The sequence below is a fragment of the Schistocerca americana genome, chromosome X (genome assembly GCF_021461395.2).
Source record: "Schistocerca americana isolate TAMUIC-IGC-003095 chromosome X, iqSchAmer2.1, whole genome shotgun sequence".
NCBI lineage: Eukaryota > Metazoa > Arthropoda > Insecta > Orthoptera > Acrididae > Schistocerca > Schistocerca americana.
This window is the reverse complement of record NC_060130.1, coordinates 321,962,573-322,106,751: the sequence shown is the minus strand read 5'-3', so window position 1 is coordinate 322,106,751 and position 144,179 is coordinate 321,962,573. Positions and strand designations below refer to the sequence as shown.

Sequence of the window (144,179 nt, the reverse complement as noted above, 5' to 3'; positions counted from 1 at the left end):
ACTCCTGGGGCTGGGAAATGTGTCCACAATGGTCTAGTGGAACGAACTATCAGAAGTACAATGCGTGGGTTCAGACATTTACTTTTAAGAGGCACAAACAGATTTACTTTACCTCTGGTAACATCAAGAGAAAGATGTTATAATCCGGAATCCTCATTAAACATCACGTTCCTTCATTCCCAACTGGACAGAGCCGGTTTACGTTGGGAAATGACATAGGTGGAGGTCATGGTAAACAGAAATACTGTCGCCAGTAAATTTACTTACACCAGAAAATTTTATTTTACTTGATGAACCGATAGCCATTTAAAGGAAAAGGGCTCTTATTTTACTTGTACTTGATTGAACTAGAGACGATGAAAAATTTGGTGCTGGGCTGTGATTCGAATTCATATCTCCTCTCTCGAGGACCTGAATCTCTCGGAACAGTATAGTTCAATAATTTCTTTCCTTTTCCCAAGACAGCAATCTTCTCTAGGTCTCCTGCAAAGGTAAGTATGTGGGTCTGAAACCTGATCCAGTAGAAAAATATTCATAATTTCATTTCAAGCCTTATCACGTGCACACCGGCCTGCTAGTGAAAATTAACGTGCATTTTTAATGTCTGTTCATGTGTTGCCAACAATTTCTGGTCAAACACGCATGCATATTACTGTTGGTGAGTAAGCGATTGATACTTAAGCTATATTCGTGGACGATAAAGAAGAACGATAGGAGTGCGATTCGATTGTCGCTCAGGCACAAAAATTTGTATCCTTATTTTAGATTCAAACACCTAGCAACTGGTAAGAAAAATCGATACGTCACATTTGATTTTACTTAGTTAACAATCCGATTACGTGTTGGGTTTGTATCTCCGTCACAGTACTTCACATCATGTGCTTCATCTTTAAATGGATATACACTTTGTTACTTATGAATTGAGGTATATCAGACATCTTTCGTGGTTAGTTAACAGGAATGAAAGGGTCTTGATAAGAGTCCCGGTTTATTACAAAAACTGTCGTCTTTTAGTTCCGAGTTTAGACTTGGTTACTGATATTGGCGAAAATTTCGGTAATTCATGACTCTTCATGACTCGTCAGCAATATGATATGATTAGATTAATACTTGTTCCATAGATCATGAATACGACATTTCGTAATGATGTGGAGCGTGTCATTTTAATGAAAGATTTCTTTACATACCAATATACAATTTCTTTACAACAATTTTTTACCCTCTCTCTCATTCTTTTTTATTTTTATCTTTCTGTCTCTCTATCTTTCTTTCTCTCGCTCTCTCTCTCTCTCTCTCTCTCTCTCTCTCTCTCTCTCTCTCTCTCTCTCTCTATCTCTCTCTCTCTCACACACACACGCATTCTCTTTTAATTTTTATTTGTTTGTTGTGCTCGAATATCGGCGAGGCACGAACACGTCCGTGAACGAGTTTCTTAGTTTTGAGTACAGTTACGAAAGAAATATAAAAACAACTATGAGAGTTACTGATTTATGATGCTTAGTTAGCAGTCAGTTTTGAGTATTATGAGTAACTATGCTCCAGTCCCTAATACTAGTTACAGAAATGCGAATCAGACGCACTATGAATTTCAGGCCGTAGCAGCCGCGTCTTTGAGACGCCAGCTATGGTCACTTCCCAGCCCGCTGTAGGATCACATCGGTTCGTCTTCTTCCTGCTGGTACTGTAACTGAGATTTGGGAGCAAGGCAAAGTAAGTTTGGCAACACTGTGATCGACGAGTTACTTCCTGGTGTGAACGGAATTAAACCTCAAAGTTCACTTGATTTTTCCTGTCATTTCCATGAATAATCTGAGTTATTATCGCTTTAGGTGTAACAGGAGATTGTAAATTTACGGTATTCAGCCCAGGAAAGTAGTTGCACGTGGACATCGCAACTAACCTCGTCCTTTAAATAGCGGGTTACGAGTTGTAGCTCCTAGTATGCTCTCAAGAGAAACGCCGAACACGTAGCTCTTCGCTAGCTTTGTGGTGAGGTAGTGACCTGTGGAAAAACGTATGTTATGGTTCGCGGTTCCAGTCTCGCTGATTATATAATTTTTAGCCCTTCTGTAAAAGAGCTACAGGCACTAAGATCAAACATCGATAAGCAAATCGCAAGAAAATAGTTTCAGCTCATAGTGCATTGGCGAAAAACTTACAATGCTGCACAGCAGGTAACGCCTCTTTCCGCTGCTGACAAGCAAATTTTGGATTTATAGGAGCACATAACTTTATTTATGAAATGCCACATTTGTATACCTGTTGAGTATGACACAGCATACCAATTAAACACAGACCCAATAGAAATCTAAGTAAGTAGTATTTTAATTATTCGTGCCGACAGAGGCACGCTTGTGTACAGATACTCAGTTTTATTAAACCAGATTTTCGTCGTAAGGTTATCGTGGGTAGTTTTATTTCATTTCTTATAATACAGTGCACAGTTTTCGTAAGGTTTCTTTTGGTCCTGTTAAAACAATACTTAACATGAGAGAAAAATTAATCATCAATGATATATACGAATTCTCTGGTGTTACCTATAGCAGTCTGACAATGCACATCCAGTTTATTGATTACACGTACGTAGAAAACTTGTTCTAAGTTAAAGCTGTCAGACAAGGTTTGAAGAAGAATAAAATGCCACTACCACATGACACCTAATGTAGAAAATACTTTTCTATTTTGGCACGATGCGCTCTCCCCATACATAATACAAATGCTTCGAGATGCATCTGCTGCCTGGCTGTCTATTAAACCTGAAAAATACAAAAAGTCGCAGAAGTTAGCCCTTTTTCCACATGTGACTATTTTGGGTTTAGAAATGAAGGGAATTATGTTCAAAGTTCCATTAAATTGGTAACTTCAGCAGCCAGCAGAATAGTGTTCTAAAAAACGTAGCAGTGAATGTACGCATACTCACAACACCTTATCTACAGTGCACAACACTTCCCATCAAGCTACCAGCTAACACATAGTTACAGCCCCTCAGAAGTTAACAACAATTCCTCTAGAACTTCCGTATTCCACAGTGCTGTGAGATAACGCATATGGCCGGATCTACACTTCTGAGAGACGGACAGTTACAGCTTTTCTTTGCACTGCACGACGTTTTCAACAAACAGATAGGGCAATATATTAGCTCAAGTGGAAAGGAACACTTCCTATTTAAATATTTGCATCCTACAGTGTTGGCAGTTCTGTGTAGGTGGCAGTTATGTTAATTTATTTCGGTGATTACAAAATAGAGTTGAACGTATGCACTGGGTAGCCGAGGCAGCTAGTTCATGGCGATTCGGTCAACCAAGTAAATGAACGTACTGAACATGCTGGAAACCACTACCAGGAGCCTGTGCGTCATAAGTCTAATCCAGTGTGGCGCAATGGCGCTATGATAAGAAAATAAGTCGACGCAAAGAGGGTTTGGTGGTCTGTTGAATTGATGAGAAGTTCATATTCTTGTGGTCGGGGTTCGATTTCATCTTCTATCCGTGACTTTTGGTAGGGAGAGACAGATTCTATTCTCTTCTGGCTACACCAAGTGAAGAAGGTATAGTAGCATAGTGGTCTGAAATTCACGTTAAGCATGATATTCCTTCTCTACCAAGTAGACGTTACGTTGAACCACAATAAAGTCAGGAGTGGCGACATGTAGAAACTCTATCATCAGTATCCTTTCTTATACTAGTTATTTATTTCTAGTGACGAAACATACGCTATGTAGGGTCACAGGACACTTATTCCATCTTTTATTTGAGCTTCTGTATGCCGATAAAATAGGTTCTGAACTGGGAATGCAACTCAGACCGCCCTTAACCCGGAATTTGATCCCTTCATGACAATACAGCTCGACTACAATATGTTGTTTGTTCAAAACTGCGGATTCCTCAACATCTCCACATATTGCGCGTGAATGGGTTCGCATCTTGGCCTGGCACTAAGGTTTTCATTATGATTTATCAAGCTCTAGCATGAGAACACCATCTGCTGGTCGATAATAATTTTGATTTTTAGTGCATTTTCATTCGTTGTCAACACTAAAGATATTTGACGTTTTTGACTCCCGATGAGTCATATAACTATTTGCGAGATCACTGTAAGTTCAAGGATGTTTTTACGAGCTGCTGGTGGAGAAAAATTTGGTAGCTGACGTCTGTGTGTAGAGCCGATATGTGTGGGGTTCGATTCCCAGTCTCTTCGTCATATTATTTTTAGTTCAAACATGCTCACATGTCGCTGCTGGTGTAACAAACCCACATTTAACGTAAGTTTTCTCTAGAATATAACAGCGATAGGGGCCGGGTTGGAGTCCTGGGAAGGAAAAAATTAATGTTTCGTCTCATCACTTCAGTTAAAACATCTAGCTACTGCCGAGAAAATCCGATATGTCACAGTTGATTGTGCTTCGATAACAATCCGATTAGATTCTTGGTTCGAATCCCCGTCCAACACAAAGCTTTGCCGGCCGGTGTGGCCGAGCGGTTCTAGGCGCTTCAGTCTGGAACGGCCCGACCGCTATGGTCGCAGGTTCGAACCCTGCCTCGGGCATAGATGTGTGTGATGTCCTTAGGTTAGTTAGGTTTAACTAGTTCTAAGTTCTAGGGGACTGATGACCTCAGCTGTTAAGTCCCATAGTGCTCAGAGCCATTTGAACCATTTGAACAAAGCTTTACCTCACGGCATTTCAAGCAAGTTACTTGTGAAGAAGCAATATTTAACATCTCTCGTAGTTCGTTAACAGGGACAATAGATGCTGAGTAGGTATTCACGTCCGTTAAAAATGTTTACTTTATGTAATTTAAAGTTTATATTTGCTAACTGATACTGACTAAAATCGAGATATATCACTCTCTGTATGCCTGGTCAGGAATGACTTTTAGTTTTCGTCAGTCACGAAATCTTAGTTTGGATGACCTGGGTTTCAATCCATATGAAGAACGAGACGGTTCGTCGTGTCATTTGAAGTTCATACATATTTTCAACTAGCTGCTCGTGAACAACTTAATGTCATCAGTCCACTAGACTTAGAACTACTTAAACCTAACTAACCTAAGGATATCATACACATCCATGCCCCAGGCAGGATTCGAACCTGCTACCGTAGCAGCAACACGGTTCTGGACTGAAGCGCATGTGTGGATGTCTGCTGTTGCCAATCACATCTATTATAGTTAATGCAAAAAAGAATCACAGAGGACTGCAGCGACAAAGTAACATCAAGTTCTGTTACAAAGTTCGGAAAACATCGACATATATTTCTGTGGTGTTGTTGCAAGTTGTCAGAACAGAAATCATGAGCAGAAAATGTTTTTCAAGCTATCTCAAATGCTGTCAGAACGGGAAACCCACTGGTAATGACACGCCACGCCTATATTGAACATCAGCAAGCAATTCGACGGGGAACATTAAGCAAATGAGATACGTGCTAGCAAAGAACAGGCGCCTGCCTCGCAGACTGATGCCAGAAGCTCTTGAGTATTCACAAACAGCGTTAATTCAAAGATTTGCGAAAGCATTTGTTTCGTAAATACATGGCTTATATTTTCTAATTTCACATATTTCTCTATAGATATTGTTGACAGCTGATCAGGTCTGTGTTGTATCACTACATTTTATCATCTGCTTTCTTGACAAGTCTGTTTGTTACTGAATTGTGCAGATCGGCACACGCAAAATGCCGTTATTTGATTATAGTTCACTCGCATACAACGAAGTCCTAAATAAACATACGCTGTTAAAAACATGACAGATTTCCAAGTGTCAAACTGGCACATCGTAATTAGTGCATCATTAATGGCTTGCCGAGCAGTTCTTAGATTTCACTGCCGTTTACTTTAGTACACAGTATACGACAGTTAAGTTATACTTACACATCTGTACGTATACACTGCTAATTATGCACAGTTTAAGGTAATTTTTGACCATGTGGATGGTGTGTTGACATTTCCGACCTCAGCCGCAATGTGTTATGATTTGTTTTAATGAACTTGTTTTTATTCCGTGCCCAGTCTGGCTGTTTATAAAGGGTATATTTCCAGCTGCTGATAAATAAAATAGTGGTATGACAATATGACGTCTGGGCAGATAATATCTTTCAAAACTGTTCCTTTACAAAGGAATACTGCCTCAGAAGTACTGCCCCAGTTCAAATCTGTCATTACTTCAAAGACGAGTGATACAGTTAATAGTATCAGCGGCGTTGAGAAACAGCTCAAATAGCTAAAACTGAACAAGGCTTCAGGGCCCGACTGAATTACTGTCAGACTCCATATGGTGTTTCAGGATCTCACCGACAAACTTTGAAGAAAGATGGATCACCCAAAGAGTGCGGTGTCACCGCCAGACACCACATTTGCTAGGTGGTAGCCTTTAAATCGGCCGCAGTCCATTAGTATACGTCGGACCTGCGTGTCGCCACTGTCAGTGATAGCAGACCGAGCGCCACCACACAGCAGGTCTAGAGAGACGTACTAGCACTCGCCCCAGTTGTACAGCCGACTTAGCCAGAGATGGATCACTGACAAATACGCTCTCATTTGCCGAGACGATAGTTAGCATAGCCTTCAGCTACGGCATTTGCTACGACCTAGCAAGGCGCCATTACCAATTTGTATCGCGATTATTGTTGATGTATCAACAAGAGCGATGTACACCACTTATGGATTAAAGTTAAGTATTACATCAGCTACGTACTTTATTTGCTACTATTAATTCCCTTAACTGTTCCAGACCTCACGCCAGTCAGCGTGTAATTAAACACGTGCATTTCGGCTTCCTCTCATTGTGACTTGGCTGTCTTGCCAAGTCACAACAAAGAGTATCATTTTTATGAAGGGACGTGTAGCTTTGAATGCTTCCTTAATGTTGTTGTGTTGTTGTGGTCTTCAGTCCTGAGACTGGTTTGATGCAGCTCTCCATGCTACTCTATCCTGTGCAAGCTTCTTCATCTCCCAGTACCTACTGCAACCTACATCCTTCTGAATCTGCTTAGTGTATTGATCTCTTGGTCTCCCACTATGATTTTTACCCTCCACGCTGCCCTCCAATGCTAAATTTGTGATCCCTTGATGCCTCAAAACATGTCCTACCAACCGATCCCTTCTTCTAGTCAAGTTGTGCCACAAACTTCTCTTCTCCCCAATCCTATTCAATACCTCCTCATTAGTTATGTGATCTACCCACCTTATCTTCAGCATTCTTCTGTAGCACCACATTTCGAAAGCTTCTATTCTCTTCTTGTCTAAACTGGTTATCGTCCATGTTTCACTTCCATACATGGCTACACTCCATACAAATACTTTCAGAAACGACTTCCTGACACTTAAATCTATACACGATGTTAACAAATTTCTCTTCTTCAGAAACGATTTCCTTGCCATTGCCAGTCTACATTTTATATCCTCTCTACTTCGACCATCATCAGTTATTTTACTCCCTAAATAGCAAAACTCCTTTACTACTTTAAGTGTCTCATTTCCTAATCTAATCCCCTCAGCATCACCCGATTTAATTTGACTACATTCCATTATCCTCGTTTTGCTTTTGTTGATGTTCATCTTATATCCTCCTTTCAAGACACTGTCCATTCCGTTCAACTGCTCTTCCAAGTCCTTTGCTGTCTCTGACAGAATTACAATGTCATCGGCGAACCTCAAAGTTTTTACTTCTTCTCCATGAATTTTAATACCTACTCCGAATTTTTCTTTTGTTTCCTTTACTGCTTGCTCAATATACACATTGAATAACATCGGGGAGAGGCAACAACCCTGTCTCACTCCTTTCCCAACCACTGCTTCCCTTTCATGCCCCTCGACTCTTATAACTGCCATCTGGTTTCTGTACAAATTGTAAATAGCCTTTCGCTCCCTGTATTTTACCCCTGCCACCTTCAGAATTTGAAAGAGAGTATTCCAGTTAACGTTGTCAAAAGCTTTCTCTAAGTCTACAAATGCTAGAAACGTAGATTTGCCTTTCCTTAATATTTCTTCTAAGATAAGTCGTAAGGTTAGTATTGCCTCACGTGTTCCAACATTTCTACGGAATCCAAACTGATCTTCCCCGAGGTCCGCTTCTACCAGTTTTTCCATTCGTCTGTAAAGAATTCGCGTTAGTATTTTACAGCTGTGACTTATTAAACTGATAGTTCGGTAATTTTCACATCTGTCAACACCTGCTTTCTTTGGGATTGGAATTATTATATTCTTCTTGAAGTCTGTGGGTATTTCGCCTGTCTCATACATCTTGCTCACCAGATGGTAGAGTTTTGTCATGACTGGCTCTCCCAAGGCCATCAGTAGTTCTAAAGGAATGTTGTCTACTCCCGGGGCCTTGTTTCGACTCAGGTCTTTCAGTGCTCTGTCAAACTCTTCACGCAGTATCTTATCTCCCATTTCATCTTCATCTACATCCTCTTCCATTTCCATAATATTGTCCTCAAGTACATCGCCCTTGTATAAACCCTCTATATACTCCTTCCACCTTTCTGCCTTCCCTTCTTTGCTTAGAACTGGGTTGCCATCTGAGCTCTTGATATTCATACAAGTGGTTCTCTTCTCTCTAAAGGTCTCTTTAATTTTCCTGTAGGCAGTATCTATCTTACCCCTAGTGAGACAAGCCTCTACATCCTTACATTTGTCCTCTAGCCATCCCTGCTTAGCCATTTTGCACTTCCTGTCGATCTCATTTTTGAGACGTTTGTATTCCTTTTTGCCTGCTTCATTTACTGTATTTTTATATTTTCTCCTTTCCTCAATTAAATTCAAAATTTCTTCTGTTACCCAAGGATTTCTATTAGCCCTCGTCTTTTTACCTACTTGATCCTCTGCTGCCTTCACTACTTCATCCCTCATAGCTACTCATTCTTCTTCTACTGTATTTCTTTCCCCCATTCCTGTCAATTGTTCCCTTATGCTCTCCCTGAAACTCTCTACAACCTCTAGTTCTTTCAGTTTATCCAGGTCCCATCTCCTTAAATTCCCACCTTTTTGCAGTTTCTTCAGTTTCAATCTGCAGTTCATAACCAATAGATTGCGGTCAGAATCCACATCTGCCCCTGGAAATGTCTTACAATTTAAAACCTGGTTCCTATATCTCTGTCTTATCATTATATAATCTATCTGATACCTTTTAGTATCTCCAGGATTCTTCCAGGTATACAACCTTCTTTCATGATTCTTGAACCTTAATGTTATAAGAATAAATAACTACAACTGCACAATAATTACCGTTTATTATTATTAGGCATTTTCTTCACTAATTTACAGGGATGGTTCAAACAATCCACCCAGTGCCTTAGTGCATGCTGCACATGTTCGTATGAATAGCCGTCCAACTCTGGAAATACATTAGGATCGGATTTGGTGGAAATGAAAAGAAATGAGCGTATGGCATCATTGGACGGAAGGCCCCATGTGGGGAAGTTCGGACGCCAAGTGCAAGTCTTATTTCAGTCGACGGCACATTGGGCGACTTGCACCCCGGTGATGAGGATGAAATGATGATGAGGACAACACAACACCCAGTCCCCGAGCGGAGAAAATCTCCAACCCGACCGGGAATCGAACACGGCCCCACTTGCATAGGAGGCGAGCACGTTACCACCCAGCTAAGCAGGCGGATAGATTTGGCGGAATGCATCAGTGATTGCGGCTAGTGGCAATTGGAGTAATGTAAACTATACTCTAGAAATGTTCGCAGAGGAAATAATCAAGGGGCGTCAAGTCAGCGGAACGCACTGGCCACGCATTGGGTCCTCATCGTCCTATCAAATGTTCCCCAAAATCGACTGTTAGCTGTGCCCAAGCGTCAACGTTAAGTCGTGTTGGAGCTCCATCATGCTGGAACCAGAGACCACAGTGCTCAGCAGACGGTGTATTATCCGGCAGTTCCAGAAGAGTGGTCTGCATGAACTGTACGTAAGTTGCTCCTGTTGAAGTAGCTTTCACTATTACAGGTCCTAGATGATTAGCCATAGGTCCTGCCCACTTGTTTACGGAGAACGTTATGTTGGTGCTCTAGAACAGCAACTGCATACGGTTTTCTCACAGTCTCAGGTGTGGTTGTTCACGCTATTAAGATACCTGTCACGTGTAAAGGAGGGCTCATCTGTAAACAGGACATGTATGTGGAATGCAACATCATTCACTCTTCGGTGTATAAACCACTGCACAAACTGCAAACGATGTGGGTAATTAGCTGGTCCTAAAATCTACACCCTTCGAAGATGGTACACGTGTAAGTTGTACTCCTGCAGTATTTTGGAAACGCATACGTGATCTGTTCCCATTGCAGGAATACAACACCCATGCTGCTTGAAGGTTCATTGCTAAATCTACGGATCACTTCACCCTCAAAATCTGGCGTTCTCATGTCACGCCTATCACCATCAACATGTTGAGCATGCGAACTATGTTTCTCGTAATCGTCCAAGCATCGCAGCAAACGTACTGTGATGTAGGTGTCTTCTGTTAGGGAACCGAGCTGCATTTCCATTTCCCCTCACCTCACCGTAACAAATAATCATATCAGTGAGCTCATCATATCCATACTCCAGGTTTCATTGAGTGCTAACAACAACAAACATGAATTCAGCACTAGTGAGAGGCACGCTAAAGAAGACACAGTACTGCAACAAATCAAGCTGAGTGACAGGACTTGTACGACTCCACGGAATGGCAACATCATTATAAGCTGCGGAGCAGATCGCTAGGTAGCCGTGCGCATCATGACCATGCGTATGTACCTCATTAACGGAGGACCACAACGTATGTGATCCTTAATGTGATGAATGATCCCTCGAAGTTTGTCGGTGAGGTCCTCAACCACGCTTTATATGTGGAATTCGCAGCTGAGTCAGTTCCTCTCTTAATCATAATCCCTCCAATAAGAACTGTCACCACTGTCTGGAAGAAAGGACGGATAACTATCATCTACAAGAAACCTACCAGAAATGATCCACAAAACTACGGTCTTCTATCATAGACATTAATTTGTTGTGGAACCTCATAACGTATTCTGAGCTCAAAAGTAATGAGATAAGTCGAACAGAAGGACCTCTTCCATGCCAGCCTTGCAAAGACATTGGCCATGACAATTCCAACTCACGCGTTTCTCACTTGGCATCCTGAGGTCAAAAGATCAAAACATCGGGGCATCAGTATTTCGTGACTTCAAAAAACATTTTACTCCGAACCACATTGGAGACAAGTTGTCAGTATACGAAGATGATTAATAAACAGTCGTGTGACCCATCGCAGGATACTGCTGACTTGTGTAGATTCCTTACAGATTGTGACTAACAGAGAATTTCTACGTACATACAAAGAAAGGCAGCGCGAATGGTCACGGGTTATGATATTCACGAGAGTGTGTCACGGAAGTTTCACGAACCGACATCAAGCAAAAAAATCCATGAATATGCTTCCGCCCCCTATGTATCGCTCCTGTAGGGACCCCGAAGGCAAAATTAGACTAATTAATAGCTTGCACAATAGTATTTAAGCAACTTCCCACGTACTCGGCAGGAATGGGACGAGATGATATATGGTACAATGGGCAGCACCATCTACCAGAAGTTCAGAGTGGTGTGCATAGTATGGATGTAGATGTACGGGTACATAGATATGAAATGTCTGCAGCTGCGATGTGTGGTGCCCAGAAAATATCTATACATAGGCGAGGAGTGTGCCGTGATTTGCTTCGCTACGTCTGGGGTCCACATTTACATCTTGCTTATCATCTGTCATACAAGATATACGGGACCATGTGATGCAGTTTCCAACTCATGCTTCAGGGCTTCAGTCTCTACATAACTATTCAGCACACTCTGCAAAAAGTAAAATAAATAAGTAACAGCCACACTGTGACACCAACTGTTACATCGGGAACGTGAAATTTCTGTAGTTAGCTTTATAGCAGAAAGTCCGGCGTAGTTTTTCTCCTATGTTAGCTATTGACTGGCCTAAGTGTTTACAACCTGACGTCAGAATTATAAAACATATGTAGGCGGTTTTATATGAGAAAGTACGTCATAGGTTTCGTCTCTTGACATGTCTGGGCAAACCTAAACGTTATGCTGCTCTATGATTACTTAAAAACTTCCTCTGCAAGCCATTCACAAGTTGCATGTATTCATTTGGCTGAGAGTCCTAACTGTGCGACAGCATAAACATTTTTCAAAGCAGATTTATCCAGTTTGGTGGAGACTTCGTATTACTTTGATAACGATGTGCGTGTTTCCGCAGACTGTTCTCAGAATATGATGTAGCGATTTCTATTTTAGCTTCGCTGGAAATGAATCGCCAAAAGCGTCAACGCCAGCCTGCGTCACGACCTTGGAACAGAGAGACGTCCCGTCCTGGCACGAACTTTAAATGTCAGCAACAGGGATAACCGAAGTTTTCTGTGAGCCAGTATTACGAGTACAGAAATGTAACTTGCAAAAATCAGTCGAACTTTACAAATGGCCGAAAGGAAACATGGAACGACTGGCAGAGAGAACGTATGAGGAACCCCTCCAAGCTTGTGACATCTTCGTCATATCTGTGTATGTCAGACTTTGGTGAATTATGAATTGTTCACACGCATATCGTGAACATTTCCCGGTCGACATCAGGACTTTGGCACCAACGCCAATATGAAAAGTTTTACTCATAGTGGAAGAAATAGCTAGGGTGGACTACGAAAACTTCAGGAATCCCTTCTAGTGCTTTCTGTCTCGATCGTTGGATTGATCATACAGAGGTACTGCGCAGCCATGAAGGTCATCCGAACATTCACCCCACACTGCCTGTATAGTTTGTGAGGATGACTGCAAAAAATGATTCAAATGGCTCTGAGCACTATGGGACTTAACTTCTCAGGTCATCAGTCCCCTAGAACTTAGAACTACTTAAACCTAACTAACCTAAGGACATCACACACATCCATGCCCGAGGCAGGATTCGAACATGCGACCGTAGCGGTCGCGCGGTTCCAGACTGTAGCGCCTAGAACCGCTCGGCCACTCCGGCCGGCGAGTATGACTGCAGTCCGAAGTGTATTGGCAGACAGTGCAGACAGGGAAGAATTCCTCGTTCATGTTCATGTACATTCTGAAGCAGAACATTGACAGATTCAGGTGAACAGACATAGGTTTCCGTAAGGCGCTCTACTTGATGCCACATCTTCGGATAATTGTAGGTTACTGGTATATTCTATGACTCGTCAAAGGCATTTGACCGTGTACATCGCAGTATACTTTTATGTAAATAGGAATATTCGGCGTAACAGTAAAGGCTGCAAAATGGTTCAACTCGTATCTCTCTAATAGGATATAAAGGATGATAATAGAAAGGAGTCCCGCATTAAGTTATCAGGCGTCATCCAACTGGGAAATAATTAAATTTTGTGTATCACAAAGTTCATGTTATGGTCCTTAATTTTTCTTGTGCATATTAATAACTTTTCATCAGTAACATTGCCACATGCCAATTTGTTTTGTTTGCAGGTGATACAAACATTGCAATAAACTGCAAACAAGTATCGTTTTAGGAAGGTCTGTTCGTAGAGCAGAGATTTTTTCTGGCCTATAACAAGGCGTGAAAAGACAACGACTTCAACCCTATCGAGCCTTTTGCCAAAGAGAGAGTAATAAAATAAACTTCAGTTAACAGTTCTGATCGCGGATTCGGACTTTCCTTGAAATTACGAACCAAATGATTGAGGTCACAGGCTGCTAAGAGTAATATTTCAAAACTCAATGAAAGCAGTCAGAGTCCACCATGGCCTTGCCTCAGCATTGAACTCGTCTATTGGGGGAGCAGAAATTTTCCGAAACTCGGTTTGATTATTGCAAATAATTTGTAAGATGGGGAATTTCTACAATGGCTTGCAGGCCGTTTGTTTGAAATTCATGCCTCTGCTACTTCGCGACAGAGGGACACTAGACGGTCTTGCTCTTCTCAGGATTGCCGTCACCCCGGTACCCCCAATTTCTGAGCACTGTGGCTTGGCTTCGCTGGCCAGAACAAATCGTTAACTGCCAGGCAGGTTAGGCTGACCACGGAGTCTTCTTTCAGCTGGAGGACGTATACTGTGTGGTTTGGCGTCCGAATTCACAAAAGTGACGGGAGACGCGGTTACCATCAGTTCTTGACAAAGCATTTCGTGATCCGCAATAGCGCAATACTGCCGCCAGTTACGAAGTTTGATACATGATTCCGGGGCTTGATAGGTGCCGTTAACAGTGCAGATCACGTTGGTACACGGTGCGTATTACCGATCGTGATTTTTTAGTGAAGCTTCAGCTAGCTTGATGAAGCTTTCCATGCTTACTCGATAAGTAGACTTGTGCCGCCCCTTCCTAGGGCTTCAGTCAACGTCAATCTCTTGGCTAGAAGTTCTTTCCGTCGTAGTTTTCATTTCGCATTCTCTCTCTCAAGAAAGGGGCTGGAGGAATTATTCATTTTCCTGTTAAAAAAACTTGATTTCAATGAATTTGTCTTGACCTGCAATAAAACATTTTCTATGTCACGTTTGTGCTAATTCCGTGTGTGGAGTAATCACTATTCAAAATGTAACAGGCTACCTCGCATTTATCGTATTTATGGAATAATATATTCAAGTTTTTATCGGATCTGTTTGACTCCTAGTCTGTAGTATTCCCTTGTAGACTTACATAAATTTCAACTTAACTGCCTGAATCCACAGCTAGAAGAGATGAAGTCTGGTGCCATTACGGTCGAGACAACAGTGAATTAACAGGCGAGACCTTTATTCCAGCTAATAGGGGATCAGGAATAGACACTCTAACAAATAGTACCGTCATTTCTTTTACCATACAGCAACAAAGCAGCAAAGTTTACAGCTTAATGAAATTTTCATGGACATTACTAAATGGCACTTAGTCAATTCTTTCTCTCTAAACCTCGAAAAAACACATTGTATGCAATTCAGTACATGTCTAAAATATGAATAAAATATGACGGCAAGCATATAGAAGACGCTGACAGTGTTAAATTCTTGTAATCAGATATAGATAATAAATTCAATTCGGAGGAGGACAGCGCAAAACTACTGAAACACCCAACAAATCGTTATTTGTAAGGGCCTTGTTGTCAGATATAAGTGACAGAAAAATAAAAATCTAGCATACTTCTCTTACTTTCAGTCAGTAATATCGTACAATACAATTCTTTCGAATAACTCATCAAGCCACGCTAAGATTTTCCGAGTTCAAAAGCATGTAAAACCAATTACACTGACAGAATAAAATCGCAACACAAAAGAAATAATTAATGTAGGGTAATGCAATTTCGGAATACATCTGACTAGGTAACATATCTAAGTGATTAAAACTACAAGATCATAGGTTAATGTAAGCGCGAGATAAGCCATTGCAAATGTGAAATATTGGTACATTAATAAACGGTGCAACTGGCAGAATATTACATGCAAACATGCAATAGTGCATACATTGTGTTGTACAGGTGCCGGATGTCAGTTAGTGCGACAGAGTTCCACGTCTGTTACACTTGGTCGGTTAATACAGTGACGGTTAATGACGGTTTTGGATGACGCTGGAGTTGTCGTTCGATGATGTCCCATATGTACTCAATTGATGTCAGATTTGGTGATCGAGCAGGCCAAAGCAACGTGTTGGCACTCTGTAGGACATGTGTGGTTACAAGAGCGGTAACTGAGAGAACGTTATCTTGTTGGAAAGCCCCCTGGAGTGCTGTTCAGAAATGGCAGCGAAACAGGTAGAATCATCAGTCTGACGTGCTAATTTACAATCAGGGTGTGTGTGATAACCATGAGAGGGCTACTGCTGTCATAAGAAATTGCTCCCCAGACCGTACCTCCAGGCGAAGGTTCAGTGTGTTTAGGCCGCAGACAGGTTGATTTCAAATACTCGCCGGCCGCTGTGGCCGAGCGGTTCTAGGAGCTTCAGTCTGGAACCGCGCTGCTGCTACGGTCGCAGGTTCGAATCCTGCCTAGGGCATGGACGTGTGTGATGTCCTTAGGTTAGTTAGGTTTAAGTAGTTCCAAGTCTAGGGGACTGATGACCTCAGATGTTAAGTCCCATAGTGCTTAGAGTCATTTGAACCATTTTTTCAGATACTTAGTGAGCCTCCTCATAACACACGGTCATCACTAGCACCGAGGCAGACCAGATTTCATCAGAAAACACAACGGACCTCCGCCCTGCCCTCCAATGAGCTCTCGCTAGACCATCACTGAAGCCGCAAATGGCGGTGGTTTGGGGTCAGTGGAATGCACGTCACAGGGCGTCTAGCTCGGAGCTGTCCTTGAAGTACTCAACTTGTGACAGTTCGTCGTGTCACTGTGGTGTCAACTGCTGCACAGATTTCAGCTGCAGATGCAGTACGATGCGTCAGAGCCATACGCCGAACACGATGGCATTCCCTCTTGGTAATGGTACATGGTCTCCGGAGCCCAGCCATCCTGCAACCGTACATTCTCGTGACCACCACTGTCAGCAATCATGTACAGTGGCTACATTCTTACCAAGTCTTTTTGCAGTATCGCCGAAAGAACATCCAGCTTCTTGTAGCCTTCACACTACTCATTCAAACTTAGTGAGGTATTGATGATGGCGTCTTTGTCGCCAACTCATCACGTCCAGTATCGAAGGTAAATACCACTGAAGATCGTAACAGATGTATTTAAAGCAAACCTGATTTGCATCCTTCTAGTGGCGCTGCTAGCGCCACTCTTATGCGATTGGCGCGAAATCTGAATAGACATCATCTTTCAGATGTAGAAACTTGCCTACCAACTTTCGTTTATGCCGCACAGCAGCTTCTTGGTGTTGCTATTTTTTTCGGCCAGTGTAAATGTCCTCCAGAGGTATAACAATGGAACTTGAGGGTACTAATTGCTCCTTTCCAATATAGTTATTCCTCAATGAAATCTGTCATAAATACACTACTGGCCATTAAAATTGCTACACCAAGAAGAAATGCAGATGATAAACTGGTATTCATTGGACAAGTATATTATACTAGAACTGACATGTGATAACATTTTCACGCAGTTTGGGTGTATAGATCCTGGGAAATCAGTACCCAGAACAACCACCTCTGGCCGTAATAAAGGCCTTGATACGCCTGGGCATTGAGTCAAACAGAGCTTGGATGGCGTGTACAGGTACAGCTGCCCATGCAGCTTCAACACAATAACACAGTTCATCAAGTTTAGTGACTGGTGTATTGTGACGCGCCAATTTCTATGCCACCATTGACCAGAAGTTTTCTGTTGGTGAGAGATCTGGAGAATGTGCTGGCCAGGGCAGCAGTCGAACATTTTCTGCATCCAGAAAGGCTCGTACAGCACCTGCAACACGCGGTCGTGCATTATCCTGCTGAAATGTAGGGTTTCGCAGGGATCGAATGAAGGGTAGAGCCACGGGTCGTAACACATCTGAAATGTAACGTCCACTGTTAAAAGTGCCGTCAATGCGAACAAGAGGTTCAAAATGGCTCTGAGCACTATGGGACTTAACATCTATGGTCATCAGTCCCCTAGAACTTAGAACTACTTAAACCTAACGAACCTAAGGACATCACACAACACCCAGCCATCACGAGGCAGAGAAAATCCCCGACCCCGCCGGGAATCGAACCCGGGAACCGAACAAGAGGTGACCGAGACGTGTAACCAATGGCACCCCATACCATCACGCCGGGTGATACGCTTGTATGGCGATGACGAATACGCGCTTCCAATGTGCGTTCAGCGCGATGTCGTCAAACACGGATGCGACCATCATGATGCTGTAAACACAACCTGGATTCATCCGAAAAAATTACGTTTTGCCATTCGTGCACCCAGGTTCGTTGCTGAGTACACCATCGCAGGCGCTCCTGTCTGTGATGCAGCGTCAAGGGTAACCGCAGCCATGGTCGCCGAGCTGATAGTCCATGCTGCTGCAAACGTTGTCGAACTGTTCGTGTCTTGTTGTCTTGCAAACGTCCCCATCTGTTGACTCAGGGATCGAGGCATGGTTGCACGATCCGTTACAGCCATGCGGATAAAATGCCTGTCATCTCGACTACTAGTGATATGAGGCCGTTGGGATCCAGCACGGGGTTCCGTATTACCCTCCTGAAGCCACCGATTCCAAATTCTGCTAACAGTCTTTGGATCTCGACCAACGCGAGCAGCTATGTCGCGATACGATAAACCGCAATCGCGATAAGCTACAATCTGACCTTTATCAAAGTCGGAAACGTGATGGTACGCATTTCTCCTCCTTACACGAGGCATCACAACAACGTTTCATCAGGCAACGCTGGTCAACTGCTGGTTGTGTATGAGAAATCGGTTGGAAACTTTCCTCATGTCAGCACGTTGTAGGTGTCGCCACCGGCGCCAACCTTGTGTGAATACTCTGAAAAGCTAATCATTTGCATATCGCAGCATCTCCTTCCTGTCGGTTAAATTTCGCGTCTGTAGCACGTCATCTTCGTGGTGTAGCAATTTTAATGGCCAGTAGTGTCTTGTGACAGCCAGAGCGAGAGCACCACCAGCAGCGAGTACTGTTTGTATAAAGCGTTTATTTTGCATTTTGTTTACGACCTTCCACTAAGGAAGGGATTCTATTTGTGTTTATCTGCTCTGCATAGTAACTAACAGTTCTTGATAAAACTTTACGTAGTTTTCGTGTTAGATTTCTTAGTGTTTTCTTGATCGTTTAGAACAGAAAGCGCCCTAAAACCGTCTTTTGTTTGTTTCGCGGCCGTTAGCCACTAGTCACTTGAATCAGCAGTTGTCTTGTGACAGCCAGAGCGAGAGCACCAGCAGCAGCGAGTACTGTTTGTATAAAGCGTTTTTGTACTTATTTGCTGCGCTTAGCTTTTAAATAGTTTTTCTGGGAAAACCTAGCGTAGTTTTCGCGTCTCGTATTTCAGTGAGTGTTTCTTGATTATCAGAGTAGCTCATCAGAAGATTATCTTGGGAATTTGTCACCGTATAGAGTAGGGTAAACATAGTCATGTGTAGGGACTGTGGTTGTTGTGAGCGGACGCAAGGAGAATTGGCCACTCTTCGGGGGCAGGTGGAGGCTTTGTCTGTTAGGCTCATCGAGCTCGAGGCGCAGGCGTCGGCTCGTAGTGGCGTTGGGGCAACTGTGGTGAGACCTATGCCTACTTCGGTGGCCTTGGAATCACATGGAACCCCTGATGTCGCTGCGTCTTCCGGCAGTGAGCATCTTACCGGTCAGCCATCACTCCAGGGTGAATGGCGGACAGTGGTGGGCTCGCGCGTGCCTGGCCGAAAGGCGAAGGTGGGATCTGGCCGCGTGGCAGCTGCCTTACCCCTTTCCAACAGGTACGGGGTGCTTCCTAGTGGTGATGACATCGTTTCCGAGCCACCACAGGATGCCTCGCCTGTTGGGCCAGTGGCCGATTCTCCGGCAAGGTCCCGACAGTCACAGAGGGCGGGCCTATTAGTTATAGGGAGCTCCAAAGTTAGGCGGGTTATGGAGCCCCTCAGGAAAATAGCGGGTAGGTCGGGGAAGAATGCCAGTGTGTACTCGGTGTGCTTGTCGGGGGGTCTCGTCCGTAATGCGAAGGAGGCCCTTCCGGCAGCTATTGAACGCACTAGGTGTGACCGGCTGCAGATAGTAGCACATGTCGGAACGAATGACGCCTGCCGCTTGGGTTCTGAGGCCATCCTTGGTTCCTTCCGGCGGCTGGCTGATTTGGTGAAGACAACCAGCATCGCACGCGGAGTGCAAGCTGAGCTTAATATCTGCAGCATAGTGCCCAGAGTCGATCGCGGTCCTCTGGTTTGGAGCCGTGTGGAGGGTCTAAACCAGAGGCTCAGACGACTCTGCGACTATAATGGTTGCAAATTCATCGACCTCCGTTATTGGGTGGAGAACTGTAGGGCCCCCCTAGACAGGTCAGGCGTGCACTACACACCGGAAGCAGCTACTAGGGTATCAGAGTACGTGTGGCGTGCACACGGGGGTTTTTTAGGTTAGAGGGACCCCCCCTTGGGCGAAACGATAAAATACCTGACGGCTTACCAGAGAGGACATTATCATCGTTGATAAAGAACGTCCGTCCTCAGAGACCAAAAACAGGAAAAGTTAACGTAATATTGGTAAACTGCAGGAGTATCCAGGGCAAGGTTCCTGAATTAGTATCTCTTATCGAAGGAAATAGTGCGCATATAGTATTAGGAACGGAAAGTTGGTTAAAACCGGAAGTGAACAGTAACGAAATCCTAGACACAGAATGGAATATATACCGCAAGGATAGGATAAACGCCAATGGTGGAGGAGTATTTATAGCAGTAAAGAATTCAATAATATCCAGTGAAGTTATTAGCGAATGCGAATGTGAAATAATCTGGGTTAAGTTAAGTATCAAAGGTGGGTCAGATATGATAGTCGGATGGTTCTATAGACCACCTGCATCAGCAACCGTAGTAGTTGAGCGCCTCAGAGAGAACCTGCAGAACGTCGTGAAGAAGTTTCGTGATCATACTATTGTAATAGGGGGAGACTTCAATCTACCAGGTATAGAATGGGATAGTCACACAATCAGAACTGGAGCCAGGGACAGAGACTCTTGTGACATTATCCTGACTGCCTTGTCCGAGAATTACTTCGAGCAGATAGTTAGAGAACCAACTCGTGAAGCTAACGGTTTAGACCTCATAGCAACAAATAGACCGGAACTTTTCGACTCCGTGAATGTAGAAGAGGGTATCAGTGATCATAAGTCAGTGGTTGCATCAATGACTACAAGTGTAATAAGAAATGCCAAGAAAGGAAGGAAAATATATTTGCTTAACAAGAGTGATAGGGCACAAATCGCAGAATATCTGAGTGACCACCATCAAACGTTCATTTCTGAGGAAGAGGATGTGGAACAAAAATGGAAAAAATTCAGAAACATCGTTCAGTACGCCTTAGATAAGTTCGTACCGACTAAGGTCCAAAGCGAGGGGAAAGATCCACCGTGGTATAACAATCATGTACGAAAGGTACTACGGAAACAAAGAAAGCTTCATCATAGGTTTAAGAGTAGTCGAATCATAGCTGATAAGGAAAAGCTGAACGAAGCGAAAAAGAGCGTAAAGAGAGCAATGAGAGAAGCATTCAACGAATTCGAACATAAAACATTGGCAAACAATCTAAACAAGAACCCTAAAAAGTTTTGGTCATATGTAAAATCGGTAAGCGGATCTAAATCCCCTATTCAGTCACTCGTTGACCACGATGGCACCGAAACAGAGGACGACCGAAGAAAGGCAGAAATACTGAATTCAGTGTTCCGAAACTGTTTCACTGCGGAAAATCGTAACACGGTCCCTGACTTCAGCCGTCGCACGGACGCCAAAATGGAAAATATTGAAATAAACGATATCGGAATTGAAAAACAACTGCTATCACTTAGTAGCGGAAAAGCATCCGGACCAGACGAGATACCCTTAAGATTCTACAGTGATTATGCTAAAGAACTTGCCCCCTTTCTATCAGCAATTTATCGTAGATCGCTGGAAGAACGTAAAGTACCTAGCGACTGGAAGAAAGCGCAGGTCGTTCCCATTTTCAAGAAGGGTCATAAATCAGATGCGAATAATTATAGGCCTATTTCGCTTACGTCAATCTGTTGTAGAATAATGGAACATGTTTTGTGTTCTCGTATTATGACGTTCTTAGATAATACAAATCTCCTTCATCATAACCAACATGGATTCCGCAAACAGAGATCATGTGAAACTCAGCTCGCCCTATTTGCCCAAGAAATTCACAGTGCCGTAGACACTGGCGAGCAGATTGATGCCGTATTCCTGGACTTCAGGAAGGCATTTGATACGGTTCCGCACTTACGTTTAGTGAAAAAAAATACGAGCTTACGGAATATCGGACCAGGTTTGTGATTGGATTCAGGATTTCCTAGAAGAAAGAACACAACATGTCATTCTTAACGGTTCAAAATCTGCAGATGTAGAGGTAATTTCGGGAGTACCGCAGGGAAGCGTGATAGGACCTTTATTGTTTACAATATACATAAATGACTTAGTTGACAACATCGATAGCTCCGTGAGGCTATTTGCAGATGACACGGTTGTCTACAAGAAAGTAGCAACATCAGAAGACTCGTACGTACTCCAGGAGGACCTGCAGAGGATTAATGCATGGTGCGACAGCTGGCAGCTTTCCCTAAACGTAGATAAATGTAATATAATGCGCATACATAGGGGCAGAAATCCATTCCAGTACGATTATGCCATAGGTGGTAAATCATTGGAAGCGGTAACGACCGTAAAATACTTAGGAGTTACTATCCGGAGCGATCTGAAGTGGAATGATCACATAAAACAAATAGTGGGAAAAGCAGGCCCCAGGTTGAGATTCATAGGAAGAATTCTAAGAAAATGTGACTCATCGACGAAAGAAGTAGCTTACAAAACGCTTGTTCGTCCGATTCTTGAGTATTGCTCATCAGTATGGGACCCTTACCAGGTTGGATTAATAGAAGAGATAGACATGATCCAGCGAAAAGCAGCGCGATTCGTCATGGGGACATTTAGTCAGTGCGAGAGCGTTGCGGAGATGCTGAACAAGCTCCAGTGGCGGACACTTCAAGAAAGGCGTTACGCAATACGGAGAGGTTTATTATCGAAATTACGAGAGAGCACATTCCGGGAAGAGATGGGCAACATATTACTACCGCCCACATATATCTCGCGTAATGATCACAACGAAAAGATCCGAGAAATTAGAGCAAATACGGAGACTTACAAGCAGTCGTTCTTCCCACGCACAATTCGTGAATGGAACAGGGAAGGGGGGATCAGATAGTGGTACAATAAGTACCCTCCGTCACACACCGTAAGGTGGCTCGCGGAGTATAGATGTAGATGTAGATGTAGTGTAATATGCTGCGAGCTAACCGTTGTCTTGTAACTTTACTTAAACGCAGAATAGAAACCAACTTTTAAACAGATTTATGGCCATTTTCCAGGCAAAACCATCTGATGACGCTATCTGACTCGATAAATATAACAACAAACGTTTCAGCTTTCCCAAGCGCAACGTAAATGTCACTGATGTTTTAGTGGAGTTAAATGGTTGAAATGGCTCTGAGCACCATGCGACTTAACTTCTGGGGCCATCAGTCGCCTAGAACTTAGAAACAGTTAAACCTAACTAACCTAAGGACATCACACACATCCATGCCCGAGGCAGGATTCGAACCTGCGACCGTAGCGGTCGCTCGGCTCCAGACTGTAGCGCCTAGAACCGCACGGCCACTCCGGCCGGCAGTCACCCCTCTGTTCCAGAATATATCTCTTGCTCGTTCTGATATATTACAACCTCTGAGTCTTGGGGGTTGTAACAGTTGTTTATTTTCTTTGTCTATGAGCCGAAACTCATTACGTGAAGTATTCGATAGCTCTGCAGAATTCCGTGGTATATCTGTCAACTTCACTCGCTCGGCTCCAGACTGTAGCGCCTAGAACCGCACGGCCACTCCGGCCGGCTTAGTGAAGTTGACAAATATACCACGGAATTCTGCAGAGCTATCGAATACTTCACGTAATGAGTTTCGGCTCATAGACAAAGAAAATAAACAACTGTTACAACCCCCAAGACTCAGAGGTTGTAATATATCAGAACGAGCAAGAGATATATTCTGGAACAGAGGGGTGACTGCCGGCCGGAGTGGCCGTGCGGTTCTAGGCGCTACAGTCCGGAACCGCGCGACCGCTACGGTCGCAGGTTCGAATCCTGCCTCGGGCGTGGATGTGTATGATGTCCTTAGGTTAGTTAGGTTTAAGTAGTTATAAGTTCTAGGGTTCTGATGACCTCAGCAGTTAAGTCCCATAGTGCTGAGAGCCATTTGAACCATTTTTAGAGGGGTGACTCACGTTGAAGTATGCTGAGAAACACCGACAAGTGTGACATTTTCTTTATCGCTTTGGAGGTACACAGCGGGCCTTCCACTGATCCCAGTGATGGCGCCGCTTAGCTTGCATGTGTGGGTCAGTGCAAATGCCACCGCCGGAATCTGTTGCATCAGCGTCCGGCCGCCCAGCCTTACAGACGTAGTGCTCCTACTCACGTCACGGCTAAGTGGCCGCTAAGTGTGTTGGCTGTGCTGGTAGCACGGGACGTGGCCCGCTGCTCCCTCAAGCGCAACTTGTGGATGATATGTAGAGTACCGAAGGGAAACAGCCGGCCCCCGTCACTGTAGTAAGCCTTAGCGGCTTCTACCGTCCTCCCAGGACAGCTCGGTCGGTGACCGCAGACAGCTCTGGAAGGCCGAAAGTTCACGGCCCTGCCTCGTCCTTGCGGACAGCAGCTTGCAGTCCGCCGGACGATATCACCCAGAGAGCGGAGGCTAGCAGCCCTATCGCTCCTTGCGCCGGTGCAGCGCCAAGGTGCGGCCCGCCCACCGCGGCTAGGCGCGTCCGTGCAGCGGTGGTTGATCGCAACTTAAACAATCGTCTTTCTCTCTGTTTCTAGATGTAGACAGAATGACGACATACGGGATGTACGATAAATCGCACAAATCTAAGGGCTGTCAGTTCGACTAAATACCTAGGAATTACAATTACGAGCAACTTAAATTGGAGAGACTACATAGATAATATTGAGGGGAAGGGGAAACAAGACTGCGCTTTGTTGGCAGAACACTTAGAAGATGCGACAAACCTACTGAAGAGACAGCCTACATTACACTTGTCCGTCCTCTGCTGGAATACTGCTGCGCGGTATGGGATCCTTACCAGGTAGGATTGAGGGAGGTCGTCGAAAAAGTGCAAAGAAGGGCAGATCGTTTCTTGTTATCGAGCAGTAGGGGTGAGAGTCTTACTGACATGATACGTGAGTTGGGGTGGCAGTCACTGAAACAAAGGCGGTTTTCTTTGCGGCGAGATCTATTTACGAAATTTCAATCACCAACTTCCTCTTCAGAATGCGAAAATATTTTGTTGACGCCCATCTACGTAGGGAGAAATGATCATCATAATAAAATAAGAGAAATCAGAGGTCGAACGGAAAGATTTAGGTGTTCCTTTTTCCCATGCCCCGTTCGAGAGGTGAATGGTAGAGAAGTAGTATGAAAATGGTTCGATGAACCCTCTGCCAGACACTTAAGTGTGAATTGCAGAGTAACCATGTAGATGTATATGTAGATGACTGTCACCACACGTTAGTGCCCCGTGCTGCCTTGATTACTTCACACTTGTATACAGTGCCCGCTGTGTTATGCCTTTTCGCTTGCGAGTGGTGTTGTCAACACTGCCATCCGATGTGACAATCGGTTCCTTAGCTACCGCCTTCCAGCCATCGCTGTACGAAATTAGCAACAATTCCCCAAATCCACGCCTGTACTTATTCGTGGTGCAGCATACCTCCTCCCTTCCAAGAAGATACATTCCTGATTTTTAACATCGTGCTCCCACTTTACTACCTTAACTCTAATAATTTACATATTGAGGACAATCTCCCGGATTCACCATACAGGACTTCCGCTCACACTTTACTGCTACCATGAACTCCTTATCGTTCCCTTATACCCTCATTAACACCTTAAAAGTAATTATTTCCCCAGCTAATGCTGGTCAGCCATTCTACCGGTAATTGGTGTGTTGGCATATTCACCTCCTCTGCACTCTTGTATCTTACCCAGAAATACAGCACGAAAAAGCCTGCTAGATAGATGCCACAGCTGGTGGCCGATACGCTAACCACTAATACTTTGTGCTCCTGTTCTTCCTGGAAATGGTGTACAGACTGCCACATTTGTTCCGTCGAAATTCCCCTTTGCCGGGAGTGTATTAAGCAACAGCTCTGGACTGAGTCTTCCATATAAATATATTAAATTTTGAATGGGTAATACCCTCATAAATCCTCCTCGCAAATATAACATATTCCACGACAATGTCATAGCAGTTGAGCCTGTATGCATAGCCGGTAGACGAAAATCTGTCCGGACCACCTCACAAGTCGTGCCGTTAATGATCATTTCTCTTTCCCAGAGCTCGAAGTTTTTCAACCCTACCGGTCTGCCTCCTTTGAAGTGGTTCAACCGTATAGTTTCCGTTGTGAATATGGAGTGTAACCAATGTCTACCCATCCTCTGGAACTGTTATAGGGCTGCTAGAAGCTCCTTCCCTCAACTCGTCCCTTTTTCTTTCCCTAGGATCAAACTTACTTCACATGTCCGCATATCAGTCCGTACTTGGCCACCCGGAGAGATCAAAACCTTGCCTTGTACAAACCTTTCCAGCTCTGCCTGCGACGTTACCACGTGAGCCTGCGTACCCTTCGAGACTACCAATACTTCCCATGTTCTCACATCCACTTCCCTAATATCCCCCTTTTCACAGGATACAGGTGAATGGCTCCATTTGCTTCCACCTACACCCTAGCTATATGGAAGAACAGTACCAAACTCCCCTGTGACACCTTAGCTATATGCTGTAACTGTGCGGGAAACTGACTTCTTTCAGAAAACTCTCTGAAACCACCACATATGGTCCACATCTCATCGTTCTACACAACAAACTCTAATGCATAATGAACTGTGGCTGTGACTTAAAATGCCTGACACTTCTTATCCGTTGCCTGTGCCCGCTGTCACTTTTCAAAGCTCTTCCCTAGCGTACTTAATATCGCTACCCCGAGGCTTAATGAATCTGCATTTGCGTGTGATCTTGGTTTATGACTTACCTCATACTCAAACTCACAAAGCTTAAGTGCCCACCTAGTTAATCTACTAGATGGATCTTTCAAACCAAGCAACCATTTAAGTGAGACATGGTCTGTCACGACCCTAGACTTCGTACCATACAGATAACATGGAAAACACGTAATACCATTTGTGGCTGTCAACATCTCTTTCTCCATTGTTGAATAGTTATGCCCCGTCTTGTTAAACTACCATGAAGCATAAGCTACCGGATGTTTCTGACGAGCTACCACATGTCCCAAAACACAACTGACTGCCTCATTTGAAGCATCACACGAAAGGATCAGCTCTTTCTAGAAATCAGGAAAAACCAAAACTGGTTCTTTCAATTTTTCAAATGCCTCCTGAAATTCCTGCAACCAGTGGAATTTCGTTCCCTTCTTCAGTAGCCTGTTCAAGGATCCGACTATTTTCGCAAAGTCCCTTACGAACCGCCTATATTACTTACAGCGGCCAATGAATGACTCTACCTGCTTAGTTGTTTGTCGTATTGGATAATTTTGAAATTCATCTGTAAGACGATGATCAGTCTGTATGCCACACTCATTAATCATGTGCTCCAGATAGTTTACCTGGTTTTGCGCAAAATGACAGTTCACACTTAACGTCAAATGTACCGATCGTAGTGTAGTAAAGAATCCTCCAAACGTCTCACACGCTCGGGTAAATCCTCTGAATAGATAGTTATGTCATCGAGATAGACTAATCCAGTTTTTGTCTGTAATCCTCTCAGTACCCCATCTAACAACCACGGGAAAGTTGTCGGTGCATTCTTTAGTCAAAATGGTATGCGTTTGTAATGAAAATGTCGTGCTTGGGTGGTAAACGGTGCTTTCGGCCTATCTTCAGGGGCCACCTCCAATTTATGGTATCTGCTCCTGAAGTCCATACTTGTAAAGAACCGACACTGATCCAGATTATCCAAATTTTCCACGATATTTGGTATTGGATAAGCATCTGAAACAGTTCGCACATTTAGATATCTGCAGTCACAGTAAAATTAATATTTCCATGTCCCATCCTCCGATTTCTTCATCACGACGACAATATTCGTGCTCCAGGGGCTATCACTCAGTTCTGTGTTCCCATCCCGTAGTAGTTGTTCAATAAATTCTTCTACACTTGGTTGCAACTGCTTTACCATACAGTATCGCTTCCTATAAACTGGTGCGCTATTCCCTGTCGGTATGTGAAGTTGCTTCAGCCGACCTGCTGGTAACCCTCCGTTCGCACAAAATAAATCACCAATAAGTTCTCCGTTGTCATTTGATCACTGCCCTTCAAATGACCACATTCCCTCGTAACAGCTCCATATCAAAGGTTTGCTTGTGGCTTTCCTCGAGGCTCGACCTATCGAAGTCATCTTCCAAGATTTCCAGAGTGGCTGTTATTGCACCGTTTGACAGATTCACCTCCCCTCCGACAAAGTTATCCACACTAACCAGAATGCTCTGTTCCCCATTAATGTCACTCACATGCGCCAAACTTCTGCGGATAAAACAATGCGAACTATCCAACCCTTCATTGTTTAAGAGCTGTTCAATCATATAAAATGTTTCCTTAGCAAATCGGTATCAACAGAAACCCACAGTATCTCTCACATACCTGCTGGTATTTTATCCTGCTGACTGATCTTTACGGAAAACGTACACAGTTTAGTTGGACTCAGCCCCATGATAGGTGAACCTTGCGCCATTGCCTCAGTTGCTGCTGTTTCTCACAATAGAAACGAAATCCTACTGACTTATACTGTGTGTTGCAAAAGATAATCTTAGCGTGATGCTTGTCGAGAAAGTTTAGCCTGAGAATCATTGAATAACCTTCGCCTATACATGGAAACACCTGCATGCGTTCGCTGAACTTATTTTTCCCAACCGAAAAGTCCAGTAATGCTGTACCCAATGATTCTACTCTATTACCGCCAGATACACGTAACCTATATCGTAGTGTCACCAGTCTCCTCTTTTCCACGAGCTCCAGACTGATAACGGACACATTCGCACCTGAGTTCACGAAAAATCTATGTTTCCTCCCATCCATTAAGCCCACTAAACTGCATTCCGTCCTTGCACTAATTTGTGCCGTGTTACAGTCTATCGTGACTGTCTTCTGACGGTTGAAGCAATCCCGTTCGGCATTTAACGGCTGCTTCCCTTGCCAGTGCTTTCCACCCTTTCTACCTCTACACTCAAAAGCCCGGTGGTCCACTATGCCACATGCATAGCACTCTGGTTGCGTACACTGCTTCCTTACATGCCCCTCCCGACCACGTCTATAACTCTTGACTTCAGAAGCAAGAAGCGGTGGTCCACACTCAGCTTTGAGGGCATATCCGCCTCTGCGTTCCTAAGAGCTCGCTCAAAGTCCTCCAGGTTCTCCATCCGTGCCCTTTGTGACATTTCAGCCGGATACCACGCAAAAAAACATCCACCGCTCTATTACTGCCTCTTGTAACAGTACCATATTAGCTACTGCATTCTGGGTCTGTACAAATGTAATTGCATTTAGCTTACAGATTCTATCCAAGAATGCTTCCACAGATACGTTGCGCTGCATGGGCAAAGTACTTAAGTTCTCCCGAAAAATTCGCGCGCTGTTCTGCTTTCGGTACCGCTGGCACGTTTCAGCGACCCACTTCTGGAACGTGTGTGCTTTACTCAATGTCTCGTGGTAGACAACATATACTTCGGCGTCCCCCGCCAAAAATATATTAGCAACATATAAGGTTACTTTATCTGACCACCCTTGTGCGTCTGTAGCGTCCCTGACATCCTTAACGAAAATTGTCACGTCTTGTGTTGCCTTGCCCGAGAATGAATTAATCAGTGAGACCATCGCCTGATCATACGGAACAGAAGGCACTCTCAATCCAGACTTACTTTCCTCAGACTGATTGAGACTGATCGTGACACTGTGTGAACCTTTAATTCAGATTAAGTTCGAAATATCTCTGTTTCATTTCTTCAAACTGCTCTGATAACGTTTGTAATTGCATCTGAGGTAGAAGCACGTGTTGCCACCATTTTGCGTACTCTGCTTCCATCTTAATTCAACCGATTTTTTTAAAAGGCAAAACACAAATTTCATTTAACACTACACAAAAAATTGTAATCACAAATTAATTCCTCCAGCGAATTAACACATGACCAGTAAGCCTACATACAGAACAAACTGGAGCTGCAAACTCTGGTCATGGCAACTCATGCCCAGGAAAATGCAGACTGGCACTAAATTATCACGTCCACCATAACCTCTAAACAAAGAAAAGTCCACGAATTCCTGTGGCTTCACAAGAGTAACTCTAACATCGAATATCTCAGCTCACACAACTAACTCTGACAATGAGACCAAACATCAAGAATAATATAAATAAAACTGACTCACCACACCACGTTGTGCTGAGCTGGTATCTGCAGCAGGTGCCACTGCCTCACTCACCACTCACCAAAACCAAGTCTCTCCCAAAACGTAGTGTTAGACGTGTATGAATACTTGCTGACACCACGTAGTGTGGTGGAAAGCGAAACGACTACTTCCTGACATTAAATTGTTACAACCCTCTCAGCCCAGGGGTTTTAATACGTTGGAACGACCAAGAGAGGCCGGCCGGGGTGGCCGAGCGGTTCTAGGCGCTACAGTCTGGCTACGGTCGCAGGTTCGAATCCTGCCTCGGGGATGGATGTGTATGATGTCCTTAGGTTAGTTAGGTTTAAGTAGTTCTAAGTTCTAGGGGACTGATGACCTCAGAAGTTAAGTCCCATAGTGCTCAGAGCCATTTGAACCATTTTCGGCCGAGAGGTATGGTTTGGGAGAGAGGGGTGACTCACGTTGAAGAGTGCAGAGAAACACCGGCAAGTGTGTCTCTGACTTTATTATATCGGAGGTACACAGTGGACCTTCCGCTGATCCCGTTGATGGAGCAGCATGGCGTGCGTGCAGGGGTCAGTGCCAGTGCCAATGTCGAAATCTGTTATGCCGGCGTCCGGCCGCTCAACCTTGCAGACATTGCGCTCCTACTCACCCCACGGCTAATCGGCCCCGCACGTGTTGGCTGCGCCGGTAGCCCGGGACATGGCTTGCTGCGCCCACAAGCGCAATTCGCGGACGCCATGAGAGTGTCGTAGGGCAACAGCCGACCGCCGTCGTTGTGAGCTTTAGGAGCTACGGTTGGCCGCCCTGGGCATATCGGTCAGTGACCGCAGACAGCTCTGTACTCGGGAGGCCAAGAGTTCGCGCTCCAGCCCTGCCCTTGCAGACGTGAGCTTGCAGCCCTCCAGACGATGTCACACAGAGAGCGGAGGCTAGCAGCCCTCTCGGTCCTCGCGCCGGTGCTGCGCCGAGGTGCGCCGCCCCCCCCCCCCCCCCCCTCCCCGCCCTCCCATTATATCAAAGGCGCGTCCATGCAACTGTGGTTGATCGTAGTTTCAGCGGGCCAGTTGGCCGCCGATATCCATCACCAAAATGTCGTAGTGGCTGGCCTCCAACTTAAACAATCGCCAATCTCTCCGGTTCTAGACGCACACACAATGGGGATACGACTGTCCCCCATTTGAGTCTCCGGGCTCACATATTTATACACCTTTTCCTATGCCTGTGACGTAGTTCCTCTTGAGGAGGGGAAAAGTGGAGTGCTCTTTAATAATTAAGTCAACTTTTCTCAACCTGCTTTCGGCTCCTACACACAGGTCAGTAGGTACTGTTGTAACTGCAACATATGTGTTCTTCACCGCATGTCAGTGCCCTGTGCTGTCTTCATTACTTCACACTGGTATACAGTGCCCCCCGGGCCATGCCTTCTCGCCTGCGAGTGGTGTCGTAAACTTGACTTGCAGATTAGTTTGCTAAATATCGACACTGCCCGTGCCTGCCGTCCGATCTGACAATCGGTCCCTTAACTACTACCTTTCAGCCATAGCTGCACGAAGTTTACAGGAATTCTTCAAATCCACGCATGTACTTATTCGTGGCGCAACACTACTAAACCTTAATAATTATCGACGAAATTGCATAGAGGACTGATTTGCTGCAGAGCTGTAGTCAGCTCCAAACAGGAACAGTAATACTTACCGAGGAGCTGAATATGTTACATATGACAAGAACAATGAGTGGCAGTACAAAGTGTGCATTCTCCACTGCAAAAGAGTCATTAAAATGAGCCAAGAGTCAGACAATCCAAGTACTGGTCTCGAATAAGCTAAACCAAGTGGTTTCATACTTTCAGAAAGGTCAAGTTTAATGAACTTATTAGAGGATTGCTAATACTTTTTATAAAGGCGATCTAAATTCAAGTACTGTACTCTGATTAGAGGATATGTAGTCGTATATGGGTGACTCCAAACTGTCCCAATTATAGCACAAAGGTCATCAAAATCCTATTTTTAACACATAAGCAGCAAGATGATAAAGGTCATGGGAGACCTCCTAATATCGTGTCTGGTCTCTTTTTGCGAGGCTTAGTGCAACAGCTCGACGTGGCATGGACTCAGTAAGTCGTTGGCAATCCCCTGCGGAAATAGTAATCCATGCTGCGCTATACCCATCTATATTTGCGAAAGGGTTGCCGGTGAATGATTTTGTGCAAAAACTGACCTCTCGAATATATCAAACAAACGTTCGACGGGATTCATGCCGGGCGATCTGGCTGGACAAATCATTTGCTCAAATCGTCCATAATCTTCTTCAAACCAATTACGAACAATTAGGGCCCAGTGACAATTGCATCGTTGTTCAGAAACATGAAGTCCCTGAAAGGCTGAGTCTCCAAATGCCGAACGTAACCATTCCCAGTGAATGATCGATTCTGTTAGACCAGAGGACCCAGTCTTTTCGATGTAAACACAGCCCACAGCATTTTGGAGCTGCCACAAGTTTGCACAGTGCCTTTTTGAGAACTTAGGTCCATGGTTTCGTGTAGTCTGCTCCACACTCAAACCCTACCATCAGTTGTTACCAACTTAAATCGGGACTCATCTGACCAGGCCACGGTTTACAAGTCGTCTAGGGCGCAACCGATATGGTCACGAGCCTAGGAGATGCGCTACAGGCGATTTCGTGTTGCTAGCAAAGCCACTCGTGTCAGTCGTCTGCTGCCCAAGACTATTAACACCAAATTTCGTGGCAATGCCCTAATGGATACGTTCGCCGTACGTACCACATTGATTTCTGCAGTTATTTCACGCAACCGTCGCTGCTCTCAGTCGTTGAGAGAAGGTCATCGGCCACTGCATTGTTCGTGGTGAGAGGTAATGCCTGAAACTTGGTGTTTTTGGCACACTCTTGACACTGGGGATCCCACAGTATTGAATTCCCTAATGATTTCCGAAAATGGATGTCCCATGCGTCAACTACCATTCCGCTTTCAAAGTCTGTTAATTCCTATCTTGCTGCCGTAATCACGCTGAAATCCTTTTCACATGAATCACCTGATTACAAGTGACTGCTCCGCTAATGCACTGCCCTTTTATGCGTTATATATGAGATATTAAAGCAGTATATATATTCGTCCTTTCTGTCTATCAACTATTAATTAACCGATCACTTTGATTTAGATTGTATTTATTTACTTATTTACACTGAGGTGAAAAAAATGGTTCAAATGGCACTGAGCACTATGGGACTTAACTTCTCAGGTCATCATTCCCCTACAACTTAGAACTACTTAAACCTAACGAACCTAAGGACATCACACACATCCATGCTCGAGGCAGGATTCGAACCTGCGACTGTAGCGGTCGCGCGGTTCTATACTGTAGCGCCTAGAACCGCTTGGCCACTCCGGCCGGCCCACTGAGGTGACAAAGAGCCATGTGATAGCGATATGCGTATTTATATGTGCATATCGCTGTGTATATTGCAATCATGTATGCAATCACTGTTTCGGTTCTAGCCATCCCCAGAAGGTGTTACCCCTCCACCAAGACCCTTTCTCAATCTCAAACAATCGAAGTCAGTTAATCATTATGTGATAATCAACAGCGTACCAGTGGATGGATGGGATGGAAAAGACACCGTCAGTGTACTGTAATAATAAGCATCACAATTGATAGTGTGAACAATTTTAGCAATTTTACAGTAATTTCAACACTGACCAATGATGCGACAGAATGCTGCCCAATTTCAGCATCATCACTAAATCGCCCCTCCTCTATTTTCCAAGTACCATCGTCAGTGAAGATAGATGACTGTGCAGAACGTCCATTCATTGTTAATTCTCGAACATGTATATCATCAAAGTATACCAGATAGCGATCTACATATCTCTAGCAGCTCAAGCATAGTGCGTAATTTACGATCTTTCTCTATGCGGATGGAGTCACAGGGCATTCTCGGATTCTTAGGATAAAGTTAGAGACTGAAAGATCCCCTCGCACTGTCTTTCAAAAATGGTTCAAATGGCTCTGAGCACTATGGGACTCAACTGCTGAGGTCATTAGTCCCCTAGAACTTAGAACTAGTTAAACCTAACTAACCTAAGGACATCACAAACATCCATGCCCGAGGCAGGATTCGAACCTGCGACCGTAGCGGTCTTGCGGTTCCAGACTGCAGCGCCTTTAACCGCACGGCCACTTCGGCCGGCGCACTGTCTTTGACCAACCCGCCCTGCAGCACCGTTACCGATTTAATCCGCAGCTGACCAGAAGTAGACCGCTATATTCTACGTTTAGTGAATGAACAGTGCTTGCCGCACCCATCCAAGTGCACAAGATTTCTCCAGACGCGAGAATGTCGAGTAGGTTAGCATCCCTCATTGGTGTATAGTAGTAGATTTGAAAGTGGTGTGGTGTAATAGCAGACGGTTAAGAAGAACAAGAATCCGGTGGTTTTATGCATGATGGAGCTCCAGATGGATGGAGTTCGAAGCATGTTACGTAAATCAACTGCGCTATCAATTGTAAAGTATTGTTCTAGTGTCTGGGACCAGTACCAGGAAAGTACTTGTAAGAGCGAACATAAACACATTCCCTCATAAGGCTACACGGTTCTGCACCTAAAATAAGGCTATAATGTTAGATCACTGCAGTTTCTGACCTATTAGTCATGTGGAATGCAACGCTGTTAATATTCCAGTGTAAGAAATATATTTCCATGGAATGACACGCATCCTTCTTACAGATTTCTCTACGATAAACTATGGTAAAAAACTGTAAAATGAAAAAACATTGCTTCCTTTAAACATCGATTCTGTGTGACACATGCACAATATAGCTTTCCAGATATGTATAGCGTCCACTGTTCATATCCGATCACAATTCAGAAATTACACTATGCCCGCATCAGTCCTTTATAAAATGATGATTAGTAACGGAGAATACCTCTTACAAGGAAACAGATAAACGCATAGCAGCGGCGTTTGCCACGTCATGCCGCCACTAACTCTGTAAACAGGACATCTGTCAAGCAGATGTATGCATGGGGATTGCAGTGCCTTACAAACAGCTCTCGCTAAATTTGAATCACCTTAGTTATGAAACTGAAGTCTCGATTTTATACCCAAGACGAGACAGTGGAATGGAGTATGTCACATAAATCCTTGTGTATGTAGAGGAACATGTGGAAATTGGATGCTCACGTTTCATCACACATAAGATGGAAGTCCACTGAGGAGCGAGAGGTTTGCTGTTAAGGATCGTAAGTAGACAGTGCTCTAAGTCACGCACAGATCACATGCGCAAAGCTGCAGGGATGGCGGTGCAGAGACTGAGGGGCAGTTGCAAGATGCACAGGACCGTTGGAATTTTACTGTAGCAGACAGGTCCGAAAAAGGTGCCTCTTTTCGAGATATGAGAGTGCTACAAATATAAGTCACTAGTGGCAGTAATTGTTAAAAGACTTCTCCATAGGATCCAATCCGCAGGTACGTGGCTGAGTGGAAAGACTTGACTCCAAATCGCAGACAGCGTTTCTACGGGAAAGCGTAGCACTAGCAATCTGAAAAGCCTGTGTACATTTCTTACGACCTCAATCAGCACAGAATATGCTGTTTGTGATCATTCTCGATGAACCATCGCCTATAACCCAATGGATATATCGCAGAACCTCTGATGTGGCATCGAGATAGACTGCGTTACAAATACTGGAGGAATATCTAGCGGGGTCATGAGGGAGCTCCAAATACCAGCATCATACCGCGTTCCTTAGCCAAATCACTTTCTAAATTCGGTGGTTTTATTACGAGGTTACACCGTCGGCGACGTGTAACTGCACTTTGTCTGTTAATAAACACTCCGGCGATCACCGTCTATATTCAGTGTCGTAGTATTTGTGTGGAAAAACCACTTCATTCGGAGGTAATGCCTTGCCAAGATTTATAAGGCTTGTACAGTTTTTAACATGGATATCGTTAGCGATACTTGTGAGAACCTTAGAAGCAAGACGGCCTGTGACAGTAACATAATCTTTGCGATCGTATTTTTAACATCTGGGGAGTTGTAAGACAATTACATCTCTCTTTCTAAGACACTGTGGTACCATTCCCAAGAAAAACTTCAGAGGCATGTCCATCCATCGCTGATTTTCGCTCAGTACTTTTTCGTATCGCCAGCCATCAGTTATTGGCGAAGTATTATACTTAATAGGAGGGGATCCATACCTTGAGCATCAGGCTTATAAAGTGTGTGTGTGGTGTGTGTGTGTGTGTGTGTGTGTGTGTGTGTGTTCCGACATATGCAAAGAAAATCATTATGTCCTGTCGTAAGGGAAGGTATGGATCTGACGTGGAATACTAAGACAGCCGCAATGGGAATGAAAGATTTTTTTTTTACTTGTAAATGTATGTCAAGTCATAAGAATGGTACAGATATTTCTATTTCCAGAGCCACAGTCGTCAGCAGCGGGTTTTTCCGATACTTCGCTCATTGCCGAATGAGACCGCAATCGTAATACTTAACTGTAAGTCTATCGATTGAATATGTATTTGGCCGATTTCCTAGGACGATTCTGTCTGGGGGTGCGTGGCGCGCAGCGACGGTGGCCTGTGGTGGCTAACAGCAGGAGCTGTCCGAATGGAAAGGCCTGTTGGGGTACAGGAATGTGCCTGACCTAACCGTGTCGTCGTCTAGGTGGCTGAATAGCATACTGATATTCAGTATTTGTTGGGCAGCCATCGTGATAGTGTCTGTTCTCCATGGAAATTTTAGAAAATTCAATATGGACGTGTGTTCGCGCTGGACCATTATTTCCTCCCATGTAAATTGTCGGGTTGACTGCTTCTGCACATTTTCCATCTTTATTTGTTTGAGACAACATCGATTGTGGTGTGTGTTATGTGCATCTAGCAGGAGAAAGACGGGTGGAAGTCACTTTTTCTGGTTCTCTAGACATGAGAAACTCCTTAGTTGACTTTGTAAATTATAATGATGATTTGGAATCTCTACATCACCGACATCGATATTCGCCAGTGAAAATATCAGTTTTCTCTTTTTTTTACGTTTTCACGTAAAGGTCTTCACAGACGAGATAGGTTTCTAGTTACTCAGTAGTTTACCTCGCTAAAGTTTCGGATTTCTAGAGAAATAACTTCCAGTCTAACTCTTCGGAATTATAGCGTGTAAGCGATCGGTTGCATACTGTTAAGTGCTTGATATCGAGAAGTATCGCGAAAACGGTATGATATTCTGGCAACTCATGTGAAAATACATAAGTCCTTGTAATCCCAGAGTCTGGAGATATGTGTAGAAAGCAAGCAAGCAGGTGGGGGCAAAACAAGGTAATGCCTTTGTGCCGAGGGGAACCGAACCAGCCTTTGTACAACAGTTTGGAGAGTGACATCGTTTCGCTGTGGGCGCTCTGCTCATGGGTCGGGCCAATGTGTGTGTGGAGGTGGAAGAATTGTGACCGTCGGATACAGTGGATGACCGCCCGACCTTGCGGGTAATATCTAGTGCTGTGAGGACTATATACGATGCATGTGCTTATGCTGTCTGTCTTTAAGGTATATGTACGAGTGTCTGGTGGTCGATAGCTATAAGCAGGATGCAGAAGTGGCGATTTTGTATGGCGCAAGATACGAATTTTGTGTTTACTACATCGATATGGTACTGGGAGATCAGTTTCATGCTGAAATATTCAAGCTTCCATCGTCAGTGGCAGAGCAGTGTAATTGACGAAGTGTCTTTCCCTGTTTGGCGATCTGTAGACCACTTCTGCAGGGTTTAACTGTCAGGGCAGTATGGCCATATGTACAAAATAGTTTTGCTGCTGAAAGTCCCATCTGCAGAAAAAAGTGGCGGACAACGCTCCCACACTGGCAGCAGCAACAGTTAGTTGGTTAAATTCAGTATGAGCCAATCAGAATGCTACATTCATTCACAAGACATCCTTTGTGCTGGGACATAGGAGCCTCTACAGATTGGTTCGAACAAGTTGGGGGCAAGGTATGTATGGAAAGTTCTGAGAGCGAGGTGATGCATTCTTTGTTCAAGTGTTCAGCGACAACATGAAGCAGACTATCCATCTGTGGCTTGATGCTGTCCCTCATCCGCCATGTGGCATTAGGACATCTCCCGACCAGTGGCTGTAGGACACCAAAAATTCAAGCTACGCTATGCAAACCTCTTGCGTCTATGCATCAGCGACATTGGGCAGGTAAACATGCGTGCCGCCTGATGCGTCTCGCATGTGGGACGGGCTGTCTCGTTAGGATCGCTAGGAAGATTGCAACCTATGTTATTCTGGGAAGCATTTCAATAGATTTCTGTAGTGCATCCAGATGGAGACTTGGCTGTTATTTAATAGTCATGTGATGTTAGTATACGACTGACCACCTTTTTGCTGTGCTTCCAATGGTGAGGCGCTAGGCAAACATCTCTCATTTGGCCATTAGGCTTGCGCAAGTACAAAAGCTATGTGTCAGCAACAGTGAATATGGGCACACCCAGAGACGTCCCACATGAGGGACAGGCTGAACCGGTGTGTGCGTGCCACCCCAGCGTGTGCCTTGGACCTCTGTAGAGAACAGTTCACTGATACATTGCAGTCGAATTTCTTAACATTAGTTTGAAAGCGTTTTTACAGGCAATGCGTGTTTGTGCAGTGCATTATTTTCGCCTGTTTAAGCATTGTGAGCGTGTCTGCAGAGCGTTATACAGGCATTATTTTGCCAGTTTCATGTGTAGTGAACGTGTCTCTTGCATAATTTTGTGAACAGGTCTGTAGGCTGTGCAATGCATTATTTCGACAGTTTACAATTAGTGAGCATGTTTTCAGAGCCTCTTACATTCATTTTTTTTTTGGCAATTCACGAGTTGTCTGCACATCTGTACCTCAGCGTACAGTATTATTTCAGTACTTTACGAGTAGTTTGCAGGTCTGCAGGCTATATATTGTGATCCTAGGCGCATCAGGGCGAGTGTTTTGTATCAGCATAATATACTACGTGAAATCTATCCCTCAATAAATTGTTTCTACTTTACACTGAATATAAATAAAGTACACTCCTTCCTCTCTCCAGCAACTGGACACAGACTAAGTCCCAAGTCTCCCTCTGGATACGCTATAAAAATTTCTTGAAATGCTTCACAGAATAACACAGGATGAATCTTCCTAGCAATCATTCCTGCCATTTTTCCTCACATCACCATGGGATGACAGCGCCCTCTGGTGGCAGTACTGTGTACTAGGTCAGTTGGACTACAGAACTCATGGTGAACACACTGGATGGAGTTACTGCCTATGATAACTCAAATTGCTTAAATAAACACTGCATGCAAAATAAAGACATATGTCCATCCTATCCAGCAGCCCAGTACAGGCTGAGTCCTTTTCGCGCCAACTCCAAGGAAGAGGTGGTGGTCGGATGATTTAGGTTAGTGGAGGTATCCCAAATGACCTTTTTCCCACCAAAATTTGAACTTCCCACCATTTTTTTGGGAACAAGGGTGGGGAGGGATTTGAACTTCCTACCATGATGTCACTGTGACAATGCCACATCTATCGCCGCCACCTTGGATAAATTTGGCAACAATGCAACATGGGATGACACTGTCTTTGCCCTACTTCTAATAATATCAAAATGTTCGCCCTTGAGCTGACGATCTGCGTAACTCTTTATGGAAAGAAAGCAAATTTGTTGTATTGGACAGTCAGATCCAGGTGTTTGTATGTAACAGCATTTTTCTCGAATCTACAGAGAAAAAAGTTTGTGATCTGTATACAGTATTTACAGTTTTAAAACATACATACATACATTCATACTGCGAAGGCAAATACCTTGTCAATGTGACCACTATCTTTTGTCATTGACTAGTCGTTTCAGTTCCACGTAATTATCATAGACTATCCCCTGCTTGCTGTCTTGCAAATAATTCATCCTAGACGGTCAGAAGATAAGTATTGGCGTTCTGGGAGACAGTTCATTGTTGCCAGACTACTCCTCACTTCCCCACTATGATGTCATCGATGACATGCATTGTTGCCACGTTCCTCCTAATCTCCCAAAAGTGCTATGTAAAGAATGGCAGAAAATTCAATAATTCACAGGAAATGCGAACATTTGCAGGAAATTAAAAAAAAGTCTCAATTTTCAAAGAGAACAGTTGTGCTAGTGGGTCCTCCCCTCCCCCTCGCATTCCTATGATGTCACTGTGAAACCAAGGCTATTGTCCTAAGTATAAATCGGTGCAACATTAAAAAATCCAATATGGAACATTGTGATATTGGTCTGAAATTCAAAAATTAAGGATAGCATTCCAAGATGGTGAGCTTTGTGTACTAGCACAGGCTCCATTAGGTCAGAATCCATGGCTGATCAAGGATACTGACAGTCTGCATTGTTGCCAAATTTCCTGAGTTTTTCCTGGTGTCACTAACATGTCTCCCAAGGTTACCCCCCCCCCCCCCCTTCCTGTGTACGAGATATAGGACAAAGGGCATTGTCTTACTGAGGCAAAGGATGTTTTTCTGCAATGTAGGTCCCAGCTTGTCTGCTGTTTGCAGCCAGAATGAAAGGTGTCTGTTTTCACTGCAGGTCCATACCTGTCTGTTAGACATTCAAATAGATTTCAGTTCAATTTGAATCCAATTCATTTCAAAATCCGAAGAAAATTTTCCCTGAGTTTAACAACGTCCGTAGCCCATCTGCCCTGAGTTTAAACAGTTGCTCCTCTGACTAAGTTTAGTAAATTACCCTCTGACATCGAAGTTTAAATATTTTCCCCATTCCCGTGATGTCAAAATTTCAACACTTGTCAATATAAGTTTGGGTCTGACGTTTGCTGCATTTAAATCCTCTTGCACTATGCACGGCTACCGTCAAACTGCCAGTGGACCCTAGTTTCCAGTCATTGTACAGAGCATCGTTGCAGGGAGGCTGATTCTACCTGTGGGTCTGGATTGTACAGAACCATCACTTAGGAAAGTGGACAGTTCTTTACACATATTGTGCTCTCAGGCAATGTACACCTATCACAACTGACTACATTATAGCGCACTTAACCATAGAAGTGTACAACAGGGTCCCTTTGGCCTTGGAGTTTTTTGTTTGTTACTGTGCGTGCACCATAGCACATACGCAGCCCTCTGCCACAAACGTAAATTCGGTAAGTATTGAGTGAGACCTTGTAGAGGATGGATGTTTGAAGTTTTGAGACATTGTTGTTTAGTTAATTTGACGGAAATATTTTCTGAAGGGTCACTGTGACCCTGGAGTACATATCGTGTAACTGTTCTGTTGCCGAGTGTGAAATACGTTTAGGTGAATGTCGCACGCTGGAATGACATTTTGTTGACGGAAGATAGTATACGGGAAACACTGTCAGAAGAACTCAATAGTGAAAGTAATGTAAGTGAGTTTCTCAACGAAAGTGATTCTGCAGACTATACTCCTGCAGCACTTATGGACAAAGGCGAAAGTGCCTAATTTTAGACAGGGATGAAGAAAATACAGTCGTCCAAGGAAAGAACGGTCATTGTTGGAACATAGGTGTCCCTAGTGGAAGAGGCCAGCCAGTTGGCTATAACACTGTAGTCCATATTCCAAAAGCGTGCAAGTAATGAATGAATCGATTTATGAATAATTGATAACACCTCAACATATTTGTGTAATATGCCCGTTTTATTAAATGAACAGCGCGTTCATCTAATTAAACTGCAAATAAAGTCTTAAGAAAAAGCTGACTTTTAGGTTTTGCCGTTGAAAATCGTCCATGGCAGTATTTACTTACTCTCGAATTTTGGATGTATTAATACCAATACTGATTGTAAAGTACATTATAGAGGTGAAATAAAATGCATTCAGTATGTGAGAGTTCAATTTCATTACAAAATATTCTGTATTCAGACAATTTGTAAACCAAATAATTCAGGGACACTGTGACCCTAATGTAAAGTTCATTTAACTATTTCAGAGATATACACCGCTAGGATTAAGAATTGTAAGGAATCTTTTTGTGTTGTGTGCCGGATCTCCTCTGCTACTATCGCAAGCGAGCTCGTTCACCGCGCTCCCGTCTCTGCCCACATACACCCAGCACAACACGGTCACAGGGTATTTCTCTGGCGTTTAAGGGCATAACAGGACCATACGGAAGCACACCTTCGCCCGTTTGCTTCATTTTCGAAAGGAATATGGATGTTATTTTCGCAAAACTTTAACGTGAAAATTTACAGCAAATACAGTTGCGATAATGATGTCACAAAGTCTTACAGTCCCTAGATAGGTATTTTAAAGTAGAATCGACCAGACAGTGCAACTCATATCTATTGGATACGCACATTTATTAGCGCTGTATAAGTACCAGGTACTTTCCTCTAAACATAGACTAATGAAGATGATGATGTTTGGTTTGTTGGACGATCGACTGTGCGGTTATCAGCGCCCGTACATTTCCCAATCTTTATTCAGTCCAATCTCGCCACTTTCATGAATGAGGATGAGACGATGAGGACAACAAAAACACCCAGTCCCCGAGCAGAAAAATCCCCAACCCGGCCGGGAATCGAACCCGGGACCCCGGGATCCAGAGGCACCAACATTAGTCACTAGACAACGAGCTGTGGACAACAGAGACTAAACACTTAACGTTCGGAAGTGTACACTTGTTTTCCCCTTGCTAAAGTATCGTTACTTGAGATCATAGACCATCGGTCAGACCATTTATCATTTGTACAGAAATGCGAAAACATGTGAGACTTACTGTCAGTTCTATAAAATGGCAATGACTGCTTAATAGCATGTTTGCATGCATTACAGCGCCGATTCTGTACTTCACAGTACGAGGATCTTGATCACGACACCACTACGTCTTAAATTTGACACAAAATGTAGAATCAATCCTGTAATGTAAGTCGAACAACAATTCGTCTATAAGTGTGAAAGGTTGCCATGATCATAATCGTAGCGGTTTGATATGTTTTACGCAATTTTACATATTAAGTGGCACTTCATCTCTTAATTAAATTATGCTTACGCATGTAGCTGGTGATATGTAAAGGGCAATGAAAAAGTTTCGGTTCGAAGGCCGCACAGTCCAGAATCGGTATGTCAATCAGGCAAAATCGCCGTGTGCATTGAGTCAGCCATTCCATCTACGCACCGGGTTGAAGATACCGATTTGGTGAAACACGTGTCCTGCTGCATGAGGAAGTGCATGACTGCCTGCTGCACATCCAGGTTCAACAGGAATTGTCGATCCTTAAAGGCCTTTTTTTAAGGAATCAAAGGCATGAAAATCGCATGGGGAGAGTTCAGAACTATAGGACTGATACTCAAGTATCTCCCACTTGAGTTGTGTGATTTCTGCATTACGACATTTGTCATATCGGGACATGCGTCATCATGAAGCAGCAGGACCCCTTGACGGACCAGTTCTGGTTTTCAGCAGACATGCTGCCCCATAAACATTCTTTATTCTCCAATGGATACCTACCGGTGTTGGTCCTTCGTCAGCCAAGAAAAGAATAACAACACGTTGGTTCTATTTGAACGCATCTGGTAATAACGTAGCCATACTTCACGATACCGTCTTCATTGCACGCATGTCGGAAAGATACGAATGCCACACTGCGAGTAATCCCTTGCGCCCATGTCAGTGGCTGTACATACGCATGAGAGCCGCGCTACGTTGAGTGTATGATGCAGCAACGCCCTCAAACGGAAACCTTTCGATCGGCCCTATACGTTTCAGTTCTCTGGAAGCCTTGAGAATGATTTCTGTGGTTACACGGATTGGACAGGAACCTGCTTGGTTGAAAGGTACTGAAACGTGTCATTTTTAAAGCGCTATACAAAAATGTTTTGATCGTAGCAAGCAGTCTTCATTTCGCTCGATATCTCTTGTCATTCACCAGAAACAGTATTCAAGAACTGTTCGTCTAGCGTCTTCTTTGCCATTCTACTTTACAGTACATGGCATTTTTCGCGTACCATTCCAGAAAACTGTTTTACATCCGCTTCTCCATTACTTAATGAAAGCAAAGAACGATTTCACCGTATCTACAAAAGGTTTTCATAATCACAAACGTAACGGTTTGATCTTTTTGCGTAATTACACATGTTTAGCCGTATTGTACTTCTCAAGTACACAATGTTTAAGCAGATATTTAACTGGTGATACAGCGTCTCACAGCTGGGCATTCCCTGCATTTCGTCTCTACGTAACTGCAATACCCTACACGAAACAGCACACAGTTAACTTAGAAAGTGGTAGAAGTGTCATGACTACTATCACAGTGAACTACATGTACCTCCAAACCAATGCAGCAAGATTCAGCCCTTGTACCACTGTGCCGTGTGGTACTTCCTGCGAGATTTTCTTTTGCCATCGACCGTCGTGAGCTACAGTGTTAATTATAAGACCCGCTGCTTCAAACCTTGTTGCACACTGGGTAGTGGGCAATGCCCTCTAGCGTTAGCCAGTGGAGTGCCGGCGGCGGCCTGGAGAGCGTGCAGTGAGTCGGACGGAGCCTGCTCGGTGGTATGTGCAGTGAGCCATCGACATGTTATTGTCATTGGGAGTTGCTGCAAGTTGTTTTTATTGTTGACTTTTTGTTTGGTTTGGTCGATATCCTTTGAAGAAATGCGTAGCTACAGATCGTTGACTACCTCGATTAGCTTCTGGCCGTCGATGTTTGCAAGTTGAATGGTACGTTTTTCTGCTGGTGTTAGCTGTTGTTAAGGAAATACGAGCAGAAACTAAGAATTTATCACTCTTGGTGATACGTTGTTGTACTTGTTTACTTCTCCTTGAGAGAAATTCGACTGACTTTTGTTAAGCTATGAATAGCATAGCTCGAAGGAAGAAAGAAAGATTGGGTTTAACGTCCCGTCGACATCGAGGTTATTAGAGACGTAGCACAAGCTCGGACTGTGTCAAGGATAGGGAAGGAAATCGGCCGTGTCCTTTCAAAGGAGCCATCCCAGCATTTTCCTGTAGCGGTTTAGGGAAATCACGGTACACCAACATCTGGATGGCGGGACGCGGGTATGAACCGTCGTCCTCTCAAATGCGAATCCAGTGTGCTGATCGCTGCTCTACCTCGCTCGATAGCGTTGCTTCAGTTGTTCTTCAAATATATATGAGGTTGTAAGTGTTGCGCTGACGAGCCTGGCACGTATTAGGTATGGTGTGCTGATGATATGTCCCTGTCATTTTACCATGTACAAGTCCATCAGAGTTAGTAATATTCATGTGGAGTGCATTGGATTACCGTATACGCATATCCCTTGAAGTGGATTTCTTTTAGTTTCGTGTATTTCGTTAAATTGCCGATTAGTGCATATACTGGTGCCCAAAATTAAGGCAACAAACGGAAGTTTAGCGAAGTTGCATTTATTTTCCCACAAAAGAGTATAAACAGGTGATAGTAAAGTAGAAACAACGTAAAGAATGCAGAATTTAAACAAACTGCAACATACATAATGGTAGACAAAAATGTTCGTCATTTTTTCCACCTTAACGGCTTTGTACACATATTCCGACAACTCGTCAACGCGCTCAGTATGGGGTGTGACTACCTCTGTCAGCAACACAGGCCTGACAACGATGGGGCACGAGTGGATGATGTCATCAATCTCACGTTGAGGCAGTAACGCCTGTTGTTCCTGGAGAGATGCTCGCATGTCTCGGAGGATGGTTGGTGGATACTGATGTGATGCAACCCGTCTTCCTAGAGCATCCGAGACACGCCCGAATTGGGGGAGCGACCAGGCCACGCCGTGTGTGCAATATCTTCTGTTTTCCAAGAAAACATCAACCACCTGTGCTCTATGAGGTAGAGAGTTATCGTCCATCAGTACAAAGTCTGAGCTCGCATCTCGTGGTCGTGCGGTAGCGTTCTCGCTTCCCACGCCCGGGTTCCCGGGTTCGATTCCCGGCGGAGTCAGGGATTTTCTCTGCCTCGTGATGGCTGGGTGTTGTGTGCTGTCCTTAGGTTAGTTAGGTTTAAGTAGTTCTAAGCTCTAGGGGACTTATGACAGTTGAGTCCCATAGTGCTCAGAGCCATTTGAACCATTTTTTTACAAAGTCTGAAATGAGTTCAGTCCAATATGAAACTGAATTGTTTCAAACTGAGTTGAAAGTGAACTGAATTAGAATTGAATAGAATTCGAATTGTAACTGAACTGCACTGGAATTGAAACTGAAATGAATTGGAATTGAACTGAATTGAATGTGGGTCAGCAGGGAAGTTCAGTCTGGTTACTACCTGTTGGGTGAGAAATAAGTTTATGTAGCCGACTGGCTCAGACTGGCATCCTTTGCGAAACAAGCATCTTTTGTCCTGGCTGTGAGTAGCAGACAGCAGACGGGCGCGGACCTGCTAGGGAGGGGGGGGGGGGAGGGAGGGTGAATCATCCTTAGCCTCAGGGGGATACAATGTGGTAACCTTAGGAGGCCATGCGCTTTTTCTCAAAACCACAGCTCAGATTAGCTAGAGAGAACCATCTTTTGTCTAATAGGCAGGCTTGGACCTGTATGGAGGGGGGGGGGGGGGGGGGGGAAGGCTCTGTTTCAGGCGAGTGATGTCAGAGGAAAACCCTAAAACAGCAGTGAGGGTGGCATCATGAGAGAGTCCTACGTGCTGGTCGCTGTGGCCAAGCGGCTCTAAGAGCTTCAGCCCAGAACCGCGCTGCTGCTATAGTCGCAAGTTCGAATCCTGCCTTGGGCATGGATGTGTGTGATGTCCTTAGGTTAGTTAGGTTTAAGTCGTTCTAAATCTAGGGGACTGATGACCTCAGATGTTAGTCCCATAGTGTTTGGAGCCATTTGATTTGAAGAGTCCTACATAGCAATGGGATCTTAAAGCCGATGATGGCTAATCTTGCTAGTTTCTGCATAAGTTTGGCAACTTTATTACATACATATGTGTGTGAAAGCTACGCTTCTCGCCTAAGTCTATGCCCAAATACTTACATATCTCACTGCGGCGCCCTGGAGATCTTCCAGTGTTCAGAGTAGTATTCCGCGACCGGGAGAGGCTGTCTTTGAGCAGCAGTTAAGTAGTATTACTTGTTATGATCTCTAATTTATTATCTGAGCGTCACTTTTGCATCTGAGCAAGCACATCACATGCTTTTCTTTCTGCCCTCGTTCTTGAGTCCCTATTTAAGCCAAATTTAGTACATCTACATCTACTATCTGCTAACTAGCATTAAATGTGTGCCAGAGGGTACTTCCTACTTTATTACGTATTTTGGTTTCTTCACGTTCCATTCGCAAAGGAACATAGGAAAAATTACAGCTTAAATGACTTTGCATGCTGTATTTAGTTCAGCTTTGTTACTGTAGTTCCAGTGAGGATATACCTAGGGAGCTGTAATGTATTTCTAGATTCTTCACTTAATACTGCATCTTGAAATTTTGTAAGTAATTTATCCCAGAACAGGTTCAAATGGCTCTCAGCACTATGGGACTTAACATCTATGGTCATCAGTCCCCTAGAACTTAGAACTACTTAAACCTAACTGACCTAAGGACATCACACAACACCCAGCCATCATGAGGCAGAGAATCCCAGAATAGGTTCACCAAACGTTCTAAGACCATAGTTTTGATGCATTGCTAACAACTCTGAATAAAAACGTTCAGATGTCAGGAATACTAGCCATTCCTGATGATAATCTTATTGTTGTTGCTGCGGACTCAAGTACTGGGGTGGAAACAAAAGAATGTGATGTGCTTGCTCAGATACAAAAGTGACGCTCAGATAATAAATTAGAAATCATAAGGCCGATTACACTATATATAAAATATGAGAAATTGATAAATTGGCAGGAAATTTAAAAACTGCGGGAGGTCCTTGTGAACAACGCTCACTCATCCATCTCAGTACTCAAATGGATGTCGAGCCCCATGTCACAGCGCGCAATTCACAGTACTCTAGGAAACTGTGACACAAACATTATGGAATCTGTAGTTGTCTCAGACGTCAAACATTCTGGGCCACCACAGATCGTCAAATGCGCCCGCAATGTCAGCCATAATCTCCACTACATACTTTGCGCTACAGTTATCCGCATTACTGAGAGCACAGTTAATTGCGTCCCCTATGAGTCTGCCTTTTCAGAAGTCGAACTGGCTATGGCTGAGGCCGTGTAACCCCATATTAGACTGTAGCCTTCTGTACAGCAAGCGCTCCTGTACTTTACTCAAGGCGCCAAGAAGGCAGATTGGTCTGTAAGTCTTTGGAATCATTGAATCCTCACCCATGCTCTATTTAGTTTCACAGCATGTGCAGACTTCCACACTACTCGAATGCTAGCTTACTTTAGTGATTCCTTGAATAGGTGTACGACTTATGGAACAGGGGTTCCCGTCGAAAAATGATCAGTGTACCGTCCTACTCCACGTATTGGAGTTGTGTTTGATGGCGGTAAACTGCGAGGTAATGAGCGCAACGCTTCACATACCAAACATTCCGCCGGCACAGTCCGTGTATCCACTTTACACTGATGGCTAATGAGTTGCATAACTGATTAGGATACTAAACAAACTCTGGAGAAGCTTTCACATCAAACTGATAACCGTTTGGGTTGACTAGCTTCTCGACATCTTACGAAGTGTTTCGAGCCTGGCGAAATTCTCTAGTGGGAAATTGAAACGGAACGGTCTGAGACAATGGGCTCCGATGATTTAGTTTACTCTAGTATTAGATTTGCTAGGCACTGTATATTTCCTGATAACAGGTCATATACCTGGCGACAGAAATTACTTCAAGGTTTCTCGTTCTACAATGTAGATATGCAAGCATGGGTTAATAAGCGCAGTGTCAGACGCCATCTTGGGAGAAATCGTACCACGCTACGTCCAGCTGTTGTTGCAGCTGATCAAGGCGTGTCGTCAATAACACAGAAAGAATTAGACGCTGTATCGTAAGAACCCACACCATACATAAAATTAGACAGTCCCAGGAGACATGACGCTAATACCGTGTCACAACTAGTATAGCCCTATTAGTGGCTTCAATTCGGCAAGAAATCCCATAAGTTTCTTCAGATATGCCAATCGAGGTGCAACCATTTATTTCTGATTATATCAACTGCAGGTACCAAACAACAGTGACGTTTCATTCACTGTTCCAAATTATAAGAAACATTTTTTCAAGGGATTGAGATCGGGTGATTTGGAGGGCCAGTCGCGGTATAGTACGGTGGTTACGTATTTGTCAAAGCAGGAACATATGAGTGCAATCCTTTGATCACGGCTGTTGTTATCTTGGAAGGTGCTAGAGTCCACAAAATACTGATCATCAGGATGTAGAAGAAAGGGCAGTTGTAATCTCTCAAAATCGGGTGTACTGTCGTTGGTCTGCGTTTTTCGAACACGATATTTCAATGTCGTTGTTCCGCGTCTTCATCAGTTGTTTCCTGAAGATGATGGACTCATACGTTCCTGCTTGGACAAATACTGAGGCATCCTATTGTACCGAGATACCCCGCTAAATCACCCGATCTTAATCTCTTGAAAAATGTTTGGAATAATTTGGAACAGCGAATGACACGTCGCCACAGTCTAAGGAAACACCCCATGAAGACACCGAGCTACGTGTGGCCGAGCGGTTCTAGGCGCTACAGTCTGGAACCGCGCTACCACTACAGTCGCAGGTTCGAATCCTGCCTTGGGCTGGATGTGTGTGATGTCCTTAGGTCAGTTAGGTTTAAGTAGTTCTAAGTTCTAGGGGACTGATGACCTCAGCAGTTAAGTCCCATAGTGCTCAGAGCCATTTGAACACCGAGCTACAACGTCGAAATATCGTTTTGGGAAGACGATGAACACCTGTAGTACACCTGATTCCACGAGATGATAGCGAATCGCTGGAAAGTCTAAGAAATTGTGGCAACACGTGGTCACTGAGAAAGTTGAAACAAACATCTAAGTTCAGGATAACCTCAATCAGTGAACCCAACTCACGGTAGGCCTCCAGCCTGAACTACTAAAACTATACAGGACTGCCAGCGCACTCGAAAATCGCGACTCGTCGGACCACACTATACGCCTCTAGTCAACTACCGTCCATTTTCTGTACTGTTTAGCCTCCTGATGATGTGCCGATTAATGAGCCACTATGATTAATAACCTTTTGCGAGACGTCGGACTCCAGACGTCTACTGTATGAAGCTTTCTTCGCAGAGTTCGCTACGGAAGTGACTGAGATGGACCTGCAGTAGCTGATAGCGGCAGTTGCTGAGTGTATGAAACCGACAGTAATTAGGAAGGCGTCACTCTCGTCTCTGGTCTCTGTCTTTTTACAGTCCACGTTGATATACCAACAAATCGGCCAACTTCATTCACAGGATGGTCAACGGCACGCCCAAACACGATAGCGCCTACCTCCTATTATGTCACGTCTCCAGGTCGATCTATCTTACAGCGGCAATCCAAGAAACCGACCGCCATAATATGCACACTACTTCACCGCCATGACCAGCGTCGGAGGTGTAAGGTCGTGTCACCGCCTGCTTCCAGTTCTACACCATCTACAAACCTCCAAAGCGACCAGAGCACTCAATTCAAAATGCGAGGGCGTGCTGAAAAGTAATGCCTCCGAAATTTTTATGTGAAACATCTTAACGCTTTTTAAATGAAGCAGACGTTATTAACATTCTTCACCTTTACTCTTCATGTCTACATATTTGCAGCGCTCTGCCGTTAGAGGGCTCCAATATGTAGCGTATAACGAGCTGGTGTGTAACGTAGCTATGTCGGTGTATGAGAAACAGCATGCTTTAATCGAGTTTCGAAATCGAAAAGTTCGACCACATATGGAACACTCTTTCCTTTAGAATGACAATGCCAGACCAGATACGAGCGCTGCGACATCGGCAACAATCCGATTGGTTGGTTTGGGGAAGGAGACCAGACAGCGTGGTCATCGGTCTCATCGGAATAGGGAAGGAAGTCCGCCGTGCCCTTTCAGAGGAACCATCCCGGCATTTGCCTGGAGTGATTTAGGGAAATCACGGAAAACCTAAATCAGGATGGCCGGACGCGGGATTGAACCGTCGTCCTTCCGAATGCGAGTCCAGTGTCTAACCACTGCGCCACCTCGCTCGGTGGCAACAATCCGACGTCTTGGGTTCACTGTCATCGATCACCCTCAACACAGTCCCTAATAGGTTACATCCGATTTTCATCTGTTTAAAAAACTGAAAGAACGCCTTCGAGGTCTTCACTCTGATAGTGAAGAAGCAGTTCAAGCAGAGATGAAGTTGTGGCTCCGTCAAAAAAGTCGACTACAGTGACAGTATCATCAAAAATGGTTCAAATGGCTCTGAGCACTATGGGACTAAACATCTGTGGTCATCAGTCCCCTAGAACTTAGAACTACTTAAACCTAACTAACCTAAGCACATCACACACATCCGCACCCGAGGCAGGATTCGAACCTGCGATCGTAGCGGTCGTGCGATTCCGGACTGTAGCGCCCAGAACCACTCGGCCACACCGGCCGACTCACGGTATCATCAAACTGGTCTTTTGTTGGGAGAAATGTGTTCGTCGCCAGGGTGACTGTTGAGAAATAAACACGTAGACATGAAGAATAGAGATATAGAATGTTAATAGCGTTAGTTTTATTTAAAAAAAAAAACATAAGAAATTCGCTGGCATCGCTTTTCAGCACGCCCTCGTATTTTGCTCGGTGAGCTATGAGCATCGAAAATTTGACATGAGGAGGGTAGGATCCCAAGTGGCCCCTTAACCACTGCACATTCTTACTCTGTCTGAAAAATTGTCGTGAAGCGACAGGTAAGCACAACGCAGAAGAACTGCGAGCGGCGTGGGAAATCCCTAGGCTCAAGGCTGTTGTAAGTGCAGGTAACGAAGCGCGCGTTGTTTTTTCTGCGAACGCCGTGACGTCAGAGCGGAAGCTCTAGGCTATGCAATCGTGAGTGTGTGTGTGTGGCGGTATATAGCGGCAGCCGCTGGCTCGCGCCGCACCACACCGTCCCAGCCATGGCCGTCGCACCTGTTCTGCTCGCCGTTGCCGTTGCGCTGCTCGCCGCTACCGACAGCGTTGCTGTGCCCCCACACAGGCCTCCAGTCAACGCCTACACAACCAGGTATATACACGCCGAGGCTCCTCGAAGTCGCTACCTTTACATGGCATCCTAATGCCTATACTCAGTAAACTGACTACGCAAGTCCGTGTATAGTTCCTCTTAGAAACGCTCCAGAATTGTATTGCCTGTTCGATTTCGTCTCTAGACCTTCGGCAGACATTTGCTTAATGATTTTCCTGGCGTTTCGTCGGCACGGCTGGATGGCATTGCAATGCCAGACAATGGAGTGTGGCGTAACGTCAGAAAAATCGTTATAAAAACTTTGGGCGATGATTCCGAAATGAAAGCAAACAGGCAATATGTAAGCAAGTGATCATCAAAGCTTCAACAGATTTTTACTCCAAAATGGATTCTGTAGATACAATTTCGGTTACCAGATTTCAGTTTCCACAATCTATGTTCGTCTCCACGTAAGCGCCCTACTGAATTTAAATCGTGATTCTGATGTCCGGTTGCTATTTGCCTGTTAAAGTGTCGCTTTAAGTACTGACCTAAAGAAGTCAGTTTCTTTTATTTAACTGCCGAATGTTTTTATACTTGTTCAGTAAAATAACTGATGATGCCCGAAGTAGAGATGATATAAAATGCAGACTGTCAATTGCAAGAAAAACGTTTCTGAAAAAGAGAAAATTGTTGAAATCATAAGAGTACAAATATCGATCCTATAACTGAAAGATCTAACCAACACCATTGCTACAATGCAGCAGCATCGCTGACAGGGATGCTCCATCGTCCTAGAAAAAACGACTCGTTCCTGGAAATCCTTCGGTGCGAAGTAGGGAGGAAGCAGTAGAGCCTGAAAGCTGTAGGCCAGGTCCCGTGAGCTCGTGCTACGCGCATCGCATGTAAAAAAGTGAATTAGTTTTGTGGTATTGCGGAATATTGTCAGTAGGGCTGGAGCATGATTGCAGAGCAGATCTCGAGTGTATCAAAGTGATAACTTTGAAATCAGATTTAAATTTGGTATCGAGGGAATTGTTACGTACTGAAAAGACGATCGTGCAGTAATGAATCGACAATGGTAAACTCATACAGTTTCGTGATAAATGAGTGACTGCATTTGCAGAGTGAGTGGAATCAGATCCAATGTGGACGTGTTATATGAATTCAAAGTGGAGTGAAAGTAACTGTGTGGTACAAAAGTTTTTACATATTACAAGCTCTTCATTATTAATAGAGTATTTTGGAATCAGAGAACTGTGTGGGAGAATACATAGGGCATGCATCACAGGCTCACGTTCGGCGCATTTACCTTGGGAGTAGGTTCGCCCTCTATATCCGGCAATTTATTAGTGTCCGATGTTTAATTTTAATGCTAGGAAGTCTTTGATGAAGTCAAGGCTTAATTTCGGTCGGAACGTGACAGAACGTCTTGCGGCACCTCCCAGGGCACTTGTCAGCACCGGAGATTTAAAATAGCACAGCCACGTAACGTCGTTTCTCCCGCTGCAAACACGGCCGAACCTAATGCGAGGCTAGTACACAAAAACAGTGTTGTTTTACTTCAACTTTTACTCATAGTCTCATGTTAATTAAATGGTAAAGACGTTTCTCTTTGGCTAGCATAATAGAAACGGCTTAGCCCGCATCTCGTGGTCGTGCGGTAGCGTTCTCGCTTCCCACGCCCGGGTTCCCGGGTTCGATTCCCGGCGGGGTTAGGGATTTTCTCTGCCTCGTGATGGCTGGGTGTTGTGTGCTGTCCTTAGGTTAGTTAGGTTTAAGTAGTTCTAAGTTCTAGGGGACTGATGACCATAGATGTTAAGTCCCATAGTGCTCAGAGCCATTTAGAAACGGCTTGTTTAATTTAAAAGGTGCAAAATACACACACATTTCCAGTTAGCCATTTACTTATGTACACCCCATTTCCACCACCTTGCTCCTCATCCGCTTTAAAGTTAATGCGAGCCTATTTACTTTAACTCTTGTGCAGTTGTTTCCACAGCGTGTCTGCTTAACTAAATACGGTACTTCTTGGGTCCGCAACAAGAAAATGTAGCTTTATAGAGGTTACATTATATAAAAGTGTAAAACATATATCACAGATATGAACGTAAATCATTCCAGCTGTAATTCAACTCAATTAGCAGAAGACAAACGACATTTAAAGCGTTTACGAAACACCCAACTCCTTGTCCCATGTCACATCATGTTTCGTTTTTCTAATTCTTCAGGAAGTCGGAATTGTATGTAATCTCAATAACCCAGTAATATCTTCATTGTCATTCGTTGCTAAATCCTTTACTAATTAATTCTGGACACACGTTCACGGATCAGCTAAGATGGAATTGTTTGTATGTTGCGGCAGACAACAGTCGCAAACATGTCATAGTTACCAAGACTACGACTTGTGCTGTTATGTATAAAACAAAACTAAGGAGCAAAGGGGCACCGAAACGGAGATATACGGTAGTTATAGGTTTTATCACAGGTTTTCAAAAATCGTAGCTTGTGATTTCTTATGGCTAAGTGAGGGGCTGGGATGGAAGGTGGGGGAGGAGGTGGAGGTAAGGGTTGTATGGTTAAAGAGGTGCGTTCTAGCACCTAAAATTTAAGAAGGTGGCTGAAGGTATTTTGTCATGGTGCTGCATTGTATGAAAGTCAAACGTGAACGATAAACAATTCAGACAAGAGGAGAATACAAGCTTTTCAATTGTGTTGCCACAGAAAAAGCTGAAGATTAGATGGGTAGATGGAATAACTAATTAATGAGGAGCTACTGCATCGAATTGTCAGGAAACGTAATTTATGGCACAACCAGACAAAAGTTGGGTCGGTTGACAGGACACATCCAGACGATCAAGGAATTGTTAATACGGTAAAAGATGGAAGTGTGTGGGGTACAAGTTGTACAGGAAGACCATGGCTTCAGAACTATGTGATAAAAAGTACCCGGACACCTGGCTGAAAATGACTTACAAGTTTGTGCCGCCCTCCATCAGTAATGCTGGAATTCAATATGGTGTTGGCCCACCCATAGCCTTGATGACGGCTTCTACTCTCGCAGGCATACGTCCAGTCAGGTGCTGGAAGGTTTCTTGAGGAATGGCAGCCCATTCTTCATGGAGTGCTGCACTGAGCAGAGGTATCGATGTCGGTCGGTGAGGCCTGGCCGGAAGTCGGCCTTCTAAAATATCCCAAAGGTGTTTTATAGGATTGAGTTCAGTACTCTGTGCAGGCCAGTCCGTTACAGAGATGTTATTCTCGTGCAACTCCTCCGCCACAGGCGGTACATTATGAACAGGTGCTCGATCGTGTTGAAAGATGCAGTCGCCATCCTCGAATTGCTATTCAACAATGAGAAGCAAGAAGATGCTTAAAACATCACTGTAAGCCTGTGCTGTGATAGTGCCACGCAAAACAACAAAGGGTGCAAGCCCCCTCCATGAAAAACACGATCACACTATAACACAACCGCCTCCGAATGTTACTGTTGGGACTACATACGCTGGCAGATGACGTTCACCGGGCATTCGCCATACCCACGCCGTGCCATCGGATCGTCACATTGTGTACTGTGATTCGTCACTCCACACAACGTTCTTTCTCTGCTCAATCGTCCAACGTTTACGCTCCTTACACCAAGCGAGGCGTTGTTTGGGATTTACCGGCACGATGTGTGGCTTATGAGCAGCTGCTCGAGAATGAAATCCAAGTTTTCTCATCTAACGCCTAACAGTCATAGTACTTGCAGTGGATCCTGATACAGTTTGGAATTCATGTGTGATGATCTAGATAGATATCTGCCTATTACATATTACGACCCTCATCAACTGTCAGCAGTCTATGTCAGTCAACAGACGAGGGCGGCCTGTACGGTTTTGTGCTGTTCGCGTTGCTTCACGTTTCCACGTCACTGTCACATCGGTAACAGTGGACCTAAGGATGTTTAGGAGTGTGGAACTCTCGTGTACAGACGTATGACACAAGTGACACCCAATCACCTGACCACGTTCGAACTCCGTGAGGCTCTCTCACGATGTCTAATGACTACTGAGGTGGCTGATATGGAATACCTGGCAGTAGTTGGCAGCACAATGCACCTAATATTAAATACGTATGTTTTGGGGGTGTCAGGATACTTTTGTTCACATAGTGTAGGTTGAAATGGACGTACAGGAGGTGGAAAAAATTACGAAAACATTCTTAAACGTGAACGCAGATGCCAGCCAAGCTCTCAAACTGCGCTGTTATATTTGACCACGAACGACACCTGTGCAATGCCCTCAATACGTTTCAAGTGTCAGTCGTGTCTGGAATAGTGTTCTGTGTAGTTGTGAGTGCATTGTATTGGAGCTAAGTGACTTCCAACTTGGCCAAATTGTTGATGCTCGTATGGTGGGCGCTTCTGTAGCTAAGCTAGCCGAAGTATTTGACGTTTCAAAAGGTATCATATCGAAGATTTATAAGGCGTACAGGGAAAGAGGAAAAACATCATCCGCTATGTCACAACGCGGACGAAATTATTTTTTGAATAGTCGTGACAGACGGTCATTGAAGAGGATTATCATGAAAAGCAAGACGATGACAGCATCGAAGGTCGCTGTAGAACTGAGTGTTGCACTCGCGAATCTTGTCAGAAGCAAAACAACACGAAGTGAGCTCAATACGCAGGGAATTGCAGGGTGACTTGGAATTCCAAAACCAGTCATTACTGATGCAAATGCCCGTAACAGGAAAATGTGGTGCCGAAGCCATAAAATCTGGCTACAGAGCAATGGAAGAATGTTATTTGGACGGGGGACTGTTGTTTTACACTATTCCGAACTTCTCGCCGAGTTTACGTACCAAGAATTAATCATGGTGGGATTAAGTGATGATTTGGGTAGACATATCATAATATTCCATCTGCCCCGTGGTTACTCTGCAAAGTCACACTACTACCAAAGTTTAGCTGTGCGACAATTTTTGCTGGTCAGGTCCGTCCCATGGTATGATGTTTGTTACCCAATGGTGATGTTACAGGGCCCCTGTTCACACAGCTCGTGTCGTCCAGGACTGGTTTTGTGAGCACGATGATCAATTTTCGTGTCTATCCTGGCCGTCAGAGTCACCAGATCTCAATATTATTGAGCCTTAGTGGTCTACTTTGGATAGAAGTGTGAATGATCGCTATCCATCACTATCGTCGTTGCCTGAACTTGACACTGTTTTTCAAAAAGAATGGTATAACATTCCCTTGAAAACCATATAGGACCTGTATTTATGTATTCCGAGACGACTGGAAGCTGCTTTGAATGCCAACGGGTTTCTAACGCCGTATTAAATATCGCAGTGTGTTCTTTTTGGTTTTATCAAATTTTTCTCCAACCCCCTGTAGGTTATGGTACTTCAGCAAAGATGGAGAGGCTTGTCTAGGATAGATTAGACTAGAGTGCTACATGAAACCAGTCTTAGAACTAAAGACCACAACAAAAATTGTCAAGAAACACACTATTCTCTTAATGAGATGGAGATACACGAAACCTGATAATCAACTGGTAGAAAATGTTGCGACATACCTACCATTTACATGAATTCTCAATACGCTCTTCCTGTGGTTGAAGCTGACTTTCTGTGTTTGATTTTAATTTTATAATCGTGGAAATAGGTTTCTGCTTTGAACAAACATAAATTCTTCCGTAACACCTCTACATGTTTCGGTGAAGTTTCATCATCAGTGGGTTCATTTTATTTTCTGTCAAATAACATATAAATATATTAGGTGATAATATATGCAGTTCTGGGATAATGGGAATGGTATTCATAACATTTTTAACAAAACGTATACATTAATTTTGCATATTTATGTTTGTGCAGCTCTCTGTTGTTTTCAGTGGGGGAGAGCGTTGTAGCTTGAGGAAAATGTACTTAGCAACACATGTTTCTTGGTCGATGTTTCAATCTAATGACCGATTTCAGAATCAGCTGAATGAACGGGCACTAGGTACTGTGGCAGTTTCCAGCAAAATCTACTGTTTTTGTCATTGCGAGACTTTAAGGTCGTGTTTCGTGCATCATCTATAAATATTCTGAATTCTGCATGTCACTGGATAGAGGAAACTTCAAAGTCTTATATTCACACAGACACTATACCGTGCACTCAACACGAGCACCAAGCGTTGCTCGAGAAACATCAAAGCGGTAGACCATTTCATTCCACACACAAATGAACGGGTCCCTGTTTAGAGAATCGACAGCTTCAGCAATTGATTTCTTAGCTCTTGAAGAAAGGCTGTCATAGGTGGGACAAATACCGTCTTACTTCCACAGTAAAAATCCCAAGGCTGGAGGTCGGGTGACGTGGGAGGCCAAAAACAATGATTAAGATCTTGTTGTCACTTCTTAAAAAAAATGGTTCAAATGGCTCTGAGCACTATGGGACTCAACTTCTGAGGTCATTAGTCCCCTAGAATTTAGAACTAGTTAAACCTAACTAACCTAAGGACATCACACACATCCATGTCCGAGGCAGGATTCGAACCTGCGACCGTAGCGGTCTCGCGATTCCAGACTGCAGCGCCTAGAACCGCACGGCCACTTCGGCCGGCTGTCACTTCTTCAAATTCAACGGTTTGGCATGGCGTTGTTAAGATAACGCTGTACACCAAGGTGAAAATGAAATCTTTGGAATCTTCGCGAAGTTGAGGAAACACTCAGTTTTGCAGCATGTCGAGGCATGACTTTCCTGTCAAAGTTTCCTCCGCAAAAAGAAAGGTCCGTAAAATTTGTGAACAGAAACGGCACAAAAAGCATCCAGTTCGGTGAGTTTCTCTGATGTTCGACGACGACGCCAGGATTTTGTAACCCCAAGTTCTTACATTATAGTGGTACACTTTACTCCATGTCCGGCCCTGGTAGTTGAGTGGTCAGCGTGACGGAATGTCATACCCAACGGCCCGGGTTCGATTTCCGGCTGGGTCGGAGATTTTCTCCGCTCAAGGACTGGGTGTTGTGTTGTCCTTATCGTCATCATTTCATCCCCATCGACACGCAAGTCGCCGACGTGGCGTCAACTCGAAAGACTTGCACCAGGCGAACGGTCTATCGGATGGGAGGCCCTAGCCACACAGCATTTACATTTTTACTTTACCCCATAATTGAAAATTTCGTTTCTTCCAAAAAGATGAGTTGTTCGGAAAAAAGTGTCTTCTGTCATATTGAGGAGACTTGAAATGCAAAATTCGTACCTTCTGTTACGGTCGGTGGGACGCAATTGATGAGGTAACTGCAACTTGTAAGGCTTCATTCGCAGGTGTCGTTCCACAACACGCCACATCGTTGTTTGAGAAAGTTCATACTCCTAGGCTGCCCATCTTGTGGATATGTGAGGGTTCCGTGTGATCTCGGCATTTTCATCAGACGTGCGTGGCCTGCAAGCACTCTTCCCTTTGCATCTGCAATCAGCATCTAAGAATTTTTTATGCCAGTTACAAATCTGCTCATGCAGAGGCGGCTTCTTGCTGAATCGACGGCGGAATGTACGTTGCACGTGAACAATGGACTAACTTCGCGAAAATTCCAACACACAAAATGATTTCTCTTGTGGTGTAGTAGTCATGTTGCTACAAACAAACAATAGCGCAGCTATGTCAAAACTTTGATCCTTCCTCTATCCAGTGACATGCACAATGTGTTTCTATCTTTTGTAGTTTTCTGCAATGAACAACTGAAATCCGTTTTTCTTAATCGCCCGATAAATTAAAGATATTTGGAAACTAGTTTTAACTCTTCAGTTACAGAATTTTATGGTGAGTAAAATTATGTATCTTTTTAAAATTGTTTGTATAACGTGTGGACGGTCAAATTCTGCTTCATCGATCGTGCACCTTCTTGTGTCTTGAAACGGATGGTCTTCTTCCATGAATCATGCAGTATTTGTAAATGAACTAAGACCATTTAATTTCTTATCGCCTTTATCAGTCTTGAAAATGAAAATGTATATTAATCTGCAGTAGCCTCTATTTCAAAATGTATTTAACTTGTATCTAGGTATACAGAACTATCGGAATAGAAAAGCTGTTCATTGTGCAGGTCTTATAGTAGCGGCGTGCATAATGAAATTCGTCCTGTGCAAGCAGTCTCTGCAATCACATCACAATCTCTTCTAAATTTCCATCACTCGCAGTACGGATATCGCGCTAACGATACAATGAAATTTGTCATCACATCCTATAGTATCTCAACGGAAATGGATTCAGATGTCACTAAGATCGCTGATTCAAGCTCGTCTAGCGTGATGGGATGTTACCTGTAGAGAGTGGCTTTTAGTCTGCCCCACAAAAAGTAATAACAAGGAGTTATATGGGACGAATTGGAGACCAATCTATCCATTCACCAGAAAATTTGCAATAATCCAATGGAGTGCTCGGTGCGATGGGCTCTAGTCCCATCTTGTATGAAAGACGCAATACATGTTCGATCCTCCAACGCTAGCTGTGTGCGATAAATTGTTCTAAAGTTGCAACTTACCCTTCACTAGTGATCCATTTTTGCATAAAAAAGGGCCAGTAATGCCTCTGCTGCATAACGCAGCCCAGGCGGCAACTTTGGGAGAATACAAGAATTTCGCTTCACACATATGGGGATTTTAGGAACCTCAGAATCAGCAGTTTTCTTTATTCACCACTCCATGCAGGTGCAAGTGTGCTTCATCTGTGAACCAGATGCAGCCAACATCAAGTCATTGTGATAACCTGGTTCGCAAAGTCAGCCAACTGTGTCACAGCTCGTACAAATATGGCCTGGTGGCTTCGGATTTTGAATGAAAACATTTGTAGGCTCTGACTCAGTATTTTCTGCTTGCTGGAACGCTTCAAACCACTCTCTGCTGCAGTTCTACGGATTTTGATGAATAATTCCAGAAACCATGGCGACTGTTTCAGAAATAGCTACTGTTAGCCGCGCCGTCTGTCCGTTGGAATTTGGCGTAGAGCTTGCGAATGGTTTTCGCGTCAAGTCCTTTTCGAACATCTAGTTGTGTTTGAAAACTGGGTGTTTCTGCCGTAGGACTATGATCTATATCAACCAGATTAACACGTTGTTCAGTGGAATACTTGATATCAACCTCCTTGCAACGGAGGAACTGATGGCTCTTAGCTGCGGCGCAGTATTTAAAAAAAAAAAAAATGTGTGAAATCGTATGGCACTTAATTGTTAAGGTCATCAGTCCCTAAGCTTACACACTACTTAACCTAAATTATCCTAAGGACAAACACACACACACCCATGCCCGAGGGAGGACTCGAACCTCCGCCGGGACCAGCCACACAGTCCATGACTGCAGCGCCTGAGACCGCTCGGCTAATCCCGCGCGGCGGCGCAGTATTTACAGGAATTATGTATTTCGATTACAGCTTCATCTGTTAGCAGCTTTTCGAACTATTTCGAAATTTCTGTATAACTATCCAAGATGCTTATCCAGGCGGGTGTAAAATGAATGTGCGCAACGGAAAATACTGAATGCGAAAATGAAGATTTGGCCCTGTCTGACTACACCCTGCAGCAGATCTGAGGACCTCTGACTGATGATATTATCTCCTCCTTCTTGCTCTTTAACATATAAATGACAACATAAACATAAATGAATAATTAAGGGAACAGGTAACTACAAATGATAAATGCTGTTTCTGCTTATATATTTATTGTGGATTAATACTCCTTTATATATAACAATTGTTTATATATCAATGTTCAATGGACATAAAGAGATACAAATGGATTTGCTAACTAATATGATTGATCGACTGCCCAAATCTGACCCTTTTTATGGCTACGCGATCTAATATAAATAACACGAAATGACTGACATCACCTACATACCAAACACTAGAAGACACTACTTTCAAAGATGATCTACAGTGGTGTGCAACCTCAGTGGAAATAACATTTACGTGATCACAGCTGTTTAGCTTTATAGCCCTAATAAGCCGAAGCAATTAGCAATATCACCGCATGTACTGCGTCCGGTGCATCGGAGTGATGGTTCTCGTACACGTATGCGACGATGGAAGAACTCTAGCCACAAAAAAAAAAACTCTTTCAAATACAAGAACGGCAGAAGGCGGTCCTCTGACTAGTATGATCTAATACTATCTTCTCCTCTCTTTGTTCTACAGACAAGAAACGCGAGCTCCCAGTCACAAAGACGGAATTCAGATAACGTCTCTACGTGAGTATAAACAGAGGATGTGCTCTCAATCACTGAACGCTGCGTATTCGATGACGACTCCCTACCCGGAGGCGAAGTCGAAAATCGTATAAGTTCGCAACACTACAGTGCCTAACCCTTCTAACTATAAAATCTCCTGAGAGAAAAGACGGCAAGTCCGTCTGTACCAACAAAAGCTGATACTCAAATGGTTCAAATGACTCTGAGCACTATGGGACTTAACTTCTGTGGTCATCAGTCCCCTAGAACTTAGAACTACTTAAACGTAACTAACCTAATGACATCACACACATCCATGCCCGAGGCAGGATTCGAACCTGCGACCGTAGCAAAAAGTTGGTACTAAGCGAACGTCAAACACAGGAGCTCAAACCGAAAGACCTCTTTCTCTCCACCGCTGGCTTTCCAGAAAAGCTCGGCTCCCCTCCCTCGTAACTGCAGAAGGCGAATCATATTCTCAAAACCACGGAATATTCTCCCTCTCTACAGATTCTTCCGAACGCCGACCAACCATATTTTAGTCTTTTGCCGTCCAGCGCGGAAAGTTTGCGAGGAAATACCTATCCCCGTTAATTAGTAATTCATACAGTGGCATGCTTCTCAGAGTAAAAATCCTCGGAAATAACCCAGCCTGCGTGATTTCCGAAGTAACGCTTCCTTGTTCCTCTCTGCTGCATGCAAGATTTTCAGAATTTCCGGTTATCCTTCCGGCTTAGCTACAATACCGGCCAGCCGCCACTCTGTTGTGCTTCAGCGCTCAGGTGACCCGATCGTCCGGTTTGGATTACTTCTTCTGTTAAGCAGGACCAACACACCTCTGCGGGCTTTTCCACCCATGGCCTGAGTTACGTCTGCCGTTTCATTCCTACTGGCGTTCCAACCTCTACTAGTATAGGCAATCATTCATTACGCCGTTTTGATAATAAAGACACTCCATCACCTTTCATGCAATAAATATTATCAACTATTTACAAGGTGTACGTGACAGTGACATTGTTCTTTAAATATTCATATATACGATGGACAACCTATCCAATGATACCTAATTCCGCGTGTAAATCAAGGCAAAGTACGTAGATGACTGCTTGTAAGGTGCGAAATTATAGCCACCTTACAACTTCTCACACCTCTTACAATAAACATACAGTTTGTTGCAGTCGTCTATCGATCTTAATTTTGGAGATATTTAACTCTGAAAGCAGGGACTGCTTCGCTGTGTATTCTGTAGGCACAACTGGCTGTCTTTTTTGGGGGCGTTTCTATGATTGGCAGCTATTTTCATTTGTGCTTATTATTCTGAAAGAAGACTGCTTCATTCTGATATGAGGTCATCAAACAAAAGGTTAGTCACATACTCAGAAAAACACGTTTGGAGAACTGTAGATGACGTACAGTCTTGGACAATAAAACTGACCGCCGGCCGGCCGCCACAGAAGCTAAGTCCGAGTCATTCACTTACGGTTGCCAATAGAACTGACCGCCCCTGACAACTCTAAGTCCGGCCATCCGCACAATCTGGCAACACTGTAAGATGCGGAAGTGTTAGGAGGAAGTGTTCTTTACTTCCGAGACGTTGTCAGACTATGTGAGCCCGTGGTCTAGTGGCAGTCGGCTTTCAGCCGTGTTACCGTGCGGACGGGCTCGGCGCGCCGGGCAGTGCTCCGCAGGTGTTGTTGTTTACCCGCTAGCGCGCGGTCGCGTCGTTGTCTTGCCGTATAGTACCTGTACCGACCCGACATGGCGTTCTCATATCGAAAAGCTACAATCAAACTAACGTTCAACGCATCGTACACGAGACCGAAGGCCCATGAAATTGAACGGTTTCTACGAGACATCATGCACATCGAACCACAAGAACTGATAGGAATTCATCTGTCTATTGTAACCAGCACAGTGTACCTCAAACTGATTGACGAAGCGGCCTGCGACAGATTACTCCAACGATCTGCACACGGCTTTCGCTTCTGTCACGCAGACGGTAACGTGAGCGTGGTAGGAGTTGACCATGCTGGTCTGGGGGTGCGTACCGTGCGCATCTTTGAACTACCGTTCGAAGTCCCTGCCAACCTAGTCGTTGATGCACTGCGGCCATACGGCACAGTTCTGAGCCACACAGAGGAGAAATGGAACACATTCGAAACGTACCCTGTCCTTAACGGGGTACGACAAGTGCGCATAGAACTTAAGAAGCACGTTCCATCGTATGTTTTCGTTGGTGGCTGCCGCGCAATTGTTATATATGATGGACAACCGAGGACCTGCTCGGGCTGCGGTCAGGAGGGCCATGTTAGAACTGAGTGTCTGCAGCGCCGCCTCGTTCAGGTGCCCCGCAATGAACTTCCCCAACGATCCACTATGACCTCTCTCCCGCTAACATATGTGGAGGCGGCACGACATGATGTGATGGATGATCAAAACCTGCTACCTCCTCAAGCCGCTGCCAGCTCCGTTGGAGAGTCAGCGCCGTCGACGACGCCGCAGCCCAACGGTGCAGAGGTTCCTACAGCCTCCGCCCACAGCAGCGTCGTGGGCACCCAGCCACCGTCACTGTCGGGATCAGACACAGGGGTTCCTAGCGACCGAGACTGTGTCGAGCCCCGCCCTCCAGTGGATGTCGAATCTCGGACCCGAAAGCAAAAATCACCCAAGCGACACAAGAAGAGGCGATTGTCAGCTGACGAACAGGACAGGAATGTGAAGCCGGCGGAAGACATCGACTTCGTTGACTCGCCCACAATTGCAACGGACTCCAGTGGCATCATTCACCAGAAGGTGCCTGAAGACAAGGAACACTCTCCTAAATCTGGTGGCCCAGAAAACGAGGCGCACTGCGTCGACTCCCAAAATGTGGGCTCCTGTGAAAGCGTCCAGCCTCCAATGACATCACAATCGTCTCTTGGTGATTGGGCAGACGATATGGAGGCAGATGATGCACAGCAAACATCGATATCTCCACCAGGGCCCATGGCTGACAATGAGCCCGGAGGACTCTGCCAGTCAGGGACTCCTACGGCACAGTAATGCACAGCATGCAGGTGGATCGCTGTGTGGTGTGTGGTGTGTGAAATCACTGTGGGATTGCACCGGCACACTGCCTTCGCCACTTGATATGTCTCAGTCATACCGTGTGGGAACAGTCAACGTAAATGGTGTCCACTCCACTGTCAAGACCCGCATGTTACACGACATGATCAGAGCGGCAGACTTGGACATTGCCCTTCTCCAGGAGGTCCGTCCCGAGCTGTGTTTAGACCTATATGGCTACACCACGTACAGCCTACCCGTAGGTGATGGCGTAGGAGGAACGGCCATCCTTCTCCGAGATGGCATAGACGCGACGGACGCGACGTACTTGCCGAACGGGCGAGGCATCGCACTCACACTTGGCGCAGTGCGCCTCATTAACGTCTACGCTCCCTCCGGTAATTCGCACAGTGGTGACAGGCATGTCTTCTATTCGGAGGAGTTGGCCCCACTTTTGCAAGGAAATATGGACCATTACATAGTGGGTGGCGATTTTAACAGTGTTCTGCGGCCCGAGGACCAGATACCGCATTACGTCCCATGCCCGGCTCTACAAGCATTGATACGTGACCTCGCGCTCCACGACACATGGCTCTTGCATCATGGGACCCAGAGTGGATATACGCACTTTACCAGCCATTCTGCCAGTCGTCTGGACCGGATATACGTCTCGCGTGCCCTCCGCACAGCAACCCGAGATGCAGAACTCTGGCCGACGGCCTTCACGGACCATCTCGCGTACATCTGCACTGTCACCTTGCCCCGACAACTCACAAGACGCAGCAGGGGCCCGTGGACGCTGAACGTCTCCCTCCTTCGCGAGGAAGCGTGTCGGCGAGCAGTCACTGACACGTGGCGTCGATGTACCAGGCGCCTGCCTATGTATGCTTCCACGTTGCTGTGGTGGCTGGGATGTGTCAAACCTGCCCTCCGAAAGACCTTGATGGCCTACGGGCGTGACAGATCGAACTGGCAAAGGGCAACATCGGAATTTTACTATACAGCGTTACGTGAGCTGGCGACGCAACCGCCGTCTCCCGAACGTCAGATGTCCGTACAACGCATCAAAGCTCGTCTACTTCGCATCAGGACAGAGCAGCTAGACGGTGTCCGCATCCGTGCGCGAGTGCAAGACTGTATCCCCAACGAAACAGCGTCAGTGTATCACATTGTGCGCGAGAGGCGCCACCGCAAACGTCAGCTCATTACGGCGGTAAACACGGAGGACGGCGGGCGCGCAGTGACACAAGCGGACATCGCGCACACGTTCGCCAGACACTATGGGACCTTGTACATGGAAGATCCGCGAAATGTACGTGATTATGACGGGCTATTGCACGATTTTCCCGCCCCTCGGGACGTGGCACCCGATGATAGTCTGCTGTTGCCCATTACACCCGACGAGCTGACATCGGCCTTGGCACGTGGAGCACCGAACAAGTCGCCTGGACCGGACGGTTTACCCCTGGAATTCTACCGCACTTTTTACCACCTTATGGGTGACAAGTGGCTCCAAATGTTTCAAGACCTGATCCGCCCTGATTTCACTGTCCCCACAGAATTCACAGAAGGCATCTTGATTCCAGTTCCGAAACCGAATGGTGGTTGTAGGTGGCAGGATTTTCACCCACTCGCACTCCTCAACAACGACTACAAGATCTTCGCCCGAATCCTCCGCGCGCGTCTCCACACCGCTATCGGGAAAGCCATCCACACCGATCAGACATGTTTAGGTGGTGTCAGCAACATTCATACGGCGTTAGGAGCATACCGCGACGTAATTGCTTTGACGGCGGCCTGCAAAATACGAGGCGCCCTTGTCGCCGTAGATTTTGACCACGCATTCGACCGCGTCGATCACGGCTTCTTACGCGCAGTTTTGCATCGCATGGGCCTCTCTCCGGAGTCTGCACAGGTGGTCCTTCGACTGTTCCACGGAGCGCGCTCCCGCATGATGGTCAACGGTTATCAGTCTGGTCACATTGTTGTTGGACGGTCAGTGCGACAAGGGTGCCCCCTGTCGGGCATATTATTTGCTGCAGCACTTGAACCAGCTTTACATGGTCTCCGGCAGCGATTAACTGGTATCTCCTTGCGGGACGTGACCTTTTGTTGTGGTGCATTCGCCGATGACGTGGTGTTCCTGGCCAGATCAGAGGATGAAATGCATATGGCGCTACAGTGGCTACGCCAGTACGGGGCGGTCGCTGGGAGCGTCATCAACGTGAAGAAGACAAAATACATGGATGTCGGAGGGGGGATTTCCCACACAACGGCGGTGCCCTTTGACAAGGTGCCCGTACTCAAGTGTTTAGGAGTGCAATTCTATAGCAATGTCCGCCGCACGGCGGCGGCTACGTACCGCCGGCTCCTACACCAGACACGTGCTCTGCTGCAGGACAACAAACTGCGTCGCTTGGATATGCTCCTCAGAACACGTTATGTCAACACCTATCTTGTCTCAAAACTGAACTATTTTGCGCATATCCTTCCCTTGACAGCTACGATGGCCGACAGATTTCAAGCAGCATATGGACATTTCGTAAGCACCGGTCTGGTTTTTAAAGTCCGATACGCCACCCTGACACTGCCGCAGCGGGCGGGCGGTATCGGTTTAATTCACGTATATAACCGTGCGCGATCGCTTTATCTCAACACTATGCGTCGCACGTGGACCTCTGCCCACGCCACTCTGACGGGCACCCTGATAGCGGAAGTGGCACCACACTCTCTGCATCCCCCGGTTTCTGTAGGACACATTTCACCGGCACTCACCCACATCAGAGACTTCTTTGTTGACTTCAGCTACTTACGTTCAGAACTTCCGATGACACGGAAGCCCAGCACAAAAGACTATTATCGCCTCTATCAGCAGCGGCAACCTGTAAATACGGTCACCCACAGACACCCTGAAGTTGCCTGGAACACGGTGTAGCGAGCGGTACACACGCCTTTTCTACCTACGACGGTGCGTTCATTGTGGTACGTAGTTGTGAATGGGAAGTTCGCTACTCGTCAGAGGTTACATTCCATACATCTGACGGACGACCCCTTGTGTCCGACATGCTCAGTCGCTGACTCGGATGCACACCGTCTGACGTGTGCCGCGACCAGCGAGTGCTGGCTACTGACGCAGCGCATGCTGGCATTACTCTTGCGGCGATTGCCGGAGTCTATCTCCCCTGATGACGTATTGCGCCCCGACGTCGTATACTTTCCATCAACCAGAACGAACGCCGTTAACTGGCTAAAAGGCATGGCCGTTTACTACATATTTTGCGATGCTCCCAAAGGCACACTCGACTTTTGGTCCCTATTGATGACGACACATGCAGCTTTCAACCGCCACCCGAAGTACAGAACTCATTTCGCAAATTATTTAGGTTCATTATTTGTGGATGCTCCTGCTCATTGGGGCGTTCCGGGTATGAGACGCTGAAAATGAAGAAGAATCCTGGAGCATATTGATCCTCTACGGACGGAATAGGGGGGAACCCCTCCCAACAGACGAGAAGACGACTCGGACGCTCGGCTACGGCAGATGTAGAATCTTTCTTTGTAATGAAACAAAAATAAATCTATAATACACAAAAAAAATGTTATAAAAATTAAATAAATAAATAAATAAAAAGAACAACATCGACAAACCCACTCCATCCTCTTCCTGATCCTTCGATCCTCGAACTCGAACACGTTGCTTGGGCGTGGCGGCGGGATGGCCAGGCTTCGGGTGTCGACCCCTGCCCTACCCGTCGTCCTGCTCCTGCAGCGGTTCATTAGAGGGAAAAAAAAAAAAAAAAAGAAGTGGCAAGCGTCGTGCGTTCTAAACTGATAGTCGCCTGTTCGCGTCCAACTGTATATATATATATATATATATATATATATATATATATATATATATATATATATTTACCACAGTTGGTCTAAAGTTACGAGTCTGACTGAACATCAAAGATAATTCGCTTAACATTCTACCCACCAGCAATAACAAGTATTCCAGAAACAATTCCGCAGGATAGCTCGTGGCTGCGCCGCGATCATAACAGCTTACGCTCGAGCGTTTCCTCGCGCAGCAGCGGCTACCGGCCACCGGCCAGACGCCACCCGCCGCCTGATATCCGGCGCCGCCCAGGTGAACGCGTCGCGACGCTGTCAGTGTGTGTCTCAACTGTCATTTTCGAGTTTCAAGTTCTAGTTATCATCTGGCAGTTAAGCAATGGATTTTGCAAACTTGAAAATCATGAACTACAGTTAAGCATTGTAAAATTGAGTCGGAAGTGGAAACAGGTGTAACATCTGCAACACAACGTTTACTTTTGGTATAACAGAGGGGTGAATGCAGAGGAGGCAGCTAGAAAGATTTGAATTGTGTGTGGAGCGACTGATTTTGTGAAAAATACGCCAGAAAAAGATATTCTTGTTTCAACAAAGATCGTTCTGGCATGAATGATTTTCCACATTAAGGGAGTCTCGACTACTGATATATGTGATAGATTACCATTTTACTATCATGCGACATTTGCATTCAACAGGCAAAGTTCAGAAGTCTATTTAAGGAGTACTGCATGCTCTAATTCCAAACAACAAATATCAACGGAGTGACTATTATTGAACGTAATCAGGTCGCTCATTGAGCATTCGTATGCAGTACTGTTATTGGTGACGTGTTATGATGCCTTTATCGTTAACTTCCTAAGAAGAAATGAAAGGCTGAGCCCCTCCAAAAGACATAAACTCGAGCAAAGAGTAGTATGAACATAATATTTTACATCTGATAGCTCCAAAAGTGTGTTTTGGGCTACGAATTCTGCCCCAAGGGCTGTGTGCAACACAGCTGTAATTTGTTGCCAACAACTGAGACACCTTTCGGTCTTAGCGTAAGAAAATCGAGCAACACAACTACATTACATGTGCTACTGTATGATAACGCACTTCTTGATTTGAGAAACAAAACTATCCAGGAGATTGAAATTAAAGTCATCTCTCAAGCACTTGTATTGATAGAGAAGTCCTCTCTCAAGCACTTGTCCCTCTCGTCATATATTCGTAAAGATTTACCTTTCCCGCTCTTGATCGATCGACCGTCAACGCAATTCATTTCTAGACGAAAATACTCTTAAAACTGCTCTGGTATAATGATATCGTTAGAACCAGTAGGTTTCTACTGGCGTAGAATTTGTAAACAACTTTAGCATTGTCAGATCGTTTTAGATATCGTGAAAGAAAATTCTTTTGCTGATTAATTTCTCTTTGATGATTACTGTTGCGCTTAGTAAACTAATGGAAAATCCAATTAAAATATTCACTGTACTAATGCAAATTAAATTCAGCTTACTACAGAAACATCACGACGGCAGACTATCTTAATAAAGCATTAAGTATCTGTAAGACGATTGAGCCTATTTTAACACGAATTAGTAGGACATTACCGACTTTTGACTTCGAAAAGATCTGTATTTACTTCATTTCCTGTATCGTTCGCAATTATTATGAAAATGTGACATTTCATAGATAAAATTATGTACTCACAACAACAAAAAATATGTCGTCATTATGAATTTGGCGGTACCGTAAGGTTTACGCTCTGACACTAAGGGTTACTGAAAGTAGCAAGGCGCATTTTGCTCGAGCGTTGTCTTATGATTTCCTTATTGCGTTTGTATCTGCCTGCTTGTAGCTCTGCTACAAAAGAATTAAAAATCTGGCTCTCAGCGAGTCTCAAAAGGCGAACGAAAGCAGCTTGCACCTGGTAGCCAAACATGTTTCTTGGGAACAGGCTACTTCCTAAAGTGGGAAGACATTCTTCTGTGGTTGAATTGTTGGCAGATGTCAGTCAGACGTGTGCCGTTGGTCTAAGCGTTTCGGTGTGTTGAATTTTACCAATTATTTTTCTACAGGTTTTTTCTGTCCCAAATAGAGAGTTGAAGTCTCCCATTAGTATTTCCACGTCTTGTTGGTGAATTTTGCTGATAGTATTTTCGAGTGTATATCTTTCATAGGGGCTCTGAATGAGCATAGTCATAAGTCGATTGTTGATGGATGCGATTTCTTTGACAGAGTTGATGATAGATCTGTGTTCGAGAAATGCAGTGCCGAAGATTGGTACGCCTTTCGCTACCTTTCGTTGTATTTTGCTCTTGAAGATGCCATGGTGTCCGTAATGCAAGTTTTAATTGTCAATTAATCATGGTTCTTGAAGAGCAATGATGAGAATTTTATGGCGGACGATTTCTTTTGTGAGATTATTGAGGTTTCTTGTTTGGATCAATGTACCGATGTTTAGTTTTTAAATGAATGTTTTCTGCTTGTAGGGAAATTTACCAGAGATCTTCGATATTCTCTGCCGTGCTAACCTGGACTCCCCAGAGTGCGAAAATCCAATTGCCGCCTACCGGTGGCCAGGTTGTGTACCACCTCGGGTAAAGATACCTTTGCTTGTATTGTTCATGTTTTCTTGTGTTTCATTGGTTTGGCCTGGGTGATAGCGGGACCAGACAGGACCAGAGGGTGTTGAAGCCTTTGGAAGCAAATAGTTTCAGCCAAGCTCATTGAGATAACAGACGGTGGCCAGAGTAGCGGTGATTTTCACTCAGATGTGTCTGGATTTTGGGTTTAATGGATTAAGTAGCCGTTCAGGATTGTGTTAGTATTTGGTTCACCCCAAGTATTTTATTTCCTCGGTACCACCCATATGGGGGACGGTTTCCCCTATCGGCCACAGAGGATTTTAATTATTATTATTATTATTATATCATCAGCAAATCTGATATGCAGTATCTTCCCTCCACTGAAATAGATGTGTATTGTTCGATTCAATATTCCATCAGATAAATATGGGTTATAATTACGTTACATTGCTGCTATTCGACATATTTCTCACTTTTTCTTAGACAGTTGCTAGCTGTTACTCCATCATAGGAATTTATGTGCGCAGAATTATTGCAATACAGACGTTCAAATTATCCGATTTCTGTAATTTCATTCCGATACAAGATCGTCCTAATCGGATTCAGCCAGTCAGTCTTAATGTGGATATCCGATTACGACTTTCATCATATGATACACTGGGCGAACCACATTCTTAATCGGACTGATGAATCCAGATCACTTATCTATGACAGGGAATGAACTCATAAACACTGTGGAAAATAATAAGTTATTTAAATATAAATATATGAACTAACGAGATAACAATGTATTTACAGGAGCAGAGACCCATCCATCATAGTAAAGCAGTGCTAGATTGGTTTCAGGGTCAAGAGAGGATAAAGCTGTTGCCGTTTGTTCCACGATCACCGAATATCAACCAGATAGAGAATATGTAGGCAGAGGTAACAAGGTCATTGCCATGTGTCCCTACAAATGCAAGCGACCTTTGGACGAATATAGAAAACGTATGGTGGGAAGTAAACCATCACGCTACACTGTCGACGACTTAATGAAATCAATTCCCCTACGCCCTCGAGAAATCTTACGTAATGATCGTGGGTGGGTTGGTTACTAAAAGTATACTAGCCCACAAAGCCCATGTGGACAATTATCTGATAATCGGTCAAGCTTTGCTTTGTCGCAGCTCTTTAGCATACGACAAGTCCATTTACGTTCACTCCCCTACTTACAATTCTTGCAATGCAAGGTAATTGAAAAATCTCATCCACTCTACGCCAACTGAGGAACTGACTGGTGCATGTGTTGTTCAACCCACAGTAGTTGTCACCCTCACTGGAATCAATAACTGTTTGTGTTTGTGTGTGTGTGTGTGTGTTAGCGCACATGTGTGTATTCAGCAATGACTGCCAGCTGCCACAACACTTCACAGAATCCTTGCGGCAGGCAACACAACTGTGCGTGCACTTCAGACTTCATTCAGTGAGACGTCAGGAGACGGATGAAAACGTCAAATTAACGTCGCTTTCCGCGCGGGCGCGCGCGCGCGTGTGTGTGTATGTGTGTGTGTGTGTGTGTGTGTGTGTGTGTGCGTGCGTGCGCGCGCGCGTTTGTGTGTGTTTTCGTGTTAACGCACAATCTGAATCAATACTATTAACATTAGGGAGACAACCAACACTAAATATTGCACCAAATATGACTGTAAAGTATTTTAATGCGATGGGAAGTTACAAACTGAATTTTTATCCATCCCACGTCCTGCGTATTACTTTAAGTAAGATGTATTAATTCCATAGTATCGTTAGCAGAGACAGTGCGCTCTTGTTGTCGAGGCTCGCGACAAGTGCAGCGATCAGCAGTGCCCAATGCCGCCGCGATTTGTTTATGTTGGCTGAGCGTGGACACTGCAGCAGACGCTTCGCCCTAAACAGAGAGAAATCACCTTTGCTCTGACTGCAGTGAGCGGATATCACTACCTGCGTGTTCTTATAGTAACCAACGTGAGACTCTACTTACAGGTGCCATGGAGCAATTGCAACGGGTATCATGTCATTAGTCATCAGAATATTAACCAGTGATGAAATGTCCACTCTATTTGAATCCCAAGAAAATAGGAACCTTCTCACAAAGGAATGTGAGGTGATATCAAAATATATCCAACATACAAAAATTAATTGGAGGGCTTTCATGTATGCAGTAATAGCACACAAGGAAATATTATATCTTGTAAGCGTATATTTCATTTCCTCTTCTCATATTAGCGCCCTTGTTTTAATATGAAGTGAGAAAATAAACACGAAAAACTAAAGCTCCTGAGAAGCATATAAGTCATTTCCTCTTCTCATATCACAACTTTTGTTTTAGTATGAAGTAAAAAAATAAGCAGTTTAGAGTTCTGAAGCATAATATGACACCAGATTCTTATCGTAGGCGCTATCGGAAACGCCAAAAGCGGGGAGCTGTCCATTCTTTTGTCCAACAGTCTGTTTCCTTTCATGTATTACTCCCGCTAGGAGATTCTTATTTAAGGACTTGTGGGCATCAAGTTCTTCAGCAGAACAAGCCTTATGTTATAGTGCTAATTACGGTATGGAAAAAATGCAACAAAGACGAGTTCCGCTAGAGCAGTGAGGATATTTGCACATGTGTGTATTCAGCAATGACTGCCAGCTGCCACAACACTTCACAGAATCCTTGCGGCAGGCAACACAACTGTGCGTGCACTTCAGACTTCATTCAGTGAGACGTCAGGAGATGGATGAAAACGTCAAATTAACGTCGCTTTCCGAGTCGTATTCAATCCAGAATGAGGTGTTACTAAGGTAGTTGAGCGTTCTAGCAATTACACTTTTATGATTCCCATATGAGTATTTCGAAAGCCAAAAGAACCCGTTAGTGTGAAACTATCGGGAACTGCATTAATATCAAACTGCAAGAACTTGAGACAATACGTGGACTCTTCTCTTCGCTGGGTGACCTATTACTGTTATTTAGCATTCTCGCCGTCCTAGTCGTAATGCAAATGGAACTTCAGAGGCGCTTTCCGCTATTTTTGATAAACATCAGCAACCTGTAACCACTGAGAGGCACAACTGCGTGATGATAATGGTTCAGGTTGTCAGTAGTTGTGGTGGTGTTATGCTGTCAAACTGCTTACAGCAACGTTAATGGTGGCGCACATAATTTAGTGCTGACTACCTACTTAAGTAAAGATAGTGTTGTGGCGTCATCGCTTGTCTTTATTTGGCCTCAGCTTGAGTAATCCGATTCAACTAACATAGTACTCCAATCGCGGGCTCCTAATACAGTATGACAGCAGAGATTATCGTGCGGGTATTATATTATTTCTGCAATGAAATGCTTAACAAATCTTACCCTCAGCTAAGCAGCTGGAATGACTCATTACACAGGTACTCCATGTTGCACTTGGTTAAGTCATCAGTTCGCTGCAATCCTGCTTGTACTGTTCGTAAATACTCGTATGCTTCCGAAATGGTTCAAATGGCTCTGAGCACTGTGGGACTTAACTTCTGAGGTTATCAGTCCGCTAGAACTTAGAACTACTTAAACCTAACTAGCCTAAACACCTCAGACACATCCATGTCCGAGACAGGATTCGAACCTGCGACTGTAGCGCCTGGAACCGCTCGGCCACCCCGGCCTGCATACTTGTATACTGACCATTCGTTATTTGACTAAATATGAACTACAATCTGATTCGCATATATATGACATCGGCTAGCGTTGGCACAAAGTAATCACTAAGGGTTGGATGCCGTTGAAGTCCTGTTACATTGATGGCAAGACAAATGTTCACAAATCACCTCTATTGCCTCAAAAAGAATTGCATCTTAAATATCGAAGGACCGACGACCACACTGTCACAGCGCGTTAAAATACAGCAACGACGGCAGATGAAAATTTGTGACCGACTGGGATTCGAACACAGACTTACTAGACAGACGTTCTGATAACTGCACTATTATTTTTTTTTAATGTTTGAGAAGACTTTCAGCACCAGGTAGGCGGAGGCAAAGAGGGCAGGGGTCGAAGATCTGACGCCTGGCCACAATGCCTCTCCCATACCTGTACTGAGCAGCTGCTATTATTCCCACGTATTCCATGCTTGAACCCGTATATTCTTTTAAATTGTAGGACAAAACTGAAGTAGTAATTTAGGTAAAATAAATTACAGATTGCCGCCTCCAGTGGAGTGCGTTCCTTGTAGAACATAACTTATAACAATGGAAAGGGTGTCGGAAAAATCCATAACAACATTCATTCAGAAATATATTCATATTTTAATTTATTATGCACTGGATGCATATGAGGTCTGTAAGGAAGCCATATATTTTTCAACAAATAAAAGAAATTTCGGAGCCGGTGGGGTTTTGCCAAATTAGAACAGTTTTGATTTTAGATCCAACGTAAAAGAGTATTCCAGGAATAAAAAAAGTGAAAGAATAGTATTCCTCTTCTAATGAATAAAAGTGCCCACCTCTTTGTAAATAAAAAATTTAAAACCATTCCTTATATTTGTTATTCTTCTTCAGCTTGAAATGTTCTACTGCAATATAGAACATATACTCTACTATGTTTTGTTTTTATGACGTAAAACACAAACTGTCCCAGAAGCCACGAATAACTGTTATTCTTTGCGGACGGGTAACATTTCCAGTCGGGTTGTAAAGCTTCAGTTATCGGTATTTGACTTTCTGCAGTTCTACTGACAGTGCTAACTTCTTCGAAGTCCAGTTCCAAATTCTGATTCTATTTTCACATGAGAAGATGTGCGCTACAGTTTCTACAAGCCGTCATTTGTCGCCGTATGGTGATGGTCTCAATTTGATTTTACATAATCGTTCCGCTGTGGGTATGGTTTCGTTAACAAAGCCGCACCATACGGCACTTACTCTAGTTGGTATAATTTTATTGTTGATATTTTTCCAGACGTTCCTCCAGTTTTTTGTAGGTTAAGTTACCGGAATTGGTTTGTGAAGACGATGTATGGTAATATAATCATAAACGGTTCTAGTGTTGGTTTGTGCTCGTGGAAGTCTTATACAGCTCCAAACGCCATAGTACTTTCGGACGTAATCGAGGCTGGCGTGCTACATTAACAGGAGCGTTCCTATCCCCAGGATCTAACGAGAGGAACAGAAGTTTCGTGATACCTGTCTTAGTGGCGTGTATTAGTTTAAAAGCACGTCTTTAATTCCAAGTCCTCCGTTTTGCCTCTGCAAAGTCGCTGTGTCGAAGGATACTTTGATGATATTTTGTTTCACACATACCAAGAGGCTACAGTTTATATTTTTATGTGCAGTGACCTGCAGTATCGGTAAGACTGCTCCGACGTAATATATTTTTCTAAGTATGTATGTATTTATAATCTGAACTTTGTGCAGTCGGTCTAACGATCGCATGTCATGGTTCTTCAACAAGGTTCTGATGACATTAAGTTTCCGCTCCCAATTGTTCGTGGCCTTGCGCTTGGGATTCGCCCTTAACTACAATCCGAGTTGGAGTCTCTCTTCAGTTACATCCAACCAGTGCGCACCTATTGCACTATTGCAAGAACCGAGATGCAGTATTTTGGTATTAAAATTTTGTAAATCCGGGTTCGAATCTGGTCAGGCACAAATTTTCATCTGACGCTGTTGTTCTGTTTTAATGCCCATGATAGCCTGGACATCTGACCTTCAATCTTTAATTGATTAAGAAGTCTGTCTATTTCGATTCGTAGTGTCTGTTCTTTCGGAAATGTCCTAAGAACAGACATACACGCACACACACACACACACACACACACACACACACACACACACACACACACACACACATTTATATCATAAGTGCTATTCGGAAAACGTTTGGCAACTCAGTGATAGTGCCGGACTGGAGCTGCATCAACCTACTCATTTCACTAGATATTGTTGTAATTTTCTGAACAATTCCTGTTTAATAAGTGACAGCGACAGTTTCTCTCATCGTTTACTTTGTCGGAAACCTGCTTCTTCCTGCCCTAGGCTATACTATAGCAATGAGTGATTGCTCACATTCTTGATACCTCACTGGACGTGCTACTGCAACCGTAACCAAAGATTCAAATCCCACTGGAAAAGTATGTTTTAAGTCAGATGGTTTTGCTCCTCCCCTACTGTCATTGAAAACGATCACAATGAAATTAAGTATAGGTATTCTATGAAACCCTTGAGTTCATACTGCGGTGCTGTGAAGATGAAACTGTAGTTTTCACAATTATCAGATGACAGATGGAACTTGTCAGATTCCACTAATTATGATTGCATCATTAACTGTTGGTTCACAGGCGCTTTTCTGCCGCTTATTGTAACTGTTATTTGTATATTAGAGCTGGAAGAATAGGAACATAAAATTTTCGCCATATGGAATGTTCGAATTCACCTTAAGTCTTCACGTTTCGAGCAAAGGCAGAATATCCATCAGGAAAGCTGACAACAATAAGCCAGGCCATGCCTGTCTTCTGGTGGATGTGCCAATGACAGTGATTGTACAGCAAAGAGGCATTGCCAACTCAACCACTAGAGAAGCTCCAAAATTGTGAATCGCGTATGGTGAATACGCTTTAAAGGTTTCGATCCGATTAAGACAGTAAAACACAAATAATTGTCGCAGTTATTAATATATGACATTTACTTTGCATTCAGTGCATCGATGTATTACAAGTAATTGCACTCTAGCCTCTAAACCTAGTTACAGAAATGCGATTAAGACTCATGGGCATATAATGAGGATCTTGCGGCCCTTGCCACCCGCAACTTTGAGATGAAGCTGGTCACTTCCGAGGTCACTCACAGAACACATCAGCTGGTATCCTTCCTGGCACTATAACTGAAACTTGGCAACAGCGCAGAATATGTTTGGCAACTCTGTGACCGACGAGTTACTTCCTTGATGGCACAGAACTATCCTGCTAAATTCACTTGATATTATCGTGTCATTTCAATTGAATACTGTAAGTGATTTTCTCTTGAGACGTGACGTAAGGATATCAGTTAATGCTTTTGAGTCAACGAAAGTGATTTCACACGGGAAATACAACTACTCTCGTCTCTTACGTTGCGATTTATTTGCCACAGCGGCTACTGAGCCAGTAAGTACGTCAAAGACCCGCACCTGTTCGCTAGCTCCTAGGTAACGTGCTTGCATGTCAGGTGCACGCTGCCTTTGTTCGCCTTTCGACACTTGCTGAATGCAAGATTTTTAATTCTTTTGTAGCAGAACTACAAGCAGGCAGATACAAATTCAATGAGGGAATGTTAAGACAACGCTCTAGCAAAATTCGTCTTGCTACTTTTAGTAACCCTTAGTGTCAAAGCGAAAAACCTTACGGTACTGCCAAATTCATAATGCCACTTTTATTTTCTGCCGACATACTTTTTTGTTGTTGTGAATACGTAATTTTATCTATGAACTGCCACATTTTCATAATACTTACGAAGCAAATCATGTGAGGTAACACTTCACCAACTTGTCGGGAAGGTGGAAAAAGCACTACCCTTTCTGGATGCTCTCTGTATCTTCCTGGATGTCGAGGGGGTTCTAGTAATACGACCTTCGAGTAAATGGTTAGAGATGAAGAACCTAGTGGTGAATGAACTCATATATGAGCTGAATGCGAGAGACTACTCTTGAAAAGAATAAGTAGACGATTTATTCACAGTAAGACTTAGAAAATTTGATAGTATTGTTAAACCTATGTGCACTGAACATTGTGAAAAAGTATTTAAAGACAAGCCGCACGAAAATTAGTGTAGTATTATTTATGGGGAAGCATGTCCAGCACATATACTGAAAAATTATGTTTCTCGATGAAACTTTAGAGAGGGTTGAAGTGTATCTAGAGGTAGCCCTGGATGGAAAACTATTATGAACACCTCACATAAAGAATATATTCCACTGCGAAAGATAATCTTATAAGCACTAGAAGCTGCTGTATGGTAAACTGGGGTCTAAACCCAGTACGTACTGGATATACACCTCTGCAAAAATACCAATGATAATTTATTGTCATATAATATGAACAAAGTCGAACAGAAGGTGGCTGCTAGGGAGTCTCGCAAAGTGCAGAGACTGGCCTGCTTTCACAAACAGACGGAATTAGCAGGACATCCACTCTTGGGATGGATATTAGGCTAGACATGCCCGCCTTACACCTGTGGCTTAAAATGGAGGCCACAGCAGGGACATAAAAGCTAAAAATTGTAAATAACTGGATATAGTTAGAATATACGGAATCCCAAATCAGTATGGCGATGGCTGGGGAAATGCCGACTAACTATACAGTAACTTCTAGCTGTTTCAATAAACCTTGCCATGTAACAGTTGGAAGCAGGGAGCAGAGGAAGAACGAACCACTACACCGTTCAGGAGACATAATATAGTTGTATACTGACAGGTCGAAAACAGATGAAACCACCGGGTCTGGTGTACTGCCTAGAATCTCTTTAGGGAAGATGGCCACAGTATTACACAGTATCTTCTATCAGCATGTGCGCGGAGGAGAATTAGAGTAGACCCTACAAAAATCGTAGCATCTACTTTTATTCAGACAGCCAAGCAGCTCTGAAATCTCTATCAGCCCCTGCGACCGAAGCTCGTTGCAGAATGCCATGAAGCATTTTCTTTCGGACATGTCCGAAAGAACAGACACCACACATATATCCATACACAGAGTGTTTCAGGAGGAATATTAGATATTTTAGTAGGTGGTAGTACAGACGAATTGCATAAAAAATTCCATATAAATGCGTCCACTTTTTATTTTGTACAGAGATACAGCTGTTAGTACGTAACCCTAACAAACTGAAAGCAAAGGCAACGAGGACATTCAAAGTTGATTTTCAAAAATCCCCCACCAACTTCAATGCACATTTGACTTCTCTTGATAACACCATGTGTAGGTCGTCTTTGCGTTCTTTTATGAGGACTGCACTATTCATAATCCGAACGATCAAATCGGCTCTTGGGTTTACTTTTTCCTTGTAGACTTCGCCTTTAACCATCCCCGCAAGCAAAAATCGAAAGAGATAAGGTCCGGGGACCTTGAAGGCCAAGAAAAGTGCCCATATCCAATGATCCATCTTCCAGGAAATGTTAGGTTTGGATAATGTGTCACCTGACGACTAGAATGTGCAGGAGCCCCGTCATGCTGGAGGAACATACGCATTCTTGTAGCCAAATGAACCTCTTCCAATGACGCTGGAAGCTCATTTTCAAGGAAGTGTAGACAACTGGGTTCTGTAAGGACCAACATACGAAACGGAAATGCATTGAACCCAGCTATCTGTATGTTCAAGAAAAATTGGACGCATGTTATATGTCATTATTTCAACAATTTGTCTATACTACCATCCCCTAGAATATTTACTATTCCTCCTGAAACATCCTGTATAATTATTTGGGTCTCCACGGGTCATCGAAAGTTTTCAGTGCTAGACGCACGACATCGTCCGACCCTCGCGGGAATACAGTGTGGACGCAAGTTAGTGGAACAATGGCCGGGGGGTAACGCGCATGTGGTATGCGGCAAGAATGGGAATTCGCGTCTGACGAAGAGCGTGTGTAGATAAGTGCTGCAGAGAGGTTGACTGCTGTGTCATCATAGTATCCACCGTCGGAGGTTCGAATCCTCCCTCCGCCATGGGTGTGTGTGTTGTCCATAGCGTAAGTTAGTTTAAGTCAGATTAAGTAATGTGTAAGCTTAGGGACCGATGACCTAAGCAGCTTGGTCTCATAAGTTCTTACCACAAATTTACAAAATTTTAATACCAAAATACTGCACCTCGGTTCTTACAATAGTGCAATAGATGCGCACTGGTTAGATGTAACTGAAGAGAGTCTCCAACTCCGACTGTGGTTAAGGGGGAATCCCAAGCGCATGGCCACTAACAACTGGAAGAGGAACCTTGCTGAAGGACCATGACAGGACCAGACCTTCGACCCCTGCCCTCTTTGCCTCCGCCTACCTGGTGCTGAAAGTCTTCTCAAACATTTAAAAAAATAATAATAGTGCAGTTATCAGAACGTCTGTCTAGTAAGCAGGAGGTCTGTGTTCGAATCCCAGTCGGTCACAAATTTTCATCTGCCGTCGTTGCTGTATTTTAACGCGCTGTAACAGTGTGGTCGTCGGTCCTTCGATATTTAAGATGCAATTCTTTTTGAGGCAATAGAGGTGATTTGCGAACATTTGTCTTGCCATCAATGTAACAGGACTTCAACGGCATCCAACCCTTAGTGATTACTTTGTGCCAACGCTAGCCGATGTCATATATATGCGAATCAGATTGTAGTTCATATTTAGTCAAATAACGAATGGTCAGTATACAAGTATGCAGGCCGGGGTGGCCGAGCGGTTCCAGGCGCTACAGTCGCAGGTTCGAATCCTGTCTCGGACATGGATGTGTCTGAGGTATTTAGGCTAGTTAGGTTTAAGTAGTTCTAAGTTCTAGCGGACTGATAACCTCAGAAGTTAAGTCCCACAGTGCTCAGAGCCATTTGAACCATTTCGGAAGCATACGAGTATTTACGAACAGTACAAGCAGGATTGCAGCGAACTGATGACTTAACCAAGTGCAACATGGAGTACCTGTGTAATGAGTCATTCCAGCTGCATAGCTGAGGGTAAGATTTGTTAAGCATTTCATTGCAGAAATAATATAATACCCGCACGATAATCTCTGCTGTCATACTGTATTAGGAGCCCGCGATTGGAGTACTATGTTAGTTGAATCGGATTACTCAAGCTGAGGCCAAATAAAGACAAGCGATGACGCCACAACACTATCTTTACTTAAGTAGGTAGTCAGCGCTAAATTATGTGCGCCACCATTAACGTTACTGTAAGCAGTTTGACAGCATAACACCACCACAACTACTGACAACCTGAACCATTATCATCACGCAGTTGTGCCTCTCAGTGGTTACAGGTTGCTGATGTTTATCAAGAATAGCGGAAAGCGCCTCTGAAGTTCCATTTGCATTACGACTAGGACGGAGAGAATGCTAAATAACAGTAACAGGTCACCCAGCGAAGAGAAGAGTCCACGTATTGTCTCAAGTTCTTGCAGTTTGATATTAATGCAGTTCCCGATAGTTTCATACTAACGGGTTCTTTTGGCTTTCGAAATACTCATATGGGAATCATAAAAGTGTAATTGCTAGAACGCTCAACTACCATAGTAACACCTCATTCTGGATTGAATACGACTCGGAAAGCGACGTTAATTTGACGTTTTCATCCATCTCCTGACGTCTCACTGAATGAAGTCTGAAGTGCACGCACAGTTGTGTTGCCTGCCGCAAGGATTCTGTGAAGTGTTGTGGCAGCTGGCAGTCATTGCTGAATACACACATGTGCGCTAACACACACACACACACACAAACACAAACAGTTATTGATTCCAGTGAGGGTGACAACTACTGTGGGTTGAACAACACATGCACCAGTCAGTTCCTCAGTTGGCGTAGAGTGGATGAGATTTTTCAATTATCTTGCATTGCAAGAATTGTAAGTAGGGGAGTGAACGTAAATGGACTTGTTGTATGCTAAAGAGCTGCGACAAAGCAAAGCTTGACCGATTATCAGATAATTGTCCACATGGGCTTTGTGGGCTAGTATACTTTTAGTAACCAACCCACCCACGATCATTACGTAAGATTTCTCGAGGGCGTAGGGGAATTGATTTCATTAAGTCGTCGACAGTGTAGCGTGATGGTTTACTTCCCACCATACGTTTTCTATATTCGTCCAAAGGTCGCTTGCATTTGTAGGGACACATGGCAATGACCTTGTTACCTCTGCCTACATATTCTCTATCTGGTTGATATTCGGTGATCGTGGAACAAACGGCAACAGCTTTATCCTCTCTTGACCCTGAAACCAATCTAGCACTGCTTTACTATGATGGATGGGTCTCTGCTCCTGTAAATACATTGTTATCTCGTTAGTTCATATATTTATATTTAAATAACTTATTATTTTCCACAGTGTTTATGAGTTCATTCCCTGTCATAGATAAGTGATCTGGATTCATCAGTCCGATTAAGAATGTGGTTCGCCCAGTGTATCATATGATGAAAGTCGTAATCGGATATCCACATTAAGACTGACTGGCTGAATCCGATTAGGACGATCTTGTATCGAAATGAAATTACAGAAATCGGATAATTTGAACGTCTGTATTGCAACAATTCTGCGCACATAAATTCCTATGATGGAGTAACAGCTAGCAACTGTCTAAGAAAAAGTGAGAAATATGTCGAACAGCAGCAAATTAACGTAATTATAACCCATATTTATCTGATGGACATATTGAATCGAACAATATACATCTATTTCAGTGGAGGGAAGATACTGCATATAAGATTTGCTGATGATATAATAATAATAATAATAATTAAAATCCTCTGTGGCCGATAGGGGAAACCGTCCCCCATATGGGTGGTACCGAGGAAATAAAATACTTGGGGTGAACCAAATACTAACACAATCCTGAACGGCTACTTAATCCATTAAACCCAAAATCCAGACACATCTGAGTGAAAATCACCGCTATTCTGGCCACCGTCTGTTATCTCAATGAGCTTGGCTGAAACTATTTGCTTCCAAAGGCTTCAACACCCTCTGGTCCTGTCTGGTCCCGCTATCACCCAGGCCAAACCAATGAAACACAAGAAAACATGAACAATACAAGCAAAGGTATCTTTACCCGAGGTGGTACACAACCTGGCCACCGGTAGGCGGCAATTGGATTTTCGCACTCTGGGGAGTCCAGGTTAGCACGGCAGAGAATATCGAAGATCTCTGGTAAATTTCCCTACAAGCAGAAAACATTCATTTAAAAACTAAACATCGGTACATTGATCCAAACAAGAAACCTCAATAATCTCACAAAAGAAATCGTCCGCCATAAAATTCTCATCATTGCTCTTCAAGAACCATGATTAATTGACAATTAAAACTTGCATTACGGACACCATGGCATCTTCAAGAGCAAAATACAACGAAAGGTAGCGAAAGGCGTACCAATCTTCGGCACTGCATTTCTCGAACACAGATCTATCATCAACTCTGTCAAAGAAATCGCATCCATCAACAATCGACTTATGACTATGCTCATTCAGAGCCCCTATGAAAGATATACACTCGAAAATACTATCAGCAAAATTCACCAACATGACGTGAAAATACTAATGGGAGACTTCAACTCTCTATTTGGGACAGAAAAAACCTGTTGAAAAATAATTGGTAAAATTCAACACACCGAAACGCTTAGACCAACAGCACACGTCTGACTAACATCTGCCAACAAATCAACCACAAAAGAATGTCTTCCCACTTTAGGAAGTAGCCTGTTCCCAAGAAACATGTTTGGCTACCAGGTGCAAGCTGCTTTCGTTCGCCTTTCGAGACTCGCTGAGAGCCAGATTTTTAATTCTTTTGTAGCAGAGCTACAAGCAGGCAGATACAAACGCAATAAGGGAATCGTAAGACAACGCTCGAGCAAAATGCGCCTTGCTACTTTCAGTAACCCTTAGTGACAGAGCGAAAACCTTACGGTACCGCCAAATTCATAATGACGACATATTTTTTGTTGTTGTGAATACATAATTTTATCTATGAAATGCCACATTTTCATAATAATTGCGAACAATACAGGAAATGAAGTAAATACAGATCTTTTCGAAGTCACAAGTCGGTAATGTCCTACTAATTCGTGTTAAAATAGGCTCAATCGTCTTACAGATACTTAATGCTTTATTAAGATAGTCTGCCGTCGTGATGTTTCTGTAGTAAGCTGAATTTAATTTGCATTAGTACAGTGAATATTTTAATTGGATTTTCCATTAGTTTACTATACGCAACAGTAATCATCAAAGAGAAATTAATCAGCAAAAGAATTTTCTTTCACGATATCTAAAACGATCTGACAATGCTAAAGTTGTTTACAAATTCTACGCCAGTAGAAACCTACTGGTTCCAACAATATCATTATACCAGAGTAGTTTTAAGAGTATTTTCGTCTAGAAATGAATTGCGTTGACGGTCGATCGATCAAGAGCGGGAAAGGTAAATCTTTACGAATATATGACGAGAGGGACAAGTGCTTGAGAGAGGACTTCTCTATCAATACAAGTGCTTGAGAGACGACTTTAATTTCAATCTCCTGGATAGTTTTGTTTCTCAAATCAAGAAGTGCGTTATCATACAGTAGCACATGTGATGTAGTTGAGTTGCTCGATTTTCTTACGCTAAGACCGAAAGGTGTCTCAGTTGTTGGCAACAAATTACAGCTGTGTTGCACACAGCCCTTGGGGCAGAATTCGTAGCCGAAAACACACTTTTGGAGCTATCAGATGTAAAATATTATGTTCATACTACTCTTTGCTCGAGTTTATGTCTTTTGGAGGGGCTCAGCCTTTCATTTCTTCTTAGGAAGTTAACGATAAAGGCATCATAACACGTCACCAGTAACAGTACTGCATACGAATGCTCAATGAGCGACCTGATGACGTTCAATAATAGTCACTCCGTTGATTTTTGTTGTTTTGAATTAGAGCATGCAGTACTCCTACACCAGACTTCTGAACTTTGCTTGTTGAATGCAAATGTCGCATGATGGTAAAATAGTAATCTATCACATATATCAGTAGTCGAGACTTCCTTAATGTGGAAAATCATTCATGCCAGAACGATCTTTGTTGAAACAAGAATATCTTTTTCTGGCGTATTTTTCCCAAAATCAGTCGCTCCACACACAATTCAAATCTTTCTAGCTGCCTCCTCTGCATTCACCCCTCTGTTGTACCAAAGGTAAACATTGTGTTGCAGATGTTACGCCTATTTCCACTTCCGACTCAATTTTACAATGCTTAACTGTAGTTCATGATTTTCAAGTTTGCAAAATCCATTGCTTAACTGCCAGATGATAACTAGAACTTGAAACTCGAAAATGACAGTTGAGACACACACTGACAGCGTCGCGACGCGTTCACCTGGGCGGCGCCGGAAATCAGGCGGCGGGTGGCGTCTGGCCAGTGGCCGGTAGCCGCTGCAGCGCGAAGAAACGCTCGAGCGTAAGCTGTTATGATCGCGGCGCAGCCACGAGCTATCCTGCGGAATTGTTTCTGGAATACTTGTTATTGCTGGTGGGTAGAATGTTAAGTGAATTATCTTTGATGTTCAATCAGACTCGTAACTTTAGACCAACTGTGGTAAAAAAATAAAATATATATACAGTTGGAATCGAACAGGCGACTATCAGTTTAGAACGCCCGACGCTTGCCACTTTTTTTTTTTTTTCCCCTCTAATGAACCGCTGCAGGAGCAGGACGACGGGTAGGGCAGGGGTCGACACCCGAAGCCTGGCCATCCCGCCGCCACGCCCAAGCAACGTGTTCGAGTTCGAGGATCGAAGGATCAGGAAGAGGATGGAGTGGGTTTGTCGATGGTGTTCTTTTTGTTTATTTATTTCTTTAATTTTTATAACATTTTTTTTGTATTATAGATTTATTTTTGTTTCATTACAAAGAAAGATCCTACAACTGCCGTAGCCGAGCGTCCGAGTCGTCTTCTCGTCTGTTGGGAGGGGTTCCCCCCTATTCCGTCCGTAGAGGATCAATATGCTCCAGGATTCTTCTTCATTTTCAGCGTCTCATACCCGGAATGCCCCAGTGAGCAGGAGGATCCGCAAATAATGAACCTAAATAATTTGCGAAATGAGTTCTGTACTTCGGGTGGCGGTTGAAAGCTGCATGTGTCGTCATCAATAGGGACCAAAAGTCGAGTGTGTCTTTGGGAGCATCGCAAAATATGTAGTAAACGGCCATGCCTTTTAGCCAGTTAACGGCGTTCGTTCTGGTTGATGGAAAGTATACGACGTCGGGGCGCAATACGTCATCAGGGGAGATAGACTCCGGCAATCGCCGCAAGAGTAATGCCAGCATGCTCTGCGTCAGTAGCCAGCACTCGCTGGTCGCGGCACACGTCAGACGGTGTGCATCCGAGTCAGCGACTGAGCATGTCGGACACAAGGGGTCGTCCGTCAGATGTATGGAATGTAACCTCTGACGAGTAGCGAACTTCCCATTCACAACCACGTACCACAATGAACGCACCGTCGTAGGTAGAAAAGGCGTGTGTACCGCTCGCTACACTGTGTTCCAGGCAACTTCAGGATGTCTGTGGGTGACCGTATTTACAGGTTGCCGCTGCTGATAGAGGCGATAATAGTCTTTTGTGCTGGGCTTCCGTGTCGTCGGAAGTTCTGACCGTAAGTAGCTGTAGTCAATAAAGAAGTCTCTGATGTGGGTGAGTGCCGGTGAAATGTGTCCTACAGAAACCGGGGGATGCAGAGAGTGTGGTGCCACTTCCGCTATCAGGGTGCCCGTCAGAGTGGCGTGGACAGAGGTCCACGTGCGACGCATAGTGTTGAGATAAAGCGATCGCGCACGGTTATATACGTGAATTAAACCGATACCGCCCGCCCGCTGCGGCAGTGTCAGGGTGACGTATCGGACTTTAAAAACCAGACCGGTGCTTACGAAATGTCCATATGCTGCTTGAAATCTGTCGGCCATCGTAGCTGTCAAGGGAAGGATATGCGCAAAATAGTTCAGTTTTGAGACAAGATAGGTGTTGACATAACGTGTTCTGAGGAGCATATCCAAGTGACGCAGTTTGTTGTCCTGCAGCAGAGCACGTGTCAGGTGTAGGAGCCGGCGGTACGTAGCCGCTGCCGTGCGGCGGACATTGCTATAGAATTGCACTCCTAAACACTTGAGTACGGGCACCTTGTCAAAGGGCACCGCCGTTGTGTGGGAAATCCCCCCTCCGACATCCATGTATTTTGTCTTCTTCACGTTGATGACGCTCCCAGCGACCGCCCCGTACTGGCGTAGCCACTGTAGCGCCATATGCATTTCATCCTCTGATCTGGCCAGGAACACCACGTCATCGGCGAATGCACCACAACAAAAGGTCACGTCCCGCAAGGAGATACCAGTTAATCGCTGCCGTAGACCATGTAAAGCTGGTTCAAGCGCTGCAGCAAATAATATGCCCGACAGGGGGCACCCTTGTCGCACTGACCGTCCAACAACAATGTGACCAGACTGATAACCGTTGACCATCATGCGGGAGCGCGCTCCGTGGACCAGTCGAAGGACCACCTGTGCAGACTCCGGAGAGAGGCCCGTGTGTTGCAAAACTGCGCGTAAGAAGCCGTGATCGACGCGGTCGAATGCGTGGTCAAAATCTACGGCGACAAGGGCGCCTCGTATTTTGCAGGCCGCCGTCAAAGCAATTACGTCGCGGTATGCTCCTAACGCCGTATGGATGTTACTAATACCACCTAAACATGTCTGATCGGTGTGGATGGCTTTCCCGATAGCGGTGTGGAGACGCGCGCGGAGTATACGGGCGAAGATCTTGTAGTCGTTGTTGAGGAGTGTGAGTGGGCGAAAATCCTGCCACCTACAACCACCATTCGGTTTCGGAACTGGGATCAAGATGCCTTCTGTTAATTCTGTGGGGACAGTGAAATCAGGGCGGATCAGGTCTTGAAACATTTGGAGCCACTTGTCACCCATAAGGTGGTAAAAAGTGCGGTAGAATTCCAGGGGTAAACCGTCCGGTCCAGGCGACTTGTTCGGTGCTCCACGTGCCAAGGCCGATGTCAGCTCGTCGGGTGTAATGGGCAACAGCAGACTATCATCGGGTGCCACTTCCCGAGGGGCGGGAAAATCGTGCAACAGCTCGTCATAATCACGTACATTTCGCGGAACCTCCATGTACAAGGTCCCATAGTGTCTGGCGAACGTGTGCGCGATGTCCGTTTGTGTCACTGCGCGCTCGCCGTCCTCCGTGTTTACCGCCGTAATGAGCTGACGTTTGCGGTGGCGCCTCTCGCGCACAATGTGATACACTGACGCTGTTTCATTGGGGATACAGTCTTGCACTCGCGCACGGATGCGGACACCGTCTAGCTGCTCTGTCCTGATGCGAAGTAGACGAGCTTTGATGCGCTGTACGGACATCTGACGTTCGGGAGACGGCGGTTGCGTCGCCAGCTCACGTAACGCTGGATAATAAAATTCCAATGTCGCCCTTTGCCAGTGCGATCTGTCACGCCCGTAGGCCATCAAGGTCTTTCGGAGGGCAGGTTTGACACATCCCAGCCACCACAGTAACGTGGAAGCATACATAGGCAGGCGCCTGATACATCGACGCCACGTGTCAGTGACTGCTCGCCGACACGCTTCCTCGCGAAGGAGGGAGACATTCAGCGTCCACGGGCCCCTGCTGCGTCTTGTGAGTTGTCGGGGCAAGGTGACAGTGCAGATGCACGCGAGATGGTCTGTGAAGGCCGTCGGCCAGAGTTCTGCATCACGGGTTGCTGTGCGGAGGGCACGCGAGACGTATATCCGGTCCAGACGACTGGCAGAATGGCTGGTAAAGTGCGTATATCCAATCTGGGTCCCATGATGTAAGAGCCATGTGTCGTGGAGCGCGAGGTCACGTATCAATGCTTGTAGAGCCGGGCATGGGACGTAATGCGGTATCTGGTCCTCGGGCCGCAGAACACTGTTAAAATCGCCACCCACTATGTAATGGTCCATTTTTCCTTGCAAAAGTGGGACCAACTCCTCCGAATAGAAGACATGCCTGTCACCACTGTGCGAATTACCGGAGGGAGCGTAGACGTTAATGAGGCGCACTGCGCCAAGTGTGAGTGCGATGCCTCGCCCGTTCGGCAAGTACGTTGCGTCCGTCGCGTCTATGCCATCTCGGAGAAGGATGGCCGTTCCTCCTGCGCCATCACCTACGGGTAGGCTGTACGTGGTGTAGCCATATAGGTCTAAACACAGCTCGGGACGGACCTCCTGGAGAAGGGCAATGTCCAAGTCTGCCGCTCTGATCATGTCGTGTAACATGCGGGTCTTGACAGTGGAGTGGACACCATTTACGTTGACTGTTCCCACACGGTATGACTGAGACATAACAAGTGGCGGAGGCAGTGTGCCGGCGCAATCCCACAGTGATCTCACACACCACACACCACACAGCCATCCATCTGCATGCTGTGCATTACTGTGCTGTAGGAGTCCCTGACTGGCAGAGCCCTTCGGGCTCAATGTCAGCCACGGGCTGTGGTGGAGATATTGATGTTTGCTGTGCATCATCTGCCTCCATATCGTCTGCCCAATCACCAAGAGACGATTGTGATGTCATTGGGGGCTGTACGCTTTCACAGGAGCCCACATTTTGGGAGTCGACGCAGTGCGCCTCGTTTTCTGGGCCACCAGATTTAGGAGAGTGTTCCTTGTCTTCAGGCACCGTCTGGTGAATGATGCCACTGGAGTACGTTGCAATTGTGGGCGAGTCAACGAAGTCGATGTCCTCCGCCGGCTTCACATTCCTGTCCTGTCCTGCTGACAATCGTCTCTTCTTGTGTCGCTTGGGTGATTTTTGCTTTCGGGTCCGAGATTCGACATCCACTGGAGGGCGGGGCTCGACACAGTCTCGGTCGCTAGGAACCCCTGTGTCTGATCCCGACAGTGACGGTGGCTGGGTGCCCACGACGCTGCGGTGGGCGGAGGCTGTAGGAACCTCTGCACCGTTGGGCTGCGGCGTCGTCGACGGCGCTGACTCTCCAACGGAGCTGGCAGCGGCTTGAGGAGGTAGCAGGTTTTGATCATCCATCACATCATGTCGTGCCGCCTCCACATATGTTAGCGGGAGAGAGGTCATAGTGGATCGTTGGGGAAGTTCATTGCGGGGCACCTGAACGAGGCGGCGCTGCAGACACTCAGTTCTAACATGGCCCTCCTGGCCGCAGCCCGAGCAGGTCCTCGGTTGTCCATCATATATAACAATTGCGCGGCAGCCACCAACGGAAACATACGATGGAACGTGCTTCTTAAGTTCTATGCGCACTTGTCGTACCCCGTTAAGGACAGGGTACGTTTCGAATGTGTTCTATTTCTCCTCTGTGTGGCTCAGAACTGTGCCGTATGGCCGCAGCGCATCAACGACTAGGTTGGCAGGCACTTCGAACGGTAGTTCAAAGATGCGCACGGTACGCACCCCCAGACCAGCATGGTCAACTCCTACCACGCTCACGTTACCGTCTGCGTGACAGAAGCGAAAGCCGTTTGCAGATCGTTGGAGTAATCTGTCGCAGGCCGCTTCGTCAATCAGTTTGAGGTACACTGTGCTGGTTACAATAGACAGAGGAATTCCTATTAGTTCTTGTGGTTCGATGTGCATGATGTCTCGTAGAAACCGTTCAATTTCATGGGCCTTCGGTCTCGTGTACGATGCGTTGAACGTTAGTTTGAGTGTAGCTTTTCGATATGAGAACGCCATGTCGGGTCGGTACAGGTACTATACGGCAAGACAACGACGCGACCGCGCGCTAGCGGGTAAACAACAACACCTGCGGAGCACTGCCCGGCGCGCCGAGCCCGTCCGCACGGTAACACGGCTGAAAGCCGACTGGCCACTAGACCACGGGCTCACGTAGTCCGACAAAGTCTCGGAAGTAGATAACACTTCCTCCTGACACTTCCGCATCTTACAGTGTTGCCAGATTGGGCAGATTGCCGGACTGAGAGTTGTCAGGGGCGGTCAGTTCTATTGGCCACCTTAAGTGAATGACTCGGACTTACTGTCTGTGGTGGCCGGCCGGCGGTCAGTTTTATCGTCTAAGACTGTACACTTGGTGGCAGGTGGTCAAGCTGCACTCCAAACGCTGATATAAGTCATGGCAGTGAAGTGGTATGTGCGTGACATTGTGTGCCAATAGTACGTTTGAGTCTTAGTCAAGAAAAGCATGTATTCCTGCATCCCTGTGAACGTGGCTTTTAGCATCTTTTGAGATGGAAGTGTCCACAGCAAATTCATCACGAAGGAAAGGGTAACATATGGTCAGCGAGAATGTTGAAATAAACACCATAATTTTTAGCGACTATTACCCTTACATTACACTATGTGATCAAACGTATCCGGAAACCCCCAAAAACAAACGTTTTTCATATTAGGTGCTTTGTGCTGTCACCTACTGCCGGGTAATCCATATCAGGGACCTCAGTAATCATTAGACATCGTTAGGGAGCAGAATTCATCTTGAAGGGTAGGGGGTGAACTTCAGGGGTGACCTACGGAGAGAGGAGTGGCAAGACTTTCGTAACAAGACTTTATCTGGTGATACTGAATTGTCCTGGCAACTGTTGGCAACTGTGTTCATCCTCTGCTAATGTTTAGTGCTCGGCCTTTCCTGCAGCATGTCGGTCTTCAGTGCCACACCAAAGTGGATACATATTTGACTAGACATTATTGTGAATGTCATCCACACACCGATTTTGTTCTCAAGCATTCTCGGGTGACCAATCGTTGATCAACCAAATTATTTGTTACTGTATTCACTTTCATGAGAGTGTTATCAATAACTATTTGTAACCAAACGTGTTTTTAAATTTATGTTTGATGGTATTTCAAGTGTAGCTATTTTGTTGTATTGGTAAATTGTTTGAGTTTTTGAAATTATCATGCATCATCTGATATGACTAGTCCGCTTTACCACTTATCTGGATGCGCATGTTCATACATACATACATATACTGCACAAGCTACTGTAAAATGTGTGGCAGAGAGTTCTACCAGTTGTATTCCTCTCACATATGGATGAAGGAAAATGTGCTGTCGGCATACCTACACTCCATTACTTAATCTTAAATAATTCCAGAGAAATTAAAAGAGCTTTCTTTACCAAATTAGTGGTCTTAAATAAAAGAGAACAGCATGTCCGTTATTGTTGTACTGTTTCATTAAGGATATTAATTTCTATTAGATCAGGTGGATAGGATTTTTTGCAGAAAGGTACATATTTTCTCCAATTTTATTCTGACTACGAATATTTAGGGCCACTGAAGACTGCTAGTGTTTATAAACATTTATCTTCAATAAAATACTATTTTTACCGTGGATTTTTTTGACAAAGCGCAGTCACACTCTCAAAGCATCCAGCATGTGCTATATCATCTCCACTATGTATTTTTCTTACTGATGCACATTAGAAAGCAGGAAGCTAAAATCTCCATTAGACAATTTGCAGAAAGTTTCATATTTTCAAAGTGCTTCTGTCAGTAAGTCTGCTAATCAGTTTCTGTCACTACACACATCAACAACAAATTTCAACAGGAATCTCAAATACCTATAAAAAGTAAATTGAGCAAGAAATTCATCTAAAAAAGTTAAAAAAATTCATCTAAAGAAGTTCACAGAGTGACTCGATGGACAGCGGTGAGCGCATATTTAGTGCAAGGCTCTCACTATCCAGAGTTTGCTCCTCAACCCCACGCCGTACATCTCGTCATTGATGCATTGGTGAGCAGTTGCTCTATGATCGCCGAACGCCGCATGTCAGGCACTTGCTGTAGACAGATCAGGGAATTACCGCAGAGTTAGGTTTTAGCTTGTAGGTATTTTTCCTGTGTTTATGTGGAATTAGGTATCGTGTATGTGAAAGGTTCTTTTCGGATCACATAAGATCCGCTTTACCGTCTTGATGATTGTCAGTGATCAGCACAATAACTTTTTACCTCCTTTCCGGATAATAATGTATTTAATCTCTACAGGTGGTGTGCTCCCACAGGTGTGGCCAACAAAGTGCGTGATGTTAGTGATGCTTTGCTTTTGTGTTGGCAGCCCTCTGTTCGACGACCTGATGCAGCCGCTGTGTTCAGAATCGTCAACCGACGATGCGTGCTATGGGTGCTTCGCGCGCTACTCCAGGATGAAGCAGGTAGTGTATACAGTCTAGGAGACACGAAAATTTGCCAGCTTTGTAAAAGAAAAAAATCGTAAGACATACAACTGCCATAACTTATAGACAAAAAGTGAATCATTACAACGCGTCTTTAAAGGGATAATAACCTAAGCTATAATTAGTATCTTATCCTTTGCGTGTTAACGAATATTTATTTACGTATTTTTTGTTTATTTACCATCATATGTGAGATTTGTCGTCTAGAGACTATGGAAAACTGAGCAAACTACTACAGAAAAAAGAAAAGGTACACTAATATACTACAATTGTAGGGTACAAGTTTTGTTGCTACTGACGCTTATATGAAATTAAATCAAATCTATGCATATGGTAACGACAGACTCAAATGAATACGTCCAGTAAAATCACGGATGAACTGCTCTAGTGAACCACATCATCTGTCACTGGTTTCCCGTCACTCAAGTGTTCCTAAACAACATTAGCTACAAACATGTAACGCCTAATAATCTAATAATCACCAAAAAATGGTCTCGTGTGATATTTTAACTTTCTGAATCTTATTTATAAGAGCAGCACTACAACGGTGCATCAATTTTGTATCCTGAAAACAGTCCATCCATAACGACAACTGTCTCTAAATTAGCTGGTCTTCAACATAAAAAGACAGATAAACCGAAAAGATCATATTGCAGTTCCCAGTTGTGACCACAGGTCGCAGTTAAGGTCGATGAGTATCTTATAGTGTCAAGTGTACCACGAACGTATGTTTCATTCATCTAATGGACGACACTGACCTTCTAATAGGCGGACATATTACCAAAACACTCCAGTTACGGACATTGGCCTAGCAGAAAAACTATTTTTACTTACTATTATTGAGCTATCTGAGCTCTTTGCGCACATAGCCTCTCCCAGCCACTCCGTTCTGTACTCAAGTCTTTCCTTGGTATCTCAGAAACGGAAGATTTCATTTCTCTTAATGTTTAAGGTGAAATATACAGTCATAGTTTCTTTAAGATAGCATAGAGAGCTGTGCTTTATAATCTTTTGAAAGCAGGACTATAACTGTGCTTTTAATTACAGACACCAGACGCATATGAAGAACTCAAAAAATGCACCACAAGGTACCTGAATGGCACAGCTTACGCAGAATGTCAGGCACTGGTGAGTCAATAGATTATTTACCTAATTGTAACAACACATAATGTTAACGGTATTTGACCTTTTATTGAGAATACAGACGTAATCATGCATTTCCAAAGCACTAAGCGCTATTCCGCCCACGCACCCTCTATCGCCCTTTAATCATTTACTGCCGCGCCTTGCTTCAGCTGTCCTCTAAATGCCGTCGATATGCAAGCTATCTTCAAAGTGTTTCAACTTTTACAATCGCTAAAGTACACTACTGGCCATTAAAATTGCTACACCAAGAAGAAATGTAAATGATAAACGGGTATTCATTGCACTAGAACTGACATGTGATTACATTTTCACGCAATTTGGGTGCGTAGATCCCGAGAAATCAGTACCCAGAACAACCACCTCGGGCCGTAATAACGGCCTTGATACGCCTGGGCATTGAGTCAGACAGAGCTTGGATGGCGTGTACAGGTACAGCTGCCCATGCAGCCTCAACACGATACCACAGTTCAAGAAGAGTAGTGACTGGCGTATTGTGACGAGCCAGTTGCTCGGGCACCTTTGACCAGACGTTTTCAGTTGCTGAGAGATCTGGAGAATGTGCTGGCCAGGACAGCAGTCGATTATTTTCTGTATCCAGAAAGACCCGTACAGGACCTGCAACATGCGGTCGTGCATTATCCTGCTGAAATGCAGGGTTTGGCAGGGATCGAATGTAGGGTAGAGCCACGGGTCGTAACACATCTGAAATGTAACGTCCGCTGTTCAAAGTGCCGTCAATGCGAAAAAGAGGTGACCGAGACGTGTAACCAATGGCACCCCATACCATCACGCCGGGTGATACGCTTGTATGGCGATGACGAATGCACGTTTCCAATGTGCGTCCACTGCCATATCGCCAAAAACGGATGCGACCATCATGATGCTGTAAACAGAACCTGGATTCATCCGAAAAAATGACGTTTTGCCATTCGTGCACCCAGGTTCGTCGTTGAGTACATCATCGCAGGTGCTCCTGTCTGTGATGCAGCGTCAAGGGCAACCTCAGCCATGGTCTCCGAGCTGATAGTGCATGCTGCTGCACACGTCGTCGAACTGTTCGTGCAGATGGTTGTTGTCTTGCAAACGTCCCCATCTGTTGACTCAGGTATCGAGACGTGGCTGCACGATCCGTTACAGCTATTCGGATAAGATGCCTGTCATCTCGACTGCTGGTGATACGAGGTCGTTGAGATCCAGCACGGCGTTCCGCATTACCCTCCTGAACCCAATGACTCCATATTCTGCTAACAGTCATTGGATCTCGACCAACGCGAGGAGCTACGTCGCGATACGATAAACCGCAATCGCGATAGGCTACAATCCCACCTTTATCAAAGTCGGATACGTGATGGTACGCATTTCGCCTCCTCACACATGGCATCACAACAATGTTCCACCAGGCAACACCGGTCAACTGCTGTTCAAAATGGTTCAAATGGCTCTGAGCGCTATGGGACTCAACTTCTGAGGACATTAGTCCCCTAGAACTTAGAACTAGTTAAACCTAACTAACCTAAGGACATCACAAACATCCATGCCCGAGGCAGGATTCGAACCTGCGACCGTAGCAGTCTTGCGGTTCCAGACTGCAGCGCCTTTAACCGCACGGCCACTTCGGCCGGCAACTGCTGTTTGCGTATGAGATATCGGTTGGAAACTTTTCTCATGTCAGCACGTTGTAGGTGTCGCCACTGCCGCCAACCTTGTGTGAATGCTCTGAAAAGCTAATCATTTGCATATCACACCATCTTCTTCCTGTCGGTTAAATTTCGCGTCTGTATCACGTCATCTTCGTGGTGTAGCAATTTTAATGGCCAGTAGTGTAGTTCGACGTTTATCCGTACTGAATCTTGTACACAGTTGCTTGCAGTAATAGAGGAAATTAAATCCAAATGTCCCTTTCATGCTTGAGGGGAAGCGATCTGTAAACGAGTAGAAAAAATGGTTTTTAATAACTCCAAAAATATTAATTTGCTTTGGACATTCTTAGTAGGAGCTACTTGTTGTAATGATTCTCTCCCTGTAAAGTACGTAGAAAATGTTTGCTTTCGCCCACATTGCACGTGAGTGAACAGCACTGCAATACGTCTGTTTGCGCTGTAAGAGAGACATCATCATATGTTATAAAAAAAGTAGTTAACTTGCAAATCCAGTCAGTGTCTAGTGATCCACGTCGTTTTAATTTCATCGATTAGGTCGTGAATTGTTTTTTAAGACAAGCTTGAAGCACCAGTTCCTGTTTTCAAAATATGTCGTCTTATTCCCATTCAACGTAAAATAATCCACAATCACAAACACAGTGAAGAACCACAAGAAAGCACGTATATCTAGAACGAACAAATATACTTGAGATCAGTTTCATTGTCTTTCTAATACCCACACGTCCAAAGAGCTTCACCTTATGTTAACCCTTTCAACAGCAAATTGAATCTGAGGCAACGGACGCCAAGCAAGGGTAGTATAAACCAAGCTAATTGTTCTCTAAGTTTCCAGTGAGTTCTATCAGTCAAAACATTGTTTATGTAACTTCCGTTTTTAGAGCTAAGTTCAGTTTTAATTTATTAACCATTTTTCTTTAGTATTGATTCGTTTGACGATTTTGAAAATAGCAATTGTTGATAAAGTTTTTATGTTATTGAAAGGATATAAATAATGGTTGACTATAATAAATGATATACTTTTGTTTTATTAACATTTGCTGCCATTTATTTGCAAACTCGGCTTCATAGTGTAGCATAACAGTATATTAAAATATCGATATATAAGCGAAAAATTATAATTGTGGCAAATTTACTCCTGAGGACTTCAAAACTTTGTAAACATCCGAAATCTTGGATTACATAAATTATTAATAAAAGGTAGTTCAAATCTGTCCGGAATTTAGGTGGTATCGCAGATTTGTGTAAAGGTGAAAAGTTCCATCAGGTTTTGATTTATTACGTTACCTACTGTTTATTCACTTTCCTGTGAGCAATAACTTGATGTGAGAGACCAACGTGTTTAATATTACCTTATTGTAATATTTTCACAGAATGTATGAAAGAGACCTCTGCATTTAATTTTTCATTCCATTTTCAGGTCGGAGATGCTAAAGTGCTTGAAGGTGGACTGTCGCCTGTATACTGCGATTTTGAAAAGTGCGTTAGGAAACGAGACATGTTGCAGCTGGTAAGTATGACGAACAATAATTTAAGCACATGTATGCAGCAATTTATGAATAGTTACTACCTTTGTGAAATTATGAAAATTTCTGAAACAATTTTCTTCATTTTTGTTTTCTTTCTCCTTTTTTTTTTAGGTCGATGCATGCGCCAAGCAGAACGACAATTCCAAAACTGAAGCGGAGAAGTACATACAAACAACATCCTGCATTGCTGAAGAACTGAAGCGACGTAATTATGTAAGTGCTTAGCTAACAAAAAAAAAAAAAAAACAGAGACGTATGTCGAAAATCAAACAATGTACAGGCCGTGATGAATGGAATCTAAGAGTTGTGCACCGTTTTTCATTTAATCCGGTATTTATGAAAGTACTAGAACCCTGCAACCGCGTGGCCCGCACGCTGCGGTGTGCGAGTGAGACTGCAAATACGCTTCGCCAACGATGGCGGAAGTGGAAGTTGCCGAAGACTACCGATGCTAATTACAGCCGCGTGAGTGCATGTACACCAGCCATACGGCTGGCACAGCCGCGTGAGGCCTTGTCCGCAGACACACAGATTTCATGCATCTGCACTCACTTGCACATGGGTTGCAACTCTGCAGTGTGCACGTGCGCGATGCGCTTTGCTTAGCACGAGACTTGGGTGAAATTTATGCGAATGACGGATAACGAATAGAAATAGAAATTACTATTCGTTATTCACCAATAAGAAATATTATTTGAAACATTATTCACGTATACGAACAAGAACATTTCTTTGTCGTTGTGGACAAAATCTGTTTAGAATAATAGATAAATTTGAAATCCAATTGTATTTATTGCTCAAATTCTTTGTCATATATAAAACGAATGTACTTCACGTTTCTTTTAAATTACTTTTCAGAACAGCTCCTTTTTAGAAGTGTCTCATCAGAAAGTTTATTTGATTTATGGAGAGTTACTGTTGAGACACTAAAGAAAATACGTTCTACACATGCAATGCACACCTGAATTCGTCTTTAATCATGACGTCGAACTATGACTTTCAGGTTTTCAGCTTAGAATCTTCTTTAGCAAAAATTGAGAAACCATCAGTTCTACCGTAGTTTTTGGCAAACAAGTCGTTGTGATTCCAACTTAACTACACTTCTCAAATCACATTCCAAATAAAATCTTCTTTTCACATCATAATGTCATTCGAAACTCATAACCCGACTTCTTTGACATTTATTTGGCTATTATATATCTGAAGTTTGTTGTAAACCTCCCTTGGTCATGAGCAGCAATAAAGGTGAACTACTTATTTTTAAGTCGTGGGTAAGACTGTGCTGCAGTAACTGCAATGGGCATAGAAAGACGAGAAACGTCTTCAACCGTCTCTTCACAACTTCAAGAGACACAAGTTGCAAGTGTGGTACAATATTACGAATTCTTCTGTATTCTTGAACCCAGTGCCTCTCCCGAAATTTTTGAATCTCGTATCTCTACTTAACTTCATAGACGAATGTCTTACCGAAAAAACTATTCCACATTGTAACAGGAAACTTATTCAGAGTTAATCTTAAAAGCACTTTGTATGACTTTATACATCCAGCAACATTCCATGAACGTTTTAGGAGACTTTAGATGAAAAGTCTGTTGATGTTAATAGGAACAGCTGAGATCTTGCTTGGTTCACTCATTTTGTAGCACTACAAACACGAATTACGTAATTACACCAAGGAGACATGCATATCTGATAGTGTTAGCAATCTAAAAGAGGAGCTGAAGATTGAGAGATTCTGTCGTCTGCATTCTAATCGTTGGCTTCTAACGTACAGTTCTTGCTCGTGTTAGTGGTGGGAGGAGGAGACGTAACTGGCAGGTGCAGAGACAATTGAAGGGGGCGAGTCGGTAAGGGCTTTACAGCACTAGGCAGGCCATCTGGGGTAGTCAATAAAAGATGACGTGTATTTTAGCCCGCGCACTAGGCCGCTGTAATTTCGTGGCTCCACGCTGCTAGTTGTGAGCAGGCTGCCTCGTTTAAAGAGCATGTGGCTGCCTTCTGTCTTTGTGCACTTGTCGAAGCAGCCAGACTTTTCATGCATCCTGAAATAAATTGCACGATGCCTTTCGAAAGCTTGTAGGACCTGGGGAAATTTACAGTACTGGATGGACGTACAGTACACCGTCAAATTTATAGCCATCTCCTTCTGGCACACTATTTTGTAAAACACAGCATGAATTTATTATGATAATTGAAAACTCTTCTCGAACGTCCACTGGGCGAGGAAAAATTCCCCTTTCTCCATTTAATTGAGAGAATGCAATAAGTGTATTCTATAAACCGCCTAGTCCGAGATAGTCGGTTTTTAGAGATTCTTTTGGCCTTCCAGCATAAGGACACATTAAATTTTCAGATATACTAAATGCCTTGTCTCCGACAATGACGCATGGCATCAGTACTCCCTTGTTTGATATGTGGTTTTTCTCAGATATTCTAAAATTTTAATTAACCAGAGTCATATGCAAAACTGATTGCATAGATGAGTCACTATATTTTCCGTGTGCCCCAACACCTATGTAAGTGAACTTATGATCCACAGCGCATAAAGCAAGTAAAATAATATTTTATAAATATAGTGAACTGCATTTGTTACGAGAAAAAGAGGCATAACATATTCCACGTCCGTCTCGCTCAGCTGATCGGTCACGAATGACCGTCAGCTGGCTGACTAAATTGGCTACTCAACATTGCAGCAGCGCAGTGCGTTATGACCCAAGCTGATGCGATGGGCCACCTATAAGCATTTTTACTTTTCATTTGCCTCACTGTATATCGTATAAAACTGAGCTGAACTTGAAGGACGGTTTCAGCACTGCAGTGCTTTACACCCATCTCTGAACAGACTTCTTTAGCCAGTTAGGGTGGATCTATACTTCAACACATACTCCACGGTGCATCTTGACTTGGTATTATTGTCATTGTTATAGGCGAAATAAGGGAAAAGTGACCGATAAAATCATAGTACCAACCGAGGATCCTACCTCAAGCCTAAGTTTTGTAGTCTGGAACTTAAGCCACTGGAACAAAAAGGCATATTTATGGACAAACAATTAATAAGTTATTTATCAAACAGAAACGGCACTGAGCCAAGGAAACAAATACTAATTCTGTACAAGAAGTAAACAAAGAAAATATGGTGGGGTGTATGGTATTCGTTATTTAATTTATAGATAATTTATTGGCGAATAAATTTGTTTGAATTATCTACCTTTCAAATAATTGTCGAGATAGAAATCTGTTCGAATAATATCCATATTTTTTCACCATTACACCTTACACTTCCTTTCTCTTTTTGTACATATTATCAAATATAACGAGTCCTACTAGTTCATTTCATCGATGTACTCGCAAAAACCTACATTGTAGCTTGATTGCAATTTTTTTGGTAGTTATAAACAAAGTTAACAAAAGAAGTATGTAATCACATTCCTCAACATAAATGTTTTTAATTTGTTCTGTTCAAAATATGTCTAAATGTCAGTAAGACTTTAGAAGCTGACTGAAAGCGAGCATTAATTTATCAGCTATTATTTCACGGAGATACACCTTTCCACAACTGAAACAATGACCTTCAATAACATTCAATATTCTGTTATAATTTTAATTTTCGTTATACTGTGGTAACACCTGGTGAATGTCAGGTGTACACCACACACCTTCTTCATAGAAAACGTGGAAAATGGACAGCTGAAAGAAATTCTAATTCTAAATGCATTCATTGGCTTACCAGTCCCATTAGCACAGCTACATTGTGTCGGGGCTGAGTAGGTAGAGTCCATGTTTCCCTACCAGCGTGGCAAGGGCACGCGGCTGTTTCCCGTCACTCCGTGAGTGAGCGTCACGTGATACCGAGCGAGTGAACTATCCAGTCACGTGCTTCCACGTGCACGTGCAGAGCGAGTGATGTAGATGAACGCTACTCACGCAGATTCGCCACGCGGATGCACTGCCCTAGAAGTGCCGCTATTTCTCTGCGAATCACAGAAACAATGTATAAGAACGTAATACTAACTAATTCGTATGCAAAATGATCATATTATAAGAATTTCATGGAACTGCTTGGATTAATGATTGCATGTTGCTCACAAAACGCGTGAAATGTCTCAGTCACGAACCAAGTTAAAGAAGGCAGAAGCTTTGACAACATCGTGCTTAATTACTGTCTAAGCAAGAACCTAGAAGGGGAATTAAATTCTGCAAATTACCTATACTGTCTGCAGGCAACGTGTCTGAATCCATGGAAAAGTACCGGACGTTCCCGATATTTCATAAAAAAATTCAAGATACCACAAAAAACTTTTCGGAAGAATATTAGAAAGAAAAGGGTCAGTTGAACTGAGCAGACAAAAGTTGCAATGGATGGCTCGTTCGAATGTGTTCCGTATCTGGCGTCCGAATGTTGCGGCTAGATGCGGCGTATAGCGCGACTGTAGACACAACACCTGAGCTGTCTCTTAAAGGCAGCTGTCTTGCGAACTTGGCAGCACGGACGAGTTTAACGACTTAGAATGTTGGTTGGTAATTTGTTCAAGATTCGCAGGACATACCTTATCGGACATTACATAAGAATTCGGGTTTCCAAACTAAATTGTGTCTACGGCGGATCTCCAATATCACAGAGTCAGTGTTTCCACACGCATGAACCACCGCACAGTACAACAGCCACAACTAATTGACGAACGGACGTCACGTCGTCTAAGGAGAGTAATACAGGGAGATCGAATGATTCAGATGGTTCTAAGTGCTATGGGACCTAACATCTGAGGTCATCAGTCCCCTAGATTTAGAACTACATGTTTTAAACCGAACTAACCTAAGGATATCACACACATCCATGCCCGAGGCAGGATTCGAAACTGCGACCGTAGCAGCAGCGCAGTTCCGGACTGAAGCGCCTAGAACCGCTAGGCCACAGCGGCCGGCCAGGGAGATCGATAGTGTTGTGTAGCATAAAACGTAATTCATCTGAAAAGGCCTCCAGTCGCCACTCAATGGACGTCCTGCTGTCACAATTTCGTGCAAATTCCAGCCTTTGTGGCCGATAAACAGCCGTCAGCATGGGTGCATGAACCAGGCGGCTGCTGCAGAGGCCCATGGGCAGCAACGTTCGCTGAACAGTCGCTGAAGAGACACTGTTGGTAACCCCTTGGTTCATCTGGACGGTCAGTTGCTCAACAGTTGCATGTTTATATGCCCGTACACATCTCTGCGGCCATCGTTCACCCCTGTCATCTATGGCCCATTGTGCACAACAGTTGCCTCGGCCTGGCTTTTGGATGGCGCCATTTCGCCATGCACGGTATATTTTAACCATCGTGGTGCGCGAAGAGTTTTTTTCTGAAAGCAGATTGTTTTTATTCACGATTATTATACACCGTATTATTCCCCGCTCTTTTGGGTACAGCCGGCCGGTGTGGCCGTGCGGTTCTAAGCGCGTCAGTTTGGAACCGCGTGACCGCTACGGTCGCAGGTTCGAATCCTGCATCGGGCATGGATGTGTGTGATGTCCTTAGGTTAGTTAGGTTTAAGTAGTTCTAAGTTCTAGGGGACTGATGACCTCAGTAGTTAAGTCCCTTAGTGCTCAGAGCCATTTGAACCATTTTTTTCTTTTGGCTACAGAACCCAGTTCGAGGGCCATACCTTACTGGGAGGGCCTGTATGCTGGCACGGTGCCTCTCTGCTGGTCGTCTTGCTGCATCAGTAACCTCCCCATAATCCACATACTGCTTCCTGCGGAGTGCATCCCTCATTGGGCCAAACGGATGGAAGTCGGAAGGTGCAATAGCCGGGCTGTAGGTTGGATCAGGAAGAATATTCCAATTTCCTGAGCTCCTCTCAGGTGCGCAGACTCGTGTAAGGCCTTGCGTTGTCGTGGAGAATGAGAATTTCGCTTGCATTTTTCTGGCGACGAACACGTAGATTTGAACAAGCAGCCGTATGTAGCCGGCCGGTATGCGGGAGATCTGATAGGTTTGAGGGACCTTATTGCTATGACGACAGACGCCTGGCGCAACGACTCTGTCTTTGGCGCTGTTAGTGTCATCGTTTACTACTGTACTTTAAACGTAAGTTTAAGTAATACAGCGCAGCCGTTTTAATCTTTAGAGTTGTCATCCAACTTTAAACGTTATCTTTAATGTTATCAGCCAACTTTCAATTGTATATTCTCATGATGCTTCTGTTCATTTGAAGAGCGAGGCTGGTAAATAAAAAATACAAAGAGCGACTTGTGGCTGTTTTCAAGAACTTATAAATTTGGTAGCATTATGAATTTGTTTAAAATGCCATATTAATGTACCAATGCTTTTGATTTATATAATTGTGGAGACTAAAAATTTAACTTCCACCTTAGAATGCTCCCTATATAGTGGTAAGGGGTAGATTAATTTACAACCGAAATCAAGAAATCAGAATCAAAGATATACCTACACGTTAAAGTCTAAGCTGTAACTTTCTCGGAGTGCACCTGCGTGAAAATTGAAATTTTAATGCACATAAAAACGTGGCATTTTAGAAAGGTTTGGTTAATATTAACTAAATTGTTAACGTTTCACAAATAATTTCAGGTCTAGCTCCAGCTGCGATTCAGCGCATCTAGTACACCTGACGTATCCTAATGGAAAGATCAGTTCGCGAATCCTTTGATTATACAGGAGAGCCAATAGCTTCAGGGCAGTCCAGTTGTGACATAACTCTACTGATCTCATCGCTCTTTTCATAGATACTCTGCAAATTACATTAAAGTGCCCAACAGAGGGTTCATCGAACCACCTTCACAATTCTCCATAATTGCAATCTCGTATGGAGTGCGGAAAGAACGAACACTTATATACATCTTTCCGTACGAGCTCTTATTTCCCTTATTTTGTCATGGTGATCGTTTCACCCCATGTAGGTCGTTTTCAACAAAATATTTTCGCATTCTGAGAAGAATGTTGGTGATTTGAATTTCCTGAGAAGATTCCGCCGCAACGAGAAACGCCTTTGTTTTAATGATGTCGACCCCAAATCCTGTATCATTTCAGTGACACTTTCTTCCCTCCTCGCGATAATACAAAACGAGCCGCCCTTCTTTGAACTTTTTCGATGTCATGTGTCAGTCGCACCTGATGCGGATTCCACACCGCACAGCAATACTCCAGAATAGGGCGGACAAGTGTAGTGTAAGCAGTCTCTTTAGGTGTTGCACCTTCTAAGTGTTCTGCCAATGAATCACAGCCTTCTGTTTGCTCTACCCCCAACATTATCTATATGATCGCTGCAATTTGGGTTATTTATGATTGTAATCCCTGAATATTTGGTTGAATTTACGACCTTCAGATTTGACTGATTTATCGTGTAACCGAAGTTTAACGGATTCCTTTTAGCACTCATGTAGATGACCTCACACTTCTCGTTAGTTAGTGTCAGCTGACAATTTTCGCACCATACATATATCTTTTCTAAATCGTTTTGCCATTTCTTTTGATCTTCTGATGACTTTATTAGTCTATAAACGACAGCGTCAGTAGTGGGACATAGAGGGCACCACCCCACTCTCCATTGTTGCCAAATTTATTCAAGATGGCGGCGATGACGTCATCCAAGATGGCGGCATGTAGACTTGGCAACAGTGCATGACGTCATCCAAGATGGCGGATTTTGGCGGGAGAATAGTCCAATTGTGCTATGTCCACTAACCTAACCTCAAGAAAAAATGGCGGGAAGTTTGAATTTTGGCGGAAAAATAGGCCAATTGTGCTACGTCCACTAACCTAAGCCTCCACTAGATGAAATGGCGGCGAGTTTGAATACCAACATGATAATGCATGCAAAACTGTATTCTCTTTATTATTATTATTCATTATTATTGATTATCATTTATTAACATTCATTATCATTTATTATTATTTATTATCATTTATTGTTATTTATTATTATTCACCTGCCTCCACTAGAAAACTCCCTCCAAATTCAAATTCCAACATGATAATGGCTGCAAAACCTTACTTTTGTTTATCATTCATTATCATTTATTAACATTCATTATCATTCAATGTCATTTATTATCGTTTATTATCATTCATTATCATTTATTATCATTTATTATTATTTATTATCAATTATTATTATTTATTATTATTGACCTGTCTGCACTAGAAAATTCCCTCCAAATTCAAAATCCTACACAATAATGGCGGCAAGACCTTACTATTGTGTATTATTACTCATTATCATTCTTTCTCATTTATTATCATTCATTATCATTTATTACTATAGGCTTACCTCCACTAGAAAATTGCTCCAAATTCAAATTCCAACACGATATTCTTTCGAAAACTGTACTTCTATATATTATTATCATTTATTATTTATTCAAGATGTCCGATTTTCTCGGTGAGAAAGCCATTCTCCTTACATCCATAACAAAAATCTATCACAAGTTCAAATCCACAACACCATAATTGATCACATGTGTGAGCTTTCTCCGTCACTTATCTTTTTTCACTGGTAGCCTATCATAATCAAGTCAAATAATAAACTCCACTTATAGTAACGTAATTCACGTCCAGTCTGCAGCTCGTGCTCGTGCGGTAGCGTTCTCGCTTCCCACGCCCGGGTTCCAGGGTTCGATTCCCGGCGGGGTCAGGGATTTTCTCTGCCTCGTGATGACTGGGTGTTGTGTGATGTCCTTAGGTTAGTTAGGTTTAAGTAGTTCTAAGTTCTAGGGGACTGATGGCCATAGATGTTAAGTCCCATAGTGCTCAGAGCCAATTCACGTCCTTTGATTTTGCAGGGGGGAAGGGACTGAAGACTTTATTTCAAGCAGTATGGTCATCACTTGTTCTCCAACACAGTCAGCACACACATCTTTGTTATCGCAGTGCAGTCACCACGACGTCCACTCTCCAACTGAATTAGTTCAAATCCTTGCCATCCCCTTGCCAGTGCGCGGAGACACTGCCTACGCCTGTCACGTGAGGCGGCCGGCCACTAGCGCGGGGTCGAGCCCAGCGATCGCTCCCACGTCGTAAACATGTTTTCGCTGGACACGCTGGAACTTGTCGACTTTGACGTCACAGCGGCCCCTTGTCCACTCACCACGTGTATTCGTCGCCTCCACGCATTTCCTGCCAAAATTGTCTCCCTCGGAGCTGAATCGCACAACGGTCGGCCAATTCCCTGCAACACTTTCGGCGCCACGTTCAAACCTGTCGATGCCGACCGCTCACCGTCCACCACGTGTCCATGTGTGAGCGAGAACGCCGTGCTACACTTTTGGCGGGAAAGTTTGCTCGACATCCGCCATGACTGTATAACAGCACTAGAACGCCTGCTAATTGACTTGCTCTCGCGCGCGCGTAATAACTGTACAATCGCTGCGCCGCCACCCCGCTTACGTCACACACCCTCCATACACGCGACGGACATAGCCTTCTGTAAATATCTGGAAAATGACTCTTTATTGCAGACATTACAGTCATGCAGGTGTGTTCCAACTGACTTCTCCATGCTCACACAGCGAAACTCCAGAGTGCAGCTGATGTACGCGCGGCCGGCTGAGTCCACTCCATCGGCAGCTCCCTGGCCGTCTGACGTCAAGCACACTCCTACGGCCAGCGCGCCAGCTTGCGGCGAGCGGCGCCTCAGGGCCCCGCCACAAACGGTCAGCCGTGCCCGTCAGCACTTAGCGCTGGACACTATGGAACCTGTCGACCGCATGCCGGACAAAGGATACGCTTGGCGCCAGAGTTTCACTGATAGTGGAATCCACCATGACCGTATAACAGCGCGTTTGCTCGTCGCGAGAACGCTCGCTAATTCTCTCTCACCACCCCGCTATATTAAATAATTCAATTTACAATTCCATATACGTATGCAGACGTGTTCAACTCCCTAATTTCAACTACTTTTCGAGGACCAGACCACCATCACCTCCTCCTCCTAGGAACCAGCGCCAGGTTTCAAATCTGCCAGTAAACAAAGCTCACTTGCGCTTCTGCCACCAACCTAAGAAAATTGTTTCAAACCAAGCCACCAGCACTCAACGTCACCCTACACGTTTCTGGTAAAACGGACTCACCTTGCAGTAAGTCCATGGATGGAGGAACGAATTTACTTTATTTAGGAATGGAATATATTTATCACACCGACATGTCCCACATCATACAGTCCTGCAAAACTCTCGTACATAACTCATTTATAATGTTCTACACACACGCTTGCTAATTGTAAACAGTTGAAAATAAGTCATAGAACAGCCTACAGACATGCGAACCGCTCGTAAATGATGCAAAACATTTACCTCCAAATAGCCAAACAACTGCTAATTTTCGGAAATAATTTCAGTTCATAGGCTGATGGAAGGAGGAACGAGTGTACTTTATTTATTTGCAACATATCTTTTTGAAACTTTTACTTCTCATAGGTTTCGATATGTGAGACTGACTTAAGGCAGTTTCTGAACTCCAGTAGTGCACTACACTTGGCAACACAACCACACCCATCAAGATATTCATTCCAATCCAGACCTGTAACTCCTCTACAGATAAATTTGTCCAGTTATTTGTCTACTCACTCACATTTTGACCAGATTGCCGTTATTGCGCAAAAACAGCTCAGACTGCGCTGTGCTGCTCAGGGAAGTAAGGAAGGGCTGGACTCTATTTATTTGGAGCCCTTTTATTAAGTCGTGGAGTATATTTGTCACAAAACACCTGCACTGATCCCACTGTGGTATTCTGACACAGGCCACAAACACGTAAACAACTCCTAATTTCACCACACAATACCAAACAGCTCTTGAATAATGCAGTACACAATATCAGCAGACGAGCTCTGTACTCTTAAACTCTCCAAATAAAGCACCGCACAGTGCACAGACATGCTCGCAAAATAGTGCAACAGACGCGCCCAAACACCACCAGCTGCCAAACCGACCAAAAGTCTCTACTCGGCCTCCCCCAAACATGACCTCAACACAGTCGCATTCGCACCTATCACCGGAGAAATTGATATCGCCTATGTGCCTTAGATTACGCTCCAAGGCAGGCCTCGCGCGCGTGCGGTCAGTGGGGAAGGGGATTCCAGAGTCTCCAGCCAAGTTCAGCTTCCGAGCTCTCATGACAGCCGACACATGTGAAAGCTGCATTGTTCTTCTCATGTATACCGCCGGCGTCTCAGGTCTGGACCTGCCTTCACGTCTATTCTCAGAATAGCTCATAGCTCGTTGACACACTCGATTAACGCGGCCGGGAAAACATTTACTACTCGCATGCAACCGAGATGGTGACGGAAAACCAATCACTCTGATCTGCACTGCAGGCGCGTGTAATCATTGAGAACACTCAATTTTTTTTTTTTTGAACAACTTATTTAACCATACAGTGTATCTATCACGCTATCACAAAACACCAATCCTAGATGTGCCCTGAGCCATGTTGCACAGCCCACAGGCACGCACCCAATCATAATTTCAGTACACACTATAGCAAACTGCTACTAAATAATACATCACACAGATGTGTAGATACGCTCAGTACTTGTAAACTATCCTAATAACGCATAGCAGAGCCTGCAGATCCGCTCGCAAAATAACTCAGCAGACGTGCGCAGGTACCCCCACTCTGCACCCTGCCCACAGGATCGTGCAGTCACTCATCCGTCTGATTTCAGACCTTGCACAGCCCCTGCTCGGCTTCCGCAAGCGTGAGTTGGCGCGGCCAACGCGCTCGTCAGCGGTCAAAGCACACACACACGTCCGTCCAGGGCCGCGATCCCGAGCCGCGACCACCGAACGCGGGTGAAAGTCAACTTTACATCAACGTAGCAAAATCCAAAGCGCAGCCTCCATACGCTATACTCATCATAGCAGCACATGTCTTTACCTCCTATGACACTGTAGCACACTGCACATTGCTCCTCACGCGACATTACACGGCCCTTTAACTAAACATAACTACACATCCCTGCTCTCGCCTCGTCGCGTGACCAGCCATCTAAAAACCTTCTCAATATTATTCTTACTTTACAACATTTTTTTTAAATAACATCCCACCGCACGTAGCCTCACACCCGTCCCACCATCAACATACGCAAACGTCCTAAACCCTATCTTGACACTCATATATCATCCCACAAAGCATGTCTATCAATCAATTTACCGTTCTCATACCCACTTTTCGAATTACAAACGTAGCCTCTATCTAAACACCATTCAACTCATCTTTCTCGCACTTTCAACAGTAAAATTAATTTTACACACAATACCAAACGCAATTAAAGAGTCAAACTTTTATGCAGAGCATCAAGCACACACAACAATATTCAAAGCCCGGTCCATATTTATCCCCTCCGCCTTCAATTAAATGTTATTACCATTGCCCCAACATTCTGCCAGCGCTCGATTTGTACCTATTTTTCCGCTCTTAACTGTTGTCACTAGCGGTCGAATACCAATATCTATAGATTGCATAAATTTCCACATAAATAAATCTCGAACCGCCGTTTAGAGACTCCTATATCCAAACACATAGCATCATTCAACTATCACTTGCTCTTATCTAATAACTCATCCATCAGGTCTGGGGGCAAGGTCATCCCTTTCTTTCTTTCTTTTCTTTCTTTCAGCAGCAGACAGCTATTTTTTTTACTGTGGTAGCTAAACTGAGCCGTCAACTTAACATCACCATTCGCGAAAAATATATTCAAATACGTAAACACACTCACTCAATTACACAGCGGTCCCGCTGAGGACATGACCTTCAATATTACAGTTCTTAATCCAATAACCACCCAAACAAGTACTAAATGCTCAAACTAATCCCATAGCGCCTTACAAAGCGAGTGTCCGAGCGCCGCCGCCGGCATGTCAAAGCCACATAGCTGTCCATCTAAACAGCCGTCCACTCAGCCCCAGGACCAGAATGCTGAAGTGGGCTCTCCCTATACCTGCTATTTTCTAACGACATACAATGCACAAATGGATTCCTGAATAGCGCAGATCTGTATCTCCCCCTTGCATCTCCAACAGGACATGTAAACAATGTCCCCCCCAGCCAGTGAACCCGACGTCATTCACCCTTCGCTCACAATTTCCACTCGCATATATAAAACCATATTCACTCCTGCCAAAACTTACTTAATAATAAAAAAGCATTCTCCCTTTCCAAGCATATATGAGTATGCATTTATCTTCACCCATCTGATCTCTGCAATTTAAGTCGGAGAAAGACATATCTATTACCTTCTGCAACCTGTCTATAAACAGAACGGTCTCAGTTACTACAACAGGATCTTGTTTTGACCATTCGCCGGAAATGCGCGCAATGTTGTACGCCTCAAACTAGGTACAAGTACAATAGATCCTCAACACCCTATCATCTTTATCCTCTACCATCAAACAGTGAAAAAGTCACGAAGGCACCAATGCGACCCACCTCCAGCGTGGACAAACGGAAGTCACAATACTCCCCCCGAATAACTCAGAGTGCAGCCATCCAAGAATTCCTCACAGCTCGCCAAATCCAACACCTCAAACTACAAATGCCTATATGAACAACATCATATTAAATATACACACACGCTGCAGAGACCCCTTTAAAGTTTGATCACCCATACTCTAAGCCCTTGTTCAAACAGTGTTTTCTAACACGCTTTTGCACACTGCCGCGCATTTCGTCCTTCTGCCGTGACTTCTAAGTCATTGTCTGATTCTAAACAGACATTAACACGGGCTGATGCACGGTCTCTCACAGGAAACTATACCTTGCACCTTATAAATCATATTCTTACAGTCGATAGCATAACATTGAATGATTTTAAATAAAGGACACCCACAACACAAGGAAAATAGAAGAGCCTGCTGGCGTTGTAGCCACTTCCCTCTAAAGTGATTGACCACCTCTACATTTAAACTCATATGTCGCAGTGACCGAATAGTTTATAACTCTGCATTAAACTTCTAGTGATTGGTCATTTTTGCACACAAGTACAGGATCACCGTTTTCGGTGTTAGCAACCCTGGAAGTTGCGGTCCATCAATCAAAATTTCTCCCCCAACTCAAGCAAGCTTTGTCAGCCAATCATTATGTCGTACCCAATGCACAGATGCGATGGATAAGACACCCCCGATCTACTGTAATATTATCCATCACAGCTGATATCGCGAAAAATTTTACAGTAAGTCCAACACTGGCCAATCATGTGACAGCTTGTTTTTCTTAATTTCAGTATCATAGCTAAACCATACATCCTCTACTTTGCAAGTATCATTGCGACCATTCATAGATGACTGCTCAGCACGTTCTTTCACAATTAATTCTCGAACACGTAAAGACGATCAAATTATACCAGACAACGCTATACATATTTCTAAGACCTCGCGCATAGTACTCGATCAATCTCTCTGCGTATGGCGGTCACAGAGCTATCTAGTCCTCTTACGTTAAAAGACCATCCTCACCTCGGCATTGACCTACCTACCCCGCAACATCGCTACCCAATTATTCCTCAACCGAGCAGACGAATACAGCTGCACTCCACCTCTCTTGACTGAATAGAGCTTTCCTAGTCCTAATCCATCCAAGTGCACCACATTTCTCGAAATGTAACCAAGTCTTGGAGCTTAGCACACCACATCGGTCTATAGTAACAGATCTCAAAGTGCCTTAATTTAATAGCATACAGTTAAGAAGAAGAAGAACGGAGCGATATTTATACACAACGTAGTTCGATAGATTTTTAAGCAAATCATCCAATCTATCATGTGTAAAGTATTGTTCTAGAGTCTATGATCGGTGCATCGAAGGTTCCGGTAGGAGAGAGAGAAAGAGAGAGAGAGAGAGAGAGAGAGAGAGAGAGAACACAAACGCACACACACTCCTAAGACTAGAACGTTCAGCACTTAAAAACGGGCAGCAACCTTAGATCGCTTACTTTTCCGTCCTGTCAGACATACATCCTTCTCCCCGGTCACCTTACGCTGAGCTATCTCTATCCCAATCGTAAAACTTTTCCTTTCTATGATACGAGCCCAATATAGCCCTGCGGACACGTCTAGTGCCCAATGATCACACCGGATCACGAGTCAGAAATAATACTATTACTCCATCAGGTCTATATAAAAAATGATAGTTATTAGCAGCCGGTACATCCTACAAGCAAACAGATACGTATAACAGCAGCGTCCAACATGTGAAAATTAAAAGTCATCCCGTCACCGACTCTGTAAACACCCGTCTGTCGGGTAAGTGTGTACACAATGATTACAGCCCCTCACACATACCCACAGCTAACTTAGTTATGACGCTGAAGTCTCGATTTTACACCAAGCATGCGATATTCTGGGGATCGCGTAAATCAAAGTGCATTTAGAGGAATGTGTCAACCTTCATCACACATGAGATGGAAGTCCTCTGATGACCGACGGGTTCACCGTTAACGATCGCAAGTAGACAGCGCTTTAAGCCACATACCGAACACGTAGCCGCATACGACTAGAACGCTGGCTATGTCACGTGACTAAAACATCCAAATAGAATACTGGAAAAAAAATCTACCTTCAGCAACTTGTCCTTCTCTAGAATAAATGAGTCAACGTTTGAATCGTACCTAGTTGCAGCTCTGTCTCAATCGATCATCTCGTACACCCTCTGTTATGATTTAACACAGATGTGAGTAAGTTTAGACGTAAATTGTTCTCTGTCCTCCTGAAAAGCATCAAATAGAGTATTCAACTCGCGTGTATCGCTGCTACCTCAGTAGACATACACTATAATACGAGAAAAAATTGACTGACTTCCTTATTGGGCTCGCTTTGAAGTCATCGTTTTCCTGCATTCCTCTTGTTGCCGCATACTTGACCCCATGTACAAATTCCCCCCCTGCGAACCAGAAGATAAGCAAGTACGTTCTCATTTTCACCGCATTTCGGTGTATATTAGGTTAGTTTATATCTATGCGCTAATCAGTTTTCGCATTTCTTTCGATTTTATGTCAGATCCATCCATGCGACCGCGACATAAGTTATCGTTCTGTGCTCTAAAATTGTCTCTAAATCTAACCAAGGCGTATCCAGTCACCTCCACATTTGGAGAGCGTATGTTCCCAGGACCCGGTCCCATCGGCTGGTGGACCAAACTTCGAGCATAGAATACTTCTCCGGACGTAACGCGTGCTTGGTCCACCCGTGAACCCTATCAAGGATGCTGCGTATGGTGGATCCGCCTCTCGGACACAGCTCCGGATATATAGTACGCAGCAGATCCACACTCGAACGCTAACTCGGGTATTGAATACTGTGGATCTGCATTCAAATACAGCTTCCTACCTTGCGCGAGGCGGATCCACCTTCAAACACTACCCCGTGCGCGGCGTATTGTGGATCCGCATCTGAACACCGCTCTCCATATAACTCGCGGCGGATCCACATTCGAACGTTAACCCTACTCTACCGCCGGTCCTGGTCTCCGAGCTGATAGTCCATGCTGCTGCAAACGTCGTCGAACTGTTCGTGCAGATGGTTGTTGTCTTGCAAACGTCCCCATCTGTTGACTCAGGGATCGAGACGTGGCTATACGATCCGCTACAGCCATGCGGATAAGATGCCTGTCATCTCGACTGCTAGTGATACGAGGCCGTTGGGATCCAGCACGGCGTTCCGTATTACCCTCCTGAACCCACCAATTCCATATTCTGCTAACAGTCATTGGATCTCGACCAACGCGAGCAGCTATGTCGCGATACGATAAACCGCAATCGCTATAGGCTTCAGTCCGACCTTTATCAAAGTCGGAAACGCGATGGTACGCATTTCTCCTCCTTACACGAGGCATCACAACAACGTTTCACCAGGAAACGCCGGTCAACTGCTGTTTGTGTATGAGAAATCGATTGGAAACTTTCCTCATGTCAGCACGTTTTAGATGTCGCCACCGGTGTCAACCTTGTGAGAATGCTCTGAAAAGCTAATCATTTGCATATCACAGCATCTTCTTCCTGTCGCTCAAATTTCGCGTCTGTAGCACGTCGTCTTCGTGGTGTAGCAATTTTAATGGCCAGTAGTGTAAATTTTGCTACTTGGTAGAGTCACCATGAAAAAAGAGTGGTCTTACGACAATGAAACTTCATGTAAATATTTGTAAGGACACGCGGAAGAAGTAACGAATAAACCATTGAAAGAAACACATTTTCGGTTTCCACAGGGGAGGGTAACTTTTGTTAAATGTGTACCACGTTTACGCTCCAAATTACAGGTGTTGCTCAATCTGCAACCACCACAGCATGGAACCGCACAAGAGATACCATTTCACAACTGTTCGCAGCAATTTTCTAACGGTGGAGCATGGAATGTTAAGCTGTCGTGACGCTGCTTGTGCACTGCTTGAAGATCGCATTCTGCGTCCAGCGTTCTCAGCCATGGCAACAGTAACTTCTTTAACATTTTGTAGTGCAATCGGCCATAGGCCTCTCTCAGGAGCAATTTCGAAACCGCGAGTTAATTCGAAATTCCGAATCATATTCTTCAACCACAGTGTGGGGTTTATTCCTTTAACGCGTCGATAGTTGAGTAGATCAGCGGTACTATATTGGAGTTATTTTGATAAAACAACTTTTGGAGTAAATTCTTGCTCACCTTGTCCAGATCCATGTTGACTGCCGCTGTAATGCACGCTGATGCTCGTGTTTCAACCCTACGTAGGTGCATTAGTACCAGCTCACAGTCTGAACATCATTTCTATAAAGTTGGGTACTCATACGGTAAATAGTTTCCCGTCTATACTGACTCAGTTGGAGAAAGTTTAATTATAGCCACCCTGTATATTCGTCCTGAATGACTTGTATCAAAAAATTTTACGTAAAATCATTCTGTCGAAATTAGTTACGTAGGTGACTGACCATTAACAAAAGACAATCAAATAAGAAATTCGCAGACGAAGCAGATGTGAATACGCACCTTTCCCATTTAGAAACGTATTACAAAACGCAGACATTTACGGATGTTCAGCACCAGTATCGAAAAGTGCTAGCTGACTCTAAATATAAGTAGATGTAGTCGAATGAGGGTAAACAGACGGAAACATCCGATATCGTTTGACTACGCCATCACAAACATCAGGTATATGGGTGCTTCTTCCGGAGAGATGTGAGGTGGGATGACCACATAAATCTGGGCACGAGGAATGCAGACGCCAGCGTCAAATTTGTTGGGAGAATCGTGAGGGAATGTGATTCACGCATGACGTGACTGAGGTCGATTGCAAGACACTAGTTACACTAGTTACTGAATATTATCAGCCAGTCATGGTCACTTGCTGTTGTTGTTGTCTGTAATCCAGACAGTGTTTTGATGCAGCTCACCATGCTGTTGTATACAGTGAAAGCGTCTTCATCTCTGAATAACTACTGCAACATGCATACATTCGAACCTGCTTATTGTATTCTTGCTTTGGTCTTTCTCTACAATTTGTACCGTGCTCACTTCCCTCTGTTTTCAAACTGACAATTTCTTGATGCCTCAGGATATGTCATATCAATCGATCCCTTCTTTTAGTCAAGTAGTGTCGTAATTTTCCTTTTTGCCCAGTTTGACTCATTACCTCCTCACTAATTACTCGATCTATTCATCTAATCCTCAGCATCCTTCTGGAACAGCACATTTTAAAACCTTCTATTCTCTTCTTATCTGAACTGCTTATAGTCCATGTTTCGCTTCCGTACATGGCTACAATCCAGAAAAATACCTTCAGAGACTTACTAATATTTAAATTTGTGTTCTCTGTCAACAGTTTTCTCTTTTTCAGGAACGAATTTCTTACTGTACCCAGTCTGAGGCGTCTTGTCACTGTTCGCGCGGCTCCCTCTGTCGGAGGTTCAAGTCCTCCCTCGGGCATGGGTGTGTGTGTTGTCCTTAGCTTCAGTTGGTTTAAGTTCGATTAAGTGGTGTGTAAACCTAGGGACCGATGACCTCACCAGTCTGCTCCCATTGGAAGTTACCACAAATTTCCAATTTCCAGTTTGCATTTTATATCCTCTCTACTATGGCCATAATCAGTTATTTTGCTGCCCAAATAGCAAAACTCATCTACTGTTTTAGTATCTCATTTTCTTACCCGATTCTGATTTAGTTCGACTGTGTTCCATTACCATTGTTTTACTTTTATTTATGTTCATATTGTAATAACTTTTCAGTACACTATCCATAACGTTCAAGTGCTCTTCCAAGTCATTTACCATCTCTGAGAAAGCTACAGTGTCATCGGAAAACACTGAAGCTTTTATTTCTTCCCCTTGAACTTTAGTTTTCTTTCCCAATTTGTTCTTAGTTTCTTTGGCTGCTTGTTCAGTGTACAGGTTGACTGACGTCGGGGTTAGGCTACATTCTTGTCTCATTCCGTCTTCAAGCACTGCTTCCCCTTCATATCCTTCTACTCTTAAAACTGTAATTTGATTTCTTTACAGGTTTTAAATAACCTTTCGCTCAATGTATTTTATCTGTGATACCTTCAGAACTTCGAAGAGTCTCGTATAAATGATGGGACCGTTTTAATCACCGTAGGCTGTCAATTTCATTCCTTTAATGTACCATGCAAGTAAATAGTTTCATCATTTAGATGGTACATTGAGGCTGTGGACCCATACATGAAGAAATTATTCGAAGAGTGTATTTCGATCAGCATTATCAAAAGCTTTCACTAAATATACAGATTCAATAAACGTAGGTTTTCCTTTCTTTAACCTGTCTTCTAAGTCGAGGGTCAATATTACCTCACGTGTTCGTACATTCCCCCGGAACACCAACTGATCTTCCCTTCTAATAGTTTTTTTCCTTTCATCTTTAAATAATTCGTGTAAGTACTTTGCTTCCATGACATTAAACTGATGGTTCGGTAATATTAACACCTACCAGCACCTGTTTTCTCTAGAATTGAAGTTACTGCATTATTTTTTAAGTCTGTGAGTATTGCGCCTGTCTCATATATTTGCACACCAGTTGCAATAGCCTGGAGCACTTACCAAGTTGATTAACGTAAGACATAGAAAACTTTCAAATAAGTGTTTCACAATTCTTCACGGATTCGTCTGGTCTATGTGAGAGTGTTACATACTTGCTGAGCGAACAGTGGTTGAAGATGCTACAAGAGTGACGTTATGCATCGCGAACAGCCTTACTCTCAAATTTGAGAGGGCCCACTTCCCAAAATAAGTCGAGAACCACACAACGCCCTCCACCATACGTCAACGGTAAAATTACAGACATTCAGGCCCATACGGGAGGTTGCCGACAGTCCTACGAGACTGGTGCCGTACGTACATCGGACGGTTGATTGCGGAGTACAGATGTGCTGCTTGTAACACAGGTTGTCTGCTTTCAGCTGTCCGGGCCTCGGTACCCAGGCGGCTACACAACCCCGAAGTCGTACGCGGTGTACGTGACGGAGGCTGGCGAGCTGCGTGTGATGTCGACGTACTGGGGCAACGACCAATACAGCTGCGAGCCATGGCATTCCCCATTGGGGTCCCCTGGCGCCTCAGCTGGAGGGTCCTTCTGATCGCATTAACGATAAAAGCTCACAACAAATTTTCCTTAATGTAAAATTAAATTTTTCTCCAACAATTAAAACACCTAATAATACTCTGTGTACGTTTTATTTCTATTCACGAAATTTTTACATTTGCATTTAGTGTAATTTATGGCAGCTCTGAAACTTTATTGTCGATTAGATGTGGTTTTCACAGGTGTTGCTCTTACCTACTGAGCTGATCCCCAATAACTACAGCGAGCAGCATACGTTACGGGGGATCGATAAAAGTCAGCCGGCCGCTGTGACCGAGCGCTTCTAGGCGCTTCAGTCCGGAACCGCGCTGCTGCTACGGTCGCAGGTTGGAATCCTGCTTCGGGCATGGATGTGTGTGATGTCCTTAGGTTAGTCAGGTTGAAGTAGTTCTAAGTCTAGGGGACTGATGACCTCAGATGTTAAGTTCCATAGTGCTTAGAGCCATTTGAACCATATTTGCTAAAAGAGAATGTTGATATAGTGTTAGTTAATTCCAGGAGTCACCACGGAACGCTTGCAGAACCATACCGGATCAGAATAACAATTGAGTGACAGCCTGTTGTTTACAGGGGAGTTGCGCTAGCAACAACCAACCACAAAGTGAGATCGGTCTTGCCTTCTGTTTTGTATGCCCTTGACATACCACTCTTGCAACGAAGATTATGGCCGCTAACATAACTGCTGGATTCATTTTCGTCATGTGCTTTTTCACTTCGTGTTTATAATACTGAAAAGAACGTTCGCACCAAAAAGCGGAAGTGAGAGTTATAAGGCAATTAGGAGTGTGCAAAACAAAATTACTTGATGAAGTTCGAACTTCGGTCATTATTTGTTGTGAAGTGGGAAAGTGATAGTGAATTGAAGCTTCGTGCATTAGTTAACTGTTAGCCATCTAGGCCACATCTCCGACTCGCAGTGTGCTGTAGTGTGCTGGAAGTACAATAAATCCAATGAATTTTGGTAAACTGTTTATTCTGAAGCAATCCCTGGAACTTTACATTGTTGATACAAGTGAACACCTCCATGGAACCTCGCATACAATGCAAATTTATGTTCCAGTAGACGGAGGTCTTCATGGAAAAAACTTAGCAGAACAGGTACTGTACTTAATTGGTGACTCATCCTTAAATACACACCACGGCTTTCGCCATCAACCAGTTGGTTAAGGTCCAATTACATATAGCCAAGTGTGATTCGTATTAGTTTCAGATCAAACTTTTCTCCCGATTCTGCATTTGTGTGTGGACTCTCTTAGTTGCGGTCAGCTGGAACGTCCTATCAGCATAACACGACAGTTCTGCGTGACAACACAAACTTCCGCAAAATATAGCAATCAGTTCCATATGACCCCTTAGTTCTAAATATAAAACAACTGAAACAAAAAAAAAACAGGGAAAGGAAACTAAATGAGAGTAAGCAAGCGATATGAGAGCAGGGAAGCGCAGCACCCAGCTTAGTAGTTACTTTTAGAATGGAAGAATACGTGCAGCCAGGTGTTCTATGAAGCCGGACGGGTAACGGTTCGTATGTCAATTTCCAATTTGAAATGTCAATGCACCCACGTGTCTTACTGGCGCGAGACACTCCCTTCGCATCTGTCGTAGCTTTGGTGTTAAAATGTCTTTTCTTCAATTTTTACAAACGTATACTTTCGCTTATCAACGCTAATAATATCCGCATGCTATGCACTACGCACAGATTTGCTGTCTGAAACCACCTGTGAATAGCAATAAAACGCCAAATTCCGATCGGTATGTGTATCATAAAAATAGACTTAAGGACAGTGGTGGAGGCGTGTTTATATTCGTAAACAATACGATAATATCCAATGTTGTTAATACAGAACCGATGTGAGATACACTGACAAGCCAAAACCTCATGACCACCGGCATACGAGGAAATGCATCACCAATTCTGCGTATCGAGGATCAGACAGTTTGTGGTAGTTTTGTGGAGGTATGTGGTATTAGATGTCTGCGCAAAAGTTATGTAATTCGCGTTAATAACGGGCCGCTGATTTGTGTACACGGTGATGGCGCCCGATAGCGACCGACATGGGTTTCACAGAATTTACATGAGGCGAATTTTGTCGCCTAGACATCAACGTGAATTCACTATAACGCTCCTCAAACCACTGTAGCATGGTTCTGGCTCCGAGATATTGCCAGTTATACATCTGAAAGATAACGTCGCCGTCAGAGAGGACATCTGTAGTGGGACAAGGTTCGTTTCAGCGCATTTGTTAATGCCGGTTGCCTACATCAGGGGTAGGAATTGACTCGGGAGCAAACCTATTTTGATCCTTTGATTGACAGGTCATTAACCTGTTGTTATTCCTTGGTTGACACATCTTTAACCTATTGTTCTGCTAAAAGTATCCTTCCTTTTGATTGACAGGTCCTTATATTATTGTTGCTCCACCCCCTCCCTCTTCCCCCACCCCTCAGGAAACCTCCAAGCCACCATCTCTCCACAGAGCTGCAGGTACACTTTCAAGTTATTATTGGATTAGACCTTTTCACTCTTATCAATTCGATTGACCACATAATTAAATTGATCACTTAATTAACACCTCCCCCACTGGTAACCCCCATTCCTGGAAATTTGCTGGATAAAGTTGATCGGTCATTTGGAGGGCATTCGATTGCAGTGAATGGAATATTGTTTAAACAGTTTAGACAATGTATAGAATAATTGTTTAATTATTTATGGCGGTGTATGGAATATAGTTTATTTATTTAGTTGAAGAATTTGTCAGGAAATCGATTGCAGTGTATGGAATATTGTTTAAACAATTTAGACAATGTATGGAATATTGTGTATTTAAGCAATTTAGGGGATTCAAGGCAGTTATTGAATATAGTTTATTTATTAATTTAAAGAATTTTGTAGCAAATCGATCCCCCCACCACAACCACCCTCTCCCCCCTCCCCTCACCCCCTCCCCACTTCTACCTGGAAGTTGGGGGCTCTGTGTTGAAGAGGAAGGATCTCATGAAGTGAAATTCAGGGGTATATTGTTTAGTTATAAAAAATTCGGTTTGCAGGGGTTGGATTTCTCTTGCTCATCATTCTCCGGTGTGTAGAAAGATATAGGTCTTGCAAGAAGTAATTGCATGGGGCAAACATGTTACATATCCTAATGTTCGGCACTGCACTCGGAGTTTCTTAACGTAATGTTCGGCCGTTTGTTGGCACATAACCTATTGTTCTGTTAAGTGGTTTTCCAAATCACTTCCATCCTCTTGAAGTATGGTACCGCCTTTGAAATGCAAATAAGTAATTAGTTATATTGTTCCACCATTTTCTGGTACACTTTTCGAATTTCACGCGCTTTTAAATGTCATTTCTAGGGCTCTCTTCTTTGTTGCCCACCCCCACCCTCTATACTATTCTACCGCACTTTACATAAAAATTATGCAAATTAATTATGCAAATTAACATAGTGTTCTGCACTTAACCTGCTGCTCTGCCCCATGTCACCCACCCACCCACACCCTCCCCTTAAGTATAGTACTGTTAACATCACGTTGATATAAAAAATTTATACAAATTAATTGTGAAAATTAATTAAATCGATATCCATAGTATGAGGTAGTTTTTTTAATTCCCAGCATCCTATTAGTAGGGGAAATCGATGTAATATAGTTTAAACAAAATATCGCTAATGAAAAACTCAAACCGCCACCCGACACCCGACGCCGACGACTCCGCACATACTGCCAGGAGTCGAGAAGCACCGACGGCCCTTGCGAAGTCACGATCGCTGGGGCACGAGCCACGGCTCTCACGCCGCTGCCGCCGGCAGCCAGCAGGTGAAAGTAGCGTCTATTTTCAGGGTATACAGTTACAATTCTTCGATGTTATACTGATGTCCCATGTCTATGTAAGTAACAGCTAAGTTCCCCTCTGGAAGCATTACACAAATCTTTAACAATGCTTCCCAGAATAATATAGGTTGCATTCTTAATAGCAATCCCAACAGGACAGTGAGGTGCGCCTAGCTGCGCACGTGTTTACCGTTGCTGATGTAATGATGAATAGCCTTTGTACCTGTGGTCCAGTGAAGACCTAATTGCCGTGCAACTCACCATCTCAAGCGCCGATAAAAGGTTGTCTGTGTTATACCAACGTCACAGGTCAATCCAAATAAGAGCCAAGTCTTCCTCTGGATGCGCTATAATAATCTTCTGCAAAGCTTTCAGAAACTGTTTACGTAAATAGTCCACAATAACACCAAATGGAATCTTCCTGATGCTCCTAACAGCAAAGCCTATCCATCACATATCAGCCCCTCACAGAAATCGTAAAGTGTCGCAAAAACAGTTAACGGTCGCTTTTGTAGGAGCTTTCGTGATGTCTCAGCTTGTCTGGATGGAAATTCTTGCACAAACAAGAGCTGTTTACGAAAATAGCTCAGAAAAACACAGAATTCATTCGTTCTGATGGTGGTAACGAGACATCCCGTGCTACTCTTCCTTGAAATCGTGCTTTTAAGAAACATCTCTGAATTGACAAACGTTCTCACTGCTATGTAGAGGATCCTATATCCCAGCACAAAAAAGTCTTGTGAATGAATGGAGTATTCTGACTGGCTCTTACTGAATTTACCCACCAACCTGCTGCTGCTGCTGGTGCAGGAGCACTGTAGGCCATTTTTTTCTGCAGGCAAGGGTTTCAGCGTAAAAACTATTTTGTACAGATCGCCATACTGCACTGACAGTTAAACCCTGCAAAAGTGGCCTACAGATCGTCAAATATGGAAAGACACTTCCTCAATTACACTGCTCTGCCACTGACGACAAAAGCTTGAATATTTGCACGTGAAACTGAACTCCACGAACAATATCAACGTAGTAAACACAAAATTCATATGCTGAGCCATACAAAATCATCACTTCTGCATCCTACATATAGCTATCAACCAACAGACAATAGTACATATACCGCAAAGACTGTTGTACAAAGGGTGGTTCGGTTCCACTCTGCACAAAGGGGTCACTGTTTCTGGCCCTGACCTGCTAACTTGCTTGCTTTCTACACACATCTCCTGATTCTGGGACTACAAGAACATGTGTATTTCATATGGTTTACGAGAATATCATACCATTTTCGCGATACTTCTCAGTATCAAGCAGTTAGCAGTATGCTACCGATCACTTGCACAGTATAATTCCGAAGATATAGACTGGAAATTATTTCTCTAGAAACCCGAAACTTTAGCAAGATGCAGCGTGCTATAATCCACTGAGTAACTAGAAACTTATCTCTTCTGTGAAGACCTTTATGTGAAAACTAGAAAAAAATAGAGGAAACTGATATTTCCACTCACGAATATCGATGGTGGTGATATAACAGATTCCAAATCATCCATATAATTTACAAAGTCAACTACGGTGTTTCTGATATCTAGAGAACCAGCAAACATGTGTTCCACCCGTCTTTCACCTGATAGATGTACACAACACACACCACAATCGACGTTCTCTCAACTAAATAAAGTTGAGACATGTGCAGAAGCAGTCAATTGGACAATTTACATGGGAGGGAATAATGGTCAGGTGCAAACACACGTCCATGTTTTTTTTTGTAAATAAGAAATATACCCTTGAATTTTGCTTCGTGAAATCCTTCCTCTTCACCACAGAGCTGCCAATTTCCTGGTAGAGGAGGGGAGGTGGAGGGAGGAGAGAGAGAGGGGGTGGTGGGGGGGGGGGATCGATTTCCTGCAAAATTCTTTAAATTAATCATTACGCTATATTCCATACACTGCCTTGAGTCCCCTAAATTGCTGAAATAAACAATATTCCACACATTGTCTAAATTGTTTAAACAATATTCCATACACTGCAATCGATTTCCTGAAAAATTCTTTAACTAAATAAATAAACTATATTCTATACACTGCTATAAATAATTAAACAATATTTCATACATTGCCTAAATTGTTTAAACAATATTCCATTCACTGCACCGGCCGGTGTGGCCGAGCGGTTCTAGGCGCTTCAGTCTGGAACCACGCGACCGCTATGGTCGCAGGTTCGAATCCTGTCTCGGGCATGGATGTTTGTGATGTCCTTAGGTTAGTTAGGTTTAAGTAGTTCTAAATTCTAGGGGACTGATGGCCTCAGATGATAAGTCCCATAGTGCTCAGAGCCATTTTTGAACCAGTCACTGTAATCGAATTCCCTCGAAATAACCAATCAGCTGAGTCTTTTTCCAGCAAATTTCTGGGAGGTTGGTTTACCAAAGGGGTAGGCGTTAATTAAGTGATCAATTTAATTAAGTAGTCAGTCAAATTGATCAGAGAGAGAGAGGGGCTATTCCAATGGCTCTGACCTGAAAGTGTACCTGTAGCAGCCTCCAGGAAGGGGTTGGTTGGAGGTTTCCTGAGAGGTAGGGGAAGGGCGTGGGGGAACAATAGGTTAAGGACCTGTCAATCCAAAGGAAGTATACTTTTATCAGAACAATAGGTTGAGAATGTGTCAGTCAAAGGAGAACACTAGCTTAAAAACCTGACTATCAAAGGAGAACAATAGGTTTGCCCCTGGGTGCAATCCTGCCCCTGATGTAGGCACCCTGCACTAACAAAATGCCCTGAAACGAACCTTGTCCCACTGCTGACATCAAGCACAAAGTGATGCAGGTGGTTTATGTCTGTCAATGTGTCTTCGATTACCACCGCAGGTCCCATGCAAGCGCAGGAGGATGTCTGCCAGAGCATACTGCTACTCTTACTGGCCTGTGTCTCTGATGCACTGCATGTTTAGAGCCTTTCACCTTTCCCTGTTAGTGGAGGCCACCATCGACCTAGTGTAGCAAACGTGATTCACCCAAAGAGCCGACATGTTTCCATTGATCTACAGTCGAATCCCGATAGTCCCATGCCCACTGAAATCGTAATTGATGATGTCATTGTGTCAACATGTGAACACTAGTAGTAGGACAATGGGATCATGTGCATTTTGTTTGTACAGGTTATATACATTCAAGGGTAGACTTCATTGACTTATGACCCCCTGGGAATTAATTTACTTATGACCTCCTAAGTATAATCAGTCCTTCTGGGAAACCCCCTCCCCTCCCCCACCCATCCCCATCCCCTCCACTTAACCTATTATTATGTTAATTGATTTATGACACCTTGGGGTTAAACTGTCCTTCTCAGAAGCCCCCAACACCCCTCCCCCTCCTCCTCCCCCAGCGTTCTGGGAAATCTCCAACCCTTCCTTCCTCCCCCTCGCCAATACAAGCACATTTTCGATATCAAATTAATTGAATAATTTATTAAATCTATAAATCAATTTATTTGATAAATTAATTAAACCCTCCCCCCTCTGGAAAATCCTGCATACTCCCCTCCCTTCCCCCACTTTCCCTCCCCTCCTCCACCTGGAAATTGGTGGGAAAAACACTCAGTCAGTGCTGGAGTACAAGGATCTCACAACACAAAATTCATATCAGCGTCAGTAATATATTGATGTGTAGTCTGGTCGTGCGGTAGCGTTCTCGCTTCCCACGCCCGGGTTCCCGGGTTCGATTCCCGGCGTGGTCAGGGATTTTCTCTGCCTCGTGATGGCTGGGTGTTGTGTGCTGACCTTAGGTTAGTTAGGTTTAAGTAGTTCTAAGTTCTAGGGGACTGATGACCATAGATGTTAAGTCCCATAGTGCTCAGAGCCATTTGAACCATTTTTTTTTTTTTTTTTTGATGTGTAGTCTGTATTTAATCAGTTTGCAGGAAACTGGGCTTCCCCAGTTGGGTGAAGCTCACATCTGTCCCTATTTCCCAAGACGTAATAACTGTAAGAACTGGGGAACTGAATGAGTTGTGGTATATTAGCCTCTATGTTCGATCGGCCACACATGGGCCTGCTGCGCATGTCTCCAAGGTCGGGTCCCTACTGAGGCCCTAGTTCCATGTGCTGACAGATGCTGGGCAGTGTGCCAAGAGCTGAGAGCTCTGTTTGCTGTGGAGGTCTGCAGCCTAACGGCATGTATGTGTCAGCATGTGCCTCTATTGTCACCACACGGAACTATAATGAGACTGTGCATATGCAGAGTGCCTGTCCACCACACTTAATGCATGCAGAGGAAGCCCTTGTTGGGTTCCTCACAGCCAGCCACAGGGAAATTGCTGTTGGAGGCCCCACAGCCAGCCACTGGGTGCATCTGAGTGGATGCATGCATTTCAGCTCTCTGAAGTGGCTGCTTTCTGTCGAACAAAGCACCATGTGGCAGCAACCCTTTGATATTTGATACCTGGGAAACCACCTCCACTATCTCTCAAGCTGCTACTTCCTGTTTGCATGTGAACCAGTATGTTCAAACCATGTGGATGGAGGTTTCATCCCTCCTCACAATACCATGTCCATATTGGATAATACTAAATCAGTGAAGATATATAGACCCTAAACCCTCTGCTGTTATCCTCATTCTGCTATCGTCCATGGTTACATTAGTTTGATTGTCAGTTTGCCTGTTTCTGTGTTGGAGTGATTGCAGGATGAAACTTTTTTTCTAGTAGCACCAGCAGCAGCAACACCAGTGGAAGTGACAAATGCGTGAGGCAAGGAGAGGTAAGCATATTACATATTTAATTTCACAGCATGAGATCGGATTATGTAGTGCATATTTACATAAAAAAGTGTTGAAGTATCAAATCACTGTGTGTTCATATATAGAAGTATACATTCGTTAAAAAAAAGTTTCATAGCATCAACTAACACTGTTCAGATTTCTGTATCATAATCTTTTTTCATATTTAGGTTTCATAACATTAGATCAGATTTCAGTGTTAATTTTTTTTCCTTCTTGTTTAAGTATACATCAACCAAATTGTGGACCAGCTGTAAGTGAGAGGTTGCAGCAGCAGCAACAGCATCATAAGTGTACATATTTTTGTCTTCGTACTATTGTGTGTATAAATAATATGTTGTTGTTAGACATATTCTTTTCAAAAAATTTCATTGTACACATAATATGATGTTGCTTAAGGCAAATTTTTTGTTGTTCTTGTAGATGATTTTAATGAGCAGGAACAAGAAGGGACAAAGGTTGTGATGCTATCCACATCACAGCTATTGTGTAAGTACATAATCGTTCATCAAATTTTTTCTAAGTTTTTGTATGTGTATGTTCTTTTTATTAAATAAATATGGTACTGTTGTAGGTGGTGTAAGGGAGCTGGATCGATGGATTCATGGTGGTTCAGGCAAGGAGATGCCAGAGTGGGTGGGGGTGACAGAGAGGAAACTGTGTCATTATGAGATGCCAGATGGCCTGAGGGATATGTCATGGTGCCAAAGCAAGATAGGAAATTTGTTCGTGTACTCATTGTACTTACAAATAACCAGTGTTCTTTCTTTCCTTGCAGCAGCAGTCGATGTCTTGAACATTGTGTAGTTCTCACTATTCTTTCTCTACAGCGCTATAGTCCATGCAGTACCCAGTGGTATGGGTACTGGACACAGTGAAGAATCCACTGTCAAGACATGGCTCTGTGCGGCATGCTCCACCATGTAAGACAGATGTTGTTGCTACGTGAGAAGCCGCCACCATGCAAGCAAAAGCAGCCACCTATGCCAGCTCCGCTTTAGTGTCCATAGGCCAGCCTCCCTCCAGCTACTGGCTCAGGATTGTGTCAACAACTATTGAGGAGTGAATCCCATTCACTAGGATCGAGAGTCCATCAGGAGGGTAATGAGACCCTGTAGGGTTTCTGGAAATGGTACTCCTCAAGGCTGTTAAGTATCTGTGGTATCCCGCCATTAAATGAAGCGCTGTGCTGTGCATCGAATTGTCGCACCCCACCAAAGAGGCCTCTGGCGTTGAAGAGCCAAGCCTTCACTACCTTTGGGGGAATGATGGCACAGTAATGCAAGCTCATCGATCACCGAGTGGTTTCATGAGTCTGCCTTGAGTGTTATAATGGACCAGTTTCCATAGATGGTAGTTAGAGGGTCAACTAAAGCACTCAGCTGAATACCGCACCTTGACATCCATACATAAATCTGTGATGCTGTAAAAGCAGAGTCCAGCAGTATCACGCTTCCTAAGAAAAAGCTGATAAGAAGGCATGTATTAATGTTAAAAATAAAACTGACCAGGCTTGTTTTGCATGGTCAGTCTTGGCTCACAAAAGAAATTACATCAAAGATCCACAGCACACATCTCGATATGGTAGATACCTTGACATTCATAAGTGTTATAAGCTTGATGCTATCGAGTTACCCATAAAGATCCAGGACATAACTAAATTTCAGGTGTAGACTACTAGAACATCGGTTCATATTTATGGCCTGGAGAATTTCAATTAAGATGCGCAAAAGAAGCATATAGTTGTTGGAGCCCTCCATTTCTCAAAATTTGCTGCTGAGCATAAGATGCATGTAAACATGCTGCTATTCTCAGATGGGAAAAATAAAGAGAAAAGCAGTTATCACTACGGTAGGGTCAGGGACATGTTCCACCTGCTTTTATCTCAAATTAGTAAACACAGGTGTAAAAAGCGTATTTGCTTAAGGTGCTTCAAGGCCTTTGCCTCAGGCAAGTTATTAGCAAAGCATCTAGTAGAAAGCACTTTCAAGGACTTGGAATGTGTAATTACACCAACTGAGGAAAACAAATTCATGAAGTTTAAGAATGTTCACCATCAGGAGTGATGACTGTTTCTGGTATATGTCCACGCTGAATGCCTCCTTGCTCCTGTGACCCACAATGAAGGCGACTCTACAACCTTACATACTACCTTCACAGAAAAACACCATATGCAGCAGCGCACCAAGTCGCATCATCCTATTCTTCGAGTCTTAGGCGCTACAAATCTTTGTCGTGGATAATCCTGCAGTTCGGCTTCTCACTGAGGTTGAAAAAATTTCATAGAAGGTTGAGTGCCATAATTGTGGCCTACTGTTAGACAGAAAAGCAAAAACACCTCACAGGGACCAATCTCACCTTACAGAAAAGTTCCACGGCACAGCTCAAAACACACGCTATTTGAATGATCAGTTATTGCCATACATACCTGTTTCCTTTCATAATTTAAGTGGGTCTGATGCTCACTTCCTTTTTAAGCACTTCGCTAATTTCGGCTGGGAGAAAAATTAGGACAGTGTCCTGCCTGAGAGTGTTGAGCAGTATACTTCATTCTCCAAACAAATGTCTCTAAGAATTACGCACCACTTCCTTGACTCACTCCGTTTTATGCAGGCGCTACTGCAGAAACTTGTTGAAAGTCTACATCTGAAGGACACGCACATCAACTGACCTGCTTTTCCAGATGAGTAAAAGTTTCAGCTCCAGGAAGGGGCTTTCTCCATACAAGTAACTGGATAGTATGGGAAAACTCAACAAAACCAGGCTACCCGATATAACTGCATTCTCCAGCAACCTTACAGGTGATGATATAACGGATGCAGAGTTTGAGGAAGCTGTGAATGTCTGCGAGAATCCAACATCTCCACTTTAGGAGAGTACACACAGTTTTATGTGGAGTCAGACATGCACTTGCTTGCAGAGGTTTTGGAGAAGTTTTGGAATTTATTCATGACCACATATTCCCTGGATCCCACCTTTTGTTACACAGCATTTGGGCTCTTCTGAGACGCTGTGCTCAAGAAAACAAATCGCAGCATCTGACTACTGACCGATGCTGAGGTGCTTCTTTTTCTCGAGTGAGGGACCCGTGGGGGACTTTGTCAGGGTGCCCATGGGCATGCCAAGGCAAACAACTCACACATGGTGAGAGCGTCAGTGCATCCCTTGATTCGAGTTACATCATGTGCTTGAATGTCAATGACTTCCACAAGCACACTATGCAACAATCACTGTCAATTAGGGAGTTTTGATGGGTGCACAAACCCGAATGCTAGGGATTAGGTGGAAAAATCGAGAGTAATGCAGCTGATTCTGATGTATGGTATGCCGTGGAGGCAGAATTCACATATTGTGTCAGTTTGTATGATGCACACGCTGATTCGCCGCTGTGTCCCGAGCAACTACTTCCCTGAGGAGGCTCCACCCCAAAACTGATCACAGTGCTGGAGAATAAGCGGAGATACATTATTCACTATCTTAATCTCCAGCAGTGTCTCTGATTGGAATGAGGCTAGTTAGAATCACCTGTGCTGTCTCCTGGTTAAAGGAGTATGTAGCTTTGAATCGACACTGAAGGCTCCTGTGATGTGTGACTTAAACAAAGATTTTTTAAAAAATTAATCAACAATTCAGTTTTTCGTAAAACAATAGATAATTTGAGGGAACATCGTGAAATTTTGATAAGAACCAATGACATGGGCGTTATGGCGGAAGAAAATGCATCGCCCGACCAAACTTTGAATGAGTCACAATATTCAATGAGAACTTTGTTGCTGTGGAGGTGGCAAATATTGCAGTAGAATTCACGAAATCTATCTATGTGGGATGTGCATACAAGACTATCCAAACTCCAAATGTACCGATTCCCATTATCAGTTTACGAAAACTCGTTTCACTGATCCTAAATTGCTTTATATGGATACAGACAGCTTCATGTATTTGGTGAAAAACTGAAAGCCATATGATGTAAGAGGTGCCACCGTGAATCTTCATACATGGCTGATAAACCTTACGATATTGTTCCATAGAAGAAGAAGGTTATCAGCCTAATGAAACATGAGGTAAATCGGTCAGTGATAGTGGAGTCTGTGTGTCTGCGAGCATAAGTGTATGCATATGGCACATTGGAAGGTGCACCCAGGGGCGGGCTAACGGTGTGCATCGTGTGCCATCGAGACCCCTCTCTATCGAATCGAAGACTGTTTGCAGTGTCTGCAGAGCAGTGTTCATGGTGCTTGGTGCCCCACTGCAGACGCAACATATGGTGCGGCAAACTAGTATTCAATCGAGACGACATGAGGTGTACATTGCAGTGCAATCTTAAGTCAGCCTGTCGCCATATCACGATGAAAGTGTCATTTGTGATGATGGGATTGAAACTCTGCCATACTCATACTATTCATTTGTTGGGAGAGAGCGGTCTATCCGGTAGAATAGCTATTGCGCTTTTTTTAAAAATTTATGAATAGCCCTAGTACTTTCTTGTATGGTTTCGAGTATAGTGTTTTTCTGAGAGACCTGCGTGGGCTGGAATGAGGAAGGGGATAATTATGCGTGATGCCTTGGGTATCGGCAGAACCGGGTTTCCTTTATCTGGTTGTTGATGTTTCAGGGCACTTTTAGCTGCGTACACCGCTGTCAAGATATGGTATTTGAGACACCTCTTCTTCTTTATCATTGTTGTCTTCTTCCTCTTCTTCTTCTTCCTCTTCTTCTCCTTCTTCAGTGCACAATGTGCAGTGTTCATAACTAGCTAGAAATTCACACCCAAGCCCAACTTAATTTTAGCACACAAATGCTGGACTGTGCTGCCCTATACCAGTATCCCTTCTCGCATATACTGCCTTGGCTTTATCAGCTAAAATTCGATCTGCAACGCGTCGTCTTTGGAGAACTTTATATTTTGCGTATGCAATGTCATGTTCCAAACACACCTCGTCAAGCAAGTTAATTCTCTTATCACCCCAAGCCAAACGTTTTTGAAGCTTTGTAACGGATCCGCACTAATTGTACCCTAGAATGTGCAATTCGACCGGAAGTCTGTCGAGAATACCACCTTTTCCTATAATGCGTCTTCTATCATACATGTTGTGCTACTGTGCTGTATGTGCTCTGTGCACCCCCATTATATAACAAATCGTCAGCGTCAATCCGGCTGTTTCATGTTGCAGGAAAACCAAACAATTTAACTACTCTTCTATTGCCTATCTGATGACACACACTATGAGAAACGTGTGATTCTGAGCTCTGCTGCATTTCCTCGGTGTAAAAGCATCCTGAAATTGCAGTGCCACTGCTATCCTTTAAGATGAAAGTTTTGGGATTTGTTAGCTGAAAACAGTGAACATCTTACTCAACCAGTTTTGGAGATGTGACGTCTCAAATGCTGTACTGTGCTTTGAGATACATACCAAATCACTCACATTAAATTTCTGTTGATGTGGATTCATAATTTTAATTCGATAGTACACCTCATCCATGACTCCGTTATCATGAACATTGATTGGCCACATTTTATTTTACAATGTTTGGTTCAGTTATACTGTGCAATTATTTCTCGAAGGATATCTGTCCATTTGTATGAGCAACGAAGATTGAAATACGTCCACATGCGACCTTTTATTGTTCAGTTCAGACATTCCATGATAACTCGCCTTCAGGTGGGTGAATGTTGAGCAGTGATGTATTCCATACTGCTGCATCACAGCCTTGAAATACCTATTGTAAATCTTTCCACTGTGATCAATTTGGAGGTTATACAGGCATTGATCAATTTCTGCATGCAGCAAATGCTAAAACACCTCCGCAAAACCTCTTCCCATCTCTGTCTTGACAGGTAATGCCCAGGCGAATTCGGAGTATGTATCAGTAACCCTTATGATATATTTAGATTCATTATTCTCATGTGAGTATTCCCTCGCACCTACAAGATCAGCCTGTAACAAGTCATTCAGACCTTTAATCATAGCTTGCCTACGAGGCTATGTTCTGTGTGCTGTTTTGTGCAATCCTTGAACTACCGTCTCCATATTCATTCGATTATAGCTCTCTCTATAAACTGTGAAATTACTGAGCCAAGGTCATTCGAATGGGCAGTACTGTTCCACAGCAGCTGATGCCATGTGCAGTAGTATTCGGTCTATTATCTCATTGGGGTCATCATAGTATATGTACTGAGGTGGCTGATTGCTGACTCTTTTACACTGAATGTCAATACCTTCACCACTGCTATATCAGCCTTCGAATGATAATCGTTTTATAATGTCTCTGTATTTCTCACGGTGTTGGTTTCCAGCTTTTCTGTGTACAGTGCTCAAATGTAGTATTTCACCATACATCTCAAGACCTTTGGCTGAAAATTTTACTATTGTTGAGGGTCTCCGGAAAATGACGTTTAGCAGACCTGGTGTTCTTTGAAATTCACTGTCGCCTATCTCTACTGTTTTTTTTTTTTTTATTTAAACTTACAGGCTGCGTGGCCGACATGTATAGTTTTTCACACTGACACCAAATATTTTGTTCTATATTAGCATCGCTGTGACAGATAATGAAACCAGCAATAGCATCATTATCATCGTTGTGCAGTTTCGCTGGGGGTTCTAAAGAGATTCAGTAACTAGTTTAAATGTTTCTCTCAGTGCCTGCTCTCGATCCAAATTTCCTAGCCTTAGCGGCCATAACTTCTATCGAGCAGCCTTCTGTGCAGCAATGGCCTTATGCTTAGTCGCCATCTTGTTATATACGAAGCGGGTTGCTCCACAGTCTGCATCTTATATACTTTTCAGTTCCATCAACCTTTACAATTGAGTCATCTACTTTCTTTCTCAGAATGATACAGGTGTGTGTCTCTAGGTCTTTAACCGTAGCATCTAATTCACTGATCAATCTCAGAAGGGTCTGGTCATACATCTCTAGCTCTCTAACTTTATGTTCGAATGACTGAAATTTTCCATCCACATACAGACGCATTCACTGTCTATGCACTCCTATCTTCTTGGGGTGAGTGCCTGACATACATGCAAACTTGTCCGTGGTGCAGTGTATACTAACATACTCATCACTTTTTCACTGGAAGTTCCGTCTACCCCTAAGGTCATTCAGTTTTCTCGATTTATCAATATCGAGAAACCTGTACAGTGTGTGATTCGAGAGATGTACACATATCCTTACAAAATTATTGAATGGCGTGTTGGTTCCTACATGCAGCACGTAAAGGTGTTCTAAATTCAGATTGTCTTGTTTTAAAGCTATAATAATGTTACATTATCCCTCACCAACTGTTTGGGAATTCTGAAATATGTCGGACTCAAATAAAATATGTCGACACCCATATGACGACCAAAACAGAAACATCGTAGAATTTAACCCTGGTTTTCCATAGCAACCTCATCCATTATCAACATTGTTTGGCTTTACTTTTTCTGGCGGGGGGATACTGACTGAATGTCGTGTATGTTACATCACCTACACCCGGCAGAATCTTTTGCTGCAGCTGGTACTTGGGATGAATTACAGTTCTTGAAAACATGCATACAAGCTCAAAGCGGACTCCTTCCAGGTGTGTTAGGTGACATGAGAATATCTATTTTTCTGCAGTTGGTTGGATCTAAACTTATCACTTATATATTATCAGGGAGGAATATTCTGTTCTTCGTCTCCTTCTGGTCTTCTTCCGCACCATCACAGGACCAGTAAATTACAACAACTTCCTGACGCTTCATCCACACTGTCATAACGTTGACGATGTCAGGTTTTAGTGTGCAACAGGCTTTTATAGAAAAATGAACACTTATAGTAATAATAATAATAATAATAATAATAATATGTGTAGCCACCATAGTGCAATCTTCTTGCCAACTGAGCTCCAGTGACTGTACCTTACATCAGGGCTTCCCAACCTTTTCAGCTGGCGGACCCCTTCTTCAGTCGAAAATCCATGGCGGACCCCTAGTCAGTCAAGAGCACAGTAGCTTTAAATTTTAGAGCGAAACTCATAGGAACTGAAAGCTTCTTAATGCAAGTGCCATGTTCCCAATGCCCCTCGCCCCCCAGCAGTATCAATAGTCTATGGTTTAGAAATGAATGAAAACAACTTGAAATTAACGATCCAATTTGAATTCCCACTGTATCCAGACACTTACTAGTGGATTTACTTCCTCTGTTCAACACACTATAGCCTGATTAAAATTACTTGGTAATTGACATTTCACATGTTGGAGCTGCCTTCCTCCAAGAGCAATCAACGTCACGTCCAAACTGTTCGCTGTTGACAAGCTGCCGCTTGTGGTCTGTTCACTTCCACTGTTTGGCTACTGTTGTGTAAGGAGCATGCATATTTGGTAACAGTCGTGTGTGTGTGTGTGTGTGTGTGTGTGTGTGTGTGTGTGTGTGTGTGGTTCTTCGTGAAATGTATGTAAAGTCTATGGGACTTAACTGCTGAGGTCATCAGTCCCTTGTCTTACACACTATTAACCTAAGTTTAACTTCCGCTGAGGACAAAACACACAAACACACACACACACACACACACACACACACACACATGCCTGTGGGAGGACCCGAACCTCCGGCGGGAACGCCGCGCAATCCACGACGACATGGCGCCTCAGACTGCGCGGCCATTCCGCGCGAGAGGCAGACACATGATTCGGGATACAAACACATCACGAAAGAAAAGAGGCCAAGGAATTGCCTTTAAAGGACTATTGTGACATCTGTTGTGCAATGTGTGGGAATACATTCACCCAGTTTATATGCGTTTCCAAAGCCGTATTTCGTAAGCCGATGTCCCAGTTCCGCTTTTGGTTGGTCAGGTAAATACTTCAAAATCGATTCTAGAAATCTGATTTTGTAAAGCCGTTTACCAATTCCACAATCGATTTTCGTGCCCATGTAAACATCTCGAAAAGTATCAGTCCATAGCCGGCAGCTAGCAGGCGGCGTTGCAACAATGTGCTGTCAGTTGGTAGCTGGCAACTGGCAGGCGGCATGGCAACAGTTTAGCCACAGCTGACAACTTCAACTACTACTTGGACACTATATCGTGGCAGTCAGCCTCGACTGTAAACGAATTAGGAAAACAAACAGACTCTTTTTTTTTATATGAGAAGACAAAGCATTTCACAGAATGTAAGACTTTTTTCTCAAAGGAAACAATTCTGGCAGAGGAAGTTTACCTTTTACAAGCTGACACGTGAAAAGTCCTCATTTGTTTACGCTCGCAGCCAGTTGCCACAATACAGTGTCAGAGTAATAGCAAGTAATTGTAATTGAAGTACAGGCAGGCCATATTTTTAACTGAGAGGACGGAATATATTATAAAGAAAAGAAATAAGCTTTAGAGATCGTTTTAATTTTTGCAACAAAAATATCAATGCCAACAGAATTCAATTAATAATTATTATGTAAATGATAGAAGACGGAAACAAAATTCTTAGAGAGTTATAGCTCAGGTACGTTCACTGAGCATCTACGAAGAAAAATGCTTTCCTCTTTACTATAGATGAGTCTATAGGAATAATAATAGAATCCTAATATGATGGTTGAGGGTGCTTCTGCGGACACAATTTTGAAAAGTTGGGTTGAATTCTTGACAGCTGGAGACATATGTCTGGTTCTGCATCTAGACAGCTTCGGTACTTAGTTTTGTTGGCAGCATAGATCGAGAATCCAGATTCACACATGTATGTTGTGGCAAACGGAAGAAGTACACGTTTTGCCTTCTCAACAATGAGGTAGTATTTCTTGTTGTCCTTACGTATCCAAAAGTGTGAGTACCCGTCAATGTCAAAACTTGATTTCAAGGTAGGGTCTGTGGCAATTCCTATCAACAACTCATATTCATTTGATGATAGAATGTTCGGCTTTTTGGATACAGCGAACGGGTTGACAAAACATTCGTATTTCTGCAGCTTCTCATCTTCAGCTGTTGGGAAATAATGTTCCAACAATGACATCAAGCTTCGGAGATGTTTCAGGATTTGATGAAACAAATTCTTCCCAAGCGCCAATGTTCTGTTTTTCAAAAACTCCTTGACAAGAGGGAAACACTCGACATCCCTCTCCTCGACACTCTCTGCTCAAAAATTGATTTTCCTCTTGAATGCTTGAACTTTGTCGATAGCAGTGACCTTTGTTTCACTTTGCCCTAGGAGTGAAATATTCATTTTGTTCATTTTGGAGAAAATGTCTGACAAATAGGCAAGTATATACTGCCAATTTTCGTCATTAATAAGGTCTGCTAATTTGGTGTTATGCTCCAAAAGGACAGCTAAGACTTCCAATCTTAATTCGTACAACCGAGAGAGTGCATTCCCATGTAAGAGCCACCTCACTTCTGTGTGGCGAAGCAGGGAACGATGAAAGCTTCCCATATCAATGGCATTGATTTTATGTAGTTAATGATTTGAATGGATTCGTCTAAAACTTTCTTGAACGAAACAGGCATTTGTTTCGTAGCTAAAGCGTATATGTGGAGAGCACAATGACTATTGCTGCAATTCTTGACGTTTTCTTTTATTTTCGTTATTGCTCTGGCTGTAGGACCTGTCATAGCTTTTGCACCATCTGTGCACACATCTATGCAATTAGATCACGAAACTTTGTTAGTCCTTAAAAAATCATCCAATAGACGGAATATTTCAGCACCTGTTGTGTTGGAAGGTAGTGTTCTGCACAATAAGAGGTCCTCCTGAAAACATCCAGAATATTCATAACGGACAAAAGCCAATAAAATCGCTATTTCCTGCAACATCATTGGATTCATCTATCTGCAGAGAAAATTAATTTTGTTGGATGCGAGAAACAGGGGTGTCTTTCACATCATTTGACATGTCAACAATGCGTCTCTTGACAGTATTGTTTGATAATGGCACCGAAGATACAAGCTTTACTGCCTTTTCGTCTAGCATGCAAGAAACAATATCACTAACACACGGCTTTATCAGATTTTCTGCACTGGTATGAGCTTTGCCTGTTTTTGCCACTCGATAACTAACCAAGAAAGAAACTTTTAATGAGTTTTCATTAATTGTTTTTGCATGAGTTTTCATGCAATGCTGAGAAGCAGCTAGTTCAGCACTCTTCCTTTTGAAAAAATCGATGTCTTTAGCCTGGAAATCCGGGTGAGTACCTTCAAAATGACGGCGCAATTTAACTGGAACCATTTAACTGTTCGGAAGGAATCGCGCACAAATTAAACACTGATCTTTACCCTCCTTTGTATCCATAAAGCCCATTTCTAAATAGCTTTCGTTGTACTTACGCTTCTTGGTTATTCCACTTCCACAGGATATTGCAATCAATGGAGTACTTACAGCGTTTTCACATAATAAATCCAGCTGTGGAGCTTCTTATCATTGTTCTTCCTTTGGTCGTCCTCCCTCCTCATTCATTTCAACTGGACACTTCCCTTGTTGTGAAGGCGATGCAGAAACTACACCCTTCTTCAATGATCCTGACTTCAGCCACCGATCCATGTTAAAAGTAATAAACTTGTCAAAAATCGACTTATGAAATAGGTAGTGCACTTACAAAGCAAGTTTAACATTTAATGATGCCTGGGGCCGCATACGTGCCAGTGAGCGCTGTGATTGGTCGACGAAGCTCGCTCCGCGCATGCGTAAAAGGTTCCAGCGCATCTAGCGCCGTGAGCCGGCGCACAAACGACCCCCGTATTGTTGCGAAACAGTCGATGAGAGAAGCCGTATTCTTCGGCACTAAACTGTGTATGCATTCTCACTTAGGAACCGCAAAGGCTGCTTGGGAATACGACCTGAAGTAAAAGTACACATGTTTTTCACACGAAAAAAAAGTTTTGAATTTGATTTTCACATTTTTAATCAATAGTTTTACTCATTATTTTACACGATTTGGTAAAAGATGGCCGCGGACCCTCTATAAAGAGCCGGTGGACCCCTAAGGGGTCTGCGGACCACACGTTTGGAAGCCCTGCCTTACATTATACAATGACGGGTTAGTTAAATAGAAATATATCAGGACAGGGTAGTTAAATATGAAAAACAACAAATATTTGCGATAATTTTTTAACCACGCATCAGCTGTGATATCCATCAGTAAGAATTCACTGCTTCAATCTTCACAACATTACAGTGTTCTGTAAATAAACGTTTCTTGTATGCACAGAACTCACTGTGAATTTTTCTGAAACTGATGGGTGTTCCTGTCGCTTCTTCTTTTGATGCCGTATTGATTCAGTGTTTTAAACCGTCTGCATGCACACTCTATGTACAGGAATGGTTCACAATGTCTTTGTACATAGTTTGACACGTAGCAGCCCATGGTTCAGCACCATCTGTAGGCTGGACAAGTTTCTAATGATGGAGTGTTGCAGATAAATGGATCGACCTCCAAATGTCACCACGAGTGTCATACTGCCATACAATGATGTTACAGATAGCATCAGACCAGCACAGTAAATGTCTGGAAAAGGAGGTATTTGGAGGTCATCTGTTGGTTGACGTAGAGTTCTGCATTACACGGTTCATCCCATTCTAACTCCATGCACTGCACTTTAACACTTCTCATTGCAATTTTAGTCTCTAATACAACACACCAGTCACTGTCCACTGATGCTTTTATACCGGTATTTAAGCACTTTGCACCGCTAGCTGTTAAGGTTGGCTGGTTGGTTTGGGGAAGGAGACCAGACAGCGTGGTCATCGGTCTCATCGGATTAGGGAAGGAAGTCGGCCGTGCCCTTTCAGAGGAACCATCCCGGCATTTGCCTGGAGTGATTTAGGGAAATCACGGAAAACCTAAATCAGGATGGCCGGACGCGGGATTGAACCGTCGTCCTCCCGAATGCGAGTCCAGTGTCTAACCACTGCGCCACCTCGCTCGGTGCTAGCTGTTAAGTTGACATGAGAAGCAGTAGAGCAATGGGTGGAATCAGCAGCTTGTCATCCACCACACCAACACTATGTCCTTGCAGTAACGCTGGAATGTTCTGGGATGGTGCGTATCTTGAAGACCAGTACTAACCTGCCGTGTGTGATGTGCAGCCCCAGCACAGTTCTTCTGAGTTGAGGACTGGCTGGGGGTCTTCATTACACGAATAAATGAGCAGTGTGGATAACAGCATCTAGTTGTCCTGCTCCAGCATACTAGTCAAGTGCACTACAGGATTCCATGTTGCTGCTGCCGCTTCTGCCCCAACATGTTGGAGTTAGTTGCAGGTTCCCTTGAGGCAGTGGTGGCCACTACTTCAGACGAAGGTTGCTGCCAGTTCAAACACATTCGAGGCTGCTGCTGAACAAAGAAGAAAAAGCAATAAGCAATTACAGACAAAGACATGGAGCTGAACAAAAAAATGGAACTTGGCAGAGAACCGGAGACGCGTAATGAGTATTTATTTTTGTGGTTCTTCTGTGATAAGGAGGCAGTTGAAGATATCGTCTGCTGTTGACGCCTCATGGTTCTTCCACTGAGTGACTGCAACTGAGAGTACATCCGTTTTATATCCTATTGGCTCCCACCAGATTTCAGGTGGGGAGGGGGTTAACGCTGTATTCAAAACTGGCTCCCAAGGGGAGAAGAAAGTGTGTTTCAAGCACCCTCTGTAGCAGTTCTGTGAACTAGCTCAGTCAAGATCCATACACCAAAATGAATACCGCTGGTTATTCTGTCTGGGGTAGCGGAAGAGGACAAAATCATCTCCTGCACTGGGGACTGATAGGCTACTTCAAAAACGACAAACAGCTCCAGCACAGGCAGTATTGTCTATGAGTTGCAAAATGAATCTTCAGCCCATCACACTGCATCGCCATTATTTTCTGAAAAGTATTCACCCCATGTTCACCTATTGTCGCCTCTTTCCATTATTAGTTTAGGAGGATATAGACATAGTCCTCAGCTGTATGGTTACAGGTAATACACTTATTAAACTCCTTGCTGTCCAATACCAGCATCTCCTCAAATGAACACATTATGACAGTATCTTCCCAGGAGAATACTATATATTAAGACATTGCAGTAACATGTTTCCCAACTTTTATCATCACATGAAGACTCCATAGTGAGTACTTCCTATCTGACATCTCACAACAGATTGAGCAATTTAGGTGTGGGAGCCAATTGGAAAACTGCTGCCACCTGGCAGCGGCACATGGAATGAGAGCCTTTGTAGAAACACACCTCCACAATATGCAGATGTGCACATCTGATGCCTGCACGACAGAAACATGCATGGGCGACCACAAGTGGCGGCTAATATATGTACTTCGTTCCATTCCTCAATGCTTCCAGTTATTATAGCACGTAAAATGAGGGTTGACATGAGCACTACCCAAATGGGGGAGCCCTATCTTCCACAAACTGATTAAATAAAGAATATGCATCAATATATTATTAAAACTGATTTGAATTTCATGTCATGAGATTCTTCCTCTCCAGCACTGACTGAGTCTTTTCCCCGCCGATTTCGAGGTTGAGGAGGGGAGCGGAGAAGTGAGAGAGGGGAGGGGATGGCTGAGGGATTTCTCAGAGGGTGAGGGGTTAACTAATTTCTCGATTTAATTAGTTAGTCAATTAATTTGAGATAAAAATTGTGATAGCATCAGCAAGAGGAGGGAGGAAGGGTTGGAGATTTGCCAGTGGGGGAGGGGAGGGGGATTTCTTTGAAGAGTGGAATATCCCCAGGGGGTCATAAATCAATTAGCTTCGCAGAATGGTAAAGGGAGCGGGAGGGATGGGAGGTTTCTCAGGACAGCTTATACCCATGTGGTCATAACTCAGTTAGCATAGCAATGTGATATGGAGGAGGCATGGGAGTTTTTCAGAAGGACTGATTATCCCAAGGGGTCATAAATCAATCAAGATGGCCAATGAATGTATGCAAAGCACAAAAACAAAATGCGCCAGGAACGCCTTTGCCCTATTACCAACATGTAGGGGTGGTCTGCTGCAGAGCTCCATGTTCAACAATGAACGATGGATGGTGTGCTCTGAAGCTCTTGTGTTTGCACCAGCATTGTGCTCTTTCAGCAGAGATCACCATCTATCCTACTTTACAGGGTGGACAAGCCTCCAAACCCAACGTTTTGTGAAGAGTCATGGACGTCCAACCATTTAGCACATGGTGTTTGTTTCACTGTCCTTCTACCTTATTATGTAGGGCTCACAACAGCAGTGCTCGAACGTTCGACCATCTCTGCTGTTTTCGCGATACTGGTTTGCAGGCTCTGCATATTCCTCAGTTGCACCCCATATCTTCACTAGGGTGATGCCCCGTCTGAGTCTGCTCTGATTACATACTTTTGTTACTGCATCACGTGCGTGCAACGCCACCAGCCGGCATCCAACATTGCGGTGGGCAGTGGTCATAACGTTTCGGCTTACCGGCATTACCCTTTACATCACATATAATCCAATACTTCTTGACCATTTGTGCCTGAGTCTCATTATGCGAGAGCAGTTTTTCTGAATTTAAAGTAAGAAAAAATTGTCTATGTCCTCTGATGAATCTGGAAAGACTAGCCAATCTGTCCATTTTATCAATTCAAAGGAAAGTTTCAAATGAAATATATTTCATTGACGATGACGAGAACTGCAGCAAAATAAATACACTAAAATATGTACTATAATAATATTAACTACTATCTCGTACTAAGGTTACGAAAGTAACTGATATTTCAATTGTAAAAGCCTTGTTTATGGGCGTATAAAATAAAAGTTAATATTCTTATTCTAATTTTTAATATTTCTTTGCATCCTATCTGATGGATGCTGTGCTAAATTCTGATTTTTATTTTAAGTTTCCAACCTATCTTTAAGTATGTGTACTACAATTACTAGAGAGTACACACATTATAAATACTTGATTTTATTCCAGCCATTGCATCTATATAATTGATATAACGTAAACTACAAATACATCAATTTCCAAGCGGACCGGGGACCTCATTAGTATCGCAGCCACAGGCCGATGTGCTTAGTCCGCCACTGAAAGAAAGGCATGAAGCGTTCGAGGAATTCGAAAGTAAAGCACTGTCTAACCAATCAATCAGTGACCCAGGGACAAAAAAACTAATTAAAATCGCTCACCAGATGAAAGG

General features: G+C 43.8%; 1 protein-coding gene across 1 annotated transcript; it reads left to right on the top strand.

The window, feature by feature from the left end:
• The first annotated feature begins 52,073 nt into the window (after positions 1-52,073).
• LOC124555747 lies at positions 52,074-119,588 on the top strand. The gene is made up of 6 exons (XM_047129771.1): positions 52,074-52,215; positions 94,524-94,620; positions 95,689-95,769; positions 98,866-98,955; positions 99,086-99,187; positions 119,329-119,588. Exons 1-6 carry the CDS (start codon positions 52,109-52,111, stop codon positions 119,503-119,505), a joined length of 654 nt encoding a protein of 217 aa, XP_046985727.1. The 5' UTR covers positions 52,074-52,108; the 3' UTR covers positions 119,506-119,588.
• Positions 119,589-144,179: the final 24,591 nt, after the last annotated feature.

Bases quoted from the DNA above. Each gene is read 5' to 3' on its own strand.
- LOC124555747 (XM_047129771.1), top strand. From the start codon at position 52,109: ATGGCCGTCGCACCTGTTCTGCTCGCCGTTGCCGTTGCGCTGCTCGCC. The intron at 95,770-98,865 runs GTGAGTCAATAG...TTCCATTTTCAG, and splicing joins ACGCAGAATGTCAGGCACTG to GTCGGAGATGCTAAAGTGCT. The intron at 98,956-99,085 runs GTAAGTATGACG...TTTTTTTTTTAG, and splicing joins AACGAGACATGTTGCAGCTG to GTCGATGCATGCGCCAAGCA.